A 116,487-nucleotide genomic window follows, 5' to 3' on the forward strand; every position below is an offset into this window, starting at 1 on the left:
GACATCAACACCAACCACCACAACCACAACCACAGACATGTTGTTGTTGTTGTTGTTGTTGGTGTTGGGTCTGTAGTTGTGGTTGTGTGGTGTTGGTGTTGGCTCTGTAGTTGTGGTTGGTGGTGTTGGTGTTGGGTCTGTAGTTGTGGTTGGTGGTGTTGGTGTTGGCTCTGTAGTTGTGTGTTGTTGTTGGTGTTGGTGTTGGTGTCTGTAGTTGGGTTGGTGTTGGTTGTGGTTGGTGGTGTTGGTGTTGGCTCTGTAGTTGTGGTTGGTGGTGTTGGTGTTGGGTCTGTAGTTGTGGTTGGTGGTGTTGGTGTTGGTGTTGGCTCTGTAGTTGTGGTTGTTGGTGTTGGTGTTGGCTCTGTAGTTGTGGTTGGTGGTGTTGGTGTTGGCTCTGTAGTTGTGGTTGGCGGATAGCAGAGGGGGCTATCGCAGGTCTGGGGCGGCAAGGAGCTGGGGCTAAAGCAGGGGGTTTTATACAGATGAAGGGTACTTACGTTCTGGCCCCTGACAATTCACCTACTGTTATATGAGCATGCAGCGCCACCCAGTGGACACATGCTGTAATTCAGCTGCATGGTTTCATCAATGAGATTTTTGCATGCAGTTTATTATACCCTATGAAAGAAAGTTCCCACAAGCTGTGATTTGACATTTTATAGTTTCGGAATTTTATTAACAAAGATTTAGTACTATAAGAGATTCTAATCGAAGATATTCTAATCTAAAACATTCTAATCTAAGAGATTCTAATTGAAGATATTCTAATCTAAAACATTCTAATCTAAGAGATTCTAATTGAAGAGATTCTAATCTAAAACATTCTAATCTATGAGATTCTAATCAAAGAGGTTCTAATCTAGGAGTCTCCAGTATAATAGTTACTGGTGTAAGAGGTCCCCATTCTGCACGTTCACTCCTGCTGCTCAAGTCTTTGTTCAGCAGCAGCACCACAGCCTTCAGGCAGGTGTCCAGCTCCTGCGCCCTGCAGGGTCCGAGCTCCCCCAGCACAGAGAAGCGGCCCCCAGCACAGTCCTGTGAGAAACACAGAGAAGCCCCAGCGATTCAGCAATCAGCTTTGAGTTAACCTCTTCAGTCATGAATTAGAGTGGCTGCTGACTGATACAGTACTCGTGTTCAATCTGCATGTAGAACACTGGATTGCGTTGTTTTATTCTGCTTATCCTGGTTTTGTGCTTGAGTGTATGTATTGTATTATGCTGTTACATCAATATTGTTTTATTTTTCTAAGGCGGATGCTAATTATATGTTATCTACTCCTTGTTTCGGTTCTCTTCACCAGGTCATCATTGTAAATGACAGCTTGTTCTCAGCATGTTTGACCGGGTGTTTAACTGGTTGATTGATGGATCAGTCAGCCACTTAGAAACTAGTGGGGGGTGTTTATATGCACTGCTTATAAAGGTACCACCAAATGTTCTTTACTGTTGCTAATAAACCTTCAGTAGTCTGGAGCAGTTTCAGGAATATCAACCCTGACTTTATAAACTTCAAAAACATTTGTTAAATATGATTTAAAAGCTTGTGAATAGATCTGTTGGGCTGTATTTATATTCTGCGATCACAGCTTGAAAAACATGGCGTTAAAAGGAAGGACATGGAAGGACATGCCTTTGAAAATAAACTCATTGATGAGCGGCTGTCCGTTGTAATCCCCACACAGACCACAGGTCCGGTTTTGAAACTGGATCCAGCTCCAGCTATGGAAACATACATGGGAATTGTGAGCAACTGCAGGGATGGGAATAAGACTCCTATTGCACAGCAGCGTCACCCATTCCAGGTTCTACTATGAGTTTGATTAGCCACAGTGTGCATCAAGCTCATATTATTTAAGAGTTTAATAGTCTTATTATTAAACTCATAGCAAAACCAGGAATGGAGTAAACTGCTATGCAAGGGGAGTCTTGCTTTTATCCTCGAATCCCTGAATCTCTATTTCTTGCACAGGGGATGGTTTAAAACATATAAGTGGTGGATGCAATCCAAGGGGATTCCTCAGTGCTGTAAAATGCTCTAAATACACAGATGTGGCTTATCCAGGCAGGGCACTGTATAGGCTGATCAAATCAACCCTGAAGACATATACCTTTCCCCAAATGCTTTTCCTCCTAGGATAACAGTTTGTTGCACTGAGGCTTTTTAGTTAATCCCTGTACAAATGGTTCTGCGTAAAAAACACTGCAAAACTGCAAATCGAAACGGGACACGCACCATGACAGCATCTTCTCCGTTCCACGTGAGTGTCAGTCCCAGCTTAGCGTAAAGCTTGGTGTAGATTTCATTTCACTCAACCAGGATCCCAGAGCCATAGTACGGGGTGCTAACACTGGGGTGAAAGAAAAGGGAGATTGGGAATCGAACACAATCCATTGTTAAAATATGCACTCGAGCAGGCTGTTTGTAGAGACGGTGGAACCTCATTGACTCCTTTCACAAACAGCAGCCTCCATGTGATGGGATGTTTGCAAAACAACAGAGCGATTAGATGGTCTTTGTTAGCATAAGAGGATGTACAAAGACCTTAACATGACAATAGAATTGAAAATGACTGCTCAGTTAGTTACCTTCCCCATTAGGGCTGCCACCATCTCTTTAGCTGTGTAGCTGAATGAAGATTGCACTTTGGATCCTGTCTCTCTACTAGCTGATTGTTAGATTCACCGCAGAGCACAGCGGGTGATTCAATGGTTCTGTTCTAAGATTCAATGGTAGCACAAGGGCAGCTGCAATGGGTGGCTAATCTCCGAGAAGGCATTCGAAGACCAAGACAAACATTGGGTTCAATTAACACTACATGGTATCACACAAAAGCATATTTAGTTAATTTAAAAAGTGTAGATAAGATATCTGTTTCATTACTTCCGACAAAGAAATCAGAATTTATAAAGCATTGTAATCTGTCAGCTAACTTGGGATCCACTGTTGGATTTTATAACTCAATACCTCATATGGTTCTAAGCTTGGAGGGGAAAGGAGGTTCATAAATAAGGAAGTACTCACGGGACTTTGTTGACAACAGCCAGTTTTGGAGTCAGTATGATGTCTTCTTCTTTGACCGTGATCTCCAGCTCCTTGATGGTGGGACGTCCTCCGGCGTTGGTGCAGCGCATGTGGATGGAGAACTCCAGGTATGATTCGTGGCAGTCCGAGGCGAGGTTATAGACGCAGGTCCCGGGGAACTGGTATACATCCCCATCGAAAGTCTTCACGTGTTCATTACCCCAAGTGCTGCAGATGGTATTGCTGTGGTCACGGGCTCATCCTGTGAATGATTAGAACACGTAATTACAATGTTATTATGCAGAGTTGCAACGTACTTAATCTGTAGCTTTTTTGCATAATACAACCCTAACCCTATCCGTAACCCTAACTCTAAACCTACTCTGATGCATTTGTGTACTTACATATATCGTGCAAAGATTTACACATTAAATTCAATGTAACTATGTAACTATGTAACTATGCACAATAACATTGTAATTATGTGTAAGTACACATGTATTTACTAAGTAATGATTATGTAAATGCACGGTAATTAGAGACACTTAATAATCACATTTTACTCATCTTACTTTAAGAAAGCAGTGCTAAAAAGGACAACGTGTCCACGACTTTAAGTTTCCCTTATAAATGATATTCAGTGTTGGTTCAAACCTTTTCATTGTGCTGTGAATGAAGAGCGTTGCATCACATTCGTGTACAGGGTCAAGCGAAACTTGAACTGGCCCAAAATCAAACGCTACAAGCACCAGAAGACAGTTTCTGAACCACCTTCCACAAGCCCAAAGACAGAGATGCAGTATTTTGAGTGCAGTTGCAGCATGAGGCAAACTGCACACAACACAAGTTACTGTCATGTTTTTTTTTTTTTTTGCATGCTAAAATTTAACATGTGATCTATGGATCTATAACAGTTCAGAAAATCATTTACAATGTAAATATTACTATCGGTAAAGTATTATAATTGTTATCATTACTATGCTTGCCACAGACTATCAAATACAATCACTACTGTGTATGTAGTACTGACAAGTAGCAGCAATTCAATTCATGCTTTTGGGATTTATTTTTTACACTATTTGCTAAAAAATTTGTGCCATCTAGTTAATTATTTTTCACTTCACTGCACCAAAACCAAAACTGAAAACTGGATTTTACAAATATTGTTGAACCTCCTTTGACTTTTATTGAATTTCATGAAAATCAGGTATTGCATTCATAATTTACACAAATTAAACACAAAACAATGCACAATTAGGGCAAACGGTGCATTTTCAGATATCATTAACAATATTAAAACATAATAATTGTATGCTTACCCCTTTTGATTTCAATGCCTAGAGCACAGGAGATTGAAAGACTGAGAATCCGTATGGACACGGCCATTGCTTTGGCCCCCATAGCTGTCAGGAATGGGGCTGGAAGAAGGTCTCTAGGGATATGTGACTCCTGTTCTTGGTGTTGCTAAGTGGAAGCCCACACTTTTATACAGACAGTGGAAGGCGTCATGGGTTTTACGACAGGGTGGGGATCGTGACAGAGGGCAGCCCTTTATTGAGAAATAGCAAACAAGCCCCATCACTGTACTGAAGGCAGGCTGCAAAATACTATCTCAACCCTTTCCCACAAACTGGGTGTTAATCAAGAAGCATTAATACACATACCCTTGCAAAGGTTCACCATGGTTAAGCAATTTCACACGCTTTCTGATGCCAAGTTAATTCCCCTTGTATTACCTTGCTTCACTTCGCCACACACTTTGACTGTACTTTATTGGGATATTCCCCTGACTTACCACATTGGATGTATATGAATGGGAATTTCAATCATTATTTGAAAGCACAGCAAGCGTTCTTTGCTTGGGCCCAGTCGTTCCCACAGCCCCTTTCCAGACTGCAGTTCTTCATTTCCACCATTGGGACTAACTCTGTAACATTAAACCCAATGCTATTAGATGCTGCTGCTTTACAAGAGCCATCTGCCACTTTGAAGTATGGGGTTGGTGCCATCAAGTGAGATATTAATGCCTGGCACATACTGTATAGAGCCATGGAGTATTCAAAACCGGTATTACTCTCAAAATAGCAGCTTCGACTGAACAGCTTTCACCACTGGTACTAACAATTTGTTCATGAAAGCTGTGATCATTTGCTGCTTTAATTTTCACTGTTCGATAGCTTTTTGCATTTTTGATTGGAAATGGTGTCCTCAATACCGGATACAGCAGTGGCCTTAATATTGAAAGGGACTTTAAACAGAGGTCAATAGAAAGAAGTTGGAACTTTAAAAACAGTGCTTTAATTGTACATTTAGGATACTATCTGATACGAGTTGACAAATTAGTAGTATCCTGAAACAGTGCGCATTTTGGTACTGGGAGTGTTTGTTTTAGTGTTTTTAAAACGTTAGGATTTACAACCCTGGTGTTTATATAGTTGTCCTACTCATTGTTTTACATGTGTGCTCATGTAGTTAGCCTGAGCAATTGTATATCCGTGATGATATCACTTGTACATTTAATCCAATAAAAAATAATCATTAACCAAAATTATAACCAACAAAAAAAAAATGTAAAAACTTGTCACGGATTCAATAGAACTGGGATTATTGTAGCAACAATATTAAACAGCTGAGTGGATTGCTCTCATATCATTACATGAATTAGATATTAAATGGTTATACATACATGTCAACGATATTGTCTTCATAGCAAAATATCGTTATATATAAATATATATATATATATATATATATATATATATATATATATATTAATTAAATTTTGTTAATTTCAGTTGAAGTCTGTTTAAATAGATTTAAATAGACACTGTTATATCTGTAAGCTTTAGCCTGATTGTAATTACACACACACACACAAACTAATTAAAATGATTCTGTGATAGTTTTTCATTGCTTTCTTTAGGTAGCCTGTATTTCAAAGCATTCCTTGACATTAATTTGAACATATTCTCAAATATATACCTTGTAACGCATATAGCATTAGATGCTTCCATTCTCTGAGAGTTGGACACTTGAGAGGAAAATTCGTAAATTCCTATCAACGAAAAAATCATAGTTCCTTGTTATAATTCTGTCACAGTTGTATAGAAATAATATATATATATATATATATATATTATATTATATACATTTATACATGGTAGGGCGAGACACGAAGTACAAAGGGGGTACGAAAGGCCTTTCACTACGTTTGTTCTCACTGACTCCTGCAGATCGAGAAGCATCAAGGTATGAGGTGGATCGACACACAAACAGCACTGGAGTCACTAAGCCAGTGGCAGGATGTAGACCGTTCAGCCTGCTCTTGTGTAGGGTCTGACGTATGCAAAGGTGCATTGCTGTCTGTATCAAGCAACTGTGTAGTTCTGCCCCTAACCCCTGATCCACAGCCAGATATGCTTTCCAGCTGTCCCTCATAAGTAACTTATCATTAACCAGCCTGCCCTCATTACCCGTGTGATCCACATCCTGAACTCAGCCTGTGGGTAATAATTTGTGGCCAATAGTTTTGCACGTCATGCATGCATAATCAAAATCCAAAGTGTATCACAAACATTGCCTCTGTAACAGGCAGCATTGTGTGGTGCCATGAATGCAGACCAGCCCGACTCTTCTGCATTGTGGTTAAAACGCTCACTTGCAGTGCGCAGGGTCACCAGTTCACACCCAGCCTCCCCCCACGTTACACTTCCACAAAATAGGGTCTGTTTCACTAATGCATAATTGAATATTAGGAAAATGAAGGTAATTTAAGGTAAAACTGTTACAGAACCAAGCAAACGTTGCATGATATGCTGCCATTATGGATTCTGTCCTGTCCCGTCAGCAAGAGGAGGTTAAAAGCACCAAGCAACCCATCTTGGGGATCGAAGCATCCGGAGAGAAACAGGGTCTTAAACTAAGCCTGAAACTGTGTGTCCCAGCAAACAGCTGCCTGGGAACGTGAGGGACCCACGGTGTGTTACAACAGTTCATCTGTGGGTCTCTGCAAAAACGTAACTATAAAATGCATACACCCAGACCCCGATAAGCACTAATCCTGGGATACCCGTAGGTAAGGAAGTCCAAGATTAGTGCAAATTAGAAATCCTGAAAGAATCTTTGTAAACGCGACTGTCAGATGATTTCACGGTCAGTCTTTCCCAATTTCTTCTGACAGTCAGAATGTTTGTCAGTGAATTGTCTTTGGTTCACAGAACCAGATTAGCACTAATCTTGGGCAGCCCAATTTAATTTAGGTAGTCAGAGATTAGTGTTACTCGAGGTATGTGAAAGCAGCTCTGTGTGTTTCTTGTACCACTTTACATGTGTACTTAATCAATTACAATGTTATTATGCATAATCTTAAAACCACCTACAAAACAACCAGCAACAACATTAATTAGGTAGCCCTGATTAGGAGAATTTAATACTGACTTCTTTGCAGAGATTGTAAGGTTATCTGTAAGAGCCACCCACCCCCCACCCCAAACCCCCATGTCTCCAGACACACAACCACACCTCGCCCCAAACAACAAGCACCCCTTGTACTGAAAATAGATTTCCAGTATCCAGAAAGTGATTTTAATTTCACTAAGCATCTGGCAACTACATTTGCTCTACAAGATAAACAATATCTAATTTTGTCACAGAAATCACCATCTATGCAACAGTGCATTGTAAAATCCAGTCACATTCAGTGTAAGGGAAGTAAATATATATATATATATATATATATATTATATATATATATATATTTATCAAAATAGTTTTGTACAAAAACGAATAGTTTTTTTCAAAAAAATTTGTCCAAGTAAATCATTTCGACTGTCTATCAATGACATTTTGTTATAAAAACAAAATGAAAAAAAAACAAAAAAAAACAAATATACACTGTACAATGTCGTGTTCCAAATTGAAATACCAAAACAAAAATATGATAAAAGGTTACAATGCCGAGGGAATTGGATGGACAATGACATAAGGTTTTAAAGCACAGGTGTACAAGAGAATGTTTATCTGCTATAGGCCAACTTGTAGGTTCTGTGTGTAGCAAGAAAAGGCTTTTTCTTTCTTTCTTCCTTCCTTCCAAGTGGTTGGAGATTAAAACTGTTCTGACAGCAGCTCACACAGCCTCCGAGATACAGTCTCCCTGCTTGTCCGCAATGTCAGGCGATACATCTGCAACAAACAAACCAAAAGAAATCAAATACTGTTCACACTTCACCGATACCATGTAAGCCTATATGAATTCAAACATATATATATATTTTTAAGACCTGTGAGAAAAACAGAATCTTTTTTCTTGCAAGATAAGAACTCCACGTACCTGAGCTTGTGTGTTCGGCTCTAACCGCAGTAAACATCCCACTTGAATGTTTTTCGAGTGGATTACTCCAGCCCCAGTAAAGTTAGAAGGGTTGGGGTCTACCATGTCCAGCAGGGCTACACCAAAACCAATTATCTGCAAACAAAAATAAGAGCTCAATTAACCATTCACCACAGAGAAATGCAATTTGGCAGGTGGACACACCAAACAAAGGGCACTAAATGAAAGAGCTGCAGCCAAACTGTGTGTGTCCTTGCATTAAAGGCTCGGTCAACATTTATCACAAACGGGTTTTACACGGACGCCTCTTATACTAGTTCAGCACAGAGTAACTTTACAAGAAGACAACCTATTAAAACTAACCGAATACTTTCAGGGTCTTTGGACACAGATGGACATACTGGATTGGGTTACAGGTTGCTGTGTTGAGTGGAGTTCTCTTCCCTAGAGCATTCATTTTGCTCATCAGTATATATGGATTGCCATGACGAGTCTTTCTTTAAGTCACCAGGACCAGAATCAATGTTTTTATGAAGGAAATTCTACTGTGCATTGCAGGTGTTGTTCATACCTTGGCCTTTGTAACCTCTGTGTCCATGGGATGCTTTGCTTTAAAGATCTTCTGCACCTCTTGCTGTGGACTGTCAATGATAAAACAGAAGGATTTACATGAAGGGGGGGTGCTGCTGTTCACCGAGTAATGGCAGGCAAGAGGAGATCAGTGGGCAGGAACAATAAAGTGACTGCTTTTAGCAAGGACAGCACTGTTTTTATATGCCTAAAGGTTTTATAATACAGCATGTGAACATTGGAAACCCTGCTATTAAATGACTGACATGTCAAACATCCACAACTTCTAAAACTAAGCAGAGCTACGTTTAGAAAATTACAGGGGAAGACTACTAACTAAACTAAAGGGTTATGGCGTTTCTTTTGGTATTTGGGAACATTACAAGGCGCTAGTGTGTGGCAGTGCACCCTCCCTCCTCCCTCCTCAGCAAGCAGCAGACTCCGTCCCATTGAAAACATTCATCTGAGCCTAAACGGAAGCTGGTTCTTACATGTTAAGTTGTTTCCAACGCTGAAAGAAATCTTGAGATGTCATTTCCGTGGGCTGGAAAAACTTATTGAGGGTAATGGGCAGCTTGACAGACATGTTCTGCAGGGCTCCTCCGTATCTAGAAAACAAAGCAGCACCAAAAATCAACCGTCCTTGTTATCCAGCTGTTTTGGACACAAATCAGGGCCCATTCTTTAAAAGGTTAAAGTGAATTCCCGTAGCGCTCACCTGAACTGAATGTTGAGAATCGGCGCTTCCACGAAGTCTGACACACACTCGATGTTTAATATTTGTTGTACCTGTGCTCCTCCGTCCACTGCTGGATCCACCTGTTTAGTCTGAATATTTAGTTGTAGGAAGCAGTCAAGGAATTAAACCAAAGTAAAAACAACTATCAACTTGCGCAGAATACTCAACCATATTTTTTTTTTGCAACAGAAGCTTCAGCTGGTTCATTGTACAGTAATCCATCGCGTATCCGCCCTCGCCGTTTATCCCCCATGATCAACCTCTTCAGCAACATTCGTTTATTATTAAACAGAGAAGATTAGTTCAGATACTGCAGTCAGATATGCCACGTGTTACTGTATGTCAGTTCTGTTGTACTGTAAACCTCACACGTCATTCAATTTTAGCAAATTTCACATTACTGGCTGCTAACTGTAGCCATGTTCTGGAAATGATGCAAAATAAATGTAAAAGGATATGAGTTTTTAGAGCGTCCTGACAGATCACTGCCGTTGAAAAACTCAGAAACTGAGTGGAGGTCTTGTTTCCATAAAATATATACATCCGACCTGGAGATGACAGAGGAATCGTTTAAAAAATGCAACCGTTTCTATTGCTTGATTCTACACAATTTATTATTATTATTATTATTTATTATTATTATTATTATTATTATTATTATTATTATTATTATTATTATTATTCCTTTTATTTTACTAGGAAATCACATTGAAATTGAAACCTATTTTGCAACTGAGACCTAGCCAAGAAATGTAGCAGCAGTACAATAAAACATATTACAATACAAAATACAAATACAGAAATAAAATACATTTAAAACACTAGACAAGTCATACTCAATAAAATAAACAATCAATTAGTGACAGATGTAATCATCTACTTCAAACAAGCACAACTCTCAATTAGATAATCATGCAGTTTACTCTTAAATTGTACTCACCCAAATTTTGTCTGAATTCCGATTTAAGTCCAATTTGCATCAGCTGGTTTTCAAACAGTACACCGTTATTTTTGCATACAAATCTACAGGGGAAACAAATAAATAAAAAGAAGAGATGCAAAAAAAGGGAGATGCAAAAAAAGAGAGATGCAAGACAGAGAGAGAGAGAGAGAGCACAAACCAAAGACTCAACTTGCAGAATCAAAGCTTCAAGACAACATGCAGCAAGCAAGGTGAAGGGTACAGCAATCAAAATTACATCAAACCAGACCTAGGAACCCAGGTTCTACACAGTCTGTGGGTTTATTCTGTCCTGTAAAGCTCCTGAAAATCACTTATTATGACTTTGGTACTCCACGCATGACAGTGTGTGTGTGTGTGTGTGTGTGTGTGTGTGTGTGTGTGTGTGTGTGTGTGTGTGTGTGTGTGTGTGTGTGCGCATGCGTGCGGTTTTCAGCATTGTGGAGAACTTGAGCGAAGGAATATCAAAACAAAGTTTCAGAACTGTTCAAGATAACTTTTTTTTTTTTAAATGCATACAAAGCTAAATGTGTACTACGAATTCAACACGAATTATGAAAATCAGAGCAATCAATCCAAGAAATTCCTACATGAAAAGAACTGAGGAGACGGACATAAACATTTAATGTAACACTGCAGCCCTGCTCAGGTAATAAAGACATTGAGCCTTGCCAGATAAGAAACGGTTGTTTCATTTTAAATGACGCACTGCACTCATGTAAAATAAATTCAATAAATAGTTAACTATAGCTAAATAAATAAACAAAAACTAACAGGTAAAAACCAGCCCAGTCTGTGATACCTACTGTCACGCATGTGTGGGCTTGTGTGGAGGGAGGTTGGGGTTGGAGTTAGGAATTGCTTACTTGTCAACCAGTTCACCAGCATCATGCGCAGTTGCAGCTGGATCGTCAGCGGAACCAATTTGAGGGCTAACATTGCAGCACAGAAAGAAGACAGGGAGAGAAAGAGAGGGAGCAGCACAATGCCCAAAACAGTTAGCATCAGTAACGACAGTTATGAGATTAGCACGTGGGGACAGAAGTCAAAAGGACACCTGACGGAACACAGCAGCTTCCTGCTTTATTACCTGCATGTACTTCTGCTGGTCTGCTGCCTGTAATTGTCAGTCTGTCCTTTAGACAGGATACATTGCTGTCCAAGCCCACAGTAATTCTAGACAGTTTTTAAAATGGCTTAACTCCACATTCTTTTACCAAAAATATATAGTCAATACGCTGATGGAACCGAACCTGAATTCATTCTAGTTGACCTGGCTGTGTTTCTCTATAAAGCCCTACACCGTTCCATTTGAACTAATAACCATCCAAATCCTATTAAATAAACAAATGTAGCTGTTAAATAGGAAACACCCACTGCTTTAAAACCTATTTTATTCACTCTCATCAGTCCTTTTTTCCCCCCCAATTGCTTTTAGTATCCGTTCACTTTGCAGCAGTTATTTTTGCTTGGACACGGGTGAGTGTATATATATGTCAAACACCACAAAACCCACAATTCTGGCAGGCATCTGAGAACTCGCTATATACTGCAGTGCAATCCTTCAAACAAAAACACCACTTCAATCCAACTACTACGAAAGAGCAAGGGGGCTCCAGAGATGGTGGTTATGCAAACGTGAGGCCAGGAAACAGGTTTTAAAGCACTGCCGAAACATAACGAATAAATATAAAAAGTGAAAAGCTGTTAATTCTTGTTAAAAAAAAAAATATATCAAAAAATCAAGAGAGAGCAGTTGATTGGGAGCTCCACACCCCGCCTCTGCTCCTGGCTGTACCTGGAAAAGTTCTCCTCGGCAGAGGGGGCCAGCGACGCGATGGCGGGAGAGTTGTCGGAGAACACATCCACAAGCAGGCTCCCCCCAGCAGAGGCAGGGGCCACAGAGTTCAGCACGGGGGCCGAACCCAGGCCCAGGAGGTCTGTGGAAGTCGAGGGAGTCGACTGCAAGAGAAGGAGTTTGAGAATGCATAGTCACACACCGCTGGCACAGCAATAGCTTTTTATTAGACGCATAAACTGAGAGAGGAGTCAGGATCATTCAGGATAAATACTTTTGCCTTAAAAAGTACTTTGATACATACAATAATAATAATAATATCAAAAATAACAGTGATGGTTATGCTGACTAGGAAGGTTCCTCGTTAGTTACCATGTCAGTGTGGAACAAGCAGTATTACAGTAACCACCATCACACACACACACAAAGTACACAGCCAAACACAAACCTCTACATAGGTGAAGCCGTGTTGTACAGGACACCAACAAGCACAGCACTGGTTCAGTACTTTGCTGACACATGAAAGCTGTAGTGATACGACTGTCAATTTTTAGTGGTTGTTTGCTTTTATCTTAGAACACGGATGAGCTCTCTGTAGTTTCCAGATCGTTTTTTTTTTTGTTTGTTTGTTTTCAAACACGGTTACCTTAAAGAAACCACAGAACCTCCACAAAAAAAAATTAAAAAACCACATGCTTTTCGCAGCAGCCAAAACACACACGTCAAACCAACGTGTGCATTTATCCAAGCGGTTCCCTGCTCATTTCTAACAGCAGGTTAGTCACGAGCACTGCACTCCACACAAACGGGCGCGTTATCAGAAAGGCCCTACAACTCAAGAGCAAGTTCTGCCACAGGCAAACAGTCAGAGAGAACCTGGAAGCTAAGGGCTCCTTCCAAGGCAGGAAGAGAGGCCCCCGAGTAGGGGCACAGCACAGGGGTGAGCAGGGGCTGTAGCAGGGAGCTGGCGGGGCGAGGCCGGTTTGTGGCAGGCAAGATCTGTGCCAGGAGATCCCGAGAGGAAGTAGGAGGAGGAGGAGGAGGAGGAGGAGGAGAGCACTGACAGCGTGGAGAGATAGTGACAGAGAGGGAGAATGTGAAATGGTAAAAATAGTGACAAATAGGAATTTAAAAATATATATATTAAAAAAGACACCACAGCAAAATTGATTCCAAAGTGAAAGCAGATGAAAAACTAAATAAAAAATGTATTCCGATGACACAATCTGCTAACAGCTGCATGATGAAGGTCAACAACAATGAATTAGCTGAATGTGCCGTTTGGTTTCTGAAGCAAATCAGGTGGCCAGCAATAAATAAATCCTGTAAGAAGTGCATTTCTGAGAATGGAAATGTGAAGGTGAAAGCCTGTTACGGCTGGTTTCACACACCCCGGTTGCCAATAATCTCGGTACTGCCCAATACTAGCTTAGGTAAGCCAGTAAAATATGAGTGCCAATCATGGTTTGTGAAACCAGCCATGTCTAAAATTTGTACAGCAAAACTTAGGTTAGTTATCGTACACTGATGACCTACTAGACCTAGTTCCATTATCAGGATCAGAATGTATGTGAGCAGAGCAGGGCACAACGCACCATGGTGACGGCACTGGAGTTCACTGATACTGGCTCTGTGCTTCCGTTCATATCAGAGTTCCTCTCTTTCTTAGTCTCTTCCATATCGGGAACCTTCCCAGGACCCTTCTTCTTTTTCAGCTTGGTCAGGATGGAGGACTCCCTCTCTGGGAACGGGGGCATCTCCTCCAGGACCGTCGCCTACCAAAACCGACAATATATATATATATATATATATATATGGGTATGGGGTATGGGTGCATATAATACCAGGATGGTACCAGGTTGGGGTGACAGAGGTACCAGGATCACGGGTACATCAGGTTGGGGTGCAGAGGTACCAGGATGGGTACGGGTTAGGGTGCAGAGGTACCAGGATGGGTACGGGTTAGGGTGCAGAGGTACCAGGATGGGTATGGGTTGGGTACAGAGGTACCAGGATGGGTATGGGTTAGGGTACAGAGAAACCAGGATGGGTACGGGTTAGGGTACAGAGAAACCAGGATGGGTACGGGTTAGGGTGCAGAGGTACCAGGATGGGTACGGGTTAGGGTGCAGAGGTACCAGGATGGGTATGGGTTGGGTACAGAGGTACCAGGATGGGTATGGGTATGGGTGCAGAGGTACCAGGATGGGTATAGGTTGGGGTGCAGAGGTGCCAGGATGAGTATGGGTTAGGGTGCAGAGGTACCAGGATGGGTACGGGTTAGGGTACAGAGAAACCAGGATGGGTACGGGTTAGGGTACAGAGAAACCAGGATGGGTACGGGTTAGGGTACAGAGAAACCAGGATGGGTACAGGTTAGGGTACAGAAAAACCAGGATGGGTGCGGGTTGGGGTGCAGAGGTACCAGGATGGGTACAGGTTGGGGTGCAGAGAAACCAGGATGGGTATGGGTATGGGTGCAGAGGTACCAGGATGGGTACGGGTTGGGGTGCAGACGTACCAGGATGTCGGTGCTGGCAATGCAGCTCAACCTCAGGTACTCCACCGCTCGCTGCTGCAGCTCCACGTCCGCGTTCCTCAGCTGGGAGTCACTGCGCAGCACATCCTGGATCGTAGCCTTGATCTCGGGGAAGAGGTTCACGAACTTGATGTAGGTGGAGAGCAGCAGGGCTCGGGTAGGCACGCTACACAGGTGGAACTTGGAGTGCAGCAGATTGAACTGGATTAGAGGGCTGAGAAGAGACAGGGGAAGGGAAAAGGTTAGGCAGGGCTGTATGCAAGAGGGGTACGACAGGCAAGGGGGTCTATATAGATTAATTATATAAGAGTCGGATATGCATGAAACTTTTTCTAGACTGGAAAACTTTACACCATCAAAGCAAAATAAATGCAGGGATGGAAATTAGACTCCAATTCCATAGCCATTTCACCCATTCCAGGTTTTAATATGTGCTTGATTAGCCAGCAGTGTATAGGTAGCAAGCTCAGGTATGTTCTATTAAAAATTCCAGTAGAACCAGGAATGGAGCAAACTGTTATGCAGTGCGAGTAACAACATGCTGACTCACCTAGATCTTGGATCACCAGCAATCAAGTTTCCAAATTCTCCCAGAATGTAACCGCCAACCTTCACCAGGTTTTCATGACATGCCGGAGCTTGAAGAGCCTATGGGATCACACAACACACATTTGTTTTCAACGCAAAGGCACGGATATGTTTTGTTTATAAAAAAAAAAAAAACACACACACCACACAACGTGCAAACTAAGTAAGGGATACTGCTTCAGCAAAACAAAAGCAGACTCAGTGTGCATACTGCCCTAAAAACAAGAATTGTAAATTACTCCTCCAAGACCTATAGAATAATAGCATTTTATACTGTTATGCACAGCAAAGAAAAAATAAAATAAAAACCCCACAGATTTGACAGCAGAAGGCACATTGGAACACACGCGACACCTGATTTTGCAACAGAAAAATCTCATCTATAAATAAAAGTCAGATATCAGCGAATCCAACTTTCTGCGGAAGGAGGAAAAAAGGGGCGGATGAACAGAAAGAAGGGCAGATGGGCCGAAACCAGCATCAGTAACAATTATATCTGTATCGCTTGTGCAGCTGCACTTGATATAAATATGACTGTACTCTGAAGAACCTACCAGCAGGGTTAGAGACAGGGAGAGCTGGAATGGAGTTCCTGGAGTGAAAGAAGGCTCTGTTCCTGCTCCCTGAACCTGCCTCTATTCCCTCCTGGACACTGTACAGTTTCTTTACATAGTCTGAAAAAAGCACACTAAAAGTATACCAGCATTGGAACAGGCATTGCCCAACAGGCCGGGGCAGCGTAGTTAACCCTTGCATCACGGAGTTACTATACAGAAAGGTCATCTAAATTAATACTTCCGGTGCCATGTACATAACGCTGTAGGATTCGCAGTGATATTTATAAATTAGACATCCTAGTTAAAAAGCATATAATAAACTGAACTTCTTTGGTATGGTCAGTGTAAGTGTCAAAGTATCACAAAAAAGACAGACAACCCGAGCATCTCCATTCGATATAATTTTGGGTTGTAGAAAGGTATGCACAAGTTCTGAATGCATCATTTAATTGCGCTCTTGGTTTAAATGCAATCAGACATCCAATCGGTAATTAGCGAAACTCCAGCCTTTGTGATCAGTTAATACATTACACAAATCTCAAACAAACATTCACTTCTGTAATCACTTACTAAAAGCTGTTTCAGACTTATCATTAGGCTACTCTTAAAAGAGTAGGAAGTGGGTTAAAAGCCAACAGGCAGAAAGCAGAAAGGTTTCTGTTTGGTTTCCTCACCTCAAACACGGTTTTGGCCGAGTACCCCTGCACGTCGTCCCGGTTGATGACGATCTGGATCACTCGGTACCAGACCTCCTCGCTCACGTAGTCGCCCGCGATGCGGATCAGGTTCAGGATGGTGTCCACGTACCAGGTGTAATCCACAGCGTACTTCTCAGCCAGGATCGCCACCTTCAGAACCTGCACACAACAGCGGCAGCACCACCACCATCATCATCATCACCATCATCATTGGGCTTAAGCACACAGGTCGGCTGTGCTGGAAACAAACAGGGCCGACTTGGATGTATAGCATAGTTTACAGCATATTAATGAACACGGCAAGCCTGGGTAAACTAGTGTATGGTAAATGCATAGCATAACCATGGGAAAGCTGCAAAAATACTGTGGTAAACTTTTACAAGGGATATCCCTCACCGTGTTGCAGAAAAGGCAACTGGATCCAACAGCACTGAGCTGCAAATGAACTGGGGTTCACATGAACGCGTTAATGAAGATCCGATCCTACTCACAATCTCTTCCCGAATGGAGTAATCAGCAGTTTCCAGGTAGTTTAACATCTCTGCCACAATCTGCTGTGCATTGCTTCGGTCACACATTGCGTACAGCAGGTCCACAGCCCTCTGCCTCACACTCACATCTCTCTCTGTCTGCAAGATAGTAAACAAGCAAATTAGTAAATTAATGCACTTCAGATCCTCGGAGACAGACTTGCACTGCTTTTTGTTCATTTTGATATCTGGGCCACAGCAGGCTTTTACATAAGTGTCAACGAGAGCTTAACCAGAATGATGAAACTATAACGTTTTAATTGGTTTCACTGTATCCTGTTAATTCTGTACTTAATGAACTGTAAAACAAAAGTACAATTGGTATCATATTAGTTAGAAACACAAAATAAATCTCCAAAGTAAAATAAACCTTTTACTCCATATTACCTATTGAAGAAAAAAGAGAAACACAAGTCGCATTATCTGTTTCAGCCAACACTATTATGCTTTGGTCTTCCTAGCGTGGTATCTTTTTGATAGTCATTTATAAATCATGTTGAACAAATAAAGGCATGGACATCTTTTACCACCAAATACTTCAAGCAGTGTTTGTTTGAATATTTGAATGTGTCCCAGGTGACAATGTCTGTGTGTGTCTTGACACCCTTGTGTGACAGTTCATTATAAATGGCAACACAAGCTAACCACAATAATAAAAAAAAAAAACGTTTCATTGTATTCTGTGAAAGAAGGACTGTGCACAGACTCCCTTTCTTTGAGTACAAATGCATCCACTGCAGCCTGTTGTGAATAAGTTCAGTAGAGACTTTACCTTCAGTGCGTTAATGACAGTCTCTATGTGAGTCTTGACAGCCTCGTGGGAGAACTCGGAGCTGGCCAGCGTACACATGCTCTCCAGGGCCAGGTACCTCAGGTTTGTTTCCCGGTGCTGCAGAAACTGCCCCAGCTGGTTACAAGCTCGGACCAGCAGGTTTGGCTCACTGCGGGAAGAACAGAGAAGAACATGCTTGTCTATGTGTATTTACTACAAACCGACATTACCAATTACAGTCTGCAGTGAATAAGAACCATGAGTTGGTAATTTTTTTTGGTTTTCTGAAGGAAATGCACCAATGACAATTTAAAGTGGATAGTCTGGCCCCATCAGTAACGCTGCGGCCGGCTGTGGCAGCTCCTCCTGCAGGTGTACGCCTGGTCTACCTGTCATGATGGATTATCAGGCTGATGGCTTCGAACAGGACCGCGTTCTTAGCGTTGGAGTGCTGGACTTTCTTGGATTTGGGTGGCTCCTGGGCTTTATTCAGGATGGTCTCCAGACATTCGGTAAGACGCCCGCGCACTGCTCCTTCCTCTATGGGGGTGTGGGGAAAGAGAGAGAGAGAGAGAAAGGTTAGGCAGTACAGCCTGCAAGAAGAGGAGAACACAAGCGGTTCAGATGGAAAGGTCATGTTTGCATTTTGACTGTTTTTGGTGCTTGTGATCTGAGCCATTGGCACTGGCTGGCAGGCAGCACCACAGCATCCCCATGTAGCTCGGGGAGTGCCCCTTCAGTCCCCACTCCATCCTGTCCTGCATCTCTGTCCCAAGCAGAGACAACGTGTTATTTTGAACCGTTTTGTGGGGGTGGTTTTGAGCTGCAGACCAAGTCTCTGCATGAATTTCTCTGCCAGACCCACCAAAGTACAAACGTGTTTTCCAGGAGAAGACAATAAAATAAAAACCTTGTGTTTCTTAAACTGCGGGGACAGGCCACTGACCTGGGGGCGGATAGCACTGCAGAAGACGAAGAAGCTTGACCGAGAGCCACGGGGCAGGAACAAAGTAGTACGTGTAGTCTTGGAGGTCTGTTGATGCCGAGGTCACGATCTGAATAAAAAAATAAATAAATCAGGACAGAGAATGGAAAGCGGGACCAAGGCAAGAGCGTGGTAAATAAATAAAATAAAGATCACACCAAACTTAACTACTATAAACACAGTTTTTTTTTTTTTAAGTTCTTTTATGCCAGCACTGTTAGCTAAGTGACACATTACAGCGATGGGGCTCTTACCCTGCTGAGCCTCGACACTGCCAGGGACACCGACGTCTTGAACTCTTCGGGGTTCTTCTGCGCCAGAGTAGTGATCAGACTGGTGGCAGCCGTCACCACTCCCTGCAGGGGCAAAGGAACAGCTTCATATTATTGATGCACTGAAGAATCACACAGGTATTGTGCATGGTTGCTTTGCAGCGTGTTTCATTTTATTTCTGCATGCTTTTCGTGCATGACTTGTAGATTGCTATACATTTCCTAACCACCCTCCACATAAGAACACACTAGTGTTCCTATGCAATGTAAAATGCACAAGCAGGCATTTCCTACAGTTGTTACGCGTGTGTGTCTACACAACACAGCAAATTTAAGCTATTGAATATCTCTGTTCAAACCCCTGTCTTTTATAAAGATAAAACACTTCTCATAAGCACTGTGCAGGCAAAAGGACTTCAAAATAAGCAATGAAAGAAGTTATGTTTTATATAAATTGGACAATGCTTACAAAGGTTTAGGAAAGTGTAAAAGCTTAGCAGAGTACAATAAAGCATAGTGAAAGCATGGTAAAGCATAGATACCCACTGTAAAGCACAGAGCAGGATGCTAAATCGCATTTAAAAAAACACGGCAAATCATGGTAACCTACGGTAAGTGCATATCAATAATCATGTGAAGACTACAAAATTACCGTTCAAATTTAACATGGTAAACAATCTTTAAGAATGGGGAGTTTTGATAAATCAGCTGGGACTCCATAATAGAGAGCACCCCAGTGAGACGTAGGGTCTGGCAGAGTGTATTACCAGGTGCTGATCGTTGAGGAGATGCACCACCCGCGAGGTCCACTCCCCCATGGGCACAAGGTCTGGCGAGGTCCTATTCAACCGCAGCAAGCACAGGGCAGCACTCTGCTTCACACTGTCCATGGTGTCACTGCAGCAGAAATGAACAAAACAAAAATCAGACTTTCACATACAGCTCCAGACACATAGAAGCAACACTCCAACTAAGAATCAAGCAATAACCGAGCTGGCAAAATTACTTAGATAGGATTTAGTGTCCTCTACCCCGTAGGTTTTAAACACGCATTTTACTTTATTAGCACATGTTTGTGTTTTTTGTAATCAACAGCATCGATGATATGGCTAGGCAACCCATTACATAGGCTTGCCCTTCTCTGTGTAAAGAAGCGTTTCCCACACTCTGTTAGAAGCTGTCAGTACTTAATTTCCAACTGTGACCTTTTATATGTTTACACTGCAAATGTTGGGCGGCTACCTCTAACCGAGAGTGTATTTCCTGCGCGCACCTTCATACAAAGAGAAAGTACACTCTCAACTTAATCACAGCAAGCCACCGAAAACACTTCAGAAACAGAAGTCATTCAATCTAAACAAAGCCCAGACAAAAACCTGATATTAAAACGCACTTCATCTGTTTATATACAACATGTTGTGGTTTAAACGCTTAGAACGCTTTGTCACTGACATTCCAAGAGCGAGATCCACCCTCTCAGTGAAATTCGAAGTGCAGCTGCTGCTAATAGGCCCCAACGGGGATGTCAGGAGTGGAGTAGAGTAGTAGTAGTGGTAGAGTAGAGTAGTAGTGGTAGTGGTAGTAGTCGTCACAGTAGCAGGTGTGGGATCATCTCTGTACTACCGCAGAACCTTTACCCAGCCTAGGGTCCTTACCCAGCGACCAGAATCTTGGGGATCTCTGCGGTGAAGGCCTCTGCCATCTCCCGGCTTCCCACGTTGGCGATGCAGTGCAGGGCCAGGTTCATGAAGGTGGGGTTGCGGCTGGCCAGGTCGTTCTTGATGCCGTTGTTGATCAGCCGAATCAGCTCGCTGTTTGAGTTCACCAGCACGGAGATGAACAGGTAACCCTAAAATATAATACAGCGCCCCCACTTTAATTCTGACTTGCACACATTAAAAAAAAGAAATACTAAAGAGAACATTAGTTAAAGACCATTATACAGTTAAATGCATTACCAGTACAATCTGCTGTAAACATAGTCTAACCATGAATTAACCAAATTATTCAATCGTTCCAGGTTTAACTACGAGCCTGGTGCGCCACTGGGTGCAGGTAACAAGCTCAGGTGTGTCTACTAAACAAATAATCTTATTACCAGCCCAGTGTCAAGACAGTGTTTGAATTTCCTCCTTGCACAGAATCCTATAGAAGGCAAACTGCCCTGTACTGACTGAAACAAAGACACTATAGATTTTCATTAAAAAAAAAAAAAAAAAAAAAAAAACTTACAATCTGCTTCTCAGTGTATTTGTTGGAGCTTAACAGGTTGACTGCCTCCATGTGTCCAAAATCGATATCATGCCCCAGGAGGAAAATAAACAGCAGCTTGCAGACATATTTCTTCTTACTGTAGCCATCCAGCGCTTTGTCTCCTACAAAAAAACATGGAGTTAAAAACAACCCGTAACTAGTGACTGATGACATTTTTTCTTTTGTTGTCTTTTTACGCAAACACTTAGAAACATGCAATCTCCAGTAAAGCAACTCAGCTCAGTTCTCTAAAAGCACAGCCGTGGCTTTATTGTTTTAAAAATACCATGTGTCAATTGCAGGGAATCTGATTTAAGAGCTGTGACCCCAGCAAGAAAAAGTTTGAGAACTCCTGCCGTGAACTGTAAAATCAGAAAACAGAGCCAGGAAGCTAAGGTCAAGCAAAACACCGTCACTGTCCATGCTGTAGCGCCATACTATTTATTTGCATACAGCAGATCACTGTTAGACAAAAACAGCCCTATCACAGGGATGGAAATAAGACTCCTACTACATAGCAGTTTCACCCATTCCAGATTTAAGCTTCATTAGCCCTGGTGTACAGGTAACAAGCACAGGTGTGTATTACTAAACTCATAGTAAAACCAGGAATGGATCAAACTGCTGTGCAATAGGAGTCTTATTTTCATCCCTGCATCTGTATACTTGCAGGCTTAATTTTTATCCTACCACAAGTTAATTAATGCTTAATCTCATCTTTAATGGAAATGCGAATAGCTTACCATTGCGTTTGGCGACAAGCTACCTTTGGCTAACAATGCAGGACAAAGGCACATATTTATATGAACAATTCACTTTGTTTATGAAAATGGGAAGTATTTGGGATATTAAAGTGAAATCAAATAAAAAGCCTGACACAAGAATCACGGCTGCAACTTTGGCCTGAACACTGTCCCCAAGCGGAGCTCGGAGGGAACTTCTATTAAAGTGCTTACAAGTCATCTTTAATAAAAGTAGCTCTTTGTTTTCCACCCAACATGTGGTTAGACCAAATCTGGCATCAAGTATTGCTGTGACTCTGTGGAGGGTAATGACCTTTTTCCATGAACCTCACTCTCCCTTTTCTATAAGCCTCTCAAAGGAAGTGAAAACTGCAGAGTCTGTTGAAACAAGGTTTTCAGGAAGGAGCTCAGACACCCTGCCAGTGCCAATCTCCTCCCCTTTTCAACCCAGATAGAACATTATAACGTTTGGCTTCTTCTGAGAAAACAGTCCACTAAGTAACTGCAGATGGAACTCGACTACGCTGACATTCCAGTCCTCAGCGATCACACAATGCCACAGCTCATGCACCAACCAGTATATCATGACTGAGCCCACTGGCCTTGTGTGAAGCTGGCAAACAGCTTATCAGTCAGCACAGCGCCTGTCTCTCTCACACTCTCTCTCTGAACAAGGAACCATAAACAACGTGGCTGTTTTGGCTACATTTCTCTGCAGGCAACTCCCTCTCTGCAGTAATGGGAAACAGCAACGCTAGTTTCGGTGGATTCTACGAATTCTTTCAGGGCAAGCAACAGTTACCTGTGTCATGCTGATCCACAAAAACGTTCCTTCCCGTCGTCGTGGTAGTAAAGCCTTGCTAAGCCAGGTAACGTGCATTCCTCCAGGAATAAAACCCATTCCTCTCCTTCCAATTCACAAACCCTGTGCCTTCATCTAGATGTACAGCATGTATGGTTTTGCTGTTGTACTGCATCACAGCAACAGTAAACAGTACTGAATTCTCACATTCTAACCTTTGATTTAATATTCTCTTACTCGCAAAGCGACTCGAGACACTCAAACGCACTCGCACCAGATAAGCCACTGTTAAAACTGTTTATATTCAGATCCCGTGATGGGAATTAAGCTTGTCTCAGGAACAAGGATTAGAAAGCTTTTTAAAACAGAACCCTGCATTAAGAAACTCCCCCCTCTTAAACTACTATACAGTCAGTCTAATTACGGGTTATCAAGTCAAGATATTTGAGATGCTGGAGTGAGATTTCAAAAACAGTGTTACGATTCTCTTTCAAATCAGGCAAACCTGAACCTGCAACGTCTACGGCTCATCTAGTTAAACTCTGAGGTGGCTCCTTGCAAAATCTGGAATGGCTCAAATGGTGGTCAGACTTCCACCTTTGAAATCCCAGGCAGAGTGAAAAGCAGTCTGACGTACCGTGGTCTGGATTTTAAAACCCCGCCTGAAATTCTTCTGGCAGACATTCCAACGCTCGTTTTCAAAAGACCTAAACCAGAGACATTTTCTAGCGTTTTCCCGTTTCTGTTAAATACAATGCAATACTGTCAAAAAATCAGGATGCTGAAATACAAACAAAACCATGTCTCCTCAGCAGCACGCTGAGATTCTGGATGAAGCGCACACACAGTGAGAAGGGGGGAAAAAAAAAAAAAACACATGCGGTTTCACTCTGAAGGAAATATCTCAACACATGAGAAAACACTAGCTGCTGCTGACATTCTTACTGCTCGCTGCAGCTACTTTCTGCAGGGTTCACTTAAGCCCTCTATTTCTGCCTTCCATTCAGGTGTTATTGAACACTATTTATTTAGCTGATCGCTGTATGGAAAGACCACAGCAATGTATCGGAATATTTCAAAGCAGCGGACCAGGTAAGCTGTGTACCTGCCGTTTTAATGCATTAAAGACAAAATATGCACAACATTTTAAAATTTAATGCGTAAAAATATGTACAGCAATTTTGCTGCAAAGCTTGTCTGTCTCCCTTCCAGCCTCCCCTAAAACTTCCACTTCCAAAAACCAACCCAATAAACATTATCCTATCTCTGGCTAGCCCTTATTGTCTTTGCAGCCAGTCACAGTAAGAATAAGACACATTTGAAGCTACACAAGTTGAAGTGCAAACGCCCCAGTCCAGCTGCAAATCCAACTGGAACCATCGCCAGAGGCAACCGCTAAAAAAAGGTGCCTATAATATTAAAAAACTGTTTTATAACGGATTAATTAATTTCTTTAGTTTATTTATCTGTGTGGCTTGATATTAAAGTTTTAACATGTTCACCAAGTTTAAGAATTTAATGTTAAAATAGAAGTTACGTAATTAATTTGCAGTCAGTGTGACACCTTGAAAAAAATGCACTGAGCCGATAAAGAACCTTGTAGAACACAGGCGTGGTTGTACAGTAGTTCAAAGTAACATTGCAGTTACTATGGAAGGCTCTTTTTTAATGCCTACTCCATTACCATTAAAGATTGTACAGTATTTAAATTGAGATGACTTCAAGGTAATGTTGCATTTTACCCCCTGAAAATACATTTCACTCTCTCAGTGTTCAAATTAGAGCTCAAGTTACTCCCAGATCCAAAACCTTATCTGGAGCGCTGGTTTCAAATATTTGGAACATTCCGCTTGGCTGAACTGTGACTTCCTGGTGTGTTGCTTTGCATACTGTAGCTTAGGAATACAGTAAAAATAGAAGCAATCATTAGACCATTAGTAAGCAGACCCAGTCTAAAGGGTGCAAATGACACATTAATTACACCTACAGAAGAAAAAAAAGACTGATAGAAAGAAACGCTTGAAATGCTGCCGAATTGTATCAAAGTGGGGTTGTTGTTTTGTGACAGCCTGCAGCATGGTACAATGAGATATTGAGGCAGTCTTGAGCAGCCTATATGAGATATGGTTTGTCCAGGATGTTTTATTTTCATTAGATAGATAAGTATCACAAGCAAACCGGAGGTGTCTTTTGTTCCTGTTGTTGATGCTTTGTGGATTGCAGTTCATATGAAATGAAGTTGGGATGCCAAGCACAGTGGCGGTCTGCATTATCTGCCTGGCCCAGACAGGTAACAGACAACAAGAACAAAATCACCTAGAGGATTACTGATGTTGTCTGCAGCACTGTTATGAAGCATCTTGCTTGAAATCTGTCTGGGAGTAACACAGAACATAAGAAAGTTTACAAACGAGAGGAGGCCGTTCGGCCCATCTTGCTCATTCGGTTGTTAGTAGCTTATTGATCTCATCAAGCAGCTTCTTGAAGGATCCCAGGGTGTCAGCTTCAACAAAATTACTGGGGAGTTGGTTACAGACCCTCACAATTCTCTGTATAAAAAAGTGCCTCCTATTTTCTGTTTTGAATGCCCCTTTTTCTACTCACCATTTGCGACCCCCGGTCCTTGTTTCTTTTTTCAGGTCGAAAAAGTCCCTTGGGTCGACATTGTCAATACCTTTTAGAATTTTGAATTCTTGAATCAGGTCGCCGTGTAGTCTTCTTTGTTCAAGACTGAATAGATTTGATTCTTTTAGCCTGTCGGCATATGACATAACTTTTAAACCTGGAATAATTGTAGTCGCTCTTCTTTGTACTTTTTCTCAGCAATATCCTTTTTGTAACGAGGTGACCAGAACTGAACACAATATTCTAGATGAGGTCTTACTAATGCATTGTACAGTTTTAACATTTAACATGTGTCATCTGAGAATAGAAGACCAGCATTGCAGAGATGGAAATATGACTCCTGTCGCAAACACAACTGAAAACACGCGTGTGCATATTATACAACGTCATATAATAGATACATTAAAAAAAACTACTGCAACTATGAAGGCATGTGAGTTTCTCGTTAGGTTCCGGTATTTGTCTGCGCAAAACAGATATCAAATAGGAAGAGCTTTTACCCTGGGAACATGGAAAGAAATATGTTGCTGGGGAGCTAGCTCTGTGAAGCTTCAAACAGCACACCGGGATGATTAACTGATCAATGAACGTTATATTGAGGTTTGCAAAGTAAAAGCCATGCTGATCAATAACAATCTCTACTTTTAAACACTTAACATGCTCTGGTACTCCACCGTGACCTTTAGCCGGGAGCTACGTGCTGATGCTAATAAAGAACATTATAATGCATTTGTGTTTTCACTGCCTGCCACCCTTCAGGGATTCATAATACAATAATAAACAGGCATAATACTCCTCCCTCGCTGCATTAACTCATCAAATAAGGTGCATCAATATTCATTTCGCCAACCGTAACCTTTCACGCGCAGACACAATTAAATAAATGGCTTCACAATGTCATCTGGTAATTCAATTCTACAAGCAAATCAGCGCTGTAACTCAGCCTAACCTCAAAAGCACGCCACATGAATGCCCTCACCATCTCGGTTTAATTTAGTTATAAGGATTGTACTGTTTCTTGAAACTGATGATCCTGTTCCAACTAGAGTGCTTATCCTCTATCAATACGGCCCTGGCAAAACAGCAGCAAGCAGGGCTCAGTCCTGGGTGTTTCAGCAGGTCTCAAGCCACCAATCAGCACTGGGCATGACATCAACATCGGAAGCTAAGGGGGAGGGCAAGGCCACTTACCTTTAAACTTTGAGCGGATATTTGCCAGCTCTTTGTTTATCCTCTTTATCTCGGCCTCTTTGCTTTTGCCTGAAACAATTTAAAAAAAAAGAAACAAAAAACACATTAGGATGAGAACAAAAAAAACAAAACACAAAAGACACCAAGAATCACTACAGTAACTTAGACAGTGAAAACACAACTACAGGCTGGTAGGTTCTGATGCCGTATTTGAAAGCTTTACGTTCCAGCTTCATCATGAATAGACGATTGGGAAGGGAAGAGGACCTGGTAAGTGATGATTCAACGGAACTGGTTGGTTATCAGTGTTTAACGACACATCTTAACACTTGCCCAGTCATGTTTCTTTGGCTGCTGCGTTAGCAAACCTCTTTCCTGTCCAGCTTTATCCTACAAGCTCTGCATCCTAAGGAAAAACAAAGCTCACAGGAAACACCCAGAGATAAAACACAGAGACCCCACCGAGAATGGAAAGAGGGAGAACAAAAATTAAAAAAAAAAACAGCAAGACAGCCAGCAAGAGCACCAAGGCCAACACGTCAACCAAACTGCCCTTGACCTGAAGTGCTTGCAGTCTTAGAAAAAGCTGCTGTAACTGCACAAGTATCAGTACTGATTTACTTGGCATCTTAGCACAAGAGTGTGCAGTTTTCTTGTGTGGGGGCAATGCATGAACAAACAACACTTGAATTGAGTGAAAAATATCAATTTGCTTGATTTGACATTCATTTTATGTTAGTATATTCCATGCTTTAATATGTGCTTGATTAGCCCCAGTGTAAAGGCAACAAGCTCAGGTGTGTCTTATTAAAACTCATGGTAAACGCAGGAATGGATCGAGCAGTTATGCAGTGGGAGTCTTATTTCCATCCCTGTGCCGTTTCAGTTTAGTTAGCGTGGCAGACACTGGACCAAACAACAAAACAGTATAACAAAAACAAAGAGCCACAAGGAAGCAGAGATCGTCTCTCAGTCACATGGATCCAGCTGTGAAGGAGAAGGGAACAAACAACGCTCAAGCTCCTAACAATGCACGGCCCTAGCAGAAGGTACAGGCGCACAACAATGAAAGACCAAGCCAAAAGATTATTATTTTTGTTGCTGCTGTTGTTGTTGTGCAACATTGTGTGCCGCTTCCCCGACTGCCAAAAGACTTGGGGTAATCTGCTGTGCCCTGCTAGCTCAGTTCTAGTACTGTAATGCTGCTCTGTAGTCTGCAGATTAAACTGACGTTCTCTGTTCCAGCCCATTCTCTGTACAATACTGCTCACAGATAAGGACTTACCCACCCTACCCCTCAAACTGCCAGAGTCTAATGCACTGTAGCCTTGAAACTCGCTAGTCCTGGGTTTCAGAATGTCTCTTGTTTATGTGCATTATTGAAAAGATCATGTGCCAGGAGTTTGAACAATCAGGCCCCTGGTACAGCACTGACCTGCTCTGAACTAACTGAATCTGAAGGGTTAGCAATAGGGGAATAAACAATGCCTTGCTGAAACTCCAGGCTGCTGATCATTTAAAACATTTCTAATGAACCGAACAGTGAAACCTGGGGCTGGGTGCCAGGTAAGCGGGAGTTTCAAGCACTGCAGTGTAATTTTTCGCCCGACAGTTTCATGAACACGGATACTTGATTGCAAACAGATGTTCACTTAATTTAAAAAAAAAAACGCTGGCCAACAGTCAAGTTAGTCGGGTTCCACCAGGATAATGCACTGCCTCCAACTTAGTGTCATCTGCAGATGAGTAAAAGCTTGAATCATAACAGAAAAACACACAAACATGCAAGAGACACAGAGAATAATCTTCCTTGGTTATTCTACAGTGCATACAAAGTAGTACGTTTTTGGAAAGTGCAGTAATAACAGCTCCTCAATTAAGTGGCATTTTAAATTTTCCCTGTAGCAAGGTCACTATAGTTACTGCCGGCAGCTTGGGAGGCACAATGTTTGTGGCGCTCAGTGCAATTTCCAAACCACAGCTGGAGACATCAGCTTGAGAGCAGAATGAGTCAAATCTCCAGAGCTCTCTGTGGAGCTGCGTCCACAGTTACAGTCTGATCGGAATCAACAGGTTTCAGAGTAGGGCTGGGAAGATTCCTCCTGTAGCCACAGTTCGAATGCTTTCTTTAGATTTATTATACACGCCCTATCGTAATGCAGGTCTGCGCCGTTCATTTAACAAAACAATCCTTTATTAACGATGAGATGATCTTATTATACATCATACATGCTGCCCTTGTTAAAAATAAATAAATAAATAAATCTGCCACTAAACGGTGTTCATATACTACAAATGTGACAAGATGCTGGCTGCCCTCTTAACCCTTTGCTGCCCAGTGTCCCATATATGACATTAAATACGCATGGGAATACACTCAGGGCAGTAAAGGGTTAATTACATTTTTTTTTTTAAAGGCCAATAACTATAAATAAAGTTTGGGGAACGTAAACAAGCTGGCATATCAACAAGACAAACACGTTTCCTCACGATTAAGAAGGGATTTAGCTATTGAACTATTGCAAAAACGTAGAAACCATTTACAGAGACCAGCATTTCTATGTACAAATTCAAAATGCTTAGTCTGTTTTTTTTTTTTCTGTGTAGTGACTGCATATAAAACAAATCCAGTTTACTTTAATAAAAACATCATTTAACAAAACATAAACAAATCAAACATACATTAATACATACAGTGAGTGTTCATTTGGCCACGCCCATATAAACTAATCACAAACAAGAAAACTTATCAGCCTTGAAATACTTGACCATTCAACGTGTTATCCTTTAATTGGTTTAAATGCATGTTGTAAACATTTAGCAAACATATGAGGCTTTGTTTTTAATGTCATATTTTTAAAAAATTTAATAAAACAGTGTCTCTTACACCCCCCGGTCAACCACTGCATTTCTGCGGAAGTAGAGCTCTCCACCTACAGGGGAGCCTGCACTCGAGCCCCGCAGAGACACGGGCCTAACCTGTAAGCGCGATTACTGTCAAACTTCCTGCCTCTCGGGGGATATTTTTACTTACAGTTTCTTATATCTGAGATGAAGACCGCCAGCCCACGCATCCCATCTCCCTTCGAAACGGCCGGCATGTTGATTGATAGACCCCCGAAAAATTACTCGGTTCTTCGGACAAAAACAAACACGCAAATCCGACAGAACGGAGAGAGACAGGCGAAGAAATGAGGGAGCGCGCACAGAGGGTGAACCGGCCGGCTGTGGGCGTGTGTCGGGAGCGCGCACGGAGGGTGAACCCGGCCGGCTGTGTGTGTGTGTGTGTGTGTGTCGGGAGTGAGCACGGAGGGTGAACCCGGCCGGCTGTGTGTGTGTGTGTGTGTGTGTGTCGGGAGTGCGCACGGAGGGTGAACCCGGCCGGCTGTGTGTGTGTGTGTGTGTGTGTGTGTGTGTGTGTGTGTGTGTGTGTCGGGAGCGCGCGCTCGTGGACCCACTTGGGCCGGCCGGCGGCACGTGTGTGTGTGTGTGTGTGTGTGTGTGTGTGTGAGCACGGAGGGTGAACCCGGCCGGCTGTGTGTGTGTGTGTGTGTGTGTGTGTGTGAGTGAGCACGGAGGGTTGAACCGGCCGGCTGTGTGTGTGTGTGTCGGGAGTGAGCACACGGAGGGGGTGAACCCGGCCGGCTGTGTGTGTGTGTGTGTGTGTGTGTGTGTGTGTGTGTGTGTGTGTGTGCACGGAGGGTGAACCGGGCGGCTGTGTGTGTGTGTGTGTGTGTGTGTCGGGAGTGAGCACGGAGGGTGAACCCGGCCGGCTGTGTGTGTGTGTGTGTGTGTGTGTGTGTCGGGAGCGTGAGCACGGAGGGTGAACCGGCGGCTGTGTGTGTGTGTGTCGGGACTTAGGGCGCACGGAGGTGATTGACACACCGGCCGTTAGCGGGCAATAAGATGGGTAAGCAGGTGGGTCCTCCAACTTGGGCCGGCGACACACCAAACACAGCCCTCACTCGGTGCCTCCAACTTGGGCCGGTGTGTGTGTGTGTGTGTGTGTGTGTGTGTGTGTGTGTGTGTGTGTGTCGGGAGCGCGCACGGAGGGTGAACCCGGCCGGCTGTGTGTGTGTGTGTGTGTGTGTGTGTGTGTGTGTGTGTGTGTGTGTCGGGAGTGTGCACGGAGTGTGTGTGTGTGTGTGTGTGTGTGTGTGTGTGTGTGTGTGTGTCGGGAGTGCGCACGGAGGGTGAACCCGGCCGGCTGTGTGTGTGTGTGTGTGTGTGTGTGTGTGTGTGTGTGTGTGTGTGTGTCGGGAGCGCACGGAGGGTGAACCCGGCCGGCTGTGTGTGTGTGTGTGTGTGTGTGTGTGTGTGTGTGTGTGTGTGTCGGGATCGGGAGTGAGCACGGAGGGTGAACCCGGCCGGCTGTGTGTGTGTGTGTGTGTGTGTGTGTGGGTGGAGTGAGCACGGAGGGTGAACCCGGCCGGCTGTGTGTGTGTGTGTGTGTGTGTGTGTGTGTCGGGAGCACGGAGGGTGAACCCGGCCGGGTGTGTGTGTGTGTGTGTGTGTGTGTGTGTGTCGGGAGTGAGCACGGAGGGTGAACCCGGCCGGCTGTGTGTGTGTGTGTGTGTGTGTGTGTGTGTGTGTGTGTGTCGGGAGTGTGCACGCACGGAGGGTGAACCCGGCCGGCTGTGTGTGTGTGTGTGTGTGTGTGTGTGTGTGTGTGTCGGGAGCGCGCACGGAGGGTGAACCCGGCCGTGTGTGTGTGTGTGTGTGTGTGTGTGTGGAGTGAGCACAGAGTAGGAAAGTCAGGTCATTGCACCCAAAGCTGGGCAAAGGTCGAGTCAGACAGCCACGTTGACGTGTGGAGTTATACAATGCTGTAAAGTTCCGACATTAAAGAATTAATCAATAAATGCAAGTACAGTTGTTACCCTTTTCAAAAGCATGCACAGAACATTAACCCAGATGAACCTCTAGTGTAACTACCCGATGATTCCACAAATCACACGAGACCAGTGAGCCATGCAAAAGCAATGTAGTATTGATGCCAGGTTTGAGGGAGCTGCCTAAGTGTATGAGACACATTCTGTGCAACTATACTGAGCTGAAACTATTAAGAGATTGCACCACACAACGTATTAACTTACAAATACTTAAAATAACTACTATTACACCTTTAGAGCTGTATGTTATATGCACAGAACAACACCAGTCAATCAAAAGTACTGGAATTTTGTCAAACTCTTAAAGTAGATTCATTTCAATAAACAGAAAACACTTTGCTACTCGCAATGAAGCCACTGGCTGCATACCTTCAAGCTGTAAGTTTCTAACCACCTCAGATCACGTCGACGCCAGGGAGAAGGATTGTATCCCTTCTGCAAGATTGAATTACAAACGGACGGTACTGTCCACAGAGCCTGATTCCTTATAAATTTGAACCCTGAAACCTAAATAAGAATGCTGTGATCGAGTAATGATATATTACTGTATAAAATTGAGAAGGACTGCTGGACTGCAACAAAGTACACTATTCATAGTACATGATACAAACATTATTGGTGATAAAAACCTGTATTCTTTATGTGTGTTTTACGTTTGAAAAAATAAAATTGAGTGTGTGTAACGGTTAGCTAGATCGTCTCACTTTGTCTATATTGTCACTTGGGGTATTTTGGTGGACTGACATCTGCACGGATTCTGCGCCAGCGAGAATCCCGGATCAGGGAATTGAGTTTCTAAGTATCATATATGAAGGGTTGGAATCGCAGCTCTTTTCATGGTGGATTGTGAATTACCTTCATTTCACACTGCAGACTCACCATGCAGCCACCTCGGAGCTACAGCGTCGGAGGAAAATCGCAGCTCCAGGCAGCTTACAGGCAAGCCCGCAGGCGCTCGGCCAGTCTGCGGGGGTCGCTGGTGCGCGGTTAAGCCGAGGACATCACATTTATGAATGTTTAAGAATGAAGCGTTACTACAACGGGTCCTTGTCATGCATCAACAGGTAACACTAAAGCAGTTATTTAAAAAGTCTGGTAGATTGGGTTGCAATTTATTGATTTTCTTTTGTTCATTGAATCACAGTTACAACCCCAGCAACCTCACCCGCGTAAGGTCAATCTACAACCAACTGCGAGGAAGAGACCATTATTACCCTGACCGAGAGATGACGAGGGAGACTTTGAAACATTTGAGGATATCGGTAGAACGGCTCCTATGTGTGCAAGGAACCAACAGCAGTTGAGCTTCAAACAATGTGGGTCAACTACAACAGCCCCAGATAGGATCATGCCTCTTCCTTCAAGGCCAACATCTAGACAGACAGGAAAGAGCACAACATCTAGATAGACAGGAAAGAGCACAACATCTAGAGAGACAGGAAAAAGCCCAATATCTAGAGAGACAGGCAAGAGCACAACATCTGGGGGAGGGGGGGCACAACTTCTAAAGAGACCATGGAAACAACCAAAACAGTTTTCACAATCTCTATCCCTACAGAAATCCTGCCCACCATAACATTTTCTACAGAGACACCATCTTCATCAACCCAATCAACTACAACCGAAAACCAAAGCACTTTCCGAGATTCAAAAACTTCCACAACTTCAACTTCCACTGGTAGACCAACAACTCCACTATCAGCCAGCACCAGAGTTACAACTTCTGCCACAGCAACTGGTAAGACCACAGCCTGTTCTACCCCCACTATAGAAGCTAGAATTCCACCTTAAAAGATGATATGTCCAATTATTAATGCCAAGAAACCTGCTTTTGGATTGGCCTGTGGTGTGGTTGCACGTGTAAGGCAATTCTGAGATGAATCATACTTTTTTTAAATGTATTATACAGCGTGATTAAATAAAAATACAGAATAAAACATTGAAGTCTTCATGATCATTTGTTAATTTGTTAATTTGTTAAACTAATAAAGCATAGCACACAGCATTTCTTAACTGTTACGTTTCTTGACTTCAAACCTCTTCTAATCAAACATCTGTCACCATAAATCGATGGAGTGGTGTGGGGCACAGGGTTGTCAAGCTGGATGGGGCTGCTGGAAAAAACGAAGTCGTGTCTTTCCTGCATTTAATTAGAAGCAGATCGAAAGCATCATCTGTGATTTATTATTATTTTTTTTAATTTATTAAGTCGGAATGGTTATTTTCAATACTGGGAAATGTTCTGATAGTTATAGTTACTGTATTCTATATATATATATATATATATATATTATATATACAAAACCCAAATTATTGTGCCAAATTTATACAGAAGTCTTTTTCTTCTTTCTTCTTCTTTCTTCTCTTCTTTCTCAGAAGAAGAAGAAGAAGAAGAAGAATGGACGAGTTTATTTCTTACGTCACTCTGCTTAGTGTGTTATGAATACTTCAGATTCCGGGGTTCTAATACAATTCTCGTCCAAGATGGCGGCGGTGAAAGCTGGTAAGGGAACGCGTTGCTATAGATACGGGTACAAAAACATATTATGTGATTTACGTGTAAAATATTAAACCCCCAAAATCCTTTACTTTTCAAAGTTCTCGAGTCTTACATGTGTTTGTAAGAAGAGGCTTTTGTTATCACAGGAGAGACTTTTTAAATGACTTCTTGACAGTTTGGATTCTGTTGTTGTTATTGGTGATGCTGTGAACCAGGTTTTCTTGTTTTTGTTTCTTGCAGGGAGAGCTGCTGCTGTCGTATCCTTTACATTCTGTGAATAAAAAAAAAAACCTTTCCACTGACAAACTATGGAATGGGCAAACTTCAGAATGAAACAGGCCAGGGTTAGGTCATGTTAGCAACCGCGTACAACGTGAATCAGAGTCGCGTAGACATCAGCGCTGTACAAAACCTTCCGATTCGCTCTCAGGACCACAGCACCGCTCTCACAACGTTTCCCACTCTTTCTTCTCAACAAGCTTTTTTTTTTGTTTGTTTTGCACACTTGCACATTAAATTATTCCGCCACGTCGCTACAAGAAGTATTTAGCGACTCCTCGGCCAGTCAGTGTTACAGATCACAAGACCCCTATATGGGAGTTTCCTGTGCAGCATCGTATAAGAAGAGGGGTCCTATTTGCAAAATACTTTGCAAAACCAAGATCAACAGTAAACAAAAAAAAGGATGCATGTCAGAATAATGTTAGGCTAATGAGTTATTATTGGTTATTACAGTCTAAAGACTCGATTTCAGGTTTGATGATTTGAATCGGCTGTGCATATTGTGCGTGAATATCATTTGTATTTACCTGCACTTATGAATGTGACACTTGTCAAGGCTAGTTTTTTTTGTTTGTTTGTTTGTTTGGGTTTTTTTGCCAGACGGACGGTAAAAGAAAACGAAACCAGGTTTAAACTAGTATCATATTAACCAAGAATAAAGCTGAGTAGTCACAGTGTTTACACTGTCAGCTTACTGACACATTTCCTTCACAAGCTTCTCTCCAGCTCTCCTCCGTTCCACTGCAGATGCTGTTCTTCCTGAACGGGGTCTATTATGGGTTTTATTTCCTAGCCACGCTGCTGATGATAATATATAAAAGTAGGTTTCACGCTCATCTGTCTTGTTAGAATGAATGGGACAAATAATTGAGACAGACAGCATACCCTAATTGTGTGATTGTCTATCTCAATTATTGTCTGAGGTAATTATTGTATTGTATCATTCTAGAGGTATGTGCCAATTGTACTGTGATACAAGACAGGAAGCCCAGCAGTAGGGCTCACTGTACAGCCATGCACCAAGCATGCTTTTATAATTGGTATGAATATATACACTCTCTAACTCATCTGATTTTTGTCTTTTAACAAAAGAGCCCATCACTAAATGTTCATTTGATCCTATTGTGCGTCATACAAGCAGCCCATCAGGATCATCACAGGTCTCGTGATACATATTGTATCATGACCTGTATATTGTGATATGCACTGTATCTGGCATGTATATCATTACAATGCCTAATAACCTGTGTTTCAGGCCAGGTTTTAAGCTACCCAGATGGGAACCTGGCACTAGACTTGGCTTTGCTGTTCATCATGGCAATTCTGGAGGGCATCAGGCTGTACCTGGGTAAGAGTTACTGTGGCTTCTTGTGGTGTTATTATTCTTAACTGTTGAATTCATAAAAAGAAAATGAAGGGGGGAAAAAAAGACGACTCCAGAAACGAGTGTTGAAAGCACCGAGAGACATGAAAGCAAATTGAATATGTGCTTGCAAGAATTAGCGAGAACATGTTATTATAGAAGGAAAAGACGTGGGTAGCAGCAGCAGGCCAAATACTGAACCTAGTCACCGAGAACTGGCTATCCAAGAACTAGAACTGGCCACCTTCTTGTGTTGTGTGGTCATGTTCCACACTGAGCACCCTGTCTAAACAGAGGAGCCCAGCCTGTTATCCTGTTGCCACCCTCTCTCTCTCTCTGTCTCCCTCTCTCTTTCTCTATTCCCTCTCTTTCTCTCTGTGTTTAGGTGTGAGAGGTAACCTGAAAGAAGAGGAGGTTTCAGTAGGAATCAGCCTGGCTCTCACAGTGGGCAGCATGCTGCTGTCTGTGTACTTTGTGGTGTGGCAGACCTACGTGCTGAGGGCCGATGTGATCGTCGGTGCCATCCTGCTGTTCATCTATAGCTTGGAGGCCATACTAGATATCACAGCCATCGCTGCTTTCAGGTCAGATATTTCACATTGGAGCAGAGGAATAGGAAATAAATATAGATGTGTGTGTATAGAATAGGAAAGGAAGGTTCTAGCTCCAGACTAACTTGCTGATATTTTTGAGCTGCTTGCATAATTATAAGCTGCTCTCATCGCTTGGGGTATTTGAAGAGGCTTAATTTATCACAGGTCTTGCTTGCAGTGTTGAGGCTACTGGGTTTCCTACATTATGACTGAATCATTGAAGGTAAAACTATTCAGCTGATCTAGAGTGCCAATTCCTGGTAAATATAGCTGGTCTATTCCACCAGTACTTCTTGTTGTAAAGGTGGAACTATCTACTGTACAATGTGATTAACAATGTATCTGTTTCTTTTTCTTTACAGTGCCTACGCATAAAGAAGCGTCTTCCTCTAGCAGGTCCTGATTACATCCATTCAGCTTGGTGTCTGTGTGCTGACTGTCATGGCACAGAGTTATTTATTAAACTGTGTATTCCCCAATACATTTGTTACCTTTCACTCTGGATACAAGAAAATATTGAATATATTGTATTACTTTAAGTGAAACAAAGCCTATTAGTTTTAATATAACCGATGTTAAAAAAAATGCATGTGGTAATTGAGCGTCTGTTGGAAACTGTTTGCACGTTTGTTGTTTACATATGTTTCCACCAGATGGCAGTCTAACCCAATTTAAAAAAGAAACTATGATAAATATCTTTACCTAGTTTTTGAGAGAAGGGGGGTGCATTTTTTTCTTTTATTATTATTTTCATTGATTTCTTCTAATGAAAGCTCATCCAGATTATTCTTTTTGGTTTTTTTTGTTCGTTGCAGTTTCTGCAGACTGCACAAGCCTGTCTTTAGGCTGTGGGTGTTTATTTGTTTGCAAGCTGCAGTGTCAGCTGCTTCAGTGGGACGTGGGAGTGCTGTTTCTGGGCTGATGAGAAGGTTAACACAGCATGTTCACAGAGCCTCAGAAACGAACATTTAATGAGATAAAAAAAAAAAAACTAAACTAAACGGTGGCAGCAGCCAGGCGAAACAGCACGACCCTTACACAAGTTCACCTTGTTAAATTTGCCATGTTGTGTGTGCTTTTTTTGCCTTGATTTGTTTTTAAATATGCTTTGCCATACATGTCTGTGCTTTACAATGCTTCCCTATGCTTTACCATACCTCTCTGTGCTTTATAATGCTTCCCTGTGCTTTACAATGCTTCCCTATGCTTTACCATACATTTCTGTGCTTTACAATGCTTACCTATGCTTTTTTATACCTCTCTGAACTTTACAATGCTTCCCTATGCTTTCCCATACTCTCTGTGCTTTACAATGCTTCCCTATGCTTTACAATACCTCTCTGTGCTTTACAATGCTTCCCTGTGCTTTACAATGCTTCCCTATGCTTTACCATACATTTCTGTGCTTTACAATGCTTACCTATGCTTTACCATACCTCTCTGTGCTTTACAATGCTTCCCTATGCTTTCCCATACTCTCTGTGCTTTACAATGCTTCCCTATGCTTTACAATACCTCTCTGTGCTTTACAGTGCTTCCCTATGCTTTACAATACCTCTCTGTGCTTTACAATGCTCTCCTATGCTTTACAGTACCTCTCTGTGCTTTACAATGCTTCCCTATGTTTTACAATACCTCTCTGTGCTTTATTACTATGCTTTTACCGTGGTACACTTTGTCAAGGGGAAGCAGCAGCAGTCATGAACGAGCACACTTGTTTTTTTAACACTGCGCAGCGCTTCTAGTTATTCTGCCTTCTGCTTATGCAAAGTAATCATTACAGACGCAGTGAAGTCAGTGAGTTCATTATCACAACTTCCTCATTCGTTCTGCATGTAAGAGCAAGTATTTAGCAATGTGCCTTGACTTCAGGTGCTTCAAAATGAATGAACTGTTTTACACGGCTTGTCTGGACCCCTGGCCCATCACTTTTCAGCAGGTATATTCTATCCTCGTTCATTGTGTACCAGCGTATAGTATTACTGTTATACAAAACTTTGGTATACTCACCTCAAAGCAAATCTAGACGGCATATCCAGCCAGGGTTTTACTTTTACTAACTGTGTTTGTGTTTTGAATTGTATTCTGTTTTTTATGTGCCATATTGTGTGTGTGTGTGTGTGTGTGTGTGTGTGTCTATATATATATATATATATATATATATATATATATATATATATATATATATATATATATATATATGCATATATAACATAAAAACATGGAAAAACTATTTTTATAAATAGTAAATACAACTATTTTAAAGATGGGGGTGTTGATGTTTTTATTTTGGAAATATTCTACAGTCTAATAACTTGTATGCAGTTACTGATAAGTTTTAAATATTATTTTCTTGTTAGATACAGCTCCAGTTCAAAGTTTGCTCACTTTTGTTATTTAGAAAATGAGCAGACCCAAAATACCGTCCCTCTTTCCCAGTGTCTTCATTAAACCCCACAACCTGGCACACCTCTAATATACTGTAAGCATCTCATTGTGAGTCCCCGTCATGCACGTAGTGCTGTGTAGCCCATTTAATTGCACACCTGATAAATGCACCTTCATGTCAGCAGCATTAACAGAGAGAGATACATGCTGATTACTTTGAACCTTTTTTAAAATTGTATTTTTTTCCTGGTTCCCTGCTGATGAATCTCCCCAAATAGATAACAGATGTCAGAGTGCAATAGCGGTAACGCCCGGACAACGAGCTAGTAAAGGGTAGGGCCAAAAATAAATAAATAAAAAGCAAATACCTGCCATTCGTAACACAAACTTTTGAAGGCGTAACTTGGATACCTGTCACTACCCTGTAATAACACATGCAGTAAAGTTACCAAACCACAAATAAACAAGTCAGACATTGTGCCAGGACTCATGAGGAGTCTTGAGTTGTTTCTTACTGGTTTAGAATTGTAAATGGTGTTTTTTTGGTTTTTTTGTCTTTTTACCCTCAAACAAAAATCACGTTAATGACAAAGTGGAATACATAGGTAGCAGAACCTAATCCTTTTTGTCTGAAAGGCGAAATCACCAAATACAATTATACAACAAACAGGAAGCAGCTTGAGAATACTCACCAGCCTCTGCATTACATATTGCTGTTGTTTTTCAGGTTTTGTGTCTTTCTCTCTCTCTCTCTCTCTCTCTCTCTCTCTCTCTCTCTCTCTCTCTCTCTCTCTCTCTCCATCTCTCACTGGGGCCATTCTGAAAATATTTACTGTTCATTGCCAGGACCCCCTTGTAAACGAAGGGTTCTATCCGTTTAAATCAATCTGTTGTACCACTAACTTCACGCTGCTTCAGCCCTGCCTCTGCCGCTTCTGGAGAACCACTGACCTGGCTGGGAGGAGACTTGGTACGGACACTCCATCGCAGCACAGGTTAATGAGGGCCTCTACGTTTCACAATACTTAAAGCATAACTGAAAACATGTATTTTTAGGGAAACACGTGTCCAGTTTTCTTGTATGCACGGTGAGCCCCTAATCCTGACACCTGTCATATGATATGTTGCACTGTACCACATTGTCAGTAGGGTATGCTGTCTCTCTGTCCTAAAAAAGGTTATATACCATGTAACCATGCACACAAAAGACAACAAAAAAAGTAGTTGTTGCCTTATCCTATTATCACGATTAGAATGCAACTGTTCAACCGCAACCAGCTGATCGGGTTCCTTTAGCTCCGCCCACATGCTATTCATTGCGCTGGTCCCGCTGTCACTTAGTTTACCTGCAGCACCCAGGTGTAAATTACACTGCGCCCGAAGAACGGAAAGCGCAACGACCAACAGGTGGACGCGAATCCTGAGACAGACGAGGGAAACCTAACCTGGATCACTGCACAGGGAGAGCGAGTTAGAGAGTGTGGGAGACAGAGAGACAGACAGCGTTTCTGTTGCTGCTTCAGCGAGGGACAAAGTCCACTGGGGATTGTGCGGCAGGTGACATAGAAAGTATTAGTCCGAGTTCGAGTGGAATGGCGCAGAAAGTGTGAGTAAACAATACAAGGGGAAAAATAAAACAGTGTGTCCCGTTCTGTTTTCAGGTAAGTCAACTTTTATTATTATTATTATTATTATTATTATTATTATTATTATTATTATTATTATTATTATTATTATATGTGTATTTGCAGGTATTTCTGCCCACAGCGTGTGTGTGTGTTTTATTAACGCAATTATTTGAAAAGAACGGCCATCAGAAGTTTGGAAATGCGACTACTTTATTATTAAATACCACATTTTCCACTGAGTTCGTGCATACACATTTAAAATATTGGTTTTATCAACATACACGTTTAAATTAGTCCTTCTATGCCATGCTCATATAATGACGACAGTTAAGCCTATTAAATACAAATGAACAATTGATTCACACGAATTGAGCGTTCATTCAAAAGGACTCCTTGCTATAGTTAATATACGCGTACTGGAACTTCACTTTACTGTATGGTACTTGCCTATTGAAAATTACAAATTGTTCGCTGTTTGATTGTGGTTAAAATGCGATGTGTGTGTGTGCGTGTGTGTGTGTGTGTGTGTGCCTCAGCGATTCTTTGCTGTGACTGGGAACTGCTAACAGGAGACAGAAAAAGCAACAGAAGGAAGCCTGAGGAGAGTTGCACGGATACTGCAGAGTCAGTTCTGCTGCAGTCTCTCGGTATACATTACAACCTGCAAGTCATCCTGCAACAGCTTGAACTGGGGAATTATAACTATATATACATATAGAGAGAGAAAGTTATATATTAATCAATATATATATATATATATTATATATATATATAATATATATATATATATATATATAATATATATATAAAATTCTGATTTTTATTTTAAACTGGGAAACTGCTGTGTATCATAAAGTGCAAAATCAAAAAAAGGTAATGTAGGTACATAAAAATGTGAATAATTGATAAAAATAAATAAATAAATAAAAAATCAGGAGGGCTCCCAAGTGGTGCATCCAGCAGAGGCGCTCCGCATGGAGTGCAGGATGCTCCCTACAGCCTGGACGTCGCCGGTTTGAGTCCAGGCTGTTCCACTGCCGACCGTGGACGGGAGCTCCCAGAGGGTGGCGCACAATTGGACTAGCGTCGCCGCGCACCAGCAACCCCTGTAGTCTGGCCAGGTGCCTGCGGGCTTGCCTGTAAGCTGCCCAGAGCTGCGTTGTCCTCCAACGTTGTAGCTCTGAGGTGGCTGTAGGGTGGGTCTGCTTCAGCGTGAAAAACAGCAGCCGGCTGACGGCACACACTTCGGAGAACAGTATTTGTGCATCTACCATTTACAAGGTCCAATAAAACTAATAAGTTGCGCAAGAGGGTTATTGTGCCTTGCCCCATGAACTGTAAACATTTCCACAAGCTTTCTTGCACGTTTGGTGATATGGTGAAGTTCACTGCAGCCCTGAAATGTGCGCACGCTGCCAACGCACCTCCCTGTCGTCTCTGGAGCGCACTCTGCCAGGGTGTGTGGGCACCAGTGGATAATTACTAAACCCTGTGCCTAGCTATCTTATATGGTAATGGTACCGGTGTGATGCATGACTTAAACAGGTTATTGTAAGATAGCATGTTTCATAAGAGTCAGCTTGGCCTTTGCCTTTAGAGTGCATATTTGCAGGCATACCAAATATCATGCTTCCAGGACAAACTTCACTCTTCCCCTCATATTGTAAGCACAGCAGCTGGGGTCACTTGTAGGGAACAGTGTAGAAAGGTATTGTAATCCAGGTTTAGTAGGGAAATCAGTCGCTCAAACTGTCTGGGGATGTTTTGATACAGGCTGCTTTACCTTGATATCACTACTCCTGACTTTGGTCACCCAGCCCCCCAACTTCAAACCCAGGCCTCCAGAGGTGAAAGGCTAGTCTGGTGCAATAACATCATTAATGCTGTCGTGCTTTTCCCTGTGCAGACAGCAGATCGGAACGTGTCCCCTGTGCCCTGACTGATGAGGGAGGCTAGCAACGTAATTGCTGTGTGTTTTTGCAGGATTTGTTCTTGTGTTGTAAACAATGTCAGCATGGGAAAGAAGCCTCTCGGGGGGGGCTGCAAGCAAACTCAGGCTGCAGGAGAAGCTCCCTGTCACTGCACAGGTCTCCATTAACATGACAACCACTCTGTTTTAGCATCAAACTGTTATGACATGCTCCTAGCCTCCTACAGACGACAGCATAAGGGTACAATCCACTAAACCCTCGGCTTTACCACTGTGTGATAACTGCGTGATTGCGAGGCCCTCTGACGGTGTGTGAGCTGGTTCTTGTTTCTGAAAGCTCAGCAAAGACCACCCCCCCAACTCTCAAGCCGTGCCTTTAAACACACACATCCTTGAAATTAGCTCCGAAGGCATTATAGAAACATGTTCCTCTTGACTTTGATTGCCTGGAGGGAGGCTTGTGAACTGATCCCATGAGCTGGGGCCCGTGGAGTGTTTTCTCTGGGACAACTCTGTGTCCGATCAGCCCCGGCACTGCCAGCTGTGTGGCTCAGCCCCTCTGCATTGTAAACAGTGTGGTTAACAAGGGCACCATGGTAAGGGGCATGGTAACAGCAGAGTCAGCTGCAAAGCAACCAGACAACAATAGCCCAGTTTTTCAACGACAGCATAAAGAAACCTGTTTGTGTACAATCCATTTCAGCTATTCATTTGCTGTGCTTTGTGCTTGGCCTCTGATTTAGTAAAGGATGCTGTGCGTTTGCCGTGGTATGGACCTGCACTGGGATAATTAGCTTCTGTTGGGACACCTGTTAAGCTGCAGAATCGGAGTGTTAGCAGTTCAGAATCATCGGAGTGTTAGCAGCTCAGAATCATCGGAGTGTCAGCAGTTCAGAATCATCGGAGTGTTAGCAGTTCAGAATCATCGGAGTGTCAGCAGCTCAGAATCATCGGAGTGTCAGCAGTTCCGAGTCGGGGTGTCAGCAGTTCCGAGTCGGAGTGTCAGCAGTTCCGAGTCGGGGTGTCAGCAGTTCCGAGTCGGGGTGTCAGCAGTTCCGAGTCGGGGTGTCAGCAGTTCCGAGTCGGGGTGTCAGCAGTTCCGAGTCGGGGTGTCAGCAGTTCCGAGTCGGGGTGTCAGCAGTTCCGAGTCGGAGTGTCAGCAGTTCCGAGTCGGGGTGTCAGCAGTTCCGAGTCGGGGTGTCAGCAGTTCCGAGTCGGGGTGTCAGCAGTTCCGAGTCGGAGTGTCAGCAGTTTCGAGTCGGAGTGTCAGCAGTTCCGAGTCGGAGTGTCAGCAGTTCAGTGGCCTGGTGGAATGTTGAGGGACAATCCAATTGATAGAGCTGTTTCTTCCCACTGTAACCCTTCGAACTCTGAGCTGCAACCCTTTACACCTGGTTACAGCATTGCTTAAACACGAGAGAGGTTAGCTACTGTGTGTTACAGTACACTGATAATATACTGTAATGATATTGGATCACTCTGTGTGCATTTTTAAAAGGGGTTGACAGTTATAGCCATGCCATTCCCTGCTCAGTGTCTCGCTGTGGCTGTAGGTTAAACCAGTTTGAAATAACTTAGTTCTTATTTCTCGCCTCCCCGGAAATCCTGGAGTTAATAATTGAGGTTTTGGAGATCAAACAAACATCAGTGATCTGTGTTAGCTTGCCAAACCAGTTAAGCTGCTAAACAGGTTCTGGAAACATTTAAAAGGAGGATGTGAAGCTTGGTCTGAACCAGCTCATAATGAAGACATTATTATTATTATTATTATTATTATTATTATTATTATTATTATTATTATTGTTATTATTGTTATGCTTTTAATTTACCCCAAGAGTATTTTCTAATGAAAGCATAGCATAGCTAAGCACTGTAAATCCCAGAGAGTAGGTAGGGTAACGCATATTAAAACATGGCAAACCATGATAAACTAGGGGACCTGCATAGTGTAACCATGGGGGAAATTACTGTGCAAATTTAAAGTGGTAAACTTTTCTAAGAGCATTGCTGTCGCTTCAACCTTAAGCTTTTTTTATTTATTTTTTTTTTAAAAGCCCTAAGGAGTGAATAACCTTTGAGTGACCTGCATAAGCACACAGCTGTTTTACAGAAGAATGACTGGATCACAGCACTGTATGTTTGAAACCTCCCTCTGCAATCCTCGCGCAGCCCAGTCAGTGATTAACCTGCACTTTATTAGAGACTTACGAGCAGGGTGGGTTACTGAGTTACCAGCTCCAGACAGGAATTCATTACATTCCTGTGTACTGCAGCAGAACCATCGCAGAGTGTGGGAACCATTACCAAAGTGCACCATAGTAAAGCAAGTGTACTAACGCATAAATAAGCTTTGTAAAGCCCAGAGAGGTATGGCAAAGCATTGCAAAGGCATAACCAACCCACTGTAAACTATGGTAAAGATTACTGTGCACATTTATAAGAGAATGGATAGTGATTATTATTTTGAAAGTCCAAAAATTTTGTCCGTCTTATTCACAGGTGTGCGTTAGTTTCAGTCACAGCAGTTTTCAGTTTATTATTCTTGGGATCATCCCAGTAACTCCACCCCAGCAGTATGGATGCACTGTGCAGCCCGGCACAGCCTTCTGCTAATCCTGCAAGCTGCATGCTCCTCTCAACCTGCTTGCACCACGTTCAGCTTCATGGCTCCGACTCTCTTGGAACTCTCTCCCAGCTTTGGTGCATGACGCTCCCCCCATCGCTCGCTTTAAATCAACTCTCAAGACCCACCTGTTCTCTGTTGCTTTCCTTGCTCTTTAAGCCTGATATCTGCTGTGTTGTTGCTACTGTTTCATGTTTTATGCACTTTCCACTGTATTTTCTGTATTATGTGTAAGGAATTTTGTAATAGTTTTTGTGTTAGAACTGATTATTCTTTTATAATATGTTATTTTCTGTTGCAAATTGAACAAAGAAGCTGGGAGTGGTATTTTGGGTAATTCAGGACTGCAAGGGAAAGTGGTAGTCCATATTCATATTGTTAGAATATCTGGAATGTGTGGTACTTTCAATGGAGAGATATTGAGCACAGCGTTTAGGTGGGATATTTTGGAATGCAGGGTCTGTCTCAATAATTTGCAGATTGACTAGAGGGAGAGCAAATATGACCTTTTATGGGCTTTTGTGAAGGGGGTTTTACAGCTCTGCTCTGCTTGACTACATGGGGGATGTGAGAATCTCAGAGATACCAGACGCATAAGAATGTGAGGGGTCTTGGTAAAGGAATGTTTGCCAGGCTTGGAAACTTGCCATGTATACAGCTATAGTGAGGAGGGGTCATAATGGCATCATTAAAAGGGTGTGTTTTGGAATTTACAAAACTGAAATTAATGCATTGTCTGGTGCTCAGTTCTGTCAATCTCACTGCAGCCCAGAGCGATGCGACTGTGTTCAATACTATTGTCTATTCTATGCTATACCAATAAACATATAGTTGACAAAACTAATATTGTTTATTAGTTTCCTTATTTCTTAAATATGCATTGTTTTTTACTGTATATCATGTATGATGCATTTCTCTGTATTTAAAGTATTATAGATTTTCTTGTTGTTACTGCATCTTGTAAAGTTCTTTGTAATTGATTGATTCTTACAATGATACTGCAGTGTAGCAGCAGGGTAGAGTGATTGATTGCAATGAGTAAACACAGACCTTAACTCCTTTGTGACGGGCTGTGGCTGTGATGACTTCCCTCTCTGCTGCACCTGCTATTATAATGCAGCCAGTGTCCCGGCTTCCCCTGCCTGACTCTGCGATACTGTCTTTGGAGTCAAGCAGAGCCCAGCTCTGCTTGTCTTCTCTTCCTCAAATTGTGTTCTGTTACACTCAGCGGGTCATTTTTTTTTGTGTGTCTCAGTGACTACGATATCAAATTTCAGTTCTCAAAATAAATGAATTCATTCATAAATTAAGAAAAAAACAGGTTCCCCAGCTGGTTTTGCTGGTAAAACACCAGTAGCGAAGTGTCAAATTGACAATCGTTGCCACAACCTGTGACAGCGCTAGGATAAAGCAAAAAAAAAAAAAAAAATAGTGAACATGCAAATTGCAGACTTTTATAAGGTCCCCGTGAAAAGGTTTGCATCAGCCAGATTTTTTTAAGGCGTAAAGGTCACTGTAAAGGATAGGTATTTTACAGTAAAAGGAAGCAGAAGTTGAGTGAGAGAGAGAGAGAGACAGAGAGAGAGAGGAACAGACAGACAGACAGACTGTTCTGTGCATGAAAGTGTTAACAGATACTGTAGCTCAGGGCTGGGCAGCTTGCTTGTCTGTCTCAGAAGCTAATAATCAGTGAGTCTTATTGTTTGGGAGTTTCAAAGCACTGAGATTAACAGTGAGCCTGAGAGGAATGTTGTTTGCTGTAGGTTACAGAGTATGACAGGTAATGGGACGATTGCCAAAGCAAAAGGACTCTAGATTAGAAGAATTTCAAAACAAGACATAACCCAAACCCAAGCCTAAATCCCAGCCCCAGCCCTGACCCCAACACTCACCCTAAACCCAACCTCAACCCTAACCCCAGTCTTAATCCCAACCCCAACCCTAAACCTAACAATAACCTTAACCTTAACTCCAACCCTCTCCCCAACCCCAATCCTAACCCTAACCCCAACCCTCACGCTCACCTTAACACCAACCCCAGCCCTAAGACTAAACCCAACACTCACCCTAAACCCAACCACAGCCCTAACCCCAACCCCAGCCCTAACCACAGCCTTAACCCTAACCCCAACCCGAACCCTAACAATAACCCTAACCCCAACCCTAACCCCAGCCTTAACCCCAACCCCAACCCTAACAATAACCCCAACCCCAACCCTAACCCCAGCCCTAACCCTAACCCTAACCCTAACAATAACCCCAACCCCAACCCCAACCCTAACCCTACTCCTTACACTGCTGTCTAACAGGAGGTGCTGACATTTATGTGTATGGATGGTCCTGGGTGTAGCTATATAAAGAGAAGTTGTCCAGCAGGGGGTCCCTTTCAGTACATGTCTTTGGTTCTTTCATAATGTATTGAGCCCTTACATTATACCTACTTCGTTCTCTCTCTCTCTCTCTCTCTCTCTCTCTCTCTCTCGGAGGTCTGGGGTCTCATTGTTAACGGTCCTTCTTCCTTCTCTTTCAGTTGGATGCCTGTAAACATCATGAGTCACGCGGAGCTCCCGAACGGGCGTGCAGAGTAAGTGAACGATATTATAGAATCAGAGCTTCTCAATGAGAGTGTGTTGCACTGTAAGGTGTCTGTTAGGTATGTTTATAAATGTTCGATGGCTATCTCTCATCACGTGGAGAGAGTATTTCATTCTCGCACACTCTTTGCTGTGTTGGGGGTTCTGTCATACAAAGAGTGCAAGAGAAAATACACTCTGATCAGAGGGAGCCACCGAACACTTTGAAACATACAGACACCCAGCCCACAACAGAAGAATGTACTGGTCAACACAGTCTGCAGAAAGGATCCGTGACATTTTCTTTCTGAGTAAGTACCTAGAAGTTTCATACTGGTGAATTATTCTTTCCTGATCGCTTGCATTTGCACACGCTTCAGTACTGGAGTTCATGCTGAACAATTGAATGGTCTCCCTCTCTCTGACTCTTGTTTCTGTTTCATTTAACCAGGATACTAATCTACAGAAGAGTTGCATCATGAAATAAAAAGCCCTGACTTGTGTGTGCTTTGTCATTTTGAATCTCATCATTCAGTTTAAACAAAGCCATTCCTGCCTGGACCTGTCCTGCTTTGTCCTGTCCTTTCCTGCCCTGTGCTGCCCTGCCCTGCCCTGCCCTGCCCTGCCCTGCCCTGTCCTGCCCTGCCCTGCCCTGTGCCCTGCCCTGCCCTGCCCTGTCCTGTCCTGCCTTGCCTTGCCCTGTGCTGCCCTGCCCTGCCCTGTCCTGTCCTCTGCTGCCCTGCCCTGTCCTGTGCTGTGATGTGCTGCCTTGTCCTGTCCAGGGGGACACCGTGCAGGATTCATGTGTGGAGAGAGCAGGGAGATGCAGTGAGACAGTGCAGAGGGTGCAGTGAGACAGTGCAGGGGGATGCAGTGAGACAGTGCAGGGGGATGCAGTGAGGCAGTGAAGGGGGATGCAGTGAGGCAGTGAAGGGGGATGCAGTGAGGCAGTGCAGGGGGATGCAGTGAGGCAGTGCAGAGGGTGCAGTGAGGCAGTGCAGGGGGATGCAGTGAGGCAGTGAAGGGGGATGCAGTGAGGCAGTGCAGGGGGATGCAGTGAGGCAGTGCAGGGGGATGCAGTGAGGCAGTGAAGGGGGATGCAGTGAGGCAGTGAAGGGGGATGCAGTGAGGCAGTGCAGGGGGATGCAGTGAGGCAGTGCAGGGGGATGCAGTGAGGCAGTGCAGGGGGTGCAGTGAGGCAGTGAAGGGGATGCAGTGAAGCAGTGAAGGGGGATGCAGTGAAGCAGTGAAGGGGGATGCAGTGAGGCAGTGAAGGGGGATGCAGTGAGACAGTGCAGGGGGATGCAGTGAGGCAGTGCAGGGGGTGCAGTGAGGCAGTGCAGGGGGATGCAGTGAGGCAGTGCAGGGGGATGCAGTGAGGCAGTGCAGGGGGATGCAGTGAGGCAGTGCAGGGGGATGCAGTGAGGCAGTGCAGGGGGATGCAGTGAGGCAGTGAAGGGGGATGCAGTGAGGCAGTGAAGGGGGATGCAGTGAGGCAGTGCAGGGGGATGCAGTGAGGCAGTGAAGGGGGATGCAGTGAAGCAGTGAAGGGGGATGCAGTGAGGCAGTGAAGGGGGATGCAGTGAGGCAGTGCAGGGGGATGCAGTGAGGCAGTGAAGGGGGATGCAGTGAGGCAGTGAAGGGGGATGCAGTGAGGCAGTGAAGGGGGATGCAGTGAAGCAGTGAAGGGGGATGCAAAACTGATGCTCTTCATTATCTCTTTCTCTTTAAAGTTTTTTTTTTTTCTCTCTAGTGTTTTTGATTTTTTAAAGGGTGGTAATGAATAATAATAATCCTCCTCACACACTCGCTTGTTGTTTTTGCAGTGGGCTGGCTCGCTCAGACAGCGCGGCAAACAAACTCAGCGCCAAAGCTTTGTATGGTAAGAGTGCTTTATTTAAAAACATTTCTTCAGGCATTGCTGGCTGTACTTACACACACATTGACACACACACACACACATTGACACACACACACACACATAGACAACAAACACACACATAGACAACAAACACACACATAGAGATGCACACATACACACACACATAGACACACACACACATAGAGATACACACACACATAGAGACACAGACGCACACATACACACACACACACACACACAGACACAGATAGAGACACACACACAAATACTCACACACTTGAGATCCTCTGATGAGTCTAAAGGGAGAAACTCTTTCCTGAAGAAAGGGTGATATTATCATCTCTGCCCTGCCTAGCGATCCCTTATCATAGAGTTCAGTGAGGGGGGCGTGGCTGCACACAGCTGAGAAATCAATGCTAAGACTTCATCGGCACACTACCGACAGGACACCAGCTGTGCCAAACCTGCGGAGTGTCGTTAGCTGTGAAAAGTTAGGGTCGGGATTGGGGTTAGGGTTAGGATTTTAAATAAGCCCCACAGTATACAAGCAGCCTGGCAAAAACCTGTAAAAGAAGGACTGGAGATAAAAGCTTTCTGTGATTTGATTTGAGACAGGAAGCGTTCCACTCTGCATCAGCTTGTTTATACTGTGGGTGAGGATTCTGCACAGGTGTTCAGCAGCTGGCCTTCTTTGACAAAAACCTAGAACAGTTCGTTCAAATGATACCAAACATTATTTAAATGGATGCAAACAGTGTGTTAATAAAGTCTTTGTGAATGGGGTGCTTCTGGCAGTGCTATGAAAGCAATCATGTAGCTTTATTTTCCCTGTTCAACTGAGACTGGATTTCCAGTTACTGAAAGTCATTAAAAAGACAATGCAAATATTGTTTCATGATTCACTGCGTGTGCAAACAGAGGCACTGCTGAGATTATGAGAAAGGAGGGATTGAAGCTGCTGCTCCAATCCCAAATCGGAGACTAGCTCTTTATTGTGACTGATACAAACCTGCTGGGCTTCGAGAGCCATTCCGTGTGTCTGTGTGGAGAGCAGCAGGTGCAGGTACGGTACACACATTACAATTGTATTACAAAGCTGAGGGGTTGAGGGAGCTGTGTCTGTCTGTCTGTCTGTCTGTCTGCCTGTCTGTCTCTCTCTCTCTCTCTCTGCCTGTCTGTCTGTCTGCCTGTCTGCCTGTCTGTCTCTCTCTCTCTCTGCCTGCCTGCCTGTCTGTCTGTCTGTCTGTATGCCTGTCTGTGAGTTCCCAAAATGCAGTTTCCATGCTTCTGTTAATTATTTTTTGTAATGAATTGAGATTTGGTCATGGGTCACACTGGGGTTGAATTGAAGGTGCTGTACTGTGTATTGTGAAGGGGTTGTGCAGATCTTGCTGTACTGTGTATTGTGGAGGGGTTGTGCAGATCTTGCTGTACTGTGTATTGTGAAGGGGTTGTGCAGTTCCTGCTGTACTGTGTATTGTGAAGGGGTTGTGCAGATCTTGCTGTACTGTGTATTGTGAAGGGGTTGTGCAGTTCTTGCTGTACTGTGTATTGTGAAGGGGTTGTGCAGTTCCTGCTGTACTGTGTATTGTGAAGGGGTTGTGCAGATCTTGCTGTACTGTGTATTGTGAAGGGGTTGTGCAGATCTTGCTGTACTGTGTATTGTGGAAGGGTTGTGATCTTGCTGTACTGTGTATTGTGAAGGGGTTGTGCAGATCTTGCTGTACTGTGTATTGTGAAGGGGTTGTGCAGATCTTGCTGTACTGTGTATTGTGGAAGGGTTGTAATCTTGCTGTACTGTGTATTGTGAAGGGGTTGTGCAGATCTTGCTGTACTGTGTATTGTGAAGGGGTTGTGCAGATCTTGCTGTACTGTGTATTGTGAAGGGGTTGTGCAGATCTTGCTGTACTGTGTATTGTGAAGGGGGGTGGGTCTAGGTTAGGGTTAGGTAACCTTGCTGGGGCTAATAGCCCTGCTGTAATGCATGCAATGTCTGTGCAGCCAGCCCATTGTTCTGTAGGATAGTAAGCTTGCATTTAGTCATAAGAGCTTAGGCAAACATTCAGCCATGCAAACACATTAGCAAAGAGCTACCTGGAACTGAGCTGACCTCTGGAGTGAACCGGGCGGGCGCATGGGCGGGCGGGCAGGCAGACAGACAGGCAGGCACGCAGGCAGGCACGCGGGCAGACACGCGGGCAGGAGGGCAGGCAGGCAGGGGAGCAGCGTGTGGCTCCCTAACAGAGTGGAGAAACCATAACTCTCCCCCCAATAAGTGTAAAATCAGACACCATTATTGTCACCATGAATAGTAAATAGTACAGTACACTGCCCCACCCAGCAGCCATTAATGCCAGGGATTAAATGGACACAGCGAAATGCACAAGAGCAAACGGGAAGCCAAGCAAAATCCAGACACACACACACATGCTTCCAAACACATCTGTGTGCTTATCAACGTGGGTGCCAGACACACACGTTTTTTTCTTTTGACTGAGCTTGTATGCTCTCACTGTGCCTTCACCACAGTGTATTATTCCTACACCTCCCCTTCTTTTCAGACCACTCTTCATTAGGGTTTTGTCCCTGTTGTTTTTCCCTACAAAGTGGCTTGTTATTGTGTTTTGCAATGCCGAAGCAGGTGTGCTCAGCACTGCCTGCTGTTTAGATGAATTGAACAGACCGTCTCTCTCTCCCCCCTGCCTCTGCTCTCAGGTGACGTGTTGTCCAGTCCTGGCAACTCCTCTTCAGCCTGACACTGTGGCTCGCACACAGACACACACACACACACACACACACAGAGACACACACAGAGAGACACACACAGAAACACACACACACAGAGAGACACATGCACAGACACACAGAGACACACACACACACACGCACAGACACACGCACACACACACAGACACACACACGCACACACACACACACAGACACACACACACACACACAACACATGCACAGAGACACACACGCACACACACACAGCACACACACACACACACACACACACACACACACACACACACACACACACACACACACACACACACACACACACACACACACACACACACACACACAGAGACACACACACACACACACACACACACACACACACACACACACACACACACACACACACACACACACACACACACACACACACACACACGCACACACACACAGAGACACACACACAGACACACACACACACAGCCACCCTGACGGGGGAGGAATGGCAGGCAGCCCGGACCAAACCAGGCCGGCACAGTAGCTCCATTACACTGACATACTTAGCCTGTCTGAGTGCCACTTCCCATTTCCAGATAGCGTTACAGTATACCTTGCTAAAAGCAGATCCCTGGCTATATACTATAAAGAGCAGGTGTCACTCAGATTATTCTTACAGTACAGTATGCCTGTGTAACTGCTTCATCAAATCCCATTGTGGATGCAAGTGTGTAAGAGGGAGCGGGCTGTGGATGCTGCAATATCTATAAGATTGTCGACAGTGCCAGTGCAGGTTACTGTAGAGCATTCAGCCCTCAGCAGATTCTTTTGTTTTCTACCAGCTCATGTGTGTGGGTGGAAAAAGGGCTTCTAGTTATTATGATGAAAGCAAATCTATACTTCCCTATCGTTTTGGCCGCTGTTTGTCGTCTCAAACAGTTATTATTTGTACAAAATGTACTGAAATAAAAAAAAAAGGCAAACCTGCCGGTAACAGAGAATAATAGTCAGAGAGCAGACAAGGTAAAGAGATCCGTGCAGAAAGGAATCGCTATCCAGGTCACTGTGTACAGACGTGAAGCAGCTGATAAGAAGAGCTGCCACAATTCACAAGGCTGCTAGCAGGACCGGGTATGTGGGTATTGTGAAGGTACAGTTACGCCCTCAACTATTCAATATCGTGCCTTAACTTTTAAAGGGACGTTTCATACCGTCCACGTTATCTTGGGTTTTCTTACCTGTGTGTGTTCTGTGTGCATCTGTGCTGTTGTTTCCGGAGAGATTGTTATTCGCAATGCTTGCTAAAAATGTTTCCTCTTCGCCTGCTGCAAGCTGAGGGAACACGAAGCCACTTTGCAGCTTGGAACTTGGTTCCAGGAGACTAGGTTTCAGGCCACTACACGGCACACCAGGGGAGACTTGGGTTTGATACAGCAAAGTTGTCTCAAACTAGGTCTCCAGGTTTCAAACCACTGACCCTAGAAAGTGGCTTTGTGTTCCCTCAGCTTTACTCAGTACTGATGTACTATATTAGTACTGCTCATTTCCAGTAAACATGTGGAACTCACATTAAAACAGGTTTTACAGTGGACCGTTACAGGCTTTATCAGCACATGTCATGCAAAACAGGCTGTCAGGCACATCATCTAAGCTCTAGCAGGGGAGGAGCTCTGTGTCTGTGATGCTAACGCTGGTGCAATCCAGCGCTGGGAGGAGGAGCTCTGTGTATGATGCTATCGCTGGAGCAATCCAGCGCTGGGGGGAGGAGCTCTGTGTGTGATCCTATCGCTGGTGCAATCCAGCGCTGGGGGGGAGGAGCTCTGTGTGTGTGATGCTATCGCTGGTGCAGTCCACGCTGGGGGGAGGAGCTCTGTGTGTGATGCTGGAGCACATCTCTCTTCCTCACCAGCTCTGATTTCAATCTGCAATAGAACCGACTTTCCCTTCAGCCCCGACTCACTGCTTGTTTCTCCTGTCCTCCCCCCCCATGCAGAACAGAGGAAGAAGTATTCACACTCTAATGTCATTATGCAGGAGACATCTCAGTACCACGTGGAGGTAAGAGGGGTGCACTGGGGAATGGTGGGGAACATGGGGATACCTTTGAGCCCTCATCCACCAATCAGGTAGCTCCATCACTGCCACAATGTAGATGACTCAGAACATTCAGAATGCATCTGCAGACCTAAGATTCAAGCACTTTAAAATAACAGGAAAGGCACGATAGCAGCCCTACCCTTATAAAAGGTCTCCGCATTACATTTGCACCACAATTTTGCATTTTTCCTCATGCTTTTCCCATGGTTATACTGTGCAGTTGCAATTGTTCCTTTTTTTTTAATTTATAAAAGTTTAATCCTGGGGCTCCCAGATGTGCTCTATATCCTGGAGATCGCAAGTTCGAATCCAGGCTATGTCACCGCTGACCGTGACCGGCAGTTCCTAGGAGGTGGCGCACAATTGACCCAGCGCCGCCCGGGGGGAGGGAGGGCTCGGTTGGCCAGGGTGTTCTCGGCTCACCGCGCACCAGCGACCCCTGTGGTCTGGCCAGACGCCCGCGGGCTTGCCTGTAAGCTGCCCAGAGCTGCGTTGTCCTCTGACACTGTAGCTCTGGGTGGCTGCATGGTGAGTCTGCAGGGTGCAAAGATGCGGGCGGCTGACGGCACTCGCTTCGGAGGACAGCGTGTGTTCACTTTGCAGGGATGGTAGCAGTGAGCTGAGCCTAAAAATAATTGGACATGACTAAATTGGGGAGAGAATATAAAAAATAATAATTGGCGACGGCTACATTTAAAAATAAATAAATAAATAAATAAAAAAGAGTTTACTCCAGTAAATTTGCAGTAATTTTGTAGTGGGCCCCCCCATGCTTTTACCATGGTTTACCTTTTTTTTTTTTATGTGGTTCACCATACCTCTTTGCACTTCAGAATCCTTCCCTGTGCTTTATTACACCTTGCTATGCTTTTACTATAGGAAACGTTTATAAGGGTTAGTTTACCATGGTTTGTTTTTTTATGTGTTGCTTTACCTCTATGTGCTTTGCAACGCTTCCCTATGCTTTACCATACCCCTCTATGCTTTGCAATGCTTCCCTATGCTTTACCATACCCCTCTATGCTTTACAATGCTTCCCTATGCTTTACCAGACCTCTCTGTTCTTCTCAGTGCTTCCCTGTGCTTCACCATACCCCTCTATGCTTTACAATGCTTCCCTATGCTTTACCAGACCTCTCTGTTCTTCTAAGTGCTTCCCTATGCTTCACCATACCTCTCTATGCTTTACCATGCTTTCCCTGTGCTTTATTACACCTTGCTATGCTTTTATAAAGGTTAGTTCTGACTGCTTCTTATCTGTCTGTGTCTGTGTTCCTGTGAATGCAGTGTTTGGATTAATCAGTGAAGTGCCTTTAGGAAACTATGAGAACAACACCTTTATTTTTCACCTGCTTGATACACAGGCTGTATTTGCTGTGATAGGACTTGGTCCCCTGTAGCGGTTTCTCTTCAATCCCTTTGGCACGTTTAAACAGGGTGCTGACGGCTGTCTAGGGTGCTGACAGTCTTGCACAAAGCCACCTGGGACCAGCTGGACATGTACTGTAGATGGTGCTGCTTACTGTCCCATTCCCTCGCTGTCCCATTTCCTCATTGTCTCATTCCCGACAAGGGAAATCACGGTTCATTTTCAGCTGGACTTTGACCAACATGCAAATATTTTGTTTTATGATGTAACTATTATCAGTAATACAAGGGGCCATAAAAAAAGAAATATATCTATGAAGCTTTATATGAGCAAGAAAAACACGAATCAGTTTTTACTGGCAATTATAAAACCTCTGCAGCTTTGATAGAAATGCTACTGAGTGATTTTTTTTTTTTTTTTTTTTTTTTTTTACATGAACTTAATAAACTTCTTATCAGTTTAACGTCACAAATTCTATATGAGGTTGTTTTTGTAATAATAATAATAATAATAATAAACAGGTTATAGAGGAATAAATAAATGTTACTTCATGAAAGGACTTTGTCCCATCCTGTCACCGACCACATTGAAACACGTCATCACCATGAATTGTACTTTTTCAAAGAGTTGTCCCCTGACCCTGTCCCCCAGCATCTGTCCACTTTCGTGATGGACAAGAGCGAGGCCATCACCACGGTTGACGACGCTATTAAGAAGCTGATCCTGCTGGACTCCAGGCAGAAGATCTGGGCCCAGGAGATGCTGCTGCAGGTCACCAATACAGCCATCCGGCTGCTGGACTGCGAGACACAGGTGAGGGAGGGGAGTGGTGAAGAGAGGGGTGATTTTAGAGGGGGAAACAAATGGGAGACGGGGGGGGGGGTACATAATCCTGAAAGTGATTATGTGTGTCTGTCCCCAGGAGGAGCTGGAGAACTTCCCCCTTCCCACAGTGCACCTGTGCCAGACAGTGCTGAACCAGACAAGCTACTCCTCTGTGCTGCTGCTTATGTGCCAGGAGGAGTCTGAGCAGCACAAGCCAGACATCCACTTCTTCCACTGCGATGAGGTGGAGGTAAGAGACACTGAACCTGACCCTAACCCTAATCATAACCCAACCCCAACCTCAACCCCAACCCCAACCCCAACCCCAGCCCCAACTCCAACCCAAAACCCAAACCTAACACCCAACCCCAGGACCAAACTAGTCCAGCCCCACCCCCACCCAGCCCCACCCCCAACCCAAGCACCAACCCCAATTAACCTCAACCCCCAGAACCGAGTTGCTATGACCCAACCCCAACCCTAACCCCAACCTAGCCCAGCCCCAAACCAAACACCAGCCCCAACCCCAACCCAACCCCAGCCCCAAACCAAACCCCAGCCCCAGCATCAACCCCAAACCCAACCCTAACCTCAACCCCAGCACCAACCTAGTCCGACACCAACCCCAACACCAGCCCCAACCCAACCACTAATAACCGCCCAAAACAACCCCAGCACCAACCCCAACCACAGCCCCAGGGGGTTCAGGAGCTGGGGGGCTCTGGAGTTGGGGGGGGTCCCGGAGCTGGGGGCTCTGAAGCTGTGCACCCTCGGTCTGTCACTTTCTTTGCCTCACATATTGTCTCAGATCCTCTCAACATGTCAGCATCAGCTTTTCTGCTCTATCCTGTCAGGCTGAGATGGTCCATGCTGACATCGACAGCGCGATCGGAGACAGCAAGCACGGCAAGAAGATGAGGCCACAGACCCTCAAGTAAGTGCCAGGCTCTCTGCAGGGGTGTAAATTGATACTGCAGGACATGCTTTCTGTGATCTATTCTACAAACATTGCACACCCACACCAACTCACACTCACACAACACTCAAACATACAACATGAGCTCCCTCTGCTGGGGAAGTACTAGCAATACTAAAAGAAACTTTGTCAAATCAGTGACAGCATTGAAGACATCGAGACAGATTTCAAATCTAAACATTCTGTTGCATTTATTACCTTTCTTTTAGGATTTTGGTTTGCTTCCCCCTTACTCTGTTCTTGTGATCCCTGTCTCTTGCTCACATGTCTTCTCTAAGCTGCGTGTCATTTTTGTCGTGTGTTTCCCTCGCCAGGGTGAACCAGGAGAAGATGAAGCGTCAGCGCGAATCCATCATCCCACCAGGCGCCTCTCACGCGCCCCCTAGTGGCAATGTGAAGGGCCGTGTCGCCGCGCTCATGTCCAGCTCCGCTAAAGGTGAGCAGCGCGGCACTGCGGGACACATGCAGGCTCACACTGGTGCAGAGAGCAGAGCCAGATCACACTTCAATAGCATTGCTCATCTCACAGGCCAATAGCGATGCAATATTCACAAAGCAGTCTACCACCGCGCTCGCTAAAAGTTTCGACATTTCTTTGAGGCGAAAATGTTGCTGATGTTGTTAGGGTTAGGGTTTAGGGTTAGGGTTAGGGTTAGGGCTAGGGTTTCTCCCCATCACCTTGTATATCCTGCTGCCCATTCCACCTGTGTTTGACTCACAGATCTTGAGAGGAGAGGATCCACTGCCCAGGAACACGAGGTGTCTTACGAGGGGCTGGCTCAGAGGATTGAAAAAGATGTGGTGAGAGCCTAGATCACACGTTGTACCCAGTGCCTCCCCCCTCTCTCTCCTTCATCACACGCTGTACCCAGTGCCTCCCCCCTCTCTCTCTTTCATCACACGCTGTACCCAGTGCCTCCCCCCTCTCTCTCCTTCATCACACGCTGTACCCAGTGCCTCCCCCCCTCTCTCTCCTTCATCACACGCTATACCCAGTGCCTCTCCCCTCTCTCTGCTTCATTACTGAGAGACTGGATCACACGCTATACCCAGTGCCTCCCCCCTCTCTCCTTCATCACACGCTGTACCCAGTGCCTCTCTCCTCTCTCTCCATCATCACTGAGAGCCTAGATCACACGCTCTACCCAGTGCCTCCCCCCTCTCTCTCTCATTCATCACACGCTATACCCAGTGCCTCTCCCCTCTCTCTCCTTCATCACTGAGAGACTGGATCACACGCTGTACCCAGTGCCTCCACCCTCTCTCTCCTTCATCACTGAGAGCCTGGATCACACGCTGTACCCAGTGCCTCCACCCTCTCTCTCCTTCATCACTGAGAGCCTGGATCACACGCTGTACCCAGTGCCTCCACCCTCTCTCTCCTTCATCACTGAGAGCCTGGATCACACGCTGTACCCAGTGCCTCTCCCCTCTCTCTCCATCATCACTGAGAGCCTGGATCACACGCTGTACCCAGTGCCTCCACCCTCTCTCTCCTTCATCACTGAGAGCCTGGATCACACGCTGTACCCAGTGCCTCCACCCTCTCTCTCCTTCATCACTGAGAGCCTGGATCACACGCTGTACCCAGTGCCTCCACCCTCTCTCTCCTTCATCACTGAGAGCCTGGATCACACGCTGTACCCAGTGCCTCCACCCTCTCTCTCCATCATCACTGAGAGCCTGGATCACACGCTGTACCCAGTGCCTCCACCCTCTCTCTCCATCATCACTGAGAGACTGGATCACACGCTGTACCCAGTGCCTCTCCCCTCTCTCTCCATCATCACTGAGAGCCTGGATCACACGCTGTACCCAGTGCCTCCACCCTCTCTCTCCTTCATCACTGAGAGCCTGGATCACACGCTGTACCCAGTGCCTCCACCCTCTCTCTCCTTCATCACTGAGAGCCTGGATCACACGCTGTACCCAGTGCCTCCACCCTCTCTCTCCTTCATCACACGCTGTACCCAGTGCCTCTCTCTCTCCATCATCACTGAGAGCCTGGATCACACGCTGTACCCAGTGCCTCCACCCTCTCTCTCCATCATCACTGAGAGACTGGATCACACGCTGTACCCAGTGCCTCCACCCTCTCTCTCCATCATCACTGAGAGCCTGGATCACACGCTGTACCCAATGCCTCTCCCCTCTCTCTCCATCATCACTGAGAGCCTGGATCACATGCTGGAGCCAATCAAGTTGCATTACACCCTCTCCTTACTTGCTATCCCAATTCAGTGTTAAAAATCTTTATTAACTTTTATCAACTTTTTTTTTGATTGTTTGATCACTGTTCCTTTTTCAGTTTTAAACTTTCTCTCAATCCTTAGTCGTCTTCTTGTTTTACACATCATTTAATTCCTCTGCCTTTGAAGCTCTGCGATTGCCCTTCTTCATCTCTTCATTGCCCCTCTCCCCTCTCCAGCAAATCCTGAACTGCGCGCTCGACGACATCGAGATCTTCGTATCGCGGCTGCAGAAAGCCGCTGAGGCGTTCAGCCAGCTGAACCAGCGCAAGAGAAACAAGAAGAACAAGAAGAAGGGGCCTGCAGGTACAGCCATCTAAACAGAGGAGACAGGGGGAGAGAGAGGGGTGAGAGGGGAGAGACAAGGAGAGAGGAGTGAGAGAGGGATGAGAGGGGAGAGGCAGAGGAGGGTGAGAGGGGAGAGACAAGAAGAGAGAGGGTGAGAGAGGGGTGAGACAAGGAGAGAGGGGTGAGAGAGGGATGAGAGGGGGAGGCAGGGGTGAGAGGGGAGAGACAAGGAGAGAGGGTGAGAGAGGGGTGAGAGAGGAGAGAGGGTGAGAGAGGGGTGAGAGGGGAGAGACAAGGAGAGAGGGTGAGAGAGGGGTGAGAAGGAGAGAGGGTGAGAGAGGGGTGAGAGACAAGGAGAGAGGAGTGAGAGAGGGATGAGAGGGGGAGGCAGAGGTGAGAGGGGAGAGACAAGGAGAGAGGAGTGAGAGAGGGGTGAGAGGGGAGAGGCAAGGAGAGAGGGTGAGAGAGGGGTGAGAAGGAGAGAGGGTGAGAGAGGGGTGAGAGACAAGGAGAGAGGAGTGAGAGAGGGGTGAGAGGGGTGAGACAAGGAGAGAGGGGTGAGAGAGGGATGAGAGAGGGAGGCAGGGGAGAGAGGGGTGAGAGGAATGAGAGGGGGAGACGGATGAGAGGGGGAGGCAGGGGAGAGAGGGGGGGAGAGGGGAGACGGGGAGAGGAGATGGGGGAGAGAAGGAGAGAGAAAGGGAGATACAGGAAGAGACAGAGAGAGGAGGGTGAGAGGGATAGGGGGGAGAGACATTGGGGAGAGAAGAGAGAGACAGGGGGAGAGAGGGGGAGAAAATTAAGCAAGTGGATTTCTTCAATGGCTTTCCATTACAGTACAACGTCGCATATCCAACCCTCTGTAGAAAAAGTCGGATTCACAAACAGCTATAGAAATTGACATTTACACATGCATATATAGGTTAGTGAACAGAAACAACACGCAAACTGCTTTAAACACAGGGAAATTCTTCTTTAAAAGTAAGCAAATCTAAATGTGATTAATTAGGCTACAAATACACAGTGCTGCTATTTGGCTTGCTGTAAGCCATCTCCATGCAAAGCTTTAAAAATATATATAAAACAAATGGTAAATGTACAGTAACCTGAAACTGGTGGCTTCTTTCTTAACTCTAGAAGTCCCTGTCTCCCCGGTTCTTCTTAATATCTCTGTCACGGTACTTTGCGCTCTTTCTTGATATTGAAACGTCACTGCTGCACTCAGCTGACTGACACACGCACGCAGCCCGCCTCTCTTAAAGGGGAAGGCACCAAGAGGCTGATTGCTGGAAGGCTTTCTTTCTGTTTCCATCACGGCAATGCCATTACTCTCATAGCCTCACTTTAATATGTATTTATTAATCTATTTAACGAGGCGGTGAATTGATCAGGGCGGTTCTGTGACGGGCAGATATGCGACGCTTCGCTGTATTTTTGTTGTTGTTTGTATTCTAGAGGGAATGCTGACTCTCAGGGCGAAGCCTCCATCTCAGGCTGAGTTCACAGACAGTCTGCAGAAGATCAAGCTGGCCTTCAACCTGCTGGTAAGAGAGGGGCTGCCTGAGGCTTCGACAGCACGGCTGTATCAACCAGCATCGATCAGTTCGCTGGTCCATTTCGTGTTTTGCCTTGAGCTTATAGAGACATGTTTTAACTGCCTGTCTGTCTGTGTGTCTGTCCACGCAGGCCAAGCTGAAGATGCACATTCAGAACCCCAGCGCTGCCGAGCTCGTCCACTTCCTCTTCGGACCCCTGGAGCTGGTGAGGCAACACGACATAAACACACAATCACACACACATTCACACATCACACTCACACAATCACACACACAATCACACACACACACACACACAATCACACACACATTCATACACACAATCACACAATCACACACACACACACAATCACACACACATTCACACATCACAATCACACAATCACACACACATAATCACACACATGCAATCACACATCACAATAACACACACACACATTCATACACACAATCACACACACATTCATACACACAATCACACATCACACACAATCACACGCAATCACACACACAGTCACACATCACAATAACACACACATCACACATCACACACAACACACACACACACACAATCACACACACACACACACAATCACACACACATTCACACATCACAATCACACAATCACACACACATAATCACACACATGCAATCACACATCACACAATAACACACACACACATTCATACACACACACACACAATCACACACACACACATCACAATCAACAATCACACACACACAATCACACACACACACACACACACATCACACAATCACATTCACACACACACACACACACACACACACAATCACACACACACACACACACAATCACACACACATTCACAATACACACACACACATTCATACACACAATCACACACACATTCATACACACAATCACACATCACACACAATCACACGCAATCACACACACAGTCACACATCACAATAACACACACACACATTCATACACACAATCACACAATCACACACACACACACAATCACACACACACACACACACAATCACAGGGTCAAACACACAATCAGACAGTTAAATATGAAATAATGGCAACTTTACAAACACACAGTCAACTACCCAAACAAATAATCAACTACACGCACACAATCAGTGACATGGGACAGCTTGGTACACACACACACACACACACACACACACACACACAGATTAAATGGACACAGCGAAATGCACAAGAACAAACGGGAAGCCAAGCAAAGTTTACAAAATCCAGACACACACACACATGCTTCCAAACACATCTGTGTGCTTATCAACGTGGGTGCCAGACACACACGTTTTTTTCTTTTGACTGAGCTTGTATGCTCTCACTGTGCCTTCACCACAGTGTATTATTCCTACACCTCCCCTTCTTTTCAGACCACTCTTCATTAGGGTTTTGTCCCTGTTGTTTTTCCCCACAAAGTGGCTTGTTATTGTGTTTTGCAATGCCGAAGCAGGTGTGCTCAGCACTGCCTGCTGTTTAGATGAATTGAACAGACCGTCTCTCTCTCCCCCCTGCCTCTGCTCTCAGGTGTCGTGTCGTCAAGTCCTGGCAACTCCTCTTCAGCCTGACACTGTGGCTCGCACACAGACACACACACACACACACACACACACACACACACACACAGACACACACACACACACACACACACACACACACACACACACACACACACACACACACACACACACACACAGACACACACACACACACACAGACACACACACACACACACACACACACACAGACACACACACACACACACACACACACACACACACACACACACACACACAGAGATACACACACACAGACACACACACACACACACACACACACACAGTATAATGAAGGGGATGGAGCGTTCAGCTTCACGGTGACTCTGCTTGTTAACCCCTCAGGTGCTGCAGAGCAGTGGGGGTCCCGAGCTACCCCGCTCCGTCATCAGCCCCCTGCTGTCCAAAGACGCGGTGGACTTCCTGCGAGGACACCTGTCCCCCAAGGAGATGAGCGTGTACGAGCAGCTGGGGGACGCCTGGACTCGCTCGCGGTGAGGACAAGTTGACACAGCCGTCTCTAGGAGCTGTTCTCACTCTCTTCATGCTCGACTCAGTTTCCTTTGAGTACAGATCTTGATTCTTGAGTTCTCATGCAGTGGATGGATCTCAGTGTGTTTCTTGGCACACAGTGTGCTGTACGATGCCTTGCCTGGTCAGGGTATTTGTGATATTAAGACTAAATGAATCAACAGACAAACAGCTGAATAGCTGAATGCTGTTCCCCTGTGCTTTTCCAATGGATTTTTGTCATGTTTGTTAATATGTTTTACCAGACTTCGCTGTTCTTTACAAAGCTTAGCATGCTTTCACTGTGCTTGATTACACTGTGCTATGCTTTTACTAAGGGTGCTCACACACACTCACACTCTCACACACTGTCCTGTTCCCTCGCAGGGCGGAGTGGCCACGGGACCAGATCGTGCCGCACTACTATCCCAAGTTCCGGAACGGCTGGGAGGCGCCGCTGGAGAACTTCCGCAACGTTCCCTGGGAGCTGGATGGGGGGCAGCAGGCAGCACCGAGCCTGGTTGAGTACCAGCGTCAGCAGTCTGAGGAGGTGAGGAGGCTGGCCTCGGCATGGAGGACACCTGGATAGTACACTCTGACAAGGGCACTGGCTGAAACCTTATAGATACATCTGTACAACTGAGGACGGCACTCACTGAAATGTTTATAGTGTTTACCCTAATAACAGTAGCCAAGTGATCCTCTGCTCTACAGAGTTCATTTCTTATAGTTGTACTTCAGCAACACTGACAAAGGCTTCAGCCACAAAATTTTGTAGCTTAACGTCAAAAGCGCTGACAAAGGCTTTGGAGAAACACTTATAGTTTTTCATCTTTGCAGGTGATGATGACGCATGTTAACGCCTCTTGTCTGTGTCTGTTTTGTTTTGCAGCGGCCGATGGCGCAGTCCTACCTACCCTCCAATGGGTACGAGAGAGAGAGAGATTAGCTTTGACCAATCACAAAGCATTAATGAGATAAGGGGCGGGCTCACCTTCAGGGAATAAAAAACAAGGGAGCAATGCAGTGCTATTACTTTATTATTATTATTATTATTATTATTATTATTATTATTATTATTATTATTATTATTAATAATAATAAATATTTTTAAAATACCAACAAAGTTCTTTAAAACAGTTTTTTTTGTCTAATGGGAATTGAGAGAGACTAAAAGGCCCCTAATGGAAACCATTAGTCCTTGTGTTCATTGTACTGTGTGTATTTGTAAATGAGGTTTTTCTATGTTAATTATTTACCTGCTAAATATATTATTGATGATGAGTGGAATAATGAACAGCCCTCTGGGGTGTGCGTGTCAGGGTAGAGCCCTTGAGAGAGGCGTCTCATTTACAAGAGGGCCCTGGCAAGAGAAGGCGGTGAGAAATAACAAGATAAAATCAACGGCAAAAAACATATTTATGAGTGATTTAAAAAGGCATTGTGCAGACGCTGTTTCTAAGTCTGAAGGCAATGAATTTCAACACAAGGCAAAGCACGGGCAACTGCATCACCTAAATGCTTAGAAAAGACCATCAGAAGAATCCATGTTCTCAGCTGCTGCTGCTGCGGTTTGATTGGTTTGAATTTTGTTTTGTTTTTTGTTTTTGTTTGAGCAGAAGTTACGAGGCGCCACAGAAGAAATATGTCAAGATCCGTTACCGCTTCGTAGCGCGGAATGCAAACGAACTGTCAGTAATGGAGGACGAGGTGCTGGAGGTAAACAAACAGAGATCTGTACAGTATATATAAACAGAGAGAGAGAGAGAGAGAGAGAGAGAGAGAGAGAGAGAGAAAAAGAAAGAGAAAGAAAGAAAGAAAGAAAGAGAAGTCAGGGAGTGCTTTACATACTGATCACAGATCTACACTACACTGTTACATTGTGCATTTCATTATGATATTATGATACTAGCAGGTGACTCAGATATCCAGGGTCTGGATTACTTTGCTGTGCTGTGCTAGAACTCTGAGCTGATACTATACAGATTGCCTGCCCTGCAAATAGAGGCTGGACCCGGCGTCAGGAATTACACGGGAAGAGGCCACCACGTTTCTGTGATCGGGCATATGTACATGCCACGTACATGCTACATTGTACCTGTATTTAAACACAAGAGTGACACAAATAATAATAATACCCAAGCGCTTTACAATGCTACTCACTATATGCACCTATTAGCAAATAACAGCTAACTAAGCAAATAACTGATCATATAACAACTGAACAAGCAAATCAACAGATCGACGGGGAATCTGTAATGGCAAAGCATTTCGATTAAATGAAAAACATAACTTAGCAATGTCACGAAGAAGCCCTCAGTAAAGCTGCAGTCTTCGCTTTTGCATTGAACTTTTTCATTACTACTTTCTTTCCACTCGCCACGGTAAAGGGTCACATCCTTCTCAAAGGCCAGCTGAATGAGGTGCGCTTTGCGGTTTGAAGCTTGCTCCTTCTCCTGCCCCAAGTCGTAGCACTGTCTTGATGGTACAAGGGTGCTGTGAAACATTTTCAGCGCAGACTGGGTCATCCACTTTTCATTTTCGTCTGATTTAATCTGCTTCTGTAGAAACTGACGTGCAACTAGCAATTCAGATTCAACTTGGTTAAATTAACTAAGGGTTGCAAATTAGCAAGTTGTGGAAACGTTGGGTTACTGGGGTCGGCAGTCTGTCGCTCTGCAATTATAACGTTCATTAAAACGAGCCAAGAGTTCAACTAGTACAGCATCCAGTACATCATAAAACAGCCCCTTGAGCTCACATTGATTATCAGCTTGACCCCCTGGCTGACCAACAGATCCCTCAACCACAAAGTCTTTAAGGTGCTTGCTCAAATGTAAAACTCCCCATTTCCTGCATGGCACAGTTGTTTCACCGCAGTCATTCAGCAGGTCGTTAAAAACACAGTTTCGCAATACACTCTGAAGCACTACAGCAGAAACAAGATCACTTTTTTCTCCCTGAAGCATTTTGTTTGGAATGTCCAGTATTCTCAAAATTGCATTCAACTGCGTGCTTCCAATCACTATATCCACTAACAGTAAAGGCAAGGTTAAATGATCTTTTTTTGCCTCCAAAACTGCGTGATGGAAACTTCTTAAGACCCGGTTGAGCTGGGTTTTCCATACCTGAATCATTCTGCCAGTTGTTTAAGCTGGCTGAAGGATCCTCGCTGCTTGTCTCCGATACAGATTTATGACCAGCATCAGACTTGTTTTTATTTGTCCACTTTCTAATATCCATAACTCTAGATGTTAGAGGCCCTGCCTGTACTCCTGGGTACATGATTGGTGCACTGAGCCCTGCTGCTGCTGGAGTGGTTTGTGTCTATGTGTGTGACAGTGAGAGCTGCCCCCTGCAGGTGGTGGAGGATAACAAGCAGTGGTGGAAGCTGCTGAACCGGAGTGGAGTGTCGGGGTACGTGCCTTACAACATCCTGGACGTGGTGAAGCTGGAGGAACCCCAGGGGCAGCCTGAGCCCCTCTACAGCCAGGTGAGACACAGCGACACACAGGCACACAGGTGAGACACAGCGACACACAGGTACACAGGCACACAGGTGAGACACAGCGACACACAGGCACACAGGTGAGACACAGCAACACACAGGTACACAGGCACACAGGTGAGACACAGCGACACACAGGCACACAGGTGAGACACAGCGACACACAGGTACACAGGCACACAGGTGAGACACAGCGACACACAGGTACACAGGTGAGACACAGTGACACACAGGTACACAGGTGAGACACAGGTAACCCTGCCCACGTGGGACATAGTGACACACAGGTACACAGGTACTCACAAAGGTGAGACACAGGTACACACAGTTAACACACAGATGAGAACAGGTACACACAGGTAGAGAGAAGTAACCCTGTCCTGGTAGACACAGGTACAGCACTGTGCGTCAGTGTTAAAGAGCTGCAGTGTATTATCTGACACCTGTGTAATTCTCCTGCAGCCAAACCAGCGCTATAAGGGGGACGTGAGCTCGAGGGGAGGGGGACCCATGAGCCCAATCAACAGCCAGCTGGGGAGACAAGAGAGCTTTGAGATGGGGGGCCCCATGCTCTCCCCAAGGGACAAAGACCGTGAGTACCCTCCCCCTCACCCCCTCTGCATGGAGTCCCTGTAATACCCCTTACACTCTCCCTAACAACTCTCCCCAGACTCGGGAGTGGCAAAGACGAACACACGCTGTCCTCCGAAACGTGTGCGTCTTCACTCTGCTGACCTGCCATGCAGCCACCTCAGAGCTACAGCATTGGAGGACAACGCAGCTTTGGGCAGCTTACAGGCAAGCCCACAGGCACCCAGCCAGTCTACAGGGGTTGCTGGTGCGTGGTGAGCCGAGGACACACTGGTCCACCCCCCCACCCCCTACCCCCCGGTAGTGCTCGGTCAATTGTGCGCCGCCCCCTGGGAATTCCACCACAACCTTAACCTTTAACCTAACCTACTTACCCCTACCCTCTCCTCTCTCCTTTCCTTTCCTCTTCTCCTCTCTCCACTCCTCTCCTTCTCTCTCCTCTCTCCTATCTCCTCTACTCTCTGCTCTACTCTCCCCCCTCCTCTCTCCTCTCTCCTGTCTCCTCTACTCTCTGTTCTCCTCTCCCCACTCCCCCCTCCTCTCTCCTCTCTTCCCCTCTCCTCTCTCTCCAGAGCGTATTCACCAGATGGATGAGGTGAACGACGAGCTCCTCAAGAGGATCACCACCAACAAGACTCAGCCACCGGCTCGGAACTTCAAGGTGGAGCGTGCTCAGAGTGCCCTGGTGCCACTCAACTTTGGCTCGGGGGCGGGGCAAGTGAAGGCCTGGCTGGAGGGCAAGGGCTTCTCCAAACCGTGAGTCCCAATAATAGCCCTCAACCTAACCCTGTCCCTGACTCTGTCCCTAACCCTGGCCTTAGCCCTAACATTACCAAGAGACTGAACCCCCATTGCCACATATTTACACAACAAGGAGCAGTAGGTAGAAAATAACAGTGTTTCTGGACCTCTCTCTCTCTCTCTCTCACACACACACACACTCCCCTCTCTCTCTCTCTCTCACTCCCACTCTCTCCCCTTCAGGACGGTTCAGAGTCTGGGGATCCTGACCGGCGCTCAGCTTTTCTCTCTTAATAAGGAGGAGCTGAAGGCGGTGTGCGGAGATGAAGGCTCGCGGGTCTACAGCCAGATCACCGTGCAGAAAGCACAGCTTGAGGTGAGAGGGAGGAGGGAGCAGGGCAGGGAGCAAGGAGGAGGGAGCAGGGAGGAGGGAGCAAGGAGGAGGGAGCAGGGAGGAGGGAGCATGGAGGAGGGGGCAGGGAGCAGAGCAGGGAGGAGGGAGGAGGGAGTAGGAGCAGGGCAGGGTGAGGCAGGCAGTGGGACAAATAAAAAAGGACATTATGATACTCATTCTCAGTTATTTGTTGTATCATATCTACATAATCTCTCTCTCTCTCTCTCTCTCTCAGAAGAGTCAAGGTGACTCTGAACTGCAGGAGATCATGAGGAGGAGACAGGAGAGGATCACTTCAACCAGCCAGGAATAAGAAACAGCATCTCCCAACCCAGAAACAAAACAACAACCTGGTGACTGGATAACAGCAGACAGAAACAAACAGGCTGTGGAGTTTGATAGTGATCTATCAGCTGTAGCAGGGGAGGAGAAGGGGTGGAAAACACCATACAAAATTATACAAGATATAGATCCATCTGTACAACTAATCTGACAAGAAGCCATGCATTGATATAATTATATATATATATATACATACATACATATACACACACACTGATATGACAATACATACATGTATAGATGAATGTGCTATATATATATTAGTCCATTTTGCCTTTACTTCTTATGTAGAAATCCACACGATACAGTTTATTTAATTTGCAATTCATTAATTTGGCCCTTTTATGAAATCCAGAATAGTGGCACTGCTGGGGTTGTTTTTTGTTTGTTTGTTTGTTTGTTTGTTATTTAATGCTTCGTGAATATATTAATATATTGCTGTTATGAAATGCTAATAATAAAATAAATCCCATAATATGAGACGTGTGTTGTGTTCGTTGCCGTGGAGTAGGCAGGGGGACCCTCCCCACTGTGACACTTGATTTTTAAAAATATATATTATATAATATATATTATATATATTATATATAATATATATTATCATATATTAGTGCCATTCTCTCGGTATCCGCTTTGCGCATCCTATATTTTCCAACATCATAATTCACGTGTTTTGATTCTATCTATGCAATGTATGGAACCGATAGGGATTTTGAAATCCGCTGAATCAAAAGGTTTAAATGTAAACAGTATATAGGACCCCCTATACATTTCTGCGTGTTTACGTAGCGTCAGCGGCATGACTGCGCTGTTTTGCTCGTTGCAGTAAACATTTAAATGTAGCAATAACAGTATCGCGGTGAGTCCTTTGTCATGCTTACTCGGCTTCATGTCAAAACGCCTCATGAATAATGTACACACTGGGGCGGGCTTATAAATAATATACAGGGCACAACACTTGCCAGTGAGATCAGACAGAGGGGTCGTGAATAATACACACAGGGGGCGTGGCTCGCATTGATTACATGGCGTGATCCTCTTTAGTTTCTCGGCAAATGGGCGCGGCCTTGTCTTGCAAGCTCATGAATAATGTATAGAGCTGGGAAAGAAAGGTGGGGTTCAGACAGGTGATTGGCATCGAACGCCTGTCGCAGAGAAGTCGGTATTCCTCTTTCGCTCTTTCACGCGCCAGGTATATAAACCCCTCTGGGCCCCCCGAAGATGTCAGTCTCCCCGGCGAAACGGCAGAAGACCGAGTCTGCGCTGCAGCAGCTCAAACAGCACACCGTGGTGGTGGCGGATACCGGGGATTTTAACGGTAATACAGCGTGTAACGAAGCCGGCTCTCGGTGCTCAAATTGGATTGAGACGTAGAAGACAGCGGGGTTTGTTTGGGTGCCTGTGATGAGCTGAAAAAGTTATTCGCGCCTAAGATTGGCTGGAGGTGAATGTAACTTGTGTTGAAGTTTTGGAAAAGCAGCATGTTTGAGGCATGCGATGCATGTTGAAAGTGAGGTCAGGACTTTACTGTGTGCTATTTAAAAATTAGTAATGCTACTACCTGACGTAACAGTCGACGTACATGTTATGGATACAATAATGTAAATACAGTATACGTTGGTGTTTATTGCACTGTTACTGTCTACGGTGCTAGTATTGTATTTTGCGTTCTTCCCAATCTTGTCAGCCGTACATAACACAATTACTTTGCTAACACCGTATATGTGTACAGGTACAATATGCATCGAAGCGCAGGGGTGGTGTATCCGTTGCAACACACTTGCTTTTATTTAAAATGTTTATACAACACAAATTAGCATTCTTATGATTGTTGTTATTTTGTAACACTTTGTTTACTTTTAAGTAAATCCGTGTTCTACCTTACCGTAATGTAGCAAACATTGGGGAAGTAAAAAATATATTTAATTAATTTAGAACTCCTTTTACAGCAGGAGTGACAATCGAGTCGCGATGGCAGTCCTCTGTGGAAGTTTCCTAATCGCTCCTGTGTCGCAGTGACTCCGCAGTTTGTCGTTCAGTTGCAAAACGCCTTGCTTTTCGCGTTGCAATCGCAGTGCACACATTTGAACATTGTTAATGTACTGTATACAGCAGCACTGCCAGTGCTGTGCAGGGTAGGGATAGAACAGTCCAGGCTGGGGGGAAAAAATGATCTGTCTTCATCTGGAATATAAACTGCAGCACACTAAGGTTTTCAGGTGTTTTTTTAATAAAGAATCGTCTAATGTTTTATTATTATATAGCCATTTCATCATAGCCTCCCGATGCAATATTCGAGTTTACTAATCGTGAACTGCAAGGGACATTTTCGAGTTTATCTTATTGTGAACTGCAAGGAAATTTTATTTATTTCTTCCTGAAGAGTGACTCCAGCAACACTGTAGTAATCTACAGTATTTTGTAAATACAAAGTTATGCTGCCCTATTGTGCTTTTTTATCATTTAAACCACAGTATTTGTTCAGCAGTAACTGTATTATTCTCATTGTGACTGCAGTGTTCTTATTGTGTTTTCTGCATGGACACAGGCAGGTATTGCACAAGTGCTTTCAAAGACTCTGATAGGCACTTCTTGCACTGAGCCAAGGTAACATCCCTGCCAGTGTGGGTCTGTGGAAAAACCAGTAGCTTGTAATAAATACAGCAGCAACTGCACTTTATTTTTTGAGTAGGGTTACCCTCACTGGGCTTGATCACCATTCCAAAATATGTTGGCGTTTTAACAGTGCTTGGCAGTTAAGGGGTTAAGCGCGTCATGCAGAGTCCTGTGCTTGTGAAAGAGAGGGATTGTGTGTGTGTGTGTGTGACTGGGGCCGTTTCACAGTGACTGATTGCAGCATGCAGTCGGGTGACCATGTGCATTGCATAGGGGGCAGAGAGGGGGGGGATCACCGGCCTAGAATGGGCTGTCCAGTGATGCAAGGCAGACCAGCTGCGAGAATTGCAATACAGCTTTAGAATCGCATGAGCTGGCTGATTGATCCTGCGTGCACTGCATGCAGAGAGCCTTCCCGTTCACATAACAGGGCTGTGGGGATGCGTGACCCAGACTGTGACCATCATCGTATTCGTACCCTGTACCCCCCCCCCACCCCGCTGGGCCGTACTTCATAGTTTCACCAGCTTCTCCAATTTATGGGTGTTGCATTAAGCCTTGACTTGCCCTAACTACTAGACACAGAGACTAACTAGACTCTCCCCCCCAAGTTCTAAACTAATAACTTTAAGATTGAAATGTTTTTAATAAAATAAAACTTTGATCTGACCATTAATAGGTTAGCTTCTGGTAATTGAGCAACATCCTTGTACAGTGTAAAATGTATTCTGATCTGTTTTTGATGGGTCATTTTGTGGTGTAAAACCTGCTTCCTTCTCCCTCTCTTCCTCGCTCAGCCATCGAGGAGTACAAGCCCCAGGATGCCACCACAAACCCCTCTCTGATCCTAGCCGCGGCGCGCATGCCAGCCTACCAGCACCTCCTGGAAGAGGCTATCGAGCACGCCAGGAAGCTGGGGGGGTAACCCTGATAAAAATGTTCATTGCTGTGTGTTGATTCACTTGTTGCTATGTGTGTTATTTTCTTGTCTTTCTGTGTGTACTATTCTCTTGTTGTTGCTGTGTATGTGTTGAGTCTCGTGTGTGTGTGTGTGTGTGTGTGTTATTCTCGTTGTTGCTGTGTGTGTGTGTTATTCTCTTGTCGCTGTGTGTGTGTGTTTGTGTTATTGTCTTGTCGCTGTGTGTTTGTATTATTCTCTTGTCGCTGTTTGTGTGTTTGTGTTATTCTCTTGTCGCTGTTTGTGTGTTTGTGTTATTGTCTTGTCGCTGTGTGTGTGTGTGTTTCTGTTATTCTCGTTGTTGCTGTGTGTGTGTGTTGTTCTCTTGTCGCTGTGTATTTGTGTTATTGTCTTGTCGCTGTGTGTTTGTATTATTCTCTTGTCGCTATGTTTGTGTTATTGTCTTGTTGTGTGTGTGTTTCTGTTATTCTCTTGTCGCTGTGTGTGTGTGTTTGTGTTATTGTCTTGTTGCTGTGTTTGTGTTATTGTCTTGTCGCTGTGTGTGTTTGTGTTATTGTCTTGTCGTGTGTGTGTGTTTGTGTTATTGTCTTGTCGCTGTGTTTGTGTTATTGTCTGTGTGTGTTTGTGTTATTGTCTTGTCGCTGTGTGTGTGTGTGTGTGTGTTATTCTCGTTGTCGCTGTGTGTGTGTGTGTGTATTCTCTTGTCGCTGTGTGTTTGTGTTATTGTCTTGTTGCTGTGTTTGTGTTATTGTCTTGTCGCTGTGTGTGTTTGTGTTATTGTCTTGTCGCTGTGTTTGTGTTATTGTCTTGTCGTGTCTGTGTGTGTGTGTGTTGACTCTCCTGCAGTGTCAGTGTTTAATCTGTTTTCCCCTCCTCTCCCTGCAGGACGGAGGAGGAGCAGGTCACCAATGCCATGGACAAGCTGTTTGTGATCTTCGGGCTGGAGATCCTGAAGAAGATCCCGGGCAGAGTCTCTACAGAGGTGGACGCCAGGTAGCTCTCCCAAACCACGGCTTCGGCCACAGGGTTTGCATCGCCTGCAATTTTAGGGTTAAGGCATTAATAAAAATTTAAAAACTGTAAAACTATATGAGCAGAATTTAGATCTTATTTAACATCACGTAATTAAACATTTTATGTCGCAAAAGTCTAACAGAAGCTATAATAGTAGCACAGTATTTCATGTTGGATTTTGAAATGTCAGCTTTTCCATAAATCCAGGGATGGAAACAATACTGAACCCCTAGCTTTTCTCATTGCAAGCAGTTTGCGCCATTCCCGGTTTTCCAGTGAGCCTTCGCTGTAAGTCACCAGTATAGCAGGTGTACTGGTTTCGGTCTGAATAATGTGCCCCTGCATCGGCTCTGTTATCCCTGTGTGCTCCCTGTCTCTCTCTCTCTGGCTCTCTCCTCCCCACCTGCCCAGGCTGTCGTTCGATACGGACGGGATGATCCAGCGTGCTCTCCGGCTCATTAAGCTCTACGAGGAGGCCGGGATCAAGAAGCGTCGCATCCTTATCAAGCTGACCTCCACGTGGGAGGGAATCCAGGCTGGCAAGTGAGTGAGGGGAGGGGGAGGGGGGAAGTGAACAAGTAGACCAGGTGCAGCTTGTGCCTTCAGTTGTGTACTAGTGAAAAGTTGTATATCTTCAATATTTTATTATTATTTTTTAGTACTATAGCTTATAAATGAATGTTTAACATTGTGTTGCCTATCCATAGCTTTTTAAAAAACAGCTGTTACAGACATCGAGAGACTTCTGGTGAATGTTGCAAAGTTCCTTGTAGTTTTTCTGATCTCTCTGTCTGTCTCATGCTCTCTCTCTCTCTCTCTCTCTCTCTCTCTCTCTCTCTCTGTCTGTCTCATTCTCTTGCTCTCTGGCTCATTCTCTTGCTCTCTGTCTTTGTCTCGTTCTCTCGTCTGTCTCGTTCTCTCTCGTCTGACCCTCCTCTCTGTGCTCGCAGGGAGCTGGAGCAGAAGCACGGGGTCCACTGCAACATGACCCTGCTGTTCTCCTTCGCCCAGGCCGTGGCCTGTGCAGACGCACAAGTGACACTCATCTCCCCCTTCGTGGGGCGGATCCTCGACTGGCACAAGGAGAACACCGACAAGAAGAGCTACGAGTCCTCTGAGGACCCCGGTGAGGGGAGAAGGGAATGGGGCAGAGGGGAATGGGGAGGGGAAAGAGGATGGAAGGAAGGGAAGAATGGAGGAGGGACATAAAGAAGGGTAGGAGGGGCTTCTGTGTTTTACTGAACACCTATAAATATAATCTATTGTGCAAGAGAATTAAACTCAGCGTAAATAGAGGGAGCCACCAATCCCTCATGAATCTCTAATTTCACAGTCAAACCTCTTCCTTACAAATTGTAATAATATCTACAACTAGATTTGCGTCTGTCCAGTCACTGGGATCCTGTAGGACCCGGGTGAGAATCGATGGGCGTACAGGTTGTTCATGCTGTGTTTTGGGTTTGTTTGCCCATCCTCTGGTTTCAGGGGTGGTGAGCGTGTCGAAGATCTACAACTACTACAAGAAGTTCGGATACAAGACGGTGGTGATGGGCGCTTCGTTCCGCAACACCGGCGAGATCAAGGCCCTGGCGGGCTGTGACTATCTCACCATCTCCCCAGGGCTGCTGGCTGAGCTCAGCAAGGACTCCAGCAAGGTCCTCCCTGCCCTGAGCCCGAAGAAAGGTGCGTGTCTGGAGGGGGAGGGGGTCTGTGGTTGTGACTACATCTCCACTAAGAAAAAAAATAGACTTTAATTCAAGTATTTGACAAGAGAAATGTGAATCTCTCTCTCCAGCCCAGGCCTGTGCCCTGCAGAAGCTGCCCCTGGATGAGAAGCAGTTCCGCTGGCTGCACAACGAGGACCGCATGGCCGTGGAGAAGCTCTCTGACGGGATCCGCAAGTTCGCAGCCGACGCCGTGAAGCTGGAAGCCATGATCAAGGTGCAGGAGCTGAGGAGAGGGGGTTGGAGAGGGGTTTAGTGAGAGGTTTTGTTGGAGGTTTGGTTTTGACAAAGTACACCGAATAAGGCACAAGACTTGGTTTTAGTTGCCTTGGTTTTGATAAAACACTTCAGCTTCTATTCTCTGCTCTTCTGGATGTTCGTAGTGTGATGGCGTAACTGGGAATCCCGTTTTAACTGGAAGAAAACAAAAAAAATGGCACCGATTTTGAAAGTTCTGTTTTGTAACTTCTCCCCACAGGGTGAGCTTTGATTTCTTGTTCTTGGGTTTGGGAAAAAAACCGGGTCCAGCAACGTGCTCAAATTGAGCACCGCTTAGACCAGCATTGCTGCTCTTAACGTTTTCATTTCATATTGGATGATTATTATTGTTAAATCCATGTCCTAGCAGCGGGTAGGGTTGTGTAGAGCAGCAATCGGCAACTGTGGGTTAATCTGAAACGTGTGTTTTGTTGGTTTTATTTTGTTCAGGATAAGATGTTGAGCACCAAGAATGGGAAGTAATTGGGAAGGAGTGGGAGCTGCAAGGGAACGAAGCAGGAGGGACCAGAGGCTTTACAAGCAACCCCCCCCCCCGCCCCCCAATCACGACATCCTGATCATTTCTGGTGTTGTGAAGCTAATTTTACATGCTAATTTTATTTTTAGAACAGAATATATGTATTTTTTATCTATATATAATCCCATGGAATCAATAAAACTGGCACTTAAATTTGAATGCATGTGTTGTTGTGTTTTTTTTTTGTTTGTTTTTGTTTTTAAGTTGTTTGCATCTGTCTGTGTTGCAGGAATGTGGCTGGGTTCCGATTCAGCCCTGTTGGTTTCACTCTAACCTCTGTGCGATTCTTCTCGTTCTGTGTGCTGTAGCGCGCGGGCGGGAGTTCCACAGCGTGATGTCACAATAGCAACTTCGCCAGGCTTTGAACGGCTCTTCACAGTGACAGCAACGCTCATCCGTTAAGCAGCTTTAGATCAGCCTGAGGGTTCAGTAAGAGCCAAGAGTGCGTGTGTGTGAGCGTGTGTGTTTGAAACGTGATCTTGAGATCACGGGTGTGCAAGTCATAACGCCCCGGGACAACAAGCTTTGTGTGAGGGACACAACACGTTTAGCAGTCCTTTTTATTGATTGATTTTTCCTGTGTGTGTTCCGTTGCTAGAAAGACACTCTGGGTATAAAGAGCCACGCAAGTTTCTGAAAACAGAATTGTGGAAGTCTAGCACCTACACACACTGAACTGGAAAAGGTAGAGAAACTTGAGTTTGGGGTTCTGCAGTTACAAAACTGAAAGAACGTCAAGAAAAATCTGAATTCCACAAAGCAGCAGTAATAGTTGGCAGTGATTTCGTATCTGTGATGCAACAAACTGAAACACCTGTACATCAGGTTCTAAGTGTTCTTCTGTTCCAAGTGTCTGGGTGCGGCTGTGATGCAGTCCTCGAATGCCTGCTCTTCGGTCCTGCTCCTCTCTCAAGCTGAGACTGACTGTTGTGTTGAATTGGGGAGCGGAGGGGCTCGTGATTCTGCTCAGTGCTCACTGTGTTCAAGCGAAGACCATCAAACTCGGTTAGACCCCTGATCTAAGCAGCGGAACTCGAACCCAGACCTCCAGAGGAGGGGGGAGGGCGTTTTTAGAAGTTTCTCCAAGAGAACAAAGGCTTCACCTAGAGACTCTGACGCCACACTCTATCACTGCCGGCCACAAAGCACGTTCTCTACGAGGGATTGCAGTACAATGCCTTTCCATCCCATAGTGTAGGTGGGGTCTAACTAGAAGATATTCTTAGAAAACATCCCCAGACTTGTAAGTAATTCAGCATTCCTACCTTTCAATTTGACTTTAATAGCCTCGCCACATTTGCATGACACTGAAAAACAATGGCTTCGACTTCGGACTCGGACCCCGAAACTGATTCTAATTGCTGTAGAATGTGTTTGCGGTCCGTGACGGACAGTGTTCTAGGTGGGTCTGGCTGGAGGAGGGGGCGGCCAGCTAACTGAATCAGTTAAACCTCAGTCCAGACCGTGAAGTAGTTCATTGGTTTGTTTTCCCTGTTAAACCAGGAGTGGAATACTGGCCCTCCAGGACCAGAGCATTGCACAGTCCTCTCGTTTGTAAATGTTTCCTCGGTACTTCTTCCTGATGCTCTCGAGACATGAAGCAGCCAGCAGGGAACCCTGAAGTCTCATCCCTCACCCTGCGTTTCAAACACTCCAGGCAGGGTGAGTGATCTGCCTTCTTTCCACTGACGGGTCCTGATCGCAGCGACAGATCCTCACAGCCACCAACGCACTCACACAGGGGCGCTTAACTCCTTCCTCCTCCCCTCCTCCTCTTGTGATGGCTGGAGGAAAAGTCTGACCTTCATTATTCCCAACTGAAGCAGGCATACAAACATACGCACCTTCTAGTTTAAACTTTGATGATCCTTGTGTAGTGGCGTCTAACGAAGACCAGGAGTGGAACGGCCAACTTTGGCCACCCCTGTCCTCGTGGGTCTCGTATTTAAACCTTGGGTGGTCTAAGGTTTGTTTGTTTTTTAATTCAAGTATCCCTATTGCAGTAAACCTAAGCTGAGGGAACACAAAGCCAGTGTGGCTTGGAACTTGGTTTCAGGAGATTAGGTTACAGGCGGCTGCACGACACACCAGGAGAGGTTTGGGTTTGTACAGCGAAGTTGTCTCACAGTCTCCTGGAACCAGCTTTCTAGCCACTTCCTGAAAAAGTAGCTTTGTGCTCCCTCAGCTTAAATGATACTTGGTAAATAAAATGCCAGACATTCTCCATGTCTTCAAATTGAAAGTTATTTTTGTTTCCTTCTAGTCAAAGTGTTTGCCACTGAACGGGTTGAGCGAGTTTCTTTCAGTATTTCGCTCAGCGGGGCACATCTCAGCCTCTCCTCTGTTTGTATGTTCTGCTCTCCGCAGCTCCGTGCATGGGGGGGGTGGGAGGGTGGGCTGTGTGTTTAAATGAGCTGCTGTTGAGTTGAGACACGGACCAGTTCCACACAGTCTCACACATCATTGCACCTGCAGCCGCCAGGAAAAAAAGAAAATCAACAGAAACGAATTGATTGTAACGCTAGGTCTGTAATCCGATGTATATAATACGATGTATTGTAAAGTGCACAGTGAGTGGGGCATGTGTGTTGTGTTTCTGTGCTTGATTCCTACCTCAGGAATTGAAAGCTAGGCATGTCTACCTCGAATATCTACAAGCACTATTACTTAGAAACTAGTTCTGTTTTTTTTATCTTTTATGAAGTGGCTCTGCCTCTCTGTCCCTCTTTCAATCTCCATCACTGTTTCTTTTTCTCTCTCTCACACCCCTGTACTCCACTCCACTCTGCAAATGGCAGGGTTCCAAGGCAAGACAAAGGAAAACATTTGCAAAGACTTTCTCTCCCAATGCACAAAGCAGTATGTCCAGTCTCTGTCCATCCAGCCCTTCCATAAATAGAGCTGCACCCCTCTCCTCCTCCTCTCCCTCACTGCACACCTCTCCTCACTGCACACCTCTCCTCCTCTCTCCCTCACTGCACCCCTCTCCTCCTCCTCCCCCACACTGCACCCCTCTCCTCCTCTCCCTCACTGCACCCCTTCTCACTGCACCACTCCTCCCTCTTCTAGCAGAGGCGTTCCTTAAACTCACCTGCTAATCCAGTCCTGCCTGGCTGCCTGTAGATATTCTGCGTGTGAATAACACCTGCGATTATTTTCCTTGTGCATTTGCTGACGGCTCTACGAAGACCAGACTCCCCCCATAAAGACATCTTTTAAAAGAGACCAGTTCATCTGATCTCTTACCAAGGAGCTGTGCTGTGCTGTGTTGTGCTGTGCTGTGCTGTGCTGCTGTATTTTTTATTTGAAGGACAATAACCCCCCAACGGGTTTCTGGTGGTGTTCTTAATTTTATTGAATTTTTTTGGGAGATATGGAGCCTGTTAGAGTGGTTCTTCTCCTCCTGTTCCTCACCCTCTCGTTACTCTGGGAGAATTCCCAAGCCCTGGATTCCTCTTCGGACTTCTCCTACCTGGGATCATCCTTCAGTGTGGAGCCGTCCGGCGGAGAGAACAGCACAGAGGTATTTGTTTCTGATTTCTACACAGTGAAACCTCCAATTATCAGAGCACGGCTCTGATACGGTGTTAACCTGCCCTGTTGTGCGCTGTGCTCTTCAGCCCCTCAATCTCTGGGATTACAGTACAGTGCAGAAGGTCATCTATTAATGTTGTCTAATGTCTTTTTTAGGAGGTGTCTTGATTGGGGGGGGGGTCCTGTAAACAATTCTAGTTTCAGTTCGCTTATCAGAACAGACCCTATTAACCTGCCATATTTTAATCTAGGAAAAATAACTGTGCAGGTCTTCATGACGCCAACTTTAAAGAACAAATAACGAAAACTTCCCTGTGTGATTTACTTCATGATGAAAGTGCAGAAATCCATCAGAAAAATCAGGAAACTTCACTTCATCAAACTTGTTTGCGTTTTCTTATCTGATTCTTTTTGAAGCTGTTAGACTGCACTTGTAGATCTCTTGCTCTGCTCTGGACTCGCCTGACCTCAGCACCACACCACTGGATCCTCAGCTGTTGCGCTATCCTTACACTATTGCATGGCTAATCGGTTACTGTAGACAGAACTTGCAGTGATCCTAACTTGTTGCATCCCAGTTCGTATTGTATTTTAGTGGTGTTATTATTTGCTCTTACTGTAAACTACACTGTAAAATATGAATCCTGCTTTGTAACCTTGTACTGCCCTGTAACACCTGTCAGTCGCCTTGGATAAAGTGTGTCTGCCAAATAATAATAATAATAATAATAATAATAATAATAATGAGAACTAGACTGGGATGTCTTAGCTCCTTCTCTTTCAATGAGAACTAGACTGGGCGATTGATAGGTTGCTGTTTATTTATCTATTTATTTATTTATTTATTCACACACACACCAGGAAAACCTTGTCAATCGCTGGCGTACCCAGGATGGCAATCAGACTCCCGTTGCATAGGGTTTTGATCAATTCCTGATTTCCCTATGAGATTAATAAAACGCACCTGAGCTTGTTACCCATACACACTGGGGCTAATAAAGCTGGTAGTAAAACCTGGATTAGGTGGCACTGATGTGCACTAGGAACAGGAGTCTTCTTTCCATCCCTGGTGCCCTCGCAGGTCGTCAGGGATCTGACGCCACTTAGCAGATTGATATTGTAACTGATAGCCTGGATCAGCTGGGCTCTGTGTATTGAGATGTGATGGGAGGGGAGATTCCCGATAGCCTGGATCAGCTGGGCTCTGTGTATTGAGATGTGATGGGAGGGGAGATTCCCGATAGCCTGGATCAGCTGGGCTCTGTGCATTGAGATGTGATGGGAGGGGAGATTCCCGATAGCCTGGATCAGCTGGGCTCTGTGTATTGAGATGTGATGGGAGGGGAGATTCCCGATAGCCTGGATCAGCTGGGCTCTGTGTATTGAGATGTGATGGGAGGGGAGATTCCCGATAGCCTGGATCAGCTGGGCTCTGTGCATTGAGATGTGATGGGAGGGGAGATTCCCGATAGCCTGGATCAGCTGGGCTCTGTGTATTGAGATGTGATGGGAGGGGAGATTCCCGATAGCCTGGATCAGCTGGGCTCTGTGCATTGAGATGTGATGGGAGGGGAGATTCCCGATAGCCTGGATCAGCTGGGCTCTGTGTATTGAGATGTGATGGGAGGGGAGACTCCCGGGAGTTTAATGTCTTTGTGCTTGCTTGCCAGGTGCTTCTGCGCTACAGAGTCCTGTCCTCCTCTCCTTGTCCTGCTGCTTCAAACGGGCTATGTGGGGTGCTGAACTGCACCTCCCCCTCCCAGCAGGGGGCGCAAGGGAGCAGCCCTTCCCCAGGCTGGTGCCAGGCTCAGGGGGAGGTCGTCACCCGCGTTGACCGCTCCTCCACGCTGCAGCTCAGGTACGGGGTTCAGTGCCAGCGTTTCCAGTGTAACCAGTCAGAGCTTGGAGGTGAGGGGCTGGTTCTCCTCCACGGTGAATAGCTCTGAACACTACTAATGAGTCCAACATGAGGGGTGAGTGAGAACAATAACCTGGAGCTTCACTTTTTACATGAAGTTTAGGTTTCAAACACAATGAGGGCTGAGTCTTTTGTCAAAATGCAGTGTTATTAGCAGGGCAATTTAAAAATACAATGTGCTAGAAACTGGTTCAGCAAGAACTGAGCGCTGGGCGACACAGCCCAGGAATGTCAACACAACCTGTCTCTAAGAGAGAACCTGTAGCATTCCAAAAGAAGAGGCAAGGGCTCAGATTCTCAAGGTGAAGCCGTTGTTTTTCACAAAGTGGCGAGGCTATTAAAAAGGTCAAATTGAAAGGTAGGAATGCTGAATTACTTACAAGTCTGGGGATGTTTTCTAAGAATATCTTCTAGTTAGACCCCACCTACACTATGGAATGGAAAGGCATTGTACTGCAATCCCTCGTAGAGAACGTGCTTTGTGGCCGGCAGTGATAGAGTGTGGCGTCAGAGTCTCTAGGTGAAGCCTTTGTTCTCCTGGAGAAACTGCGTCATATTTTTTCTAAAGACGTTCTCCCTCCTCCTCTGGAGGTCTGGGTTCGAGTTCCGCTGCTTAGATCAGGGGTCTAACCGAGTTTGATGGTCTTCGCTTGAACACAGTGAGCACTGAGCAGAATCACGAGCCCCTCCGCTCCCCAATTCAACACAACAGTCAGTTTCAGCTTGAGAGAGGAGCAGGACCGAAGAGCAAGCATTCGAGGACTGCATCACAGCCGCACCCAGACACTTCGAACAGAAGAACACTTAGGAACGAGATCCTACCTGATCTCAGAACTTCTCAATCAGGCAACAACAGTGCGACAGTAGCCGACTACAGCACCCCCGCCTGCTAGCAAGCACGAGTGACGGGCAATGACTTGGCATCAGTGACAGAGCTAGATTAACCCAGGCGACCCATTCCATGCCCTCCCCACTCTCTGCGTGAGCTCCCTGAGTACCTGTGTCATTCTCGCACTTTGTTCTGGGAGTGTATCCTGGCTGCAGGTCTGCAAAGTCAGAGGTTTCTCTTGTTTGTTTCAGCTCCTCTGGGTGTTGCTGGTCCCAGTCCGTGGCTCCTCGTCTCCAGTTTGTCCTGCTGATGAGGGTGGAGCTGGGGCTTCGATCTGACACCGGCTCTCCTAACAGCCCCCCTCAGGCTGCCCTCCTCCCACCTGTCAGGTGAGACTGCTGCACAGAGCAGGGGGTAGTGTGGCAAAACTTCCAGACCTGGTCTTTGTTCCAATTCTGTTTAATTGGTGACGCTGAATCTCAGTAGAGTTTCGTAAGGCTGCACAGCAGTAACATCTGAATTGCAAATGTTGTTTTTGTAAGGATTTGTAGTCCTGAATATAATTTGTAATAAATGGACACAAATATTCATAATGAATTGAAATTGATTACTGCAGAAACAGCCATTATTTTAAAATGCAGCTATTTTAATTCAGCCCTCCAGACCCCCAAGCAGAGAACAATTTCATTTGACCTGTTACAGCCTGGACTGGAACACTAAAGAAAATATCACTCCTGATCTGAACTGCTTTTCAACAGGTTACCCCAAAACTGCGCGACGTCCTTCAACCTGAGTGTGTCGGACCGCGAGGGAGACGTGGTGAGGTGTCGCTACGGTCAGCGAGCGCGGGCGGAGTGCACACTCTGCTCCCAGCAGCCATTCCTGCAGCTGGACGAGGTAACACGGTCAAGCAGGAGAAACGTTTCAACACTTCAACAATCAAAGCACCTTGACTTTACCTGGCTAGGGTCAAGAAAATAGCTCAGGTTTGTTTGCCTGACTTTCAGGAACACTCTCACTGTCTTCAGGGTCATGTAACAGGCTGTCAGTCATTAGAGGAAGCAGCTGATTGGTCGATGACCCGAAAGAAGGTGTTAAAAAGGGAGAGATTTTCTTGCTCTGGCTGGGATGTGAAAGTATAAAGCATGCAAACAAAGGGCTTCTCTCACTCTGCTGCAGTCTGGTAGCGTGGAAAGAGTGCTCGCTGTCATTTCAGTTTCTGTGGGAGCTGCACAGTGAAAGGTAGAGCCCAATTGATTTTATGTCTAGATTGGTTTCATTAATGCAGGACCTCTTTAAGATAGAGTTTTTATGTATTGTAATGGAACCCACGCCCCTGTGTATAACGAGTGTACTGTAAAGCAGGGCTGCACAATCCCAGCCCTCAAGCACTCAAATTACTCAACTGAATCAATGTAATCTCATCCCAGGTCCTAGTCACTTCATTGTTTAATTATATTTTCTGGAACGCTGCTGTAAATGAATTGCAGTGTGACTCTGAGTGTGTGTTTATGCTGCCCTCTGCTGTCTGGTAGAAGCTGTGCGTGCTGTGGTACACAGGCGGGGCAGCTCAGGGCTCCTACGCTGTGGAGCTCATTGTGGAGGACTATCCCAGAGCAGCAGTGACTCTGACACACACCCAGGGGACCCGCACCATTCCTCCGTACTCCTCTACCGGAGCACCCCTGAGCTCCACGCCACTGCACTTCACTGTCACAGGTGTGGCTAAACTCCCTCCCCTTTAAGAGGTTATAACCCTGCTTGTGTTCTTAATGCTGGCGAGCTGAATGAATGATGTAAGTGTTACTGTTCGTGGGCTGCTGCTCCAGATCACCTTTGAGGCTAAAATCACTTCCCTTTACCCTTGATTTGAAAGTACATTGTCACCCTTCTTAAAGGTGAATGAATGAAGTTCTGGCTGTTCTTTTTTTTCATTTTTAAAACATTCTCTATGCCTGAGATTCATATTTTGTTGTGTGTGTTTTTTTTTTTCTATTTTTAAATACCAAAAAAAAAAAAATGTGTTTCCTGATCAGTGGAGGGAGAATCCTTGGAATGCCAGCCCGGATTGGCCCGTCCCGGATTCACAGAGCCCACTCCAGCCAATGGGGAGACAGTATCCGTGCTGCCCTACGATGAAGTGACGTTCACCATCAGCACCGTCAGCTCCGATATGTAAGATGTCACTTCCTGGCTGTTTGTTTTTCACTGTGTTTCTACTGAGAAACAACCTCTTCCCAATCAGATCAGGACTGTTTGTAACTGTGATGAGACCTTCTGAAGGGTTTCTTTAGCAAAAGCACAGTGTGATAAATCACAGTGAATGCATGGTAAAGAATATTAGAAAAACACAGCAAACCAGGGTGCACTGTAATAAATGCAGAGCTAAGCATTGGAAAAGCAAGGGAAAAGTGCGAAGGATACCGTGCAAAAATACCAAGATAAACCTCTCTAAGTGGACATAGAGCTAGTAAACCCCCAAAAATATTTAGTTTAGTTTTTTCATGGGATAAATGAATGGGGTTGATTTTTTGGTGTCTGTTTACGTTTGTGCATCCCTCATCAGACAAGCCTTGCTGATGGTGCAGTTTGTTTACATCCCCATCGTAGGGTTCTGTTTTTGCCAAGCAGACTTATTTACAACAACTGGAGGAAGAAGTGGTTATAAAGTGCATTAAAAAAATTATCTAATTATCTCTCTCTCTCTCTCTCTCTCTCTCTCTCTCTCTCTCTCTCTCTCTCTCTCTCTCTCTCTCTCTCTCTCTCTCTCTCTCTAATAGATTGGATAATCAGTTGTATTAGGTTTTCCAGACCGGAGTGTGTGTGTGTTAGTAATGCGCTGATGCAAATCTCCCCCCTCCTTGTGTCCCAACAGGGTGTCCGATATCACAGTTCTGGGCCCCCCTGGGCTGGTGCGGTCCAAACTGTGGGAGGGACAGAGAGCCGGGGTCCGCGTGCTGTCGGCCAACGTGAGCTGGACCGGAACCAGTAGGAAGGACCCCAGAAGCAGACCCGTCTGTTTCAGCGCCAGCACTGAGAGGTAAACACACACGGGCAGAGAGGATGTGCAGAACAGAACCTGAATCAGAGCCAGAACCTGAATCCGACCCAGTTAGAATCAGACCCAGACAAGTCTGTTATATTTTGACTTATGTTTGTGTTTTGTTTTTCAGGTTTCAGTCTGAGCCCAGATGCATTTGGATTGCACAGCGTATGTTTACTTTCATCTTTTTGTATTATTGATATGATGTATAGCACATTCCCCTCCAACAAGTGTTGGGGTGGATTAGTAATTAGTAGCTTGTAAAATATTAAAGATTATAAAAAAACTCACTTCTGTAGTGTCTCCTTTTAAAAGTTTTCTCGGGTGAATTTGCACGGTAATTTAACAATTCCTCCCCACCCTCATGCTTTTACTATAGTTTACCATGTTTTCATGTGGTTTACCAGACCTCTCTGTGCTGTACCAGACCTTTCTGTGCTGTATAATGCTTCCCTATGCTTTACTATCCCTCTCTGTGCTTTACAATGCTTCCCTAAGCTTTACTATCCCTCTCTGTGCTTTGCAATGCTTCCCTATGCTTTACCAGACCTCTCTGTGCTTTACAATGCTTCCCTAAGCTTTACCAGACCTCTCTGTGCTTTACAATGCTTCCCTAAGCTTTACCAGACCTCTCTATGCTTTACAATGCTTCCCTAAGCTTTACTATCCCTCTCTGTGCTTTACAATGCTTCCCTAAGCTTTACTATCCCTCTCTGTGCTTTACAATGCTTCCATATGCTTTACCAGACCTCTCTGTGCTTTACAATGCTTCCCTATGCTTTACCACACCTCTCTGTGCTTTACAATGCTTCCCTATGCTTTACCAGACCTCTCTGTGCTTTACAATGCTTCCCTATGCTTTACCAGACCTCTTTGTGCTTTACAATGCTACACTATGCTTTACCATACCTCTCTGTGCTTTACAATGCTTCCCTATGCTTTACCAGACCTCTTTGTGCTTTACAATGCTTCCCTATGCTTTACCAGACCTCTCTGTGCTTTACCATGCTTGCGCTGTGCTTCATAACACTTTGCTGGTCTGTTATAAAGGTCTGTCTGTATAGCGCAGCTCCCATTCCATTCCTGTCTCTGAGTGTATGGATGCAGGATGTTGTGTTGGGTTGTGTAGTTGTGTGTCCCATGGTGTCTCTGACCTGTGTCCTGTGTGTGTTTGTTTGCAGAGCTGACCATAGCTCCTCCCCCAGGGACAGGTATGTAAGCCCCTCCCACACGGATTTTGGGCTGGTAGTTTTGGAATGTTCTTCACTGCACTTCTTTTTCATTTGATTTGGCCGATTCAGCGTCTAAATGTTCAGCGACGGGAGGTTATAAATTTGCCCGCCAAGATGTTTCCATGTAATTGTTTGCATCGTGATGACAGCCTCCGTCAGGAAGTTAACAGCAGCCGCATGCCAACAAGAAGCTGAAAATAGAAGCTTTAGCACTGAGACTGGCATTGATCACACAATTGTATTGCGATTAGCTGCCATTTCAATGCACATCCTGAAAGGAGCTCGAAGCCCAGAGCTGTGTGGTGATGCTTTCCTTGTTTCCTGTTCCACAGTGCTGCAGTGTCTGGAGGATCGGATGAAGCTGTTCCTCCCCCGAACCGCCCTCCCCCGGATCAGAGAGAGTGACCTACAGCTCATCGACCCCACCTGTGACATCACAGGAAACTCCACCCACTTCCTGCTGGATATCCCTCTAATAGGCTGCGGGACCAGGATCCAGGTACAGCTCCAACCCCGCCCACATTCCAGAACACACACAGAAACCCTGCCTACAGAGCCTGCTAACAGCGTAGACCGCATTCCAGAACACACAGAGAAACTCTGCCCACAGAGCCTGCCAACAGTCCCGCCCCTATTCCAGAACACACACAGAAACTCCGCCCACAGAGCCTGCTAACAGTCCTGCCCATATTCCAGAACACACATAGAAACTCCGCCCACAGAGCCTGCTAACAGTCCCGCCCATATTCCAGAACACACACAGAAACTCCGCCCACAGAGCCTGCTAACAGTCCTGCCCATATTCCAGAACACACACAGAAACTCCGCCCACAGAGCCTGCTAACAGTCCTGCCCATATTCCAGAACACACAGAAACTCCGCCCACAGAGCCTGCTAACAGTCCTGCCCATATTCCAGAACACACACAGAAACTCCGCCCACAGAGCCTGCTAACAGTCCTGCCCATATTCCAGAACACACACAGAAACTCCGCCCACAGAGCCTGCTAACAGTCCTGCCCATATTCCAGAACACACACAGAAACTCCGCCCACAGAGCCTGCTAACAGTCCTGCCCATATTCCAGAACACACACAGAAACTCCGCCCACAGAGCCTGCTAACAGTCCTGCCCATATTCCAGAACACACACAGAAACTCCGCCCATAGAGCATCCCAACAGCCCCGCCCACATTCCAGAACCCCCACGCATTCAGTTTCTAGTGGTATATAGTGAATTGGTGCTAGCTGTGCTCTCCCCTCTACCCAGGAAGAGGACTCGTACCTGGTGCTGGTGAACGTGGTGTCGAGCCGTGTGTCGAGCCAGGCTCCGGGCGCTGTGATCACGCGCATCCCCTCCCTGCGCTTCCCGCTGGCCTGTCGCTTCAAAGCGGGGGGTCAGGTGACCGGGGAGGTGTCTGTACCCCAGGGGCCCAAGGACGAAGCCTTCGGAAAATTCACCTTTGACATCAAGTTTCGCAGGGAGCTGCCGGCCGCGTTGGGTGCGGGACGGATAGGGGACATGGGCAAGATGGACACGCCCTTCGATCTGGACCCCAGCAAGCCGCTCTACCTGCAAGTGAACGCCAGCTGTAACATCACCGGAGTGGAGCTTGTGGTGCAGTCCTGCTGGATCTCCAAGACCAATGACAACACAAGGAGTGATGACAGTGCCTTCATAGATCAGGGGTGAGGGAGCCTGCAACTAATATACTACAGCACAGAGGAGCCAACTAATTAAATACCGTCTAGAACTCAGTGCTGTACTGGGGATCTGAGAGCCAGCTAATTCAATACAGTCTATAGAGAACTCAGTGCTGTACTGGGGATCTGAGAGCAGCTAATTCAATACAGTCTAGTATAGAGAACTCAGTGCTGTACTGGGGATCTGAGAGCCAGCTAATTCAATACAGTCTAGTATAGAGAACTCAGTGCTGTACTGGGGATCTGAGAGCCAGCTAATTCAATACAGTCTAGTATAGAGAACTCAGTGCTGTACTGGGGATCTGAGAGCCAGCTAATTCAATACAGTCTAGTATAGAGAACTCAGTGCTGTACTGGGGATCTGAGAGCCAGCTAATTCAATACAGTCTAGTATAGAGAACTCAGTGCTGTACTGGGGATCTGAGAGCCAGCTAATTCAATACAGTCTAGTATAGAGAACTCAGTGCTGTACTGGGGATCTGAGAGCCAGCTAATTCAATACAGTCTAGTATAGAGAACTCAGTGCTGTACTGGGGATCTGAGAGCCAGCTAATTCAATACAGTCTAGTGTAGAGAACTCAGTGCTGTACTGGGGATCTGCAGACTATGCAGTGTATAATAATCCAGTTTAAATTGTGAATGTGGACTGTGTGCTTGCTGAGCGCCTCTCTCCCTTTTCCTTTCTCTCTCCCAGGTGTATGGCCGGTGGGGGTAAGGTTCAGATCGTGATGGATGAGCTCAATGAGAAGATCTACCAGATCAACCTGACCTCCCTCATCCCGGCTCGCATCATCCCTGAGGTCAGTCCCCCAGCCAGCTGCTCCTCCTGGCCCTCTGTGTGCCGTGCTCCTATTGCATATCAGAAACCGACCAATCACAGCGAAGGGCTTGCCAGAATTCCAGGTGCACTGATGTCATCCCCTGCATTGGAGCTCCACACCTGATTCCAGCGTTCAAAAAAACAAAACAAAACAAAAGCAACACACCAAAGATTCACTTGCAATACAGAAATACTAAAAGAAACTTGATAAGGTTTGAGCTGGAAGACTCTATCCGTGTCTTCAGTGCTATATTATAGACTGCTGAGGATCATTCCACCATTCAGATGAATGTTTCCCCTGCTGGCTCTTTTCAAAAGGTTTACCTGGATAAATCTGCACTGTAGCTTGCAGCCCCTCCCCCACGGCTTTTTCCCCATGGCTATGCAATGTTTATTAAAATGCCTTCCTCTCTCCTCTCCCCAGGTGTATATGCACTGCTCTGTGAAGCTGTGTATGATGATGACCAGTAAGACTCGCTGTCCCTCTCTCTGCCCCTCCCGCTCCTCCCTCCCTACTTCCGCTCATACCTCTGCAGCCAGTCCCTGGAGTCAAGTCTGTTCACAGTCAGCGCCGGTCCGATCCGGCTCGGCGTCAACTCCACCATCTCCGACTCTCTACATCCATTATCGGCCCAATTCATCAGTTGAGGTCAGTCCAGCGACCAGGTCTTCCGCGGGAGTGTCAACTTGTGAGGCGTAGGTCAAGGTGTGTGAACAGTGAGATGCTACCACACACACACTTGCGTGTCACAGCTGTGGGTGCGTGTCACACAGTACAGAGACATAACACTATAGCCACATGAGTGCACACGCACAGAGACACAGTGTTTGTGCGTGTCTCAGTGTGTGTGCGTGTCTCAGTGTTTGTGCGTGTCTCTGTATTTGTGCGTGTCTCAGTGTTTGTGCGTGTCTCAGTGTGTGTGCGTGTCTCTGTATTTGTGCGTGTCTCTGTATTTGTGTGTGTCTCAGTGTGTGTGCGTGTCTCTGTGTTTGTGTGCGTGTCTCAGTGTGTGTGGGTGTCTCTGTATTTGTGCGTGTCTCAGTGTGTGTGCGTGTCTCAGTGTGTGTGTCGTGTCTCAGTGTGTGTGGTCTCACAGTGTGCGTGTCTCAGTGTGTGCAGAGTCTCACACACGTGAACAGAGGTCTCAGTGTGGTGTGTCTCACGTGTGTGTATTTGTGTGTGAGGTCAGTATGTGTGCCCTCAGTGTGTGTGCGTGTCTCAGTGTGTGTGTGCTGTGTCTCTGTATTTGTGTGTGTCTCAGTGTGTGTGGGTGTCTCAGTGTGTGTGCGTGTCTCTGTATTTGTGTGGTGTCTCTGTGTGTGTGTGTGTGTCTCAGTGTGTGTGGGTGTCTCTGTATTTGTGCGTGTCTCTGTATTTGTGTGTGTCTCAGTGTGTGTGCGTGTCTCTGTATTTGTGCGTGTCTCTGTATTTGTGCGTGTCTCAGTGTGTGTGCGTGTCTCTGTATTTGTGCGTGTCTCAGTGTGTGTGCGTGTCTTTGTATTTGTGCGTGTCTCAGTGTGTGTGCGTGTCTCTGTATTTGTGTGTGTCTCCGCCCTGTTGCACATGTTAAAAGCAGTACTGACAGTGCTCCTCTCTCTCTCTCTGCAGTTCCGAACCGTGTTGGCATTGCCGTGGGGGTGGTTCTGGGGGCCGCAGTGCTCCTGATCGTCGGTTGGCTGCTGATTAAAACATTCCTCGGGATTCGGAACAAACACAAGCTCAGGCACTACCGCCTCCAGGAGTGACAGAGAGGCACAGACACACACAGACAGAGACGCAAAAGCAGGAACACACACATACACTGACATACTCTCACACAGAGACACAGACAGACAGATACACTCACTCACAGCAATGCACACTGGCCTGTTTTATCAAGGAATGTTGCGATTGCATTAGGTGTAATGACTTTGATAAGTCTGGCCCTTGCAGTGAAGCACAACTAAATACTTATGACGGCAGGCAAGCAGGCATGCAGAAGGGATGAAAACACAACACAGAGGTGGCATGGCGTCTGCAAGAAACACAAACCTTTACATCTGCAGAGCTAGACATCTGCTTGGGTGGTTTGCATTGACAGTGGGTCCGACAATGAAGCTAGCACTGAGGTGCTGCACGTTCCCCAGACAGCCGCGCTCCCTCGGGACTGAGGGAAGCAGAGCAGTTAGATCCATTCCAGGTTTCGCTAGGAGTGTCATGATACGCACTGTGGCTAATCAAGCCGGTAGTAAAACCTGGAGTGGGGTGACATTGCTGTGCAGTAGGAGTCTGGTTGTTTGGTAACATGGTCTGTCTCTGAAGCCAAACCCCTTCTTGTTCTGTATTGTTTTGCATTAACAGCAGCTGCTACAGGGTAACTCCTGCCAGACATGCAGGGGGCTTGAATTTCAGGGTTTATGTCACGTAACATTTCCAGGGAATGGGCGTTTATTTTAAAAAATGTATAATATTACTGTGTGTGCATGTATATTAAATATTCTATTGATTTGAAAAGCACATATTTGGTGTCATTTACTTTCACTAGTAGTAGTAACCAAACGGGTACCCTTATAACTATTATTACAAGTTAATGTGTATAGTTGACCCTGCGAGCTGGACATCCTGATAGAAGAGACCGGGTCAACTAGACAGAGTAACTTATGATAAATAATGTTTGAATTACAAGATGAGACTGCAGTACACCGTTCACGGCGGTCCCCTTGTGTTTTAGATGTTGTGTCAGTAGCTAGTCTGATGACACCGATGCAAGGAAGATCTGGAGTCGTGATTTATTTTAAAACAGAAAAAAGACGGGACTTGTATTTCTTCACATTTTTATTTATTTACAATATAGACAAGAAAGATGTGGGGCAAACACAGCACATGTCTGTGATCCCGCGGGTTTCAATAAAGTGTGGAGTAAACGAGTCTTGAGCTGCTTCGGGGGGGGGGGGGTCACTGTCTCCCAGTAGTACTGAAAGACCCCCCCCCACTCTGGTGCAGAGGCACAGAGGCCTAGTGATCCCTTCAGTATTCCAGCAGCCTGTCACACCTTCCCAGAGTCACTTCCTGAGAGAGAGAGAGAGAGAGAGAGAGAGAGACCGTCAGGCACACGGAACAGTGCTACCCACGACTGCATCACAATCCGTTCCCACCTCTCGTTTGCTAATATTATCACTAGGACTGCCCACCACATTTAAAATCCATTCTCTCACCTCTATAACGGACCCTTCTGTGCTGAGGAGCTCCTGCCCCAGTTGTAACTTGTACACCACAGTACTCATTCTTCTCCCCATCAGACTCCAACTTCATAACGCACCACCAACACAGACAAAATACTACCACTGGCTGCTTTACAGAAGGGGAGGTACCTGGCGCTGCAGAGCAGGATGAGGTTCTGTACGGCCGCGATGGTGGACTGATCATTCTGTCCGGTGACCAGGTGTCTGTCCAGCACCACGTGCACCGCGTCCACTTCACTGGCTGCAACACAACGACACGGTGAGTGTGTGTGTGTGTGTGTGTGTGTGTGTGCGAGCGTGTCTGTGTCTCAGTGTAACTGCAGTCGGTCAGCTCCACTCACCGCTGTAAGTCGCCCCCGAGTCCTTCACAAAGTCTTCCACCAAAATGGGGAGGTTTGCAAAGTCTCTGCGGCGTACCAGCTCCAACACTGAGGGCTGCCGGGAGAGAGGTGGTTATACAGGCACTGCACTGCACTGCAACATACATCTAACAACTAGCAGTGTGTCCCTACCCCGGTGAGGCTGTACCCCCTGAACAGCCAGGATCGCTCCTCCGTGACGGCACTGCAGAGAGCAGAGACACCGTGACCCACTGCGCACACGGGCTCTGAAACAACACAGGGAGGAGAGAGAGGAGAGAAAGAGAGAAGAGAGGGCTTCAGCTCCCGGAAACCAAACCAGCTGGAGCTACAGTAAAGTCATTCTCAGAACACGGTTGTTTTCTGTTTGGTTTAAACACGCTTGCTTGAACTTGCTGAACACACCGAGAGGAGCGAGTCCTTGTGTTTACTTCACTCAGGAAGAGAAACGACCCTTCGGGGCTCATCCACGTTATTCAGCCTGATCCTCGCTGTGGACTAACCACCGCGCTCTGTGGAGGTCCAGTCTGTGTGCTCAGTCCAGACAGCGTGATACATTCTGATGAAGTCAGTTCAGTCTGCAGTCTCTAGACAGTGTGATACACTCTGATGAAGTCAGTTCAGTCTGCAGTCTCTAGACAGTGTGATACACTCTGATGAAGTCAGTTCAGTCTGCAGTCTCTAGACAGCGTGATACACTCTGATGAAGTCAGTTCAGTCTGCAGTCTCTAGACAGCGTGATACACTCTGATGAAGTCAGTTCAGTCTGCAGTCTCTAGACAGTGTCATACACTCTGATGAAGTCAGTTCAGGACTCACTCTTCTCTGAGACGAAGTGCTGCAGGATTTTTGCCAGGTAGCCGTTGTGCGCCAGGTCTGACATTGCACCCGGGGAGCTGGGGATGAGGAGAGCATGATAGCGGGCTCCTGGAGAGAGAGAGAGAAGAGAGAGCAGAGAGGGAGGAGTGAGAAAGAGGTAGAGGGAGAACATGTTAAACAGAATGGAGAAAGCTCACCAAGGCTGGGAAGGTATACTTTTTGCAGAGCAGAGTGCCACCTGAACTTTGAGACAACTTTAACCCTTAGTGGTCCATTTATTCAGCGCCTGTGAGGTGCGTCAGGTCCAATTTATTTTCACACACAATGTTTAAAATGGGTTTTTTTTTCAGAGTAAAACAGGTTTAAAACGCATTGCATGGCAAAAGGACACTCAGTACTGCACCTCCAGCCAAGCCCCACCCCTTGTTCGCTGTATTTTTCACATACCTCTTTAGAGACGTGCATACTGATAAATCCTCTCCTGATCACTTGCTTTATCACCAAACTCCTCAATAATGCGATTCAAGTCATTATTTTATTACTATAACATTTCAAAAAGCGCTGCAAACGTCTGTGATATTCTTTGAGTGCTGGATGCAGAAGCAGCTGTCTCCTTTGTCTGTGTCCGTCTTATCTTTGTGGTGCAGCTACTAGCTCTATTGCTCACACGCCCCCTTTTTTTTCGGCTTCATTCGGTCATTGAAAGGTTTTCTCTGCTTTATCCAGAGAAAAAATAACTAGAGACCTGTGCTTGACGTCTTTTTGATGATATCGGACCGGAAAGGGAAAATCGTAATGTCGAACCTGGTCCGACATAGGACTGCAATGGGTTAAACTGGAACGCACTGGGAATGCTGGTACCCACTCAGACAACCCACAGCAAGAAGTGCCCAGATAGTTAAAAGAGAAATGACTTCTTTCTTAATCGTGCATCTCCTCCCTCCCCCTCTCCCTCTCCCCTCTCACCATCGATGGACTCCAGCTTGGCCGGGCCGGCGTAGGCTTTCATTCTGAAGTCCTGGATCAGCCTCATGTTCGTCTCGTCAACATCGACAAAGTCAATTGGCTTCCCCTGAGAGAGGGATAGAGAGAAGAGAGGAGGAAAGAGAAGAGGGATAGGGGGAGAGGGTTCATAGGTTACCTTGTTTGTACATGTTCTTGTGCTAGTTGCCAATGGTTTAGTTATCTTTCTGCATCCCCAGTGCTGCTCTGCACCTTGCTTTTCTGTTAATCCACTCCCCTCCCTCCCTGCTTTACAGTAGCACACAGTACAGCACACTCCACACAGCGCACCCTGCCCTAGACCAGGACGCGCACACACAGACACAGTACAGCACACTCCACACAGCGCACCCTGCCCTAGACCAGGACGCGCACACACAGACACAGTACAGCACACTCCACACAGCGCACCCTGCCATAGACCAGGGCACGCACACACAGACACAGTATGGCACACCCTGTGCTGCGCTATGCAGCTACTGGACTCACCCCAGGAGTGGCGATCTGCAGGTTGAAGGTGGAGCTGCACAGATTGAAGCAGTGAAGGAAGGACTGAGCAGACACACCTGAGACAGAGAGAGAGAGAGAGAGAAGGGAAATAAGGGTGAAATGTTATAGTGATGTACTTACACAACCGTGCACTTGTGCTACTATTATGACACAATAAGGGCGTTCTTATGATATCATATTACCGTATATCCTTGTTCTACAAAATAAAACCTAGTAATCCGTAGAACTATTACATTTAATAATAATAATTTATTGATTCGGGGAATGTCCCAGGAAAACAAATAAAATAATAATTTAAAAAATATATACAATAGCTAAGGTCCGTATCATCGTTGTAATAGTTATTTAAAACAAATAATAAATAATAATAATAATAATAATAATAATAATAATAATAATAATAATAATAATAAATACCGCTGCGTACATTACAACAGCCCAAATGGGTCGCTCGGAAGGATAATTAGATATATCACAATAGATTATAACCCGTGCTGCTGTCCCGTACCCTCAGCTGCAGAACTCGCCACAATCAGACATGTAGGGTTAGAAGCCATCGTCATTATGATTTAACACGACAGATATTTAACTGTGCAGGGGCCGCTCGGCTCTCTGTCTCTTAAATAATCTTCTAATAATTACTCGCAAGTCGGAATCACACGCACTGCCCCTAAACCCGTTAATCATTTCTGAGAGACGCACGTCTGCGTAAATGACGTTGCGTTCACAAACAGAGGGAACACTCCCTTCTCTTCCTGGAGCCGCCTGCGCAGATTGCGGGCTTGTGTTTGTGAATGGCAATGTTGTGTCCCACTTATTTTCGGTGCCCTTTTTCGTGGAAACAGCGGCTCCTGCACAGCAGTTCCGCGTTGTACAGCTTCTGTATGAGGGTGACTGAAAACTAGCAAAGATATTGCGCCATCTGGTGCAACAAATATACAAACTGTGCTGACAGTAAACTATATCGCTGGTTGTACTCATTATTATCCTATTAAACTGTTGCTAACGATCATTCATATATATATATACAAAAAATAAACAAAAAATATGTGTGTGTATATATATATATATATATATATATATATATATATATATATATATATATATATATATATATATACACATACACACACACACTGTGTGTCTACAAACCAAATAAAAATAATTTACGTTTCCTTTGAAGTTCAGCTAACTTTCTACTGGCGCGTACAAAGACAGGTCTGGTACGCACGTCTACAATTGCAATTCTTTTTTACTCCAGTCCAGCTAAATATATTGTGTTGTTTATAGTACACAAAACAATCATACATAATTATATTATTATTATTATTTATTATTATTATTATTATATATATTTGACACCACTGTATTTCACTGTGCCGAACACAATAGGGTGCCCTGTGTCTTTAAGACCGCCCTGCCGCCCTGTGCAAAACTTTGGCGGCTCTGCCTAAAACAGCCGGGACTCTGAATGCAAACGAACATCTGTCAAAATAAACCTGCAGTCACACAGAAATATAAAACAGTGCATCTGTATGCCTGGTCGCTGTGGCGCTTCATCAGTGCATCTGTATGCCTGGTCGCTGTGGCGCTTCATCAGTGCATCTGTATGCCTGGTCGCTGTGGCGCTTCATCAGTGCTAGGATTTACTCGACTGGTTCTCGACTCTCGTTGTTTCACTGAGGAAGCTGCTCTCGAAGTAACTTTGTTGTGTGCGCTGGGGAGCAGAAAGTAAAGCGCCCGGACACTGAAGGTATATACTGTTCGCTTTCTAAAGAAAATAAAAGCCGCTTCTTTGAATTGCAGCGCGTTTGAGATTGTTTTAAACCACGTCTCGAGTTGAAATAATGGCTTTAGTTTAAAATTTAAAAGGAAATCATGTGCGCGTCTTCTGTACACGGTGTTATAGAACAGTATTTAGTGTTGTAATGACACGTTGGGGCCTCTTAATCGTTGTTTTGTTTCAGGGAGAAGGTTTATACTCTCGTAGTTTGCAGTGTTCTGGAGTTAATTATTTCTATCACTATTAAATATTACATTACATTGTATTTTTATATAAACACCAACAAAAGAGAACTAATTATACTGAAATGTAAAGGCATGCAGTGTAATATGCATATTGTTGATTATTAAAGAATTCAGTGTACAGGGGTGCACCTTATTCAAGTACCCACGCCAGCAGCTCATTCTAATACCTTTATAGTTTAACACTTCTAACAGTTTCCCAGAGTAAAAACCTAGCCAAGTTTAATAAAGCTTGGTAAAGCACAGGGAAGCATTGCAACGCCTAGCGAGGTATGGGAAAGCATATTAAAAAAATACATTGCCCATGTCTCCTGTTCCCTGTGTTTTTCTCCTATCTTAGCTGGCGCAATGCATCTGGGTGTTGCACTGGAGCGCTAGCCTGCTGCAAGTTGCAACATGCCTGCCACTGCCTCAGTCACCCGCAGAAGCAACACAGAGAGAGATGAGAAAGAGATGAGAGAGCATGGAAGAGCAAGGACAGAGAGAGCAGCCAGGTGGAGAGAGGAGTCGGTCAGGGGGAATAGACCCAGCGAGCCCCAGTGTGCCTCCCAAGCCAGCCAGCCTCACAGACCCTGTGGACTCAGACACCCTGTCCTCATCACCGTCCACGCCTCTGGATTCAAACTGGGAAAGCCTGGACGTAGCCCTGTCTGCTGTGCATCCCCCGCGTCCTGAGACTGAGACTGAGAGGGACCCCCCCAGCTTGACCTCCTTTCCTAGGACTCCCCTGGGCGTGCCTATTCTGCATCCTCCAGAGCGTGACCCTGGACCTGGTGGGGTGGCCTGTCTGGACCGCGGTGAGACCGGCTCTCAACGTGCTGATAGTTTGAGCCCCACTAAGATTGACTGCCTCCTGGGTGTGGGTCCCAAGGAGGGAGGCTCAGCTGCGTATCAGCTGTTTGGCTTGGCCCTGGCTGGGAACAGGCTGTCCCTGGATGTGTACCCCAAGGGTGTGGCCCTCCTACCTGAGCTGTGGCGGTCTCGCCGGGAGGAGATGCTGGCCGTGGAGTTCGTGAAGCTCTGCAGCAACCAGGAGGGGATAGAGGGCGCTGTAGAGCTGCTGCCCAGGATGAGGGGGCTCAGGTCCGCCGTGCTCAAAGGTACAAACCCAGCCAGCCGCACAATTATTATAATACTAGGGGTGTTAATAGATAATTGAGTTTAATCTCTTGTTAAATATTAAAGTAGCAAACGTTTTCAGTTTTGACTAAACGTTTAACCAGTGCAGTTATCCTCTGTGTTATCGTCATATTCAAATCAGGTATTTCTTTTTGAATTTGATTATTTGGCCTGATATTCCCAGTGTGCTCCACTGTACTGGTTTTCCCAGTATGCTGCAGTGTACTGGTTTGATCAATGTGTTTCTCCGCAGGGGGCTCTCTCAAGGATGAGTTTGGCGCCTGTGTGCCGGGACGCTTGTCAACGCTGCCCGATTCTTTCGGCTCCCTGCAGCTGCTCACCCACCTGGACCTGAGCTTCAACCGGCTGCACTCCCTGCCGGGCTGCGTCTCCACCCTGCCCCGCCTCTCCACCCTCCTCCTGGGACACAACCTGCTGGGCTCCCTCCCTGAGAGCCTGGGAGACCTGTGCAGCCTCACCTTCCTTTCCCTCATTAAGAACCGGCTGCGCTCCCTGCCTGCCAGTCTGGGCCAGCTGGGGGTGCTGCAGAGCCTGGATGCCTCTCACAACCTGCTGGAGGAGATACCAGAACAGGTGGGGGCACTCGAGAGGCTGGAGCTGCTCGACCTGTCTGCTAACAAGCTGAGGAGTGTGCCGGAGACACTGGGTAAGAGCAAGGAGTCACAATACTGATCTCCCCCGTCCACTTCCTCTGTGTTCATGTCTGCCCTTGCTCATTGATTAGAAACATTGTGTATCCTCTCTGCATTGTGCTGTAGTGCACTGTTCTGTGTTATGTTGTACTGCATTGTGTTATACTGTGCTGTACTGCATTATATTGTGCTGTGTTGTATTGTACTTTGCTGTATTGTACTGTACTGCACTGTATTGTTCTGCAGTGTATTATAATGTGCTGTACTCCATTGTCTTGTCTGCAGGCAGCCTGCTCTCCCTGCAGCAGCTCCATCTCCACAGTAACTGCCTGGCGTCGGTACCAGCGAGCCTGGCAGCTCTGCCCAGTCTGACCCATCTGGACCTTCAGAACAACTGCCTGCGCCAGGTCCCAGCGGAGATCGAGAGCTGCCCCGCGGCCCGGCTCCGAGGGAATCCCCTGGGACAGCCAGAGACACCCCAAACCCAGCCCCAGACAGAGGGTGAGAGAGTTAGTTTCACAGCGTTTAAAAACGGGCCTCGTATGAAGTCAATGGTCAGTGTTACAAAGGCTGCAGACAAGACAGGAATTCTGTTACTGAGCTATAAATCAGTTCAATTAAATAACTGACGGGTGAAGAGGCAGGAGTTCGCAAATAAAAAAGTCTTCCCAGCTGTGCTGTGACTGGGGTCTCCCTCTCTGTTTCAAACAGATGCTTCTGAACCCAAAGCCCCTCCTGAGCTGCACCTGTCAAGAGACCAGGACAGGTGAGTTTCACTCTCACACAGGTGGAAATAAGAGGCTCGTTCCTTCAAGCCCTGCTGGGATTAGTCTGACAGTTTCCCACAGTAAAAGCACAGCAAAGTGTAATGCATTGTAAAGGACAGAGAGCTCTGGTGAAGCATAGGCAAGCATTGTAAAGCACAGAAAGGTCTGGTAAAGCATAGGGAAGCACTGTAAAGCACAGAGAGGTCTGGTAAAGCATAGGGAAGCATTGTAAAGCACAGAGAGGTCTGGTAAAGCATATGGAAGCATTGTAAAGCACAGAGAGGGATAGTAAAGCTTAGGGAAGCATTGTAAAGCACAGAGAGGGATAGTAAAGCATAGGGAAGCATTGTAAAGCACAGAGAGGTGTGGTAAAGCATAGGGAAGCATTGTAAAGCACAGAGAGGTGTGGTAAAGCACAGGGAAGCATTGTAAAGCACAGAGAGTCATGGTAAACTTTTTTTTTTTTTTTTTTTTTTAAACAGGGAAAGCTTTGGTAAGTGCTCAGTATAACCATAGGAAAAGCACGGCAGACAGCTGCAAATGTGCCTCGCGGTGGTGAACCTCCCTAAGGGCTGCCTCTCTCTCTTTCTCTCTCAGTTTCGTGGTGACCCATGACGGCTGCACCGTGTTCCTGCCCAGGGGGTTGAAACTGGTGTTCCCTGCGGGCGCCATCTCCACGGTGACAGTGACCTGGCGTCTGCGCAGGCCCAGCAGGAAGCTGGTCAGGCTGGAACACCACGACTTCCTGTTGAGCTCCGTGCTGGAGCTGCAGCCCCACGGAATCAGCTTCCACAAGGTGAGGTAAAGGTCAGGGGTCAGTGGGGACAGAGGTGACTAATAAGAAGACACACCCTGCAGACAAGGTATAAACACTGTGTAATTTATTATATAGAAGACCATCTCCCACACCCTCTCTATCTTCTCACTCCTCCCCCTTCCCCCTCCCCAGCCTGTGAGCCTCTCCTTGCCCTACTCGGCCCCTCGCACAGCCCCTCACCGGCAGGTTATAATCCGAACCTTCGACGGGGCTTCCTGGACCGACCTGCAAAGCCACACAGTGACCTACCGCAGGAGGAAGAGGGTATTGGGGGCAGCCCAGGCACCAGAGCTTCCACAGGATAAACTAGGCGGCCAAACCAGCAGGAACGACAAGGTACCCCTTTTATCTCTCCTGGTTCATGGGGTGTCTCTCTCTCTCTCCCTTTCTCACTCACTCCTTGTCCCCCTCTCCTCCCCAGCGGTTCCTGGCTTGCTGCAGCCTCTCTCATTTCTCCTGGTTCATGGTGGTGTCTCGGCTGGTGGAGGAGTGCTGTTCAGTGTTGCCTCTGCAGGGGGCACTGCTGGTCTCGTCTGCAGACCACGGGATCAAGGTGACCTTCCCCCCCGCTGCCACTGCAGAACCACGGGGTGTCAGGATGCAGGTGAGTGTGCTGAGTGAGTGCCTGTCATCTGTGAGTCTCCTCACTGTATTGTAATGTGACTGTGTCTCAGTGCGGTGATGTCACTGTGTCTCAGTGCGGTGATGTTGCTGTGATGTCACTGTGTCTGTGTGCTGTTGGTGTTACTGCCCCTGCAGGTCCTCACGGTGCCCCTGCCTCAGCTCAGAGAGCTCTCTGGAGACCCCCAGGCCAGCGCCAGCCCACTGCTCCGCCTGTCCCAGAGCTCAGCTCTCAACTTCCTGCAGCCAGTCAGGATACAGCTGCCCCTGCCTCCGGGGCTCACAGGTCAGACTGTGTGTGTGTGTGTCTCTCTCTGACTCTGTGGGTCAGTGTGTATCTCTCTCTCTCTCTCTCTCTCTCCATCACTCCCATCTCTCTCTGACTCGGTGTGTGTGATTGTGTCAATGTGTGTCTCTCTCTCTCTGACTTGGTGTGTGTGATTGTGTCAGTGTATGTCTCTCTCTCTCTGACTCGGTGTGTATTTGGTTGCGTCAGTGTGTCTGACTCTGTGTGATTGTGTCAGTGTGTCTCTCTCCGACTCTGTGTGTGTGATTGTGTCAATGTGTCTCTCTCTGACTCGGTGTGTGTGTGATTGTGTCAGTGTGTCTCTCTCTGACTCGGTGTGTGTGTGATTGTGTCAGTGTGTCTCTCTCTGACTCGGTGTGTGTGTGATTGTGTCAGTGTGTCTCTCTCTGACTCGGTGTGTGTGTGATTGTGTCAGTGTATCTCTCTCTGACTCTGGCTCTCCCTCACTCCTCCCTTTGTCTTTCTCTGCAGGCCTCTCTCTGGATCGCTCACGGCTCCACCTCCTGCACGGGGATCCCAGTGCTGACACCTGGACTGACATCACCCAGCAGGTGGCGCTGCAGTTCACTCACCTCTACGCTGTGTTCGAGGTGTCGCACTTCTCCTGGTGAGCCACAGACTGCCCTGCAGGTGGTGCTGTTTGTTAGTGTTTGTGTGTATGTGTATGACACTCTCGCTCTGTCTGTCTGTGGGTTGCAGGTACTGGCTGTGGTACACCACGCAGCGCTATGTGGGGGGGGTGGTGCGGAGGGTGTACGAGAGGCTGCGTCTCCACCAGGTCCAGTTCATGGCTCTGCAGAGGAAGAAGGACCCAGAGCAGGTGCTGCTGCAGTGCTTGCCCCAGAACAAGGTACTAAAACAGGCTTCTCATCACTGATACAGCCCTGTGCACCACTGAGACCAGAGACTAGACCAGCTACAGTATCCTCTCAATACACTTGCCCCATACACCATATAGACTAGACTGGAAATCTCTTATACAAGCACGCTTTCTGACTGTAGAAAGGCCACCTCACTCCCTCTTTCCCCTCTCTGCCCCCCTCCCACTCTCTCCTCTGGCGGCCTGACTCTCTGCTCCCCCCCCCCCCCCCCCCCCCCCCCCCACTCAGGTCTGCTACGACACTTCTCCGACCAGTGCCGGTACCAGGGTCCAGAACCCTCGGATCTGATTGACATGCTGGAGGGGGAACAGTTCTTCGCTGGCTTCGAGAAGGGGATCGAGATAGATTCCGGTAAGGGAGACCCCCTACTTCTCTCTCCCCATTCGGTGAAAAATCACGACCCCCCCCACCCCCTGAGAAAACAGCAGGACTGAACTGAACTCATTACCTGGGGTGCTTTCTCTAAGAAAACTGTCAATCCCACTTACTGATTCCTGTGTCCCCCATGTGAACTGTTTGCTCTTATTCCTACAAGTATAACCCTACAAGAAGCCCATCAGAACCGCTGCTTGTGACAGTATCGTCACACTCCTAGTTTTAACTGCACCCCTCTCCTCCATCTCTCCTCCGTTTCGCCCCTCTCCTCTCCTCCGTCTTCCCCCTGTCTCCACTCTCCTCTCTCCCCAGACCGCCCTGATTGCGAGGCTGGGCGAATCTCCTTCGTGTTTTACTCTCACATGAAGAACCGGAAGGAAGTGTATGTGAGCTCCAGCTCTGACCGCAGCGTGCAGCCCGTGCGCGGCCAGGTAACCGGGACATCTAGCCTGTCAGTGACGAGGCATGGAGGGGGCCGGGGTGGCGAGGCCAGAGCTGGCACAAGCAATCACGTGTGTGTCCATTTGTCTCTGTGTGTGTGTGTGTGTGAGAGAGATAAAAAGAGAAATGTTTTTTAATACTGGTTAGATCATCAATATCAAACTGCTGGTTAGTCTGAAGACATGCTGTTGATAAACCTTCTGTCTGTCAGGATAGACAGAAATCTTGTGTTTGCCGTCAGCCTGAGATCGATGACTGGTCAGCGTAACAAGCACAGAGTCAGGATGTTTACAGCTTGTTGTTTTAAGGTATTCTCCCTGCCATCTTCCTCCCTCCCTCCCTCTCTCCAGGTCTCATTTTACCGGGGAGCGATGCCAGACAGCTTACCTGAGGAGGCTGCAAAGAAAAGGAAGGGACCCGATAGCCAGTGGCTCACAACTCTCCCACTGCAGCTACCAGTGAGTCACCCTGTGATCCCAACCTCCCTCCCAGTCCCTCAGCTCTAACCACTAGAGCCACACTGCCTCAACTCCCAGTCCCTCAACTCTAACCACAAGAGCCACACTGCCTCCCTCCCAGTCCCTCAGCTCTAACCACTAGAGCCACACCGCCTCATTGCAAAATGACTGTGGCAATGTGTTGTGTTGACCTCTGTAGTGACACCTGCTCTCTCCCTCTCTGTCTGTTCTCTCTCCCTGTGTGTAGATGCTGCGGTCAGTGATCGAGGGGGGTCAGTCCGGTCAGCCCTCTCCGCTGAACCTGGGGGACGAGGAGAGTGGGTTCCTGACCGAGGTCAACCTGCTGGGCATCGCGCTGCGCATCGGGGCTGAGTGGAGGAGCATCGGAACGAACCTGGGGTTGACCTACCAGCAGCTTGAAAGGCTGGAGTATGGGCACAGGTGTGTCCGTGTGTGTGTCTCTCTCTCTCTCTCTCTCACTCAATTCAATTCAAATTGGCTTTATTGGCATGCCAATAGAAAGAATTGTGTTGCCAAAGCACATACATCTATGTGTCTCAGTCTCTCTCTATGTCTGTCTCTCTCTGTCTCTCCATCTCTCTCTGTCGCTTTCTGTCTCAGTCTCTCTGCAGGGGTGATCTGGGCAGGCAGGTGTGTGTGTCAGTGTCCCTCTCTGTCTCTCTCTCTGTGTCTCCCTCTCTGTGTGTCTCTCTCTCTCTCTCTCTGCAGGGGTGATCTGGGCAGGCAGGTGTGCGTGTCAGTGTCCCTCTCTGTCTCTCTCTCTCTGTGTCTCCCTCTCTGTGTCTCCGTCTCTCTCTGCAGGGGTGATCTGGGCAGGCAGGTGTGTGTGTCAGTGTCTCTCTGTGTGTGTGTTAGTGTCTCTCTCTCTCTGTCTCAGTCTCTCTCTCTCTCTCTCTCTGCAGGGGTGATCTGGGCAGGCTGGTGGAGTCCATGCTCTTTTCCTGGGCACGTGCCAGCGCTGGCTTGCCAGACTGCGTGGCTCAGCTGGTGCGGGCAATGCAGGAGAGTGGCCGCCAGGACATCGCCGAAGAGATCGCTGACATCATCGAGCTGGGCAAGCGCAAGTACCGAGACTCCCTCCAGAGAGCGGGGCTGGGGGCGGGGAGCAGCCAGGAGGACTCCGCCATAGACATGGGGTAGAGGCTTCGAGTGCTAGAGGAGACAGAGCTCTCTATAGAGTGCTAGAGGAGACAGAGCTCTCTATAGAGTGCTAGAGGAGACAGAGCTCTCTGTAGAGTGCTAGAGGAGACAGAGCTCTCTGTAGAGTGCTAGAGGAGACAGAGCTCTCTGTAGAGTGCTAGAGGAGACAGAGCTCTCTGTAGAGTGCTAGAGGAGACAGAGCTCTCTGTAGAGTGCTAGAGGAGACAGAGCTCTCTGTAGAGTGCTAGAGGAGACTGGGCTCTGAAGGACTTTGCTCCAGCCAGGGTGTAGTTGGGGCTGGACTCGCTACAGGGGTGCTTTTAATAATGAAGTGAGAACCACTATGGAAAGCCAGTGTTGGCACACCGTGTGTGTGCTGGACTTTGCTGTGGACCTGCAGCTGATCTGCACGAGATTGTATTTGTTTTTAGATGTTGATTCATGGTGATTCAAAAATAAATGAAAAATACACTTGAATGTTTCTCTTGGTGTCGGCTGTCCATCTGAATGTAATTTAAATGATGCTGTGCCATGCCTGTGGGTTTTATACAGTGGGTGTATATATATAATATATTGTGACCTGTGCAGGCTGGGACTGGGATTAATGCATTCGTGAAACTGAGGACCAAACTCCTGCTGAACCACACACACACACGCACACGCACACGCACACGCACACGCACACGCACACCACACACCACACACCACACACACAGGAGCACGAGGAAATGTGTTTCTCTAGAGTGGGGTGGGGGCGGGGGTTCTTCTGTTTTAATAAGTGTAATTGAATTGTTAATATCATGTTTTTTTTTTTTTTTGTTGAATTTAAAATGTTATTTATGTATTTATGCTGTGTACTGATCTTTAGAAACAAAATGAAATAAAATACAATATGTGCATGTATTCAATACCCCATGTTTATATTTTATTCAATTCAATCCTATTCCATTAAATCCCATTCCATTGCATTCCATATAATTCTGTTCCATTAATCCCATTCCATTCCAGAGCATCAGAGACACACACACACACACACACAGAGAGAGAGAGAGAGAGAGACACACACACAGAGAGAGAGAGAGAGAGAGAGAGAGAGAGAGACACACACACACACAGAGAGAGAGAGAGAGAGCGAACTCTCGAGACTCCACACACAACACAGAGAGAGAGAGAGAGAGACACACACACACACACACACACAGAGAGAGAGAGAGAGAGAGAGCTTGAGAGAGACACACACACAGAGAGAGAGAGAGACACACACACACACAACAGAGACTCCTCTCTCTCGAACTCTCTCTCGACTGTGAGAGACAGAGAGAGAGAGAGAGAGAGAGAGAGAGAGAGAAACACACAGAGAGAGAGAGACACACACACACACACAGAGAGAGACCTGAGAGACAGCTCTCAACAGAGACAGACACACACACACAGAGAGAGAGAGAGAGAGAGAGAGAGAGAGACAGACACACACACACCGACACGGCATCCTACCGGCAGACACACCACAGAAAAAAGGCTGCATCGTCTAATGTCAGGAATTCCGTCCTTAGTCAAGAAATTATGGATATATTCCATCTATAGATATAAGGCCATTATCGGATATATATATATATATTATATATATATAGATATTATATATATATATATATATATATATATATACATATATACAAAACTTACCTCCTGTTTTATTACCTTAAGGGAGAGATCGGAAGTAACCCTTCATCGGACCGTGTGTTATTGGCGCAGTAAGTTTTGTGTGTGCAATCAATTTACCCAGTCCTGAGCCATTGTGTAGTCCAGCGAAAAGAACCGTCACGGGCCGCAATTGGGATTATCTAGTACGTATAATATTATAATAATAGGGCTAAATCCCGACGTGGAGACCTGAGCTCGTGTCCCCCGCTCAGACGTAGTGTCGGTGTCATCAGTACGAGACGGGCGAGAGGACACACATCTGGTGATGGGGGGGGGCGAGGGGTTTGGGGTCATGATTATTCCCCGTTTGTATTCCATTCTGTTCCGTATTGACACCGGTATTCAATTAATAAGGACTTTCATTCCCAGCGTCTCGGTCGCTGTGTCACTGTGAGGGAGAAAGCTGTAAGCGCCGCGGTGCACAGTGACGCTGTAACGAGGAGAGCGATCTGTAATATAAAATACACTGGGTTCTGCATTATTAATGTATATACAGATACATTGCATTGTCAGCTGTACCGGCAGGGAGGTAGTTGTAGGCTGTGTTCTAAATTAATAATTCATTAAAAGCTCTTCGCTGGTTACTATATATATATATATATATATATATATATATATATATATATATATATATATAGTATATATATATAATCGCGACTGAGACTCACGAGTGAGAGAGAGAGAAGAGAGAGAGAGCGTTTTTTACAATTCGTAATCGGTAATATTTGTGAACCTCTGATTACTATTTCTAATTTCTTTCCTGTTATGAAATATTAATGATCGCAGAATTCATTGCGAGTCGGCTTTGCAAATGCGCGCTCCTGCGCTGCGACCGTTGACGTTTGCATTCGCCTGTCTGACGTTATCTGCTGTAAAAAGAAAAATGCATTTTGTATTAATAAATCTTGTGGATATCGGCCACAGCACCTAGCTGTCATTAATATTGTATTAAGGTGCAAAAGCACAATGACAGTGTTAGGAGTATAGGCGCATCCAGCGAGCTTCAGCTGCCGACGGTGCAAAGTGGGGGATTTAGGGGGGGGGGGGTGGGGGGGGGGGGGGGGGGGGGGGGGGGGGGGGGGGGGGGGGGGGGGGGGTTTTTAAGTATGCTATTACTCTATCGTTTGTCATTTCTTTCTTTCTTTCTACACGCAGGGGTGCTGTCTGGGGGCTGGTGTCTCTGCACAGTCTCTCAGTACTAGCTGTCTAGTGCAGTGAGTGTGTTAGAGGTATGGTATAGCATAGGGAAGCATTGTGAAGCATTTTCAATTACTGCTAACCTTAATAAAATATACGCTTGTCTCCTAAAAGGCATGATATGATTTAATTGAGGGTTTTTACACCCTAGGGGAATAGACTTTATTGAGAAGCTGATTTTCCCATATCTACTCAGCCCCCTCTCTCGTTCTTTAAAAATGGAACTTTTGCCAAAGGGTATTGTAAGGGGCGACACGATCCTGCCCCCCTCAACTACCTTGTGCACTGCAAGCAGACAGTCCTCTACGGACACCCCACTGTCAGGGACACTGCGACAGCCGTGCCAGTGGGTCAGACTCCTCCTTCCCCAGGAATGAGAGCTCGTCGCTTGGGCTCGGCTGCCCAGCCGTCAGCACAAACCCTTGAGCACACAAAAACACACGTGCACACATCCACTCGCTCACACACAACACTGAAACAAACCCACACATTAAATGAAATAACCAAACGTTGTATTTAAACTACAGTAAATCAACAGCAGAAAGCAAAACGAACTACACTCCTACCCTACGGCTTCCTCAAACTCCTCACAGGCTCCGCTGATCCCACAATCCTTCACGAGAGAGAGGGAAAGAGAGAGAGAGAGAGAGACAGAGACAGAGACACAGAGACAGAGACAGAGAGGCGGCAGCCCCGAGTGCGGCTCCCATGAATGCCAGTCTTGTTGGAGCCCAGTGTCTTCAGGTTACCCTGGCAGAAAGACCAAGACACAGATAAAGTGCCCCACGCTGCCAGGTTAGGAAACAGCGGTGCTATTGTGGGATGATGAAGGGAGAGGCGCTCTCAATTACTGCTAATCTGAAGGCTCCTGTTCCTCCACTCCCTGAGAAGTAGAGATTTCTGCTGGGAAAGCAGGAGCGATGGAAACAGATCCGGTGGGTAACAGACGGGCAAGGTACCAGGATCATCAAGACTAGCGCCAACCGGAGACACGACAGGACAGGACAGGTGCAGAAATGGAAAGAAACTCAGGATTCAGTTTCCACTGGAGGTCTCTGAAATGCGTTTCAGGTGACATGCTGGCATCACTGGGTATGTTGTTGAAAGAGATTTTTCTTTTGCCTTGTTAATCAAGGTAACGAAGGGTTGGGTAGTTGAGAGATGGGATTTAATTCTGCATGGGAGCCAAAACTCATTCTTCAGCGTTGAAGGCATTGAGAAAGACTTCTAGTCAGGACGCTTGCCACTGAATTCTTTAGGTTTCTTTCAGTGTTTCTAAATGCGATGGCGTCTAATATCTAACGAACCTAGATACAATGCTGCCACCGCTTTCAGAGTGACTGCCTCACTGTTATATACAGCGCTGCCTTGATATCTCACCATCGCTAATTCACTGCTTCTGTTAGTTTAGTGCAAAGAGACACAGAAGGGACAGTGCCTGCTTCTGAAAACTCCTTAGAGCCGAGGGGGATTGTGGCCACTGTTGTTCCAATCCGCCGAACTTCTAGATATTTTAGGAGTCTTTTCAGAAGCGGACAAAGTGCAGGGATAAGAGCAGTGAGAATGAAGCTGTGATTCCCAGTGGAAGGAGCTGACTCCCCCCCGCCTGCCTTCGCCTGAGGTTCATCTGAGCCTAATCAGAACCAAGTGGGCCCGGAGTCTGTACTGCACTGAGAATACCCGCTCCAGCCTGGAAATGGTGTACACTCTTCATCATCCTCCTCGTCTCAGAACTGTGCCGTTGAGTTTTCATTATGGTGCTAGAGAACGGGCAGGATAGCTACAAGTGAGAACAATACAGCTCAAACACACACACACACACACCGAGTTGTGTGGTGCTTGTGTGCTAGAGTTGGTGTGTGCTAGAGTGGTGTGTGAGTGTGTCTGTCTATGTGTGTGTTTGTCTCTCTGTGTCACTCCGTACAAGTGCACATACAATCAATCAATCAATATTTATTTTATATAGCACCTTTCATAGTGGACCACCATCACAAAGCGCTTTACAAGATAGTGAGGAACAATGCATAATACATTAAATACAGTGAAATACAAGGCTAGGATGTGAGTTCTAAATATTGTGGATGCATGTGTCATACAGAATCATACGAAAGATAAATCTGAAATAGTTAGACAACAGCTAATAACAGCTAATATACATTTACACACACACACACACACACACACACACACACACACACACACACACACACACACACACACACACACACACACACACACAGAACAGTGTTTGCCTGACAAGCTAGATGAAGCTGTTGTGATGCCCCTCCCCTTTAGCCCGGGCCAACCAATCAGCTCGCAGGCCTGCAGAACTCCCACACCTCAGGGAACTTTGCGCAGTTATCATTCAGGGAGGCTGAGGAGCTGCTGGGGAGACAGGGGATCTTAAAGGTACGGTACTGGTGGAGAGGAGAAAGAGGGGAGACAAGGGAGAGGAGTAGGGAGAGGAGAGAGCGGAGAGGGGAGGGGAGGGGAAGAGAGACGAGGGGAATACAATTATTAATATTAAGGCACTCTTTTGCAATGCATTCCCTTGCAAACCATATCTTTTTTAAACTGTGTTACTGCTCTGGGATTCAGCATGTGCTTTTATTACTGTGCTGTGATTTTACTGTATGATACCACAGTGCAACGCTTCTTGTGTAAGGGTCAGCACCTGGGTGACTGTGAATTTCTAGTTCTAAATTGTAGCGAATATGATTGAGCAAAAAAAAAAAAAAAAAAAAAAAGAAAAGTCAAAAACCTGAAAAGTCTGAAGAGGTCGACGTAACACAAATATGAAAATGAAGAGTCAAAGTGAATTACGAGGCGTTGGTGTATATACTTATACTTCTCAGTTTCAGCTTAATGGAATCAGCCCAGTGGATGTATTTCATGTTCTTCTTGTTAAAGTCTTAATCCTGCACTGCATTGCTGATGTAGCGCAATTTTGGCAATCTGACTGTAGAGGACAGAATTATCTGGGAGAGTGAGGAGGGGAGGGGGGAAGTGGGGGGAAGAGATTTCTTAATCAGCTCCAGGCTCCACATGCTGATAAGGAGATGGTGGTAAAGGTTGAAGGGAGAACAGGAGACCAGCAGCACTGATTTAAACAGGGGAGAGAGAGAGAGAGAGAGAGAGAGAGAGAAGAGAGAGAGAGAGATTCTTGTGGAAGTTCATAGGGTGGAGACGGACCTCTCGTAGAGAGAGAAACTGAGCGAGAGAGAGAGGAACTGAGCGTGAGAAAGAGGAACTGAGCAAGAGAGGAACTGAGCGTGAGAGAGAGGAACTGTGAGTAAGAGAGGAACTGAGAGCGAGAAAGAGGAACTGAGAGTGAGAGAGGAACTGAGAGTGAGAAAGAGGAACTGAGCAAGAGAGGAACCGAGCGCGAGAGAGAGGAAGTGAGAGCAAGAAAGAGGAACTGTGAGCGAGAGAGAGAAACTGAGAGCGAGAGAGAGGAACTGAGAAGCGAGAGAGAGAGGAACTGAGAGTGATAAAGAGGAACTGAGAGCGAGAGAGAGGAACTGAGAAGAGAGAGGAACTGAGAAAGAGAGAGGAACTGAGAGCGAGAGAGAGAGGAACTGAGAGCAAGAGAGAGAGAGGAGAGGAACTGAGAGCAAGAGAGAGCAACTGAGAGTGAGAGAGAGAAGAACTGAGAACAAGAGAGAGAGAGAACTGAGAGCAAGAGAGAGAGAGGAACTGAGAGCGAGAGAGAGAGGAACTGAGAACAAGAGAGAGGAACAGAGAGCAAGAGAGAGCAACTGAGAGCGAGAGAGAGAGGAACTGAGAACAAGAGAGAGAGAGGAACTGAGAGCGAGAGAGGAACTGAGAGCGAGAGAGAGAAGAACTGAGAGCGAGAGAGGGGAACTGAGAGCGAGAGAGAGAGGAACTGAGAGCGAGAGAGAGGAACTGAGAGCAAGAGAGAGAGGAACTGAGAGCGAGAGAGAAAGGACCTGAGAGCAAGAGAGAGACGAACTGAGCGAGAGCGGGAAGAACGGAGAACAAGAGAGAGAGGGGAACTGAGAGCGAGAGAGGAATTGAGAGCAAGAGAGGAACTGAGAGCGAAAGAGGAACTGAGAGCGAGAGAGAGAAACTGAGAAGACTGGAACTAGAAGCGAGAGAGAGGAACTGAGAGAGATAAAGAAAGGAACTGAGAGCAGACTCTCACGCTTCTCTTCTCCTTGACTCTCACTCTCTCTTCCTAGACTCTCGTTCTCTTTCTTTGACTCTACGTTCCTAGAGAAGAACTGAGAACGAGAGAGAGAGGAACTGAGAGCGAGAGAGAGAGGAACTGAGAGCGAGAGAGAGAGGAACTGAGAGCGAGAGAGAGAAGAACTGAGAGCGAGAGAGAGAGGAACTGAGAGCGAGAGAGAGAAGGAACTGAGAGCGAGAGAGAGAGGAACTGAGAGCAGGAGAAAGGACCTGAGAGCAAGAGAAAGGAACTGAGCAAGAGAGGAACTGAGAGCAAGAGAGGAACTGAGAACGAGAGAGAGAAGAACTGAGAGCGAGAGAGAGAGGAACTGAGAGCGAGAGAGAAAGGACCTGAGAGTGAGAGAGGAACTGAGAGTGAGAAAGAGGAACTGAGCAAGAGAGGAACCGAGTGCGAGAGAGAGGAACTGAGAGCAAGAGAGAGGAACTGTGAGCGAGAGAGAGAAACTGAGAGCGAGAGAAAGGAACTAGAAGCGAGAGAGAGGAACTGAGAACGAGAAAGAGGAACTGAGAAAGAGAGGAACCGAGCGCGAGAGAGAGGAACTGAGAGCAAGAGAGAGGAACAGAGAGCAAGAGAGAGCAACTGAGAGTGAGAGAGAGAAGAACTGAGAACAAGAGAGAGAGGAACTGAGAGCAAGAGAGGAACTGAGAGCGAGAGAGGAACTGAGAACGAGAGAGAGAGGAACTGAGAACGAGAGAGAGAGGAACTGAGAGCGAGAGAGAGAAGAACTGAGAACAAGAGAGAGAGAGGAACTGAGAGCGAGAGAGAGAGGAACTGAGAGCGAGAGAGGAACTGAGAGCGAGAGAGGAACTGAGAGCGAGAGAAAGAAGAACTGAGAACGAGAGAGGGGAACTGAGAGCAAGAGAGAGAGGAACTGAGAGCGAGAGAGAGACGAACTGAGAGCGAGAGAGGGGAACTGAGAGCAAGAGAGAAAGGACCTGAGAGCAAGAGAGAGACGAACTGAGCGAGAGCGAGAAGAACGGAGAACAAGAGAGAGAGGGGAACTGAGAGCGAGAGAGGAATTGAGAGCAAGAGAGGAACTGAGAGCGAAAGAGGAACTGAGAGCGAGAGAGAGAAGAACTGAGAACGAGAGAGAGGAACTGAGAGTGAGAGAGAAAGGAAGGGAAGGGAAACACACAGGCAGGAATCACAGTCTTGGGTGATTGAGGAGAAACAGGTCTGGTGTCCTTCATCAGCCAGGTCTGATATCCTTCACCAGCCAGGTCTGATATCCTTCATTAGCCAGGTCTGATATCCTTCATTAGCCAGGTCTCAGAAAGATAAATTAAGTAGCAGCAGCAGTAGGGTAAGTCCTGGTCAGGACTTCAAATTTTTCTTCTTCTCCTTCTTCAAGTGTAAGCATGCCAGTGCAAGTGCACCGTGTCAGAGTGCCAGGGCAGGCTGTTCAAAGGGCTGAGGGGGAACTTTGTGCTCTGACTGCAGTGTATTAAGTGAGCGTTGTTGGCAGTAATTTCTATAAGGCTGCCAAGCCTACACACGATTGCGAAACCATTTCCACAGTCTGCTGTGTTGCCAGAGGCGAAGCCATCGGAAAACTCGAGCAGTCAGGCATACAAACATCTCGTCCTTATCTGTGCTTCCACTTTGCTGACTGTGCCCAAACTGCTCACAGCAGTTCAGCTGCAGTGTCACTGCGACCTTGCTGCAGATTTCTCATGTGCAATGCTATCGAACTGCTTTGTGGTAAACTTTTATAAAGGAAGGGACACGCATGCACACACACACGCGCGCACAAGCCCACGCACACACACGCGCACAAGACCACGCACACACACACACACACACACACACACACACACACACACACACACACACACATGGCTAGATGCCCATGGTGAAGATGGCTCAGTTCTAATAAGGGAAGCAGCTGTGAAAACTAGCTGGGTAAAGCTGGTATTGTTATAATTGAGACAAAGCATCCAGCAGCAGCAGAGCCAATTAGAAACTTTCTTATTATAACATAATACCGGCAGCCAAGCCCTATCGCTTTACAAGAAAGCATCTGAGAGTCTGGCTGAGCAGCGGCATGCTGTCAAAACAGTACATGGGAAAGCATAGGGGAGCATTGTAAAGCACAGAGAGGTCTGGTAAAGCACAGGGGAGCATGGTAAAGCACAGAGAGGTCTGGTAAAGCATAGGGAAGCATGGTAAAGCACAGAGAGGTCTGGTAAAGCATAGGGAAGCATGGTAAAGCACAGAGAGGTCTGGTAAAGCACAGGGAAGCATTGTAAAGCACAGAGAGGTCTGGTAAAGCATAGGGAAGCATGGTAAAGCACAGAGAGGTCTGGTAAAGCACAGTGAAAGCATTGTAAAGCACAGAGAGGTCTAGTAAAGCATAGGGAAGCATGGTAAAGCACAGAGAGGTCTGGTAAAGCACAGTGAAAGCATGGTAAAACATGTATGAGCATGTAAAAGCATGGGGGCAAATTGCTAAACGATGGTGCAGTTTTATCTTGCTAAGCTTTTTTGATGGTGTCCCTGCAGCTCCCTGTCGGGCTGTCTGGACTTTGAGTCGGGAGAGTTTATGGTTTAACAGCCCTGCAGGCACAGTAAAACATCCTGAGAAATCATCACAGGAGGAGCGAAGGGAGGGAGGGAGAGAAAAAAGAGGTATTAGCTATGTAACTAATGCAGGGGGTGGGGAGAGAAAGGGGGGAAGAGAGGAGGGGAGAGCAGAGGCCAGGGTGTATGGAGAGAAGAGAGAGAAGAAGAAGGGGAAAAGGCAGAGCGAAAGAAGGAAGAAAGGTGACAGACGAGAGCAGAGAGAAAAGGGGGAGGAGAGAAGGGGTAGAAAGAGGGGAAAGGCGAGACAGTGAGATATCGTCTCTGCGATCATGTATCACAACTCTCTCAGATTTCTTTGATTTTTTTTAAGACCTGACTGGAGATAATAACTCACAGCTGTCCTGTTAGCATGTGGGAGTGGTTGCCATGGAAGCAGCTCTCCGTCTGCGCTGGGAAGAAAGCTGGTCTCCATATGAATGTGTTATGAAAGTTTTACCATCCACATACCACGGTTCTCAGTTCTTTACCGCACCTGCTTGTGATTTACTACACTCTCACTGCAGTACAGTTTCCTAAGTGCACATTAACAATCCAGTCAACAGGGTGTCTACAGCAGTGAGGAGAGAGGAGAGGGGAGCAAGAGGAGAAAAGAGGTAAGGGGAGAGGAGATGAGAGAGGTGAGGAGAGAGGGAGAGAGAGGTAAGAGGGCACAGGAGAAAGGAGAGAGGGGAGTACAGAGAGAGGAAAGGGGGGAGAGTGAAGAAGATAAACATTTTGGTCAGTGCCTGCTTCAGTGTGACTTCAGAGCTGAGACTCGAGTCTGAACTATAGTCAAACATATTCACACTCCCTTCCAAAGAAGAGGGAGTACAAACTGGAAGTGTGTGACACGTGGGGACCAAGAAACACAAGGTCTCATCAGATTGGGACTCACATATAAACCGAGTCATTCTTCTGGGTCACCATGATGTGTGTGCTTCCAGCGTGCTGAAGACTCATCCATAATTCAGCTCTTATAGAGGAGGCAGACATGCCTAGAATTACTAAAGAGATACAGGACACACACACGCTCCCCTGCAAACCGGACTTCAATCAATCTACAAGAATAGAGACTAGCTTGAGGTGCCTGGAGTTACGAGAGGCAGCAGCAGGGCCAGTGCTGGGGGGAATCTCTCAATCGCTGTCCCGCTTGGCAGCTCAACACTCACTGGGCAGCTGAATGTTTATTTTGGGGGCATTTTAAGGCAGTCAAAGAAGTTTTTCAATTGGATCTTGGCCACTACTCTCTCTGGGTCATGGAAACATGTTGGTGATGGAGCAGGAAAAGAGAAGGGGAGGCTGTTATACTCTCTGAACAGCCTCCCTTTGCTCTGTGCTGGTGATGATGGAGCAGAGAAAGAGAAAGAAAAGGGGAGGCTCTTAGACTCTCTGAACAGCCTCCCTCTGCTCTGTGCTGGTGATGGAACAGAGAAAGAGAAAGAGAAGGGGAGGCTCTTATACTCTCTGAACAGCCTCCCTGTGCTCTGTGCTGGTGATGGAGCAGAGAAAGAGAAAGGGAGAGGGAGGATCTTACAAACCTTCTAAAATCTCAATTTGTCTGCAGTTCAGTAGTTCTTGTTTTACATGTGGAAGTTGGCTTATGCAGAACAAAGGGAGCTGGCAAGGTAGCCTCAGAGCTGAAAGTGACCTCTTAGAAAAGATTAGCGATGTCCTGTTTGCAACCGAACTTGCTTTGTAAGACAGATCCTCCCAGACACAGCAAACATTAT

The 116,487-nt window shown here is 46.0% G+C and overlaps 8 protein-coding genes and 1 long non-coding RNA gene across 15 annotated transcripts in view; 6 read left to right on the plus strand and 3 right to left on the minus strand.

Moving 5' to 3' along the window:
• Positions 1-7,891: 7,891 nt before the first annotated feature.
• LOC121329885 (AP-2 complex subunit alpha-2) lies at positions 7,892-30,247 on the minus strand. Of its 4 annotated transcripts, XM_041275863.1 has the most exons (24): positions 30,011-30,247; positions 26,977-27,045; positions 21,595-21,737; positions 21,018-21,211; positions 20,130-20,259; positions 19,345-19,446; positions 19,052-19,160; positions 18,495-18,645; positions 18,106-18,274; positions 17,295-17,432; positions 16,780-16,962; positions 15,511-15,608; positions 14,943-15,174; positions 14,017-14,196; positions 13,298-13,480; positions 12,422-12,585; positions 11,490-11,555; positions 10,603-10,685; positions 10,121-10,210; positions 9,642-9,765; positions 9,415-9,531; positions 8,925-8,994; positions 8,354-8,488; positions 7,892-8,205 (listed from the first exon to the last, which is right to left on the minus strand). In XM_041275863.1, exons 1-24 carry the CDS (start codon positions 30,075-30,077, stop codon positions 8,128-8,130), a joined length of 3,075 nt encoding a protein of 1,024 aa, XP_041131797.1. In that variant the 5' UTR covers positions 30,078-30,247; the 3' UTR covers positions 7,892-8,127. The 4 variants fall into 4 exon arrangements, with proteins under 4 accessions (XP_041131797.1, XP_041131798.1, XP_041131799.1 ...); XM_041275864.1 differs by lacking the exon at positions 11,490-11,555 and having other exon boundaries at positions 7,893-8,205; positions 30,011-30,244; XM_041275865.1 differs by lacking the exon at positions 13,298-13,480 and having other exon boundaries at positions 7,895-8,205; positions 30,011-30,236.
• A 3,646-nt stretch (positions 30,248-33,893) lies between these two features.
• Positions 33,894-34,592, minus strand: LOC121330177. The gene is made up of 3 exons (XR_005951838.1): positions 34,481-34,592; positions 34,288-34,387; positions 33,894-34,008 (listed from the first exon to the last, which is right to left on the minus strand). It is a non-coding gene; the product is annotated as an uncharacterized LOC121330177 (long non-coding RNA).
• LOC121330176 (transmembrane protein 80-like) lies at positions 34,323-37,745 on the plus strand. Its single transcript, XM_041276505.1, has 6 exons — positions 34,323-34,371; positions 34,609-34,625; positions 35,377-35,470; positions 35,906-35,998; positions 36,399-36,597; positions 36,969-37,745. Exons 1-6 carry the CDS (start codon positions 34,353-34,355, stop codon positions 36,979-36,981), a joined length of 435 nt encoding a protein of 144 aa, XP_041132439.1. The 5' UTR covers positions 34,323-34,352; the 3' UTR covers positions 36,982-37,745.
• A 2,569-nt stretch (positions 37,746-40,314) lies between these two features.
• Positions 40,315-69,843, plus strand: eps8l2 (EPS8 like 2). Of its 3 annotated transcripts, XM_041276411.1 has the most exons (21): positions 40,315-40,655; positions 47,706-47,759; positions 49,575-49,630; positions 54,363-54,427; positions 56,487-56,648; positions 56,758-56,910; positions 57,515-57,594; positions 57,951-58,072; positions 58,358-58,437; positions 60,065-60,191; positions 61,629-61,717; positions 61,860-61,934; positions 63,663-63,811; positions 64,215-64,377; positions 64,720-64,754; positions 65,447-65,546; positions 67,189-67,320; positions 67,798-67,927; positions 68,499-68,682; positions 68,911-69,043; positions 69,297-69,843. In XM_041276411.1, exons 2-21 carry the CDS (start codon positions 47,710-47,712, stop codon positions 69,372-69,374), a joined length of 2,163 nt encoding a protein of 720 aa, XP_041132345.1. In that variant the 5' UTR covers positions 40,315-40,655; positions 47,706-47,709; the 3' UTR covers positions 69,375-69,843. The 3 variants fall into 3 exon arrangements, with proteins under 3 accessions (XP_041132345.1, XP_041132346.1, XP_041132347.1); XM_041276412.1 differs by lacking the exon at positions 54,363-54,427; XM_041276413.1 differs by lacking the exons at positions 40,315-40,655; positions 47,706-47,759; positions 49,575-49,630 and adding an exon at positions 50,608-50,693.
• A 664-nt stretch (positions 69,844-70,507) lies between these two features.
• LOC121330382 (transaldolase-like) lies at positions 70,508-76,631 on the plus strand. Of its 2 annotated transcripts, none has more exons than XM_041276861.1 (8): positions 70,508-70,721; positions 72,817-72,940; positions 73,824-73,931; positions 74,364-74,495; positions 74,903-75,078; positions 75,438-75,635; positions 75,748-75,893; positions 76,385-76,631. In XM_041276861.1, the coding sequence occupies exons 1-8, from the start codon at positions 70,625-70,627 to the stop codon at positions 76,415-76,417; spliced, it is 1,014 nt and encodes a 337-aa protein (XP_041132795.1). In that variant the 5' UTR covers positions 70,508-70,624; the 3' UTR covers positions 76,418-76,631. The 2 variants fall into 2 exon arrangements, with proteins under 2 accessions (XP_041132795.1, XP_041132796.1); XM_041276862.1 differs by lacking the exon at positions 70,508-70,721 and adding an exon at positions 70,767-70,847.
• Positions 76,632-79,493: 2,862 nt separating this feature from the next.
• Positions 79,494-91,296, plus strand: LOC121330088. Its single transcript, XM_041276359.1, has 14 exons — positions 79,494-79,995; positions 81,677-81,864; positions 83,005-83,142; positions 83,512-83,650; positions 84,289-84,472; positions 84,790-84,928; positions 85,629-85,793; positions 85,927-85,964; positions 86,978-87,007; positions 87,361-87,527; positions 88,297-88,715; positions 89,425-89,530; positions 89,975-90,239; positions 91,160-91,296. Exons 1-14 carry the CDS (start codon positions 79,846-79,848, stop codon positions 91,294-91,296), a joined length of 2,265 nt encoding a protein of 754 aa, XP_041132293.1. The 5' UTR covers positions 79,494-79,845.
• A 1,056-nt stretch (positions 91,297-92,352) lies between these two features.
• On the minus strand, positions 92,353-96,166 carry gatd1 (glutamine amidotransferase class 1 domain containing 1). Its single transcript, XM_041275105.1, has 8 exons — positions 95,971-96,166; positions 95,442-95,518; positions 94,917-95,022; positions 93,951-94,058; positions 93,285-93,379; positions 93,114-93,207; positions 92,902-93,013; positions 92,353-92,599 (listed from the first exon to the last, which is right to left on the minus strand). The coding sequence occupies exons 1-8, from the start codon at positions 96,023-96,025 to the stop codon at positions 92,593-92,595; spliced, it is 654 nt and encodes a 217-aa protein (XP_041131039.1). The 5' UTR covers positions 96,026-96,166; the 3' UTR covers positions 92,353-92,592.
• Positions 96,167-96,897: 731 nt separating this feature from the next.
• On the plus strand, positions 96,898-105,885 carry pidd1 (p53-induced death domain protein 1). The gene is made up of 16 exons (XM_041275025.1): positions 96,898-97,215; positions 97,828-98,587; positions 98,860-99,273; positions 99,545-99,760; positions 99,971-100,025; positions 100,624-100,822; positions 100,976-101,179; positions 101,265-101,447; positions 101,603-101,750; positions 102,243-102,378; positions 102,471-102,621; positions 102,907-103,003; positions 103,340-103,458; positions 103,819-103,926; positions 104,174-104,367; positions 104,850-105,885. Exons 2-16 carry the CDS (start codon positions 97,951-97,953, stop codon positions 105,085-105,087), a joined length of 3,099 nt encoding a protein of 1,032 aa, XP_041130959.1. The 5' UTR covers positions 96,898-97,215; positions 97,828-97,950; the 3' UTR covers positions 105,088-105,885.
• A 4,375-nt stretch (positions 105,886-110,260) lies between these two features.
• The window catches only part of LOC121329763 (mitochondrial glutamate carrier 1-like), a 16,857-nt gene continuing 10,630 nt past the window's right edge, over positions 110,261-116,487 (plus strand). The window contains exon 1 of the mRNA XM_041275534.1: positions 110,261-110,394. The gene's annotated coding sequence lies outside the window, so the exon portion shown is untranslated. The remainder of the gene's footprint in view (positions 110,395-116,487) is intronic.

Source organism: Polyodon spathula, chromosome 17 (genome assembly GCF_017654505.1).
Source record: "Polyodon spathula isolate WHYD16114869_AA chromosome 17, ASM1765450v1, whole genome shotgun sequence".
NCBI classification, from domain to species: Eukaryota; Metazoa; Chordata; class Actinopteri; order Acipenseriformes; family Polyodontidae; genus Polyodon; species Polyodon spathula.

Coding starts and splice junctions, on each gene's coding strand:
- LOC121329885 (XM_041275863.1), bottom strand. CDS start 30,077: ATGCCGGCCGTTTCGAAGGGAGATGGGATGCGTGGGCTGGCGGTCTTC. Junction 17,433..18,105: donor CTGTCATTAACGCACTGAAG/GTAAAGTCTCTA, acceptor ACTATCTTGCAG/ACAGAGAGAGATGTGAGTGT. Junction 8,995..9,414: donor CGTTGGAAACAACTTAACAT/GTAAGAACCAGC, acceptor TATCATTGACAG/TCCACAGCAAGAGGTGCAGA.
- LOC121330176 (XM_041276505.1), top strand. Junction 35,471..35,905: donor GCTGATGATAATATATAAAA/GTAGGTTTCACG, acceptor CCTGTGTTTCAG/GCCAGGTTTTAAGCTACCCA. Junction 35,999..36,398: donor GGGCATCAGGCTGTACCTGG/GTAAGAGTTACT, acceptor CTCTGTGTTTAG/GTGTGAGAGGTAACCTGAAA.
- eps8l2 (XM_041276411.1), top strand. CDS start 47,710: ATGCCTGTAAACATCATGAGTCACGCGGAGCTCCCGAACGGGCGTGCA. Junction 54,428..56,486: donor CATCTCAGTACCACGTGGAG/GTAAGAGGGGTG, acceptor CCTGTCCCCCAG/CATCTGTCCACTTTCGTGAT. Junction 56,649..56,757: donor TGCTGGACTGCGAGACACAG/GTGAGGGAGGGG, acceptor GTCTGTCCCCAG/GAGGAGCTGGAGAACTTCCC.
- LOC121330382 (XM_041276861.1), top strand. CDS start 70,625: ATGTCAGTCTCCCCGGCGAAACGGCAGAAGACCGAGTCTGCGCTGCAG. Junction 74,496..74,902: donor GAGGGAATCCAGGCTGGCAA/GTGAGTGAGGGG, acceptor CTGTGCTCGCAG/GGAGCTGGAGCAGAAGCACG. Junction 75,894..76,384: donor AGCTGGAAGCCATGATCAAG/GTGCAGGAGCTG, acceptor TATTTTGTTCAG/GATAAGATGTTGAGCACCAA.
- LOC121330088 (XM_041276359.1), top strand. CDS start 79,846: ATGGAGCCTGTTAGAGTGGTTCTTCTCCTCCTGTTCCTCACCCTCTCG. Junction 79,996..81,676: donor GCGGAGAGAACAGCACAGAG/GTATTTGTTTCT, acceptor CTTGCTTGCCAG/GTGCTTCTGCGCTACAGAGT. Junction 85,965..86,977: donor ATGCATTTGGATTGCACAGC/GTATGTTTACTT, acceptor GTTTGTTTGCAG/AGCTGACCATAGCTCCTCCC.
- gatd1 (XM_041275105.1), bottom strand. CDS start 96,025: ATGACGATGGCTTCTAACCCTACATGTCTGATTGTGGCGAGTTCTGCA. Junction 95,519..95,970: donor GGCGAGTTCTGCAGCTGAGG/GTACGGGACAGC, acceptor TCTCTGTCTCAG/GTGTGTCTGCTCAGTCCTTC. Junction 95,023..95,441: donor TGCAGATCGCCACTCCTGGG/GTGAGTCCAGTA, acceptor TCCCTCTCTCAG/GGGAAGCCAATTGACTTTGT.
- pidd1 (XM_041275025.1), top strand. CDS start 97,951: ATGGAAGAGCAAGGACAGAGAGAGCAGCCAGGTGGAGAGAGGAGTCGG. Junction 101,448..101,602: donor CACGGGGTGTCAGGATGCAG/GTGAGTGTGCTG, acceptor CTGCCCCTGCAG/GTCCTCACGGTGCCCCTGCC. Junction 102,622..102,906: donor AGTGCTTGCCCCAGAACAAG/GTACTAAAACAG, acceptor TTCTCCGACCAG/TGCCGGTACCAGGGTCCAGA.